Here is a 144179-nt window from a genome sequence, read left to right on the forward strand (position 1 = left end):
CGTATGGAGGAAACCTGGCACCATCCCTACAGTGAAGCATGGTGGTGAAAGCATCATGCTGTGTTTTTTCTTTCTTCAGTGGCAGGGACTGGGAGACTAGTCAGGATCGATGGAAAGATGAACAAAGCAAAGTACAAAGAGATCCTTGATGAAAACCTGCTTCAGAGCGCTCAGGACCTCAGACTGGGGCAAAGGTTCACCTTCCAACAGGACAACGACCCTAAGCACACAACCAAGACAATGCAGGAGTGGCTTCGGGACAAGTCTCTGAATGTCCTTGAGTGGCCCAGCCAGAGCCTTGTACTGGATTGAACATCTCTGGAGAGAGCTGAAAATAGCTGCCCAGCAACGCTCTTCATCCAACCTGACAGACCTTGAGAGGCTCTGCAGAGAGGAATGGGAGAAACTCCTCAAATGCAGGTGTGCCAAGCTTGTAGCATCCTACCCAAGAAGACTCAAGGCGTGAGTACGTAAATATGATTTTTTTTTTTTTTACATTTGCAAAAATGACTAAAAATCTGTTTTTTATTTGTCATTATGGGGTATTGTTTGTAGATTGATGAGAGGAAAAAATGATTTAATCAATTTTAGATTAAGGCTGTAACATATCAAAGTGTGGAAAAAGTAGAGGTCTGAATACTTTCCGAAGGCACTGTATATACAGTACCAGTCAAAAGTTTGGACACACCTACTCATTCAAGGGTTTTTCTTTATTTTTAGTATTTTCTTCTTTGTAGAATAATAGTGAAGACATCAACACTATGAAATAACACATATGGAATCATGTAGTAACAAAAAGTGTTAAACAAATCAAAATATATTTTTGATTCTTCAAAGTAGCCACCCTTTGCTTTCATGACAGCTTTGCACACTCTTGGCATTCTCTCAACCAGCCTCACCTGGAATACTTTTCGAACAGTCTTGGAGTTCCCACATATTCTAAGCACTTGTTGGCTGCTTTTCCTTCACTCTGCGGTCCAACTCATCCCGAACCATCTCAGTTGAGTTGAGGTTGGATGATTGTTGAGGCCAGGTCATCTGATGGAGCACTTCATCACTCTCTTTCTTGGTCAAATGGCCCTTACACAGCCTGGAGGTGTGTTGGGTCATTGTCCTGTTGAAAAACAAATTATAGTCCCACTAAGCGCAAACCACATGGGATGGCTTATCACTGCAGAATGCTGTGCGTTGAATTCTAAATGAATCAGTGTCACCAGTAAAGCACCCCCACACCATCACACCTCCTCCTTCATGCTTCACGGTGGGAACCCCACATGCGGAGATCATTCGTTCACCTACTCTGCGTCTCACAAAGACACATCAGATGAAACCAAAAATCTCAAATTTGGACTCATCAGACCAAAGGACAGATTTCTATCGCCGTTCTAATGTTCATTGCGTGTGTTTCTTTGACCCAAGCAAGTCTCTTCATGTTATTGGTGTCCTTTAGTAGTGATTTCTTTGCATTAATTCAACCATAAAGGCCTGATTCACGCAGTCTCTTCTGAACAGTTGATGTTGAGATGTTGTATGTTACTTGAACTCTGTGAAGCATTTAGTTGGGCTGCAAATTCTGAGGCTGGTAACTCTAATGAACTTATCCTCTGCAGCATAAGTAACTCTGGGTCTTCCTTTCCTTGGCATTCTCTGGTTGAGAGAAATTGTGAAGATTAATGACAAAAATAAATCACAATGAAATGCATTTCAATCCCACTTTGTAATGAAACAAAATGTTTTTAAAAAACAAGGGGGGGTTCTGAAACTTTATCAGCTTGAGACCCAAATTAGAATTTGAACGTCCTCCTGTGACCCAAATCATCCTCCAACGACCCAAATTTAAAAAATAAATAGTGTGCGATTATAGATGTATTCTCAAAACTCGCGACCCACGTATCACATGCCCAGGGCCCACTTTGGGTCCCAACCCATAAGAAACCCTCATATAGATTATAGTCTAGGTTGTCTAGATCAAATACTATATGATCAAAATATATTATAGACTGTAAATCGGTTTACTCACTATATCAAAAATAATCTGACACCCATCAACCCAAAAAGGATGAACAAAATAACCATTGTGAACATTTTGAAAAAGTATTGTGTGCAATTTATTGAATGATATTCTCTCTTCGTTATACAGTACATATTTGAACAAATGAGCTCTTTGAAATTGTATAAAGAAATCTACAACATTGTAAAAGATTAAGCGGTTCTCTGCCTTCAGATTTCATTCTTATTTACAACAGAATGTGATTTTGATGAGCACATGGGGAATTACTAGCTGGTCCCAGATCTGTTTGTGCTGCTTTACAATGACCATAAGCCAAGACATCACAAAACACATCTGGGACCAGGCTAGTGAATTACTTTATCATAACATGTTCAACTTAGCATAGAACCAATTTACTCAATTAATTTTGCATTTCATAATATGCTTTAATGTTACCAGAGTAGATCGTCACAGGAATCATAGTAAATCTAATTGCATCTCAACCTTTTACACTAAACCGAAAACCCTGACAAATACAGCCTAACTTGTATAGCATTATCAATAATGAACAAATCCTATTCAATAAAATATGTGCTTGTTTTTTTTGCTTCATATCTCCTGTGGTAAGAGTGTTGGTTCTTTCCCAACCCTTGTAGGCCAAGGGTACAAAGTAAAGCGGACAGACAATTCAGGAGGGGGCTTATTTTTGCTTCGTAGGCCTTTGGACCAGGGAGTGGCATGACATGTACTCCTACCCTGGAGTACCCTATCTGGGCACCCCCTGAAATGGATTGTTATATCCTAGCCTTGAGAGTCATATACTGTAAATCAGTTCAAATTGACTTCAGTCTCACAAAAATGAGTTTGATGTGAGTCCAAGTGAGAATGGCAAGTGTCCACCATGACAGTCATGTCTTCTAGAAGTTTGAAGATGTAGAAAAACGTTCAGGAAATGGCCCGTAGTCAGAATTCCATAGTGAACACATCCAAAAAGATTGTTGACCACCCTAATATGTCACACTCACTAACAGCACAGATGAGTCGAGTCAAAACTGGTGATGTGAAAATCTCCTTATAATTCAGAAGTGTTTAAGTGTGACAAGACAAACAGCATCGCTAAATGCAGTAAGGAATTGGAACATGGCCACACTTATTGTAAAGTAAAGCCTTGAAAATACCACTATAATAAACAAGAGCTGTGAATTATAAGACAGTCTAAAACGTCTCTTCCTTGTGGAGGTTTGCTACCAATGCAGACCTACAACTCATGAGAATATCAAGTGAACACTTTTAATGCATGAAAACAGCATGGTCAAATGCAGTTTCATGGAACACATCAAGTCAGTGTACACTGTGTAATCTACACCAAAGGGACCATGATAAAGTTGTTGTTGTTGGTTTAAGAGTATTTCAACTGGCCTTTGTCAATTAGTCACTCGACTTCCTCTAAACAAAACAATGGCTTCATAATTTCAAGCAAAATGTGACATTGTGAATATCGACCAATCCATTACACCTGGGTAAGGCCTAGATCTAAATCTCCGAAACAGACGCTTAAAACATTATGTCTTAAAACACCTCAACACGTGTCATAAGATCTTTCATGCCTGCAGAGAATCAGGGCATTGGTTAAACATCTTGAGGAAATTGGCCTAGGTGTGTCCCTCGGGTTTGTGTATTGGAGCAGTGGGTTGTTTAAATGTATGAGACAAGCCGCTGCCGTAGTCTCTCAGGGACAGATAGTTGCTGTCATTTACGTATTCACGCGGATTAGAGCAGAAGTGGCCTGCCTTTGTCATCCTGTAATAGCTTTTTTTTTGTCCTTGACGCACTCAATCACTCTCTCGCTCTCTCTCTCTCACTCTCACCATATGCATATTACATTATTTCAATTCCTGTCAGGAACTGACTCAAATCAAAATAAAGCTGGCAGTGTTGACAGATCTCAGTTGTCTTTCCTCTGAAACTAACAGGATTATCCCTGATTAGTGCTTGGATGGGAAACCACCTTGGAAAACGGGTGTCTGGAAGTGGTTTTGGAAGGCCAGAAGGGGCCCGCTGGAGCCCAAGTGAAGTGATAGGGGGGGGGGGGGGGGGACATCCATTCTTATCAGTATCTATAGTCAGTTTCATTATTTTCTTCATATGACCATTACTCTGTTATCGACTTACAATATAAATTGCTTTGCGCAATCTAGCAGGCTCTCATATAGTGCTACAAATAACACTTGTTACCCCTATGTTCCCCCTGCCTGAAGAAGACTCTTTCAGTCAAAATGCGTTGTAGTCGTGCGTTCTGATGTTATATACACTATAGGCCGATCTGCTCCTTATACAGTATGTATTCGTTGTAAAAATGTTCTGTATCATACTGGCCGCCTACTGCTTTTCTTTCTTGGCCTACCTTCCACTGCCCTCATCTTACCAATATGTTGTTATTATCATTTTTTAAATTACCTTTATTTAACTAGGCAAGTCAGTTGAGGACAAATTATATTTACAATGATGGCCTACCCCAGCCAAACCCAGACGACCCTGGGCCAACTGTGCAACGCCCTATGGGACTCCCAATGTGGTGCAGCCTGAATTCAAACCAGCTCCTGCAATGATGCATCTTGCACTGAGATACAGTGCCTTAGACCACCGCGCCACTCGGGAGCCTCATGTTATAACAGAATGCATCCAAGTCCAAGGCACTGGATTACAAAACACCAGAGAAACGAGTTGGAATGGTCCAGAATAAGCATGAAAAACAAATACCCACGTCTATAACTACATTGGTCACAAGAGCAAACCAAGAACACAACTTGTCAGACACACCCAACCCCCTTCCTGGTAAATGATCAAATCACCAATGACAAGTGATTGTCACACAAAGCCTGGAGATGACTTATTCACAGAGAGGGAGCAGAGCCATTGACACCCCGCCGTTTACTGAGCAGAGCAAAGGGGGCCATCAGCAATTCAGGCAAACACACAACAGCAAACAATAGGCTGCAATCAAGACCGACCTTTTCCCAGGAGGGGGGATGATGGCCAATAAAAGCCAGGCCTTTCCAATGCAAAGCCTGATGCTCAGGCTATTCTGTCACTGTGGTGGTGGGGAGAAAAATAACCCCCAAATGAGAAACGAGAAATGGAGCAACTAGCTGACAAGCAACCAGGCATATGGTTGGAATGACTTAAGTTAAAAAAAAAGTGAATGTCGTTTTTATTCAAGCGAACACATTGTATATGTCCCATGTGGTGACCCGGGTGTTGCGAGCACCATCTTCAACAGACTGAGCCAATTGGATCAACTGAAGAACCACTAATTAATGAGCAGGGAAAGGTAGTGTTTGTCACCGGCAATATGGTGCAGGAGAACATGTTGGGGGGGGGGGGGGGGGGGGGAGAAATGGAAGAAAAGTCATTGGTTTTGACATATAGTGAAGATGTAGGTAGAGTTCCCTGTCACTACTGCACGCCCTAGCCATGTGTAGCAAAGGGGAAACCACGTGGATTTGGACAGAGAACATTCATTAGTAGTTGGTCATAGTGTGTGAGAGATAGTGAGAAGGGGGAGGAGACTGTATTCTTCAGTGTTTTGTCAAACAACAAGAAACAAACACAATGAACCAGTATCTGGCTACCACTAAAAGTCTTAATTAGCTATAAAAAACATTATTTTTAAACAGTACTTGTTGGAAATGTATGGTCGGAAGCATTTTTGTAATGACCAACTGTGAAAACGCTATTCACTGGTAGCATACAGTTCACTCTGCCTTTTTTATAGTTGTCTCAAATTGCACCCTACTCCCTAAAAACAGTGCATTACTTTTGAAAAGTACTTTCAAAGCGAGTTCACTTTGTAGGGAATAGGGTGCCACTTGGGTCACACCCATGGCGTCTCCCCACAACCATTGGAGTCTTTTAGAGAAAGCAAAATATTTTCAGAGAAAAGGAAATGCTACACTAGCTACACTCTAGTAGCTCCGATGCTATGATTTAGTTACTAATGTTTTCGACAGCAAGCTGTCTTTATCAGAGTTTCATCATTTAAAAATCACCAACTTTTGACAGGTACCCTCTAACAAATGTCCCCAAGTGGTGAATTAAATACCATTGCATTTCAAAACGTATTGATCTCTCACACCCAGATAAAGAATGTATTACCGATATTTTCATTTGACAAGGTTAATATGTTTTATTAGATGAGCGAATAGGCTACTTTTTAATCACTTGACTGGAATCATTCCATTTTCCACATTTACAGGCCCCTTGAGAGAGTGAATCACCTGATGGCTATACGGGCGGCAGGGTAGGCTAGTGGTTAGAGAGTTGGACTAGTAACCGGAAGGTTGCAAGTTCAAACCCCCGAGCTGACAAGGTACAAATCTGTCGTTCTGCCCCTGAACAGGCAGTTTAACCCCCTGTTCCTAGGCTGTCATTGAAAATAAGAATTTGTTCTTAACTGACTTGCCTAGTTAAATAAAAAAGTGGCTATACATACCACACAGGCAGAAATGTAATGCATTTCTTTTTTGTTAAAGGACCAACAAAAAATAAATGTCAAAGAAATTACAAATAGATGTAATCATTTGTTTAAATTTTTTTTTTTAATGTAGGTAGCGAAAAAAGGTATTTAACGAAAAAAGTTGCAGTGGTGGGCAGTGGTGTGACAGGGTGCTTAGTTAAACATCTTTAATGCAAACAATGTGTTCTGCTACATTCAAGAATGAAATCCTTCCCTCCAAAACTGTCATGGACAATTGAGATGAAGAAATAGTCTAAAGCAGTTTCCTCTCCTAGCCCCCTAATCCTTCCTCGAGTTGTGTCCTTTCCTTTCTCCATCTCTTTTGAATAGGCCGCCTGGTCAGGAACTGTGACGTGGGAAAAGCCATACGGTAGCACTGAATATGCAGTGCAGTGAATCACAGACCATTTACATGAGTATGTGCAGTGTGGAGAATAGTCAATACAACCACTGTCATTTAGCAGGCATTAGTCAAAGTTATTTGATGCTTAACCTCAAGTCCGAATTGGCCTTAGTTTCATTTGCTATCCTATAGAGATTTGAAACGGAATTAATGGTTGACGTGACTGGAATTTGAGGTGGAACTAACCACAACTTTCCCATGCATACCGAGTAGTGGTCCCATATGTGAAACACACCAGCATCTGTGCAAACTCATTTACAATATTAAAAACAGTGATGCCAAAAACACCAAAAGGTGAATTGTAGAGAGGGAAGTTGAGGCAGAAGTTTGGGAGAGAAACCATTTTGAATTATATTGCTGCCGCAACAAGCTTTGAGTTGCTGGAAGTACCTACTTTATAAAACCCACAGACTTTTGAAATGTTCAATGAAATAGCCACAATGATGCAGCATGATAACGTTGTTAAAAGCATCCTGAAATAACAAGGAAACAATAAAAACTCAATCACTTTTTGCCCAGTGGGACAGTTCTCAATTGTGGTCCTGTCTACGTTTTCCACAAAACCTGAATTATATTCAATTGATCTGATATACCTACACCATGGTTGTATTCATTAGGCAACAACGTAGCGAAACATTTTGCAATGGAAAATTAAATTAGATTTTCCACCAGGTTTCAGTCAGTTTTTTCCCCCTGTGTGGTGCCTTATAAAAAGGACCGATTGGTAAATTCACAGACCAATGGAGACACATGCGAGTGCAAAGTGTGGCCATTGTCATGGGACTGTGGCCATTGTCATGGGACTGTGGACATTGGCTGATGAATACATCCTCAGACCAAAAATGGCAGAAAACAATATCTCAATGGAAAAGTAGGATCTTCAAACGTTATTCCAGTAAATATCGACGTGTGAGTGTAGTTCGAGTCGGTTATAAAGTACCGATTCTTTTTTTCCCCGATATATATTTAAAAAGGTTGGACAAAAACATACATTATGTTTTCAATAGATCTCACTTATATAAAGTTGTGGTATTTGACATGAAATACCCCAATCCTCTATTTCCTAATTCAGTTTTCAGTGCCCTACTCTCCGAAACTGCTCACGAATCTAGAGCTGCAGGCAAGGGCTCATACAAAACAGATAAACACAATGAAAACAAAAAAGCACCAGGAAGACATAAGATAGCTGTGGGTCTGATGCGTGTGTGTGTGTGTGTGTGTGTGTGTGCGCTCCTCCGAATAAGTGTGTGTACGTTTGACCGCATGGTGGTGTTGTGCAAACTATGGGTGGGCCAAGGCAAGGGAGAGGGAGGGGCATTGGAAAGCACAAACGCTTACTCTTGTCCGCATATTAGATCTCTTATAGCCAAGATACAGGTACATCTAAAATAGTCTTGATATAGTTTCTTAATGAGATAATAATAATACCATCAACAAAAAAATGTCATCATTTGCAAAATACTTTTGTGTGTATGTACTGGTATGTAGGCTATCTGCGGCGTTTTAAATGTGTGCTGCATTATGTCATGTTTCGTGTTTTGTGTGGACCCCAGGAAGAGTAGCTGCTGCTTTCGCAAGAGCTAATGGGGATCCTAATAAAATAACCCCCCAAAAAGTTCTAAAAATAGTAACAAAGGCTGTGGTTTAGGTTTTTCCATTGCAGCCTCGTGAGAGGAGACAAGCATTCCCCATATAGTCTACAGCCCAAAAGTTCTCTCTCTCTCTCTTTGTTTCTCACTCCATCTACTGTAGACTGGCGGCCACCAAGACCAGACGACCCTGCGTGTGGTGAAAAGACCCCAACCCTCCCTCTCTCCCTCCGCCATCATCCCTTCCTCCATCGCAGTTTCTCGCTCTCTCTCTTAGAGGCGAGTCTGGGCCTCAGGGACATAGATCTCGATGCTGTCGGCGCTCTCCGTGGCCGAGTTCTGCCGGACCGAGGCGGCCCTCTTGGCAGCCAGTAGGCGCTTGCGGGCCTCCGTCCGCTGCTTCTCCGCCGAAGAGGTGGACGAGGCGGAGTCGGCGCTCTTCTCGCGGCCCAGCACCGGCCTCCCCTTACCGGGCTTCTTTGGCACTGGAGGAGGGGCCTCTTTCTTGTCCTCCTGGTGGTGGTGGGCCACAATGGACGGAGTCAACCACAAGGGGGCAGAAAAGACATGGGAAAGAGAGACACGGGAGAGAGATGGGGTTGGGTGTAGGGGGGGGTGGAAGGGGGAGAGATGAGAGAGTAAGAGGATGCAAGGCGTTGTTGCTGTAGGAAGAAAGCCTTGTAACTCCTTTAAAAGCTGTAACTGAATATTTTATGACTTTAGGACCAAGAAAAAGTATTCAAAATAGCATCTGATTATTAATAGCTTTCGTGAAATGTATGTTCATACATGGTTTCAGTTTGTTTCAGTTTTGGAGATACAAGGTTTTATTCTGAAAGCAACGAAACAACGGAGGGTAATGCAGAGGTTGCAAAAAAAGAGCATTGTGTCATTTGATAAACGTAGATCTTTGACAGGGACATTTGATTATGGTGAAGCTTTCTACAATAAAATGTACAAGGTGGCTAACTTGACACAGGGCCAATTATATGGACAACACAGATAAAATACGTTGAATATAGGAGATTTAAGGTGACACTTTGTCAGAGTAGACGCTGAACAATACCTGTGTGAATAACATGACGAGGACATTAAAATGGTCACACTCCATTTGGCCGTACGCCATAAAAGTGTCACTATATTCATATAACTTAAACAAGACATAACACACATCGATGCTGTTATGACGTACAGTTCAAATGAAGTGTATCCCATTCGATGAATCACACTGAATCAATGCAATGTCACTGCAGAAGAAGTGAAACGGCGCTGCATGAACTCAAAGCAGTTGAAGCGCACATCCACCCAACTGCTCTCACCAAAACATACTCCTTCCACTACAGTCAATCCAGCAGCCATCAAACTAACCGCTCCCTACACACGCGCGCGTGCACACACACACACACACATCCAAGATAGAGCGAAAGCCAGGGCCGCATTCCATGACGTGATGCAACCTTTGCCATTGCCATGCAAGTTCGACTTCAGACCGGAGCATTTATTTTACCGCTGACATGCATGCTCAAAGGAGGGGCTTAAAAGCGCAGAAACAGTCCAAAACAAACTGCCCTCTTTGAGATTGAACACCATGCATGTGTAAAGGGAGGTGGCTTCTCTCTAAGCCCCCTTTACATTGGGCTGGGAAACCCCTTTAAGTGTTCCCCTCACACAGGGAGGGGGAGAAGAGAGAGGGGAGATGGGGAGGGAGGAGAGAGGCCAGTTTCGGCGGCTTTCCTACCCCAGTCTGGGCACTGGGCAGCAGGGGTGGGAAGTACCTTCCGCTCGGGGGGCGAGTGGGCCACGGCAGGGGACTGCCAGTCGCTGGACTTGAGTTGGTAGAGCTCGTCAAATTTGAGGCTGATGTCCTCGATGGAGAGCTGCAGCAGGTCCCAGAAGCCCGCCAGGTCCTGGGCTGTGGGCCGCGGGTTGGCGTTCACATTCTGGAGGGAGGGAGAAAAAAAAAAAAAAAAATGGGGGAGTAGGTGGGAGAGGGGGGAGAGAGAGAAATAGTGAAAAAGAGAGTGAATGTTAGAGGGGGAGAGGGAAATGGTGAGGGAGAAAACAAGAGAGGGATAAAGAAGATGTTTGAAATTCATCGAGTCTTGCTCTGTCCACTTTGGATACTAGAGGGAGCTGTCCTACAACACAATGTCAGTGAAGACCTCTGTCCCACTGAATAGATCCGCGTTTCCCAAACTCGGTCCTGGGGACCCCAAGGGGTGCAAGTTTTGGTTTTTGCCCTAGCGCTACAAGGGTGATTCAAATGATCAACTCGTCGCCAAGCTTTGATTATTTGAATCAGCTGTGTAGTGTTAGGGCAGAAAACAAAACGTGCACCCTTTGGGTTCCCCAGGAACGAGTTTGTGTAAATCATTCTGTCGGGAAGTGTAGATGTTGTTTGTCCTTGCACTCAAGTGTGCTACTGTATTGTCATTTGATATATGCCTCTGTAAAAACCTACGCTGCCGTCTTGGGGCAAGTCTTCCTTGAAAATATATATTTTCCCCTGCTTGATAAGAAGTCAAATGAAATAAAAAGCACAAAAAAAGTCCCTTAACGCAAGGTAGAATTGACCACTTTACATAAGCAGTATACTGACTGTATAGTGACTTGGGTGGTACTCTGTTTTACCGTGCAAGCTAAGTCTGTCAGAGTCTGACGGACGGCTAGACGGTCACAACTTCCACTTGTTTTCTCCACCTGACCCACTCGTTCTGTGACTAATGCGCTACCAGACTGTTCTTTGTTATGGTCGGGTCTCCCTGGTTATGGTCGGGTCTTGTGTGGCTCAGTTGGTAGAGCCTGGCGGTTGTGGGTTCAATTCCCACAGGGGAGCAGTATGAGAAATGTATACACTCACTTACTGTAAGTCACTCTGGATAAAAGCATCTGCTAAAATGTAAAAAAAAATCTGTTCAACTAAACTTAGTTCGAGGGACCGTTCTCGTTCTGTGGGATTTAAACAACACAACAAAGTATGGTAGAACTAACTGTTTCCAGCTGAAAATTGTATGTATTGAGAGAAATTATCTGGATTCTGAATAACATTTCTCCTTCAAAAGGGACATGTTGTGTAATGATAAGGGGGGGATCCCAATAGGTAATTGTCCAATAAATACAAAAAAATGTAGTCTTTAGAAGTTGTATTGGATGTCAGACCATTTCTTCTGAATATAGATGCCTTTTGATAGAATTATATCAGCAAAGCCCAAAGGTTCAATACACAACCATTAATGCAAAACACGAGTTCAACAATATGGTGGCATTAAAACTGACTCACATTACAACCGACTCATTGAACACAAATCAGTACCCCTTTCTTCAACGATACGCACACTGAACTTTATGACCACATGATCACTATTCAGAAAAACGGTGTTAACATCCATGGATTCTTGGTCCTCTGTCTGAATAACTGCACATCTAAGTTCTCATTTGAGAGAACCTAAAACATTCAGTCAATGATGACACTGAATCCCCCTCAGTCTTATCCTACTGATTGGGGCTGTCATAGTCTGAGTCCGCTGTACTGAGATCAGTGGAATGATGGGATACAGAGAGACGTGTCCGACTTTTTAAGGGTGCTTAACCCGTCAGGTCGGGGAAAAGCCAGGTCAATTAATTTCCCATTGACCTTACTGCCTGTTAGCATTCAGCTTGTCACTTAGCTAATGCTAATCTCTCAGTCGCATTTCATGTGGCATGTGTTTGCCTAATGATGTGATGTGTGTACGATCAGATGTGGAATTTCTTTTTTTGTGTGCTTTTTTGTAATGTTTGGTTATTTGACGTGTGTGTAGAGTATGGAATAGTATTGTTTTGTCTGGTAATGTGGTGATATTGTTTTGTCTGGTGATGTTTTTGTATGGTAGTATTGTTTTGTCTGGTAATGTGGATGTATTGTTTTGTCTGGTGAGGCTTTTGTAGGGTAGTGTTGTTTTGTTATGTGATGTTGTTGTGGTGGCATAACAAACATTGTTTGGTCTAGTCATTTGATGTTGTCGTCACCGGGTAGTATTGTTTTGCCTGTTTATGTGATGTGTGTATGGGTGAGTTGGAATATGCAGAGGTGATACTTACCAAGTTTTGTTCACACAGCCCTCTGAACTGCTCAAATTTCTTGGTCATGAGGAGCTGAGCACTGCCCACTGCACTGCGGACCTTCCCCAACACTGCAGATAACAAACACACACACATTTCGCTGTGCATTTGGAATACAACGCTAATCAATGGAGCGCCTTGAATGTCTATTGTTTCACTCAGGAATGAAACCCTAAACTAGGCTAATGGTAATAAACTCTTCCCATAGCTACTGATGTGTATCAGGTCTTACTGTACTGTCTCAAAAACAACAAGACAGTGTTCTTGCCATGTACTGAGTAAATACTTAGAACACTACCAGCTTGAGAGAGATGTGGTTGTCTACACACTTCCCCCTGTCTGTACAACTACATTGAAAGCTAGCACACAAGGGAATCTGTGAAAAGGATTTGTCACACAGGGAGAAACGAGATGATTTGCGAGGGAGAGCAACCTGTTTTAACAGGAACATTACATTGTAACAGCAAAACATGCCAACAACGTTACCAAAATGAACCCCAAGCTAATGTTGGGCGTCTAGACTAGAGGTGGATGTTAAGGCCATGTCAAAATGACCATGTCAAAATGACTCCATAAGAGGGCAACACGAGAGGATCACAATGTCTTTATGACATGCTTTTACTGCTGCGTCAGAAGTAGAACGAACATCTGCATTGGTGAAATCTGACCACTGGATGATGAGGTTATGGAATTGAGAATAGGGACCAGCGGAACCAGGTATTTTTCTATGGTCCTGCAGTAATCCGATTTGATGTCGACTCGATCTTGCCAACAGTGAGAGAAATGCACATGTGAGCACGCATACACTGTGCACGCGCAGATACACACATGCGTGACCTTGGCTGGTTCTTGGTTTGGTTAAGATCTTCTGATATAGCGTGCATGCTTGACTGAGATGATGTGTCAGGACTGTGCAGTGTGTGTGTGTGTCTCATGCCTACTCTCTCTTGTGTGCTGTGTCAGCCTGATGTTGAGGCGTTAATATTATCTGGGTCTGTAATTCGGTCCAGAGTAGATTAGTGTAATTCTAGTATAACAGGTCTGTCTGTGTGTTAACCCCAGGTATTACTGCCTCATCCACTGCAGTGTGTGTGTGTGTTTGTGTGTGAATCCTGTGGTTGAACCCTACTTCCAAGGCTTTGAACCTTTGGATCGAGTCAGTTCAGGTCTAACCACTATCTAGATTAGTGCATCCGCATGGTGTGGATGTTAGTGGGGGCTCTTTCCAAAAGAATAGGCTACATTATGTCATCTCAGAAAAACTTTGCATAGAGTTGAGTTAGGGAGAGGTTTGTCCCGGAGCATAGTCTGTTGTCAGGGTATGACCTACTTTCTGATAGGTTCATGATCATTATGTCTGCACAGGAGCAAACATTTTCAAATGAAAGCGGTCAATGATAGTTGTAACTAGGGTAGGCAATTGTTTGTATATTTGTTCTGCAAGAATAGAACGATTAGTTGTCTTACCCTCCTCTGAGAGCTGGTTGTCTTTGGTCTCTTGCTCCATCTGCTGGCACCAGCCCTCCATGCGGCCCGTCTCCGCCTGCAGCAGCTTGAGGAACCAGTGGCCGTCCCGCCGGCAGGCAGGGCCTGGAGGGGGCACCGCGTTAGGGTTCCCGCTACCGCTATTTCCGTTCCCGCTCTCCAGCCAGGGGTCCGGAGGGGGCAGGGATGAGGGGTCCAGGGCCGGGTCCATGCTCTCGGAGAAGGAGTCGGAGGAGTCGGACCGTGTGGTGGAGCGGTTGAGGATCTGCCGAAGCGGAGGTGGCGACGTACTGGTGTCAACGGTGGGATTTGATCCGTTGCCCTTGCTGACCTGGCCGCTGCACGGGGGCGAGGCCATGGATTGGCAGGCGCTGTTGACCATGCTCTTCTTCTCGGCGGCGGGCTTGGCGTGGGAGTTGGCGTGCGAGTTGATGGGAAGGTCCTGTGTGTCAGAGTCTGTCTCCTGCTTGGAGGCCATGCTACTGGAGCGACTGTGCCTGAAAAAAACCCCACACAAAACAGTGAGAAAATAGAAAGTGGTCAATGTTCCATCAATATCGATGGCAAAACAGACAATGCATCTCTAATAATGTTATTCTGTCAAAACAATGGATAAGTAACACCAACCTGCAATCAAAAGCCAACCAAACCAAACCCAACTGCTTCTGTAACTGAGCCAACCATCCATAACAAAGACTAGAGGACAAAAATACGACCTAGCCTTTTCCTGCTGCAAAACAAACCAAGGAATGTTCTCAACGTCAGCCACTACATCCTCTACTGATCAATACAGGTATAAAAACAGAAGACGGATATCGATCACAGTGTAGCGTTGCCTTGTCGACATGATGCGGTGGTGCACTCAGCTCGGAGGCAGTAGACAGGAGACACAGAACATAGCCTAAACCATAGAGATGGATAGAGAGCATACCACACAGTTGACAACGTTCAAATGGTGAAAGCCCTCCATTGCATTGCACATGCCATCGCAGTCTTTGGTGGCAAGTTTGATCTCTATCTATCTCTATGACTCATCACGTGTACGGGTAAAGGGCTTGGCATGTTAGTGCAAACCCTGACCTTTGTCTGGACCTTGGCTACAATGCTACCTTCTGATTGAAGTGATAGAACAGGAAACGCCAAACAGGGGAATGGACGTTCATCTGTGGAAATATTATGGATACTTGGCAGTCTGAATATCCATGGTTAAGAATAGGATAATAATAATAGATGGGAAGGGAGGTAAAATACATACTTTAATTGTTGGTATGGGGTGCCAATAAATAGCATTTATGTTTTAATTAGAAATAGGACTAGGAGGTGGTGTTCTGAAAATGAGTATGTTATCGGTGGACATTCCGGTATAGAAGCTCTTTGTTTAGGCTCTGTCTATGATGTCAAATGATAAAGGCCACATTCAGATGTAAGCTAGGAGGGAGGTCAAAGAGAGGGAACAAAGGGGAGTGAAGCCGAGTGTGGCATGCAAAGACTTCCTGGCATTCAAAATATTGCGAAACTATGTAAAACTACATGACAAGTACTACGCTACAGAACGACTTTCAAATGTTGCATGGATCATTGTAAAATAGCTTATGTAAATATTGTATGCTCTTGGCAACATAGCAGGTGTGTTACTGTTTTCTCACATTATGTATATTTTCTCAGTGTCTACATCAAAATGGCCCCTCAGAAATGAATATATTTAGGCAACATTTTATTGTGTGGAGGAGAAATGAACGGGAGTCACAAACGGGACAGGAAGTGCACTTACCAGCTGTCGTCCGCCTGGATTCCGATTGACTGGAATCTGGCCAATGGCGGTGGCGGTGTCTCCTCTCGCTGGACTTCCTCCTGAATGCAGTCAACCTAACAACCGATCAAAAAAACAGTATTCAATACAAAACATTTGTCACCTGGAAAAGGTTGATTCCGGTAGAAAATCTGTGGTGCTCCAGGTCATATTTTTTGCAGTCGATCTGCACGCCTTAGAAGATTGCTACTATATATATAATGTTTATGTGGTCCCAGAGACAGTAAACACTTCTGCAGGCATTGTGAGATCTGAACATTTGCTTCGCGCAAAAAAAGAACCAGCTGCCTCATTCTAGAGACAGTCTGAAAAAAAATATCTATATTAAATAATGAAGTGAAAGCATAATGTTTTCCCCAGGCAAGGATGGGGAGAACTCTTTTGAGTTTTTCATTTTCCAGATGGCACTTTTTCAAAATTCTAATTCAGCATGCCCCATATGAGCTGTAAGCATAAGAAAAATACATGTTTAATTAGCACAGTTCACTGTTTGTTTATTCTTTAAAATTATCAATGGTTAGGTTAAATAGCCTCCAGCAGCCCAATGGTTGCACGCCAGTCCATTGCTGGACCTAAGCCACACTGCCAAACTTGTACCACAGACACACTTACTCTAGCACTTTACCTCAAACACTAAGAAACATACTGTGATATTACTGAATCTAATGAAATGTTAATGACTCCACTGTAACACCACTGTCAACACCATAATGTCACTGACAGTACTTTAACGTCACAGATAGTACCGTAACGTCACTTATATTACCGTAACGTCACTTATATTACCGTAACGTCACTTATATTACCGTGACGTCACTTATATTACCGTGACGTCACTTATATTACCGTAACGTCACTTATAGTACCGTAACGTCACTTATAGTACCGTAACGTCACTTATATTACCGTAACGTCACTTATAGTACCGTAACGTCACTTATAGTACCGTAACGTCACTTATAGTACCGTAACGTCACTTATAGTACCGTAACGTCACTTATAGTACCGTAACGTCACTTATAGTACCGTAACGTCACTTATATTACCGTAACGTCACTTATATTACCGTAACGTCACTTATATTACCGTAACGTCACTTATATTACCGTAACGTCACTTATATTACCGTAACGTCACTTATATTACCGTAACGTCACTTATAGTACCGTAACGTCACTTATAGTACCGTAACGTCACTTATAGTACCGTAACGTCACTTATATTACCGTAACGTCACTTATAGTACCGTAACGTCACTTATAGTACCGTAACGTCACTTATAGTACCGTAACGTCACTTATAGTACCGTAACGTCACTTATATTACCGTAACGTCACTTATATTACCGTAACGTCACTTATAGTACCGTAACGTCACTTATAGTACCGTAACGTCACTTATATTACCGTAACGTCACTTATATTACCGTAACGTCACTTATATTACCGTAACGTCACTTATATTACCGTAACGTCACTTATATTACCGTAACGTCACTTATATTACCGTAACGTCACTTATATTACCGTAACGTCACTGACTATATACCATATCGTCATTGACTAAACTGTAACAACGCGCTCCAACCTGTATCCCTATGGAGGAGAGCTTTCTCCGGGGCACGATGTCCGCTCGTGGCTCCTCTGCTGCCAGGCTCCCTCTGCTGCTGCCTGTCCTCAGGGGTTCATGGTGGGAGTCATTGGTGTCAGTCCCGGTGGTGGCGTGGTGGACGGTGGTGGCGAGGGGTTCCCGGTGGATGGCGACGGGCATGGGGATAGGCCGAGGGACACCCCGAGCCAGGCTGTTGGCGCGCGTGCTGTCGAGGCTGTCGGAGGAATTGCTGTGTGCCTGGCTAGACTGGCTGGTGATGGTCTCGCTGCGACGTTCGCGCTCAGACTGGTGGTCCAGGTAGGTGTCCTGGGCCGACTCTGTGCTGCTCTGCACCGTCACCGAGATGTAGGGCTTGGAGGTGGTGCGGGGCGGCACGGGCGGGGGCGCCGGCTTCTTACAGGTGGTGATGCATGTGGAGACTGGAGGGGAGGGAGAGAGAGTTGAGTTTTAACAAGTCTTTATTGCTCAACAATGATATACTGTAAAGCTTTCAGGGTTCAGAGAGATCAATTCCTATGAAGTGGCGTCAGCGTGAATTTTGAAGACTGCTGTACTTTGTCTGTTCATTTGCATACCAACAAAACTGATGTCAGGGAAAGTGTCACCACCTTTAATATAAGATACCTTTATCTCCAAGCAGAAATAAACGAACCAAATGCACGCTAGATTAACGCGAAGGAAGAACACCCGCACCAACAGGAACATTTTAAAGCGGAGAATTACATTTACTGGCACACGGAACATACAGTACATACCGTGCACATAATGTTCTACAGGTGGTTAGCATGAGTCGCATGCGTCAAAGTCCAAATTCCGATTCTGTCAATCAAATAATGAATGCAATTGCATGTGAACAGGAAGTACAGATCACCACCGGCTGATTGCTGAGTGGAGCCTATGGAGCTTCCACATAGCTCGATGAATAAGACAATTGATTCAAGTAATTCCAGCCCGGAACACCTAGCCCGAAGAACACGGATCCCAATCCCACGCTTCAGGTGATGTGACTGAGGATGGATGCATCGAGAGAGAGACAGAGAGCAATTCCTGGTAATGGATGACCAGTACCTGAGAAGCAGCTCCAATGGAGTGACTGACCATTCGGGGAAGCAGGTGTGCTGTTGAATAGCGCCGATCCTGTTTTTTCAGACCGTCTTTGTTTCTTGGTTTCTCCTCCTGTCCCATCGATGCCTCCCTCCACTGAACCTACAATGCCTTTTCAACTCAAACTGCCTCAACTTCATCCCAAGTCAACTGAGGATTTCAATCTTCGTCATTTACATGTTTTGTTTGTTGTGTTTTACCTTCAATGCGCTTTTGAGATTATCTGAAGTATTTTGGGGGAAAATTCTTAACTATTATTATATATGTAACTCGAGTATGCCTAGAAGGCTCAGTCTGTTACGTTTGTAATTGTTTTTTTGGCATTTATTTAAGAGGACCTCAATTAAAATGTTTTTTTGTTTGTCATCCTCGATTAATTTAAATGCATTATCCACTTGTCTGGTTGTATTGTGTTTAAAATGATCAAATAAATCTATCTATCCATGGCAGAGTAACCACCCTGCTACACTACAGCCAACAGCCATTGAAGGAGTGATTCCTTTTATATCAATGAAGGCTGCTATACTGCCTGCTTTGCGTTGAGTCCAATGGAATCGTCGAGGTTCAATTCTCCATGGCTGACGCGCGTTCATTCTATCTTGGGAATTGAAATAACGAGAAATAAAGTTGATTTTGGTTGGGTTCTGGTGTAGCAGGTAGAGTGTCGAATTGACACGATGCTGATGGCGATGCAACGCGACACGTGTAGCGTAGCTGAAGTGTAAGCGAAGGGCTGTGGGGATGAAGTTGAGAAAGAGAGAGAGAGAGAGAGAGAGAGAGAGAGAGGGGGGGGAGGAGAGAGAGAGAGGGGAAAGAGAGTGAGGGAGGGAGAGAGAGAGAGAGAGAGAAGCACTCCCAACTTAATAGAAGGAGGGTGTTGTGTGCAATCTGTTCTGCTACATCAGCATTTAACTGCGAAGGCCAATTCTACTCATTCCCCTCTTTGTCAACAGAATGGTGACATACAGTACAGCAGGTGACATGAGGGACATATTAAGGACGATACTCAGCAATAATAGAATAACTAAAAGGAACTCACCTCTGTTGGATCACCAAATATATATATATATTTTTAAATGGTTACATATAATTTAGCAGACACTCTTATCCAAAGCAATTCGGGTAAAGTGCCTTGCTCAAGGGTACATTGATAAATTTTCACCTAGTCAGCTTGGGGATTCAAACCAGTGACTTTTTGGTTACTGACCCAACACTCTTAACCGCTAGTCTACCTGACGGAGTTCCTATTGTGTATTTTCATTATAGGAACTCCATTCCCACCCACGGCTTACCCCACCGCACACTAATGCTTTTCTAACAACATTTAATAGGGACTTATGTTTTTTTTTTTTTTGCCGAGTCATGATAACTATGCTCGGTGACCCACAATTGGAGCCATTAGGCTGTGTGTGTCCAAATCGACAAGGATACTGCCTTTGGATTGGGACACAGCCATAGTCTGGTTCAGTACATAAAGCACACATTCGTGGCTTGCGAGACGAAAGAAATTCATTATCAGTGAAGTGCTTTCAGTCATCACTGTAGCCCACGTGTTGGAGTATAAGTAGGCTACATTAAACCACTTACTGATGCAGACTAGTTCAACACACTATCACAGCTTATTGTGAAATAGACAAAAATGACTTATCTGAAATTTGTGACAGGCACACGATAAAGTCCACTTTTCCATGTGCATTAAACAATTTATCACAACGCATTTTGCGTGTATTATACAATTTTCTTTCTTCATAACGCATTTGTGTACAATTCCAATTTGATGTGGCTAACATTAGCTAGGCTAGGGGTTAGGGTTAGTCAACATGCTAGCTAAGTAGTTAAAGGGTTAGGTTTAGAAGTTAGGTTAAAGGGTTAAGGTTAAGGGAAAAGTTAGCTAACATGCTAAGTAGTTGTACTGCACATGAAAACATTTCCAATAAGCAATAAGTGTATATTTCACAATGGACTAGCTACATATTATTGACCAAATACTTATTTTCCAACATAATTTGCAAATATATTCATTAAAAATCCTACAAAATACTTTTTTGCCCCACTGTATGACCCTATACCTGGCATGTAAGTTTCTCACTTATGGGTGGCACAAATTGGGATTTGGGGGAGGGGAATGGGAAGGGTATATGCAAACTAAATTCTGTAGTATTACTATAGTTAAAAAACTGTAGTGTTTTTGGGGACATTACTGTAATATTAATTATGGTATTCTACAGTATACAAGACAATTTTATACTAAGTACTACACATGATCGAGGAATACTGCAGTGTGGGGTATAGTATTCTACAATATACTACAAAATTCTATAGTAAGTACTGTAGTATTCTATAGTAAACTGTATTATTTTCTCTTGCGGGTGTGTTCAGTAGAAATGTTCAGTCCTTGACAGACAGGGGTCAGGGGTGAAACTAATCCAAAATGGCAGTCAAAACTATACAGGAACTTGATAATGACATTGTCACTGAGCCCTATTCTGTGTTGACTGTAACCTAAGGAGTTGTCACTGCTGTTGCCTTTTGATCACACCACATTAAGTCTTCCTTATGGTCCTATAAAAATGTAGTGAAATGTGAGTGTGATGAGTATTTCACAAAGAGGCAGTGGTTGCTATGTGAAACTTTATTTGACACCATTTATAGACTTACAAATTATCTTATTTTGAGCCAGTATGCTACAACAGGAAAATAATTCTGCAGCAAGAGCAAATGTGAATTATAATATATGGAAGGGGAGGGTTATTGTAGGGGTTATTACATTTTTCGTAAAAGAAAATCTACTTCAGAAGCCTTTTTTTAGAAACATTTTTAAACCTTGAATACACTACAAGTTTTCCTGCAACAATGTGATCAAATTAAGATCCTACATTTGTAATAAAAGGGGCAAGCAGGATCCTGTTCCATAGAATGCTAATTTCAGGCTAGCATCATGCTACAGATGACTCTGTGGTGGGTCCATTTTGAGTGTTTGAAAATTAGCGTAGCTGCCTTTGATAGAGGACATTTCTTTCACAAAAATGCCAATGTTTACTGTAGCCCAAAAAATGGCTTTCACACAACTTTGCTTCCTTGTTTTCCACTCCTTATGGAGCTTAAGGCAGGGTGGGAGGGGATATGCAGCAGGTCTATGTAGTAGAATTAGCAGGGACATTGGCTTAGTAATAGCCAGGGGGAGCTAGATAGCATTTTTGGGGCTTGGGGTGGGAAAAGGTCCTAGTGTAACAGAACAAAAAAAAAATCCACAGGAACTTAACCACTGCGTGTGCTTACGTCACCAAACCCTTCCCTATCCCAGACAACGCTGGGCCAATTGTGCGTCGCCTCATGGGTCTATCGGTCGCTGCCGCCTGCGACACAGCCCGGGCTCGAACCCGGATTTGTAGTGACGCCACTCGGGAGGCCCTAGCCTGGTGTAATTCTAACTACCCAGATATGTTTATTATTCACCTACGTGAGCTGAATTTCCTAAATGACAAGCAGTTATAGTTAAAGGCTAACAACAAGCATGACACATACAATATAGGCCAATGCCATGGCACATCACATTTTGGACATCTAGGCAAAACTGGAGCCGTCCTAAATCAAAAATGCCATGACCTTTTTCTAGCACATTTCCTGAGGCAATCCCCCAAAATGTTTTACCCTTGGCCTAAAGGAAATGTGTACGACTATGACAGCTCTTTCAAAACAGCTCAAACTTGGTACGAGGCGTGGTGTGAACATAAAACATACAGGAACTCAAGCCCTTTTGTTCACCTGACTTAGAATTCCTCACAATCAAATGCCGACCGCATTATCTACCAAGAGAATTCTCTTCGATCATAATCACAGTCGTGTATATTCCCCCCAAGCAGACAAATCAACGGCCCTGAAAGAACTTCATTCAAATCTATGTAAACTGGAAACCACATATCCTGAGGCTGCATTTATTGTAGCTGGGGATTTTAACAAGGCTAATCTAAAAACAAGGCTTCCTAAATTCTATCAGCACATCGATTGCGCAACCCGGGCTAGCAAAACCCTAGATCATTGTTATTTTAACTTCCGCGACGCATATAAGGCCCTCCCCCGCCCTCCTTTCAGAAAAGCTGACCACGACTCCATTTTGTTGCTACCAGCCTATAGACATAAACTAAAACAGGAAGCACCCGCACTCAGGTCTGTTCAACGCTGGTCCGACCAATCGGACTCAATCCAAACTTGTTATTAAGCTCGAGACCCTGGGTCTCGACCCCGCCCTGTGCAACTGGGTCCTGGACTTCCTGATGGGCCGCCGCCAAGGGTGAGTGTAGGTAACAACATCTCCACCCCGCTGACCCTCAACACTGGGGCCCCAAAAGGGTGTGTTCTCAGCCCGCTCCTGTACTCCCTGTTCACCCACGACTGCGTGGCCATGCACGCCTCCAACTCAATCAAGTTTGCAGACGACACTACAGTGGTAGGCTTGATTACCAACAACGATGAGATGGCCTACAGGGACGAGGTGAGGGCCCTCGGAGTGTGGTGTCAGGAAAATAACCTCAGACTCAATGTCAACAAAACAAAGGAGATGATCATGGACTTCAGGAAACAGCAGAGGGAGCAGCCCCCTATTCACATTGAAGGGACAGTAGTGGTGAGGGTGGAAAGTTTTAAGTTCCTCGGCGTACACAAACTGAAATGGTCCACCCACACAGACAGTGTGTTGAAGAAGGTGCAGCCTCAGGAGGCTGAAGAAATTTGGCTTGTCACCAAAAACACACAAACTTTTACAGATGCACAATCGAGAGCATCCTGTATGGCTGTATCACCGCCTGGTACGGCAACTGCTCCGCACACAACCATAAGGCTCTCCAGAGGGTAGTGAGGTCTGCACAACGCATCACCCGGGGCAAACTACCTGCCCTCCAGGACACCTACACCACCCAATGTCACAGGAAGGCCAAAAATATCATCAAGGACAACAACCACCCGAGCCACTGCCTGTTCACCCCGCTATCATCCAGAAGGTGAGGTCAGTACAGGTGCATCAAAGCGGGGACCGAGAGACTGAAAAACAGCTTCTATCTCAAGGCCATCAAACTGTTAAACAGCCATCACTAACATTGAGTGGCTACTGACTCAACTCCAGCCACTTTAATAATGGAAAAATGTATCACTAGCCACTTTAAACTATGCCACTAATGTTTACATACCCTACATTACTCATCTCATATGTATATACTGTACTCTATACCATCTACTGCATCTTGCCTATGCCGTTCGGCCATCACTCATTCATATATTTGTATGTACATATTCTGATTCATTCCTTTACACCTGTGTGTGTATAAGGTAGTGGTTGTGAAATTGTTAAGTTAGATGACTTGTTAGATATTACTGCATGGTCGGAACTAGAAGCACAAGCATTTCGCTACACTCACATTAACATCTGCTAACCATGTGTATGTGACAAATAACATTTGATTTGAGGCTGGTCCTTCCATCGAGATGTACAGTATTTCAAACCCTAATATTGTTATGTTAGTAAGTTCTCCCTATGACTGTCCATCTCAGCTACTCTATGGGCACCAGCTTTTTAAAAACCCTCACAGCAGCTTTTTAAAAACCCTCACAGCAGCTTTTAAAAACCCTCACAGCAGCTTTTAAAAACCCTCACAGCAGCTTTTAAAAACCCTCACAGCAGCTTTTAAAAACCCTCACAGCAGCTTTTAAAAACCCTCACAGCAGCTTTTAAAAACCCTCACAGCAGCAGCATAAACATGCGAGGGAACTCGGAAACAAACACTCCAAACAAAAGATCTGTTGTGTGGCTTGATCCACAGACAGCCTTAGCCTCAATATGTGTCGCGACCTCACCTAATTCATGTTGCACGGTATACCAAAGCTTTTTCGATACTAGTACATGAAAAAGGGTTCGGTACTAGATTTTAAAAAATAATTAAAAAAAACAACTTTCGGTACTTCTGTCAAATGTGTCTCACATCGTCTACTGATTGAGGATCGAGTCTCTATCAGCACAGCTGATGTCCCCTTATTACGCGTGAGCACCGTGCCTGCTCCACTTTTAGCCTGCACTGGGAGTCTGGGCTGCATCATGTTAGCTCCCCTCCACAGGAGGTTGGTGGCACCTTCATTGGTAATGGCTGGAGAAGAATATGTGGAAAGGTATCAACAACAAACACATGGCTTCCATGAGTTTGATGCCATTCCATTCGCCCCGTTCCAGCCATTATTATGAGCCGTCCTCCCCCCAGCAGCCTCCACTGCAGTCCCCACTCTTGCTGCAAAGAAGTTAACAAACTTGAATAGCGCAACACGGCGCGCAGAAAAGCTAAAACTGTTAATTACTGTTCGCAAAACAAAATGTCCATTACAGGCTAGAAGAATTTACAATGCAAGAAGATGCATGTAGCTTCCATCTTAGTAGGCTAACTTTCCTTGTTAGCTTACTGCTAAAGCTAACATCAATTCACTACCCTAGTACCTTGTTTGTGATAATATGCAAACCCCATGTAAAATATTGCTGATTTGAAAGCTGATCGTCACCAAAAAAAACGTTATTAATCCACTTTGTGTCCTCTGTCTCATGTCTCTCCCAATCAAGATCATGTTCACTAGATCCTTGAACTGATTGTGTGTAAATGATGTCATGGGTCTTAAAGAAACAGCACACACTTTTATAAAAGAAGAGATTGATTCGTCAATAAGTCCCAAATGCGAAATTGAATATGCATTCACCTGTATTGTGTGATTACGCCTAGGCTACATCTTGATTTACCCAGTTTAAAATCGATAGACTAGAGATTTACCATTCAAATAAATAATTACAATGTGGTTATGTAGTTAAAATATATATATATATATTTTTTCCTTTACAAATGTATTATTTGATTGTATAATTGATTCATTAAAGCATACATTCAAAAATCAAACATGCCAAATGGAATGATATTGAACTCAAAAGATCTATATGGATGCAATTCTGGACCTGGGCTAATACGCCTTTTTTTGTTGTTGTTGCCATTGTCTCGTTGTGGTATCAAGTACCGCGATGGTAACGAGTATCTTGATAGTAAACCTGGTATCAAAGTCAAAATTCGGGTATCGTGACACTGCACCTAATGATACGCACAGATGAACTCACTCTGTCTTGGCTGTAAACCGCCAGGCTAGTTTTTGCGCTGCCTTGGTTGCTGCGTCAAAGAACAGGCTAGCTCTCGGTTACCGTAGAATGGCTGAGCTGGAACTACTAAGGCTTGTCTCTAGGTGAAACGACAGGCTGCACCACTGAGAAACCTGTGTCACTCCAAAACCACAGACAACTCATGAATAGTCTCAGTGTAAAAGAACTGCAAACGTTCAACGTCTTCTCACTGTAAATGTAAGGAACATCGCATAGAGTATCCAGAGCAAAATCTTTTTTGTCTTGTACAAAATGGTACATAAATCCCTACAGCAAGGTCAAGAGCAAGAGGGGGGCCTTCACTTGGAATGCAACAACAATACACAGAATGTTTCAAATACATAGGTTTCACATTGACAAAGAACATACCAGCAAGACGGGTTGAGCCCTGAATAATGGATGCTCTTCGGGATGCTCTGGCTTTCACCATTCCGTCACTACTAGCAACAATAACACTGTACCCAGTTGCTTCTCTTTCTCCTCATACACTAGAAGTTGCCTCACCTCGCATATCTAGTTCAAATGGTGCCGTCACATTCTTTCCCACAACAGTAGGGCTTTTAGAACTGTACAACAATGGCAAATAGCTTGTGTAAGGACGAGTATAAGTACACATTTCCAATGTTGTCATCCATCTCTTCATTGACATACCACCGACAACATAATCAGTAACTACCGTGGCCGGGCCCCAGGGAAAGAGTTTTCTAAAGAGAGACAGGAAAGCAACACATGCTGTCAAAGATGTACTGCCATATCGACCGTTGTGAGTCGTTGATTCCTGTGTTATGTATGGGTCTGCGGGTCACACTTAACATTGCAAAAACCCTATACCAGAGTAAATATCTGGGTAATACATTATAATGTACGTAATTACCCTGTAATAGGATAGAAGTAAACGCTCTTATGGCTTGCTTACCATCTTTTGCAGACGTTTTAGAAAACGTATTATAAAACAGGTTAGCACTGTGTACAGTAACTGCTTGTAAGTAAGATTATATATGACATAAATGATCAAAGACCAGGCCTATATGAGAACATATTCCCTCATAGCTACCCAGGAATAAGACTTTTGTGAATTAGCCAATGTGTTTCCCTGCTGTTTAATGCTATACCTGTATCCCCGAGCTTTTGACAGACATCCATGCCAGGGGAAGATAGTGCTGAAGGGGGACTAGTGACCACTGCCTGTCTGCCAACTCTAATAACAGAGACGTCGACAGGGCTGAAGGGGCTTGTCGTCGCAATGGCAAGCTATGTGAGATGCTGGCACCACTCCAGATTCCAGTCTGTATGTTTGTGTGCATGTTCGAGACGCATTTTTTGGATACTTGCCCTGCCCTATGGGGCACCAACTGGCATATTATTATTGCATAATTACAAACAGTCTGCCCAGAATTTATCCTTGTGTGAACCCCCCCAAAAAATCTGATTCTCTTACAAAAAAACCTAACAGATGGAAAATCATAAATGACCTCTTTTCAAATCACACAGAGATTATTCATGCTGGTTTACATGGTTATTGAGGCTGTGGGTTTTGAGTTTGCCTATAACCTACATCAGGCTAGCTCTGTGACAAAGAGATGGATACAGAAGAGAGGACACATCTCGAGAAGGGGGGAAAAAAGGGTGCATCTCAATAGTTTCAAGTAGCTTCCTTTAGTTGTCTTCTTTAGGTCATTTGCACGGGACATTAAAGAAAATGACAGGCGAGAGGAAGCAACTCGAGACTTTTGAGATGCACCCAATTAAATGTGAAATGTGTGATCTCCTACCAACACGGGAAGAGAGTGCAGCTGTCTCCAGAGTACATTTCCCTCCCAATTTCTGGCTATTATGCATAAGTCACTCACACAACATAAGACAGCCCCAATGTGCGATGACGCAACTAAACTTTCCGCCAGTTACGTACATAATGTTGATGCTGACAAAGCTTGCTTTCAGAAGCCATCTGCAAAGCAGTTTAAAGCTTTGCAAACAGTCCAGCTAAATACTGTTCCTGCTTAATGGCACTAATTGAATACAGCTCAGGCGGTACGGGTTGTTGGCTGCCACCACCACCAAACTGAAATCCTATTAAATAGGAGTAGCTGTTCTGACTTAAACAGAAGGACTAAAACAAAAACAACACTGGAAACCCAGAGATTTGTTCAAAATGTTTACTCTGACTGGAAGGCGTGTGGACACGGTCTTCTGCCATCTGTATTAACGGTCAAGCTATCAACTGGCGGGACTCTAGTTCACCATGGGTTATTGGAAGGGTAAAAAATAATATATCATGGACAGATGCAAACTAAGCAGGATAGTTGTCATGACAAGTCATTCCATCCCACTGGGCACATACTGGTTGAATCAACCCTGTTTCAACTCCCGAGTGGCCCAGCGGTCTAAGGCACTGTATCTCAGTGCTTGAGGTGTCACTATAGACACCCTGGTTCGAATCCAGGCTGTATCACAAACAGCTGTGATTGCGAGTCCCATAGCATACCACCCTGCATACCATTGCTGGCTTGCTTCTGAAGCTAAGCAGGGTTGGTCCTGGTGGAAGGACCTGCTGGAAGTGCTGGAAGTGGTGTTGGAGGGCCAGTAGGAGGCACTCTTTCCTCTGGTCTAAAGAAAATATCCCACTGCCCTGTGTAGGGTGCCGTCTTTCGGATGGGATATTAAACAGGTGTCCTGACTCTCTGAGGTCATTAAAGAACCCATGGCACTTATCGTAAGAGTAGGGTTGTTAACCCCGGTGTCCTGGCTAAATTCCCAATCTGGCCCTCAAACCATCACGGTCACTTAATAACCCCCAGTTTCCAATTGGCTCATTAATCCCCCTCCTCTCCCCTGTAACTATTCCCCAGGTTGTTGCTGCAAATGAGAATGTGTTTTCAGTCAACTTACCTGGTAAAATAACTAATAAAAAAATATGACAGTGCACAATTGACCCAGCTTCATTCGGGTTTGGCCGGTGTAGGCCGTCATTGTAAATAAGAATTTGTGCTTAACTGACTTGCTTAGCTCAATAAAATAAAAATGTAATAATATAAAACTTCTATGTAAATTGTCAGTGTATTGTGATGTGGAAAATACGACTTAACCTGACTAACAGGTTGTAACATCAATATAATTTCAACATAATCATTAGAACTGTTTATACGTTGAACTTTTGTTGAAAAGTCCACATAGAAATGTAAACATTTTTTTTTATACGATAATCAATACACTATCTAAGCCCATTCAATCTGTCCCACGAGGTGGTTTGAGTAAAAGTATTATTATTAGATTTTTTTCAGGAGAATTGACATTGAAATGACTAAAACTAAATCCTAACGATAATGAAAATAGACTTAAATGTATAGTCTCTTTACTCTGTCCAGCTTGCTAACAGTCATCGAAATGAAAGCTAGAAAGTCGGGGAAAAGGAAATATGACGGCAAGGAAATAGGGAATCTAGATTTCTGAGGCATCTGGTTGCAGTTCCTAGGGCTTCCACTAGATGTCAACAGTCGTTATAAATTGGTTGATGTTTATCTTTTGAGTAATGAAGAAGTATGGCTGTTCAGACTGAATGTCGAAGTCTAGTGTACTGTTGTGTTTGGGGCGCGTGACCTGGCGCTCCCTCCACTTTAGTTGTTCTGAATCAATCACGCCAAATAAATTGACATTTTGGGGATATAATGACGGAATTAATCAAACAAAAGGACCATTTGTGATGTTTATGGGACATATTGGAGTGCCAACAGAAAAAGTTCTTCAAAGGTAAGGCATGAATTATATCGTTATTTCTGAGTTTTGTGTCGCGCCTGGCAGGTTGAAATATGATTGTCATGCGTTTGTTTGATGGGGTGCTGTCCTCAGATAATAGCATGGTTTGCTTTCGCAGTAAAGCCTTTTTGAAATCGGATGCGGTGGCTGGATTAACAAGAAGTTAATTTTAAGCTTTATTTTTGTGTATTACAATTGTATGAAAGTTAAATATTTCTAATAATTTATTTTGAATTTAACATTGGAGTGATACATGAGCAGATGATGTGCAAGTAGAGATACTGGTGTGCAAAAGAGAAGAAAAGTAAATAAAATAAAAACAATTATGGGGATGAGGTAGGAAGATTGGGTGGGCTATTTACAGATGGACTATGCACAGCTGCAGTGATCGGTTAGCTGCTCAGATAGTTGATGTTTAAAGTTGGTGAGGGAAATAAAAGTCTCCAACTTCAGCGATTTTTGCAATTCGTTCCAGTCACTGGCAGCAGAGAACTGGAAGGAAAGGCGGCCAAATTAGGTTTTGGCTTTTGGGATGATCAGTGAGATACACCTGCTGGAACGTGTGCTACGGGTGGGTGTTGTTATCGTGACCAGTGAACTGAGATAAGGCAGAGCTTTACCTAGCATAGACTTATAGATGACCTGGAGCCAGTGGGTCTGACGACGAATATGTAGCGAGGGCCAGCCGACTAGAGCATACAAGTCGCAGTGGTTGGTGGTATAAGGTGATTTGGTAACAAAACAGATGGCACTGTGATAGACTGCAACCAGTTTGCTGAGTAAAGCGTTGGAAGCTATTTTGTAGATGACATCACCGAAGTCGAGGATCGGTAGGATTGTCAGTTTTACTAGGGTAAGGTTGGCGGCGTGAGTTTAGGAGGCTTTGTTGCAAAATAGAAAGCCGATTATAGATTTGATTTTGGATTGGAGATGTTTAATATGAGTCTGGAAGGAGAGTTTACAGTCTAGCCAGACACCTAGGTATTTATAGTTGTCCACATATTCTAGGATGGAACCGTCCAGGGTGGTGATGCTAGTCGGGCAGGTGCGGGCAGCGAACGGTTGAAAAGCATGCATTTGGTTTTACTAGCATTTAAGAGCAGTTGGAGGCCACGGAAGGAGTGTTGTATGGCATTGAAGCTCGTTTGGAGGTTAGTTAGCGCAGTGTCCAAGGAAGGGCCAGAAGTATACAGAATGGTGTCGTCTGCGTAGAGGTGGATCAGGGAATTGCCCGCAGCAAGAGCGACATCATTGATATATACAGAGAAAAGAGTCGGCCCGAGAATTGAACCCTGTGGTACCCCCATAGAGACTGCCAGAGGTCCGGACCACATGCCCTCCGATTTGACACACTGAACTCTGTCTGCAAAGTAGTTGGTGAACCAAGTGAGGCAGTCATTAGAAAAACTAAGGCTATTGAGTCTGCCGATAAGAATACGGTGATTGACAGAGTCGAAAGCCTTGGCCAGGTCGGTGAAGATGGCTGCACAGTACTATCTTTTATCGATGGCAGTTATGATATTGTTTAGTACCTTGAGCATGGCTGAGGTGCACCCGTGACCGGCCCGGAAGCCGGATTGCACAGCGGAGAAGGTACGGTGGAATTCGAAATAGTCAGTGAGCTGTTTATTAACTTGGCTTTCGAAGACTTTAGATAGTAGGATATACTTGGTGGTGTGGGGGTCCTTAATAATTGATCAAGTGGTGGGAGACCCACACAAGCCCAGAAGCAATAAAAGCAATTGAGGGGGGGGGGCAGCAGTCGATATGGCCCTCAGGCATCAGATCTGTAACTAAGGATGGATGGAGGGAGAAGAGTATTGTTGGGTGGAGAAACTGCCTCAACGTGTGAAAGAAAGTGAGTTGTAAACCGCTTTAGGTGGTTTATTGCGTTTGTGCTGATAGTCCTCTATGGCGTCAACGATACTAAACAAAACAAAAATGTCTTATGACACACAATTCCCACTGTCAGTTTAATGCGGTCTTACATTCTGGCTTAACTCCTACAGTACCACCGGTACATTTTTGACTTATTTTGCTTGTACCATTGGACTTGCCTATTTATTCTGCATCCACTGATATCAACCATTGGTCTGTGTGATTAACAGGGGCTGAGCTAGAGTGATGTATGTGAGACAAGGGCAGATCCCGAAGAGGTCTGGGGGTGATTCTTCTCACAAAAAAACATCTATAAAGTTCAAATGGGTTTCACAAAAAAACTATTATGACCCATCTATGAAAAGCGGAGCCTCTCACGAACACGTACATTTAATGTATTGCTCTATGGTGCTCACAACCCACTCAAGAGTAGTTAGGAGGTAAGGAGTAGCTTCAGTCTATAGCTAGAGGACTCCTGATATCTCCAGGAGTGATAAGTAAAATTTGTGTCTTTATCGGTTGTCTAGTACTGTCTTTTTGCTAGCTAGGGCCATTTACTTTAAGTGCTGCCTGTTTTCCCAGTAGACTACTTGGTGTGTGAACTGCCGACTGCTAATAACTTGCAGATGATTGCTGATACATCAGCCAGGATCAAGGGGCAGGGCAATTTGTGACATGCTTGGTAATCAGTGGCTGTATTGGAGGGGGAGTTGTTTCTCCTCTCCTAAGCTATCAGCAATTAGTACGGGCTCTTCACCTCTGCTAGGCAATTAGCAATTAGTGTTAGTACTTCAATTAGTGTTAGTACTTTAGTACTTCGAGTTGTTCAAGGAAGGAAAGAAGGTGCCACTCTCACTTGAGTATCTTACCTAGTTATTATCAGATGATCTCATTTAGCTCTTTTGTAGCTTTGGCAACTTTCTATACCTCACCCTTTCCAAATCCCCTCCAACTCACAAGACAGGCAATTTGCGTGACCTCATCTTTACTAGAGGCTGTTTTCCTACTAATCTCACTGCAAACCCCATCCAGGTCTCTGATCACTACTTCGTTGACCTTTTCTGTCTCCCTTTCCTCCAGCCCCTACCCAGATGGTCATGATCTGTCAATCTTTCTCTCTTCTATCCTATCATCACTCCCTTCTGCTAAATCCTTCTCCCTCCTGCCTCTTTGACCCTACTCTCCTCCCTTTCCGCATCCTATGACTCTCACATTCCCCTTTCCTGCTGGTCGGCTCATCCATCCCCTCTTGCTCTGTGGCTGCGTGACTCATTACGAGCTTACAGGGCTGTGGGCAGCTGAGCAACTAAACTTCTGGAGGACCTATCATACTTTACTCTCTCAGTCTTCTCTTCCCCTGTATCAGCTGCTAAAGCCACTTTCTATCACTCTAAAGTTCACGCTTCGGCCTCTAAACCTAGGAAACTATTTTCCACCTTCTCACTCTCTTCTCTCTATAGTCACTCTGCTCTTTCATATCCTCAAATGGTCACTCCCATCATTGCTATGTGGATGACACACAACTACCCCCCCACCTCGACAAGACGGAGCTGCTTTTCCTCCGGGGGAAGGCCTGCCCGCTCAAACCTCTCCATCACAGTTGACAACTCCAGTTTCACCCAGCAAATATTCTTTGCGTGACCCTGGACAACATCTTCCCCGCTAACATGACATTAGTGACTCGTTCATGCTCTACAATATCCGTAGAGTACGACCCTACCTCACAAAAGAAGCAGCGCATGTACTAATCCAGGCACTTACCTCCTGTCTGGGCTCCCTGCTTGTGCCATCAAACCCCTGCAACTTATCCAGAATGCTGACGCCTGGTTTTTAACATTCCCAACTTCTCCCAAGTCACCCTGCTCCTCCACACAATCCAACGGACTTCCAGCTGAAGCTCGCATACACTACAAGACCATAGCACTTGCCTACGGAGCAAAAGCTGCCCCATGATCAAACGAGTCACCCCAAGCACTGCGTTCTGCCACCTCTGGTCTCTTGGCCCTCCCACACCTACGGGAGGGCAGGTCCCACTCAACCCAGTCCAAGCTCTGCTTTGTCCTGGCACCCCAATGGTGGGACCAGCTTCCCCCTGAAGCTAGTACAGCAGAAACCCAACCTCAACACAGGAGGTTGATGGCACCTTAATTGGGAAGAACGGGCATGTGGTAATGACCGGCGAGGAATGGTATCAAACACACGGTTTATAGGTGTCTAATGCCGTTCCATTTGCTCCTTTCCGGCCATTATTATGAGCAGTTATTCCCTCCGCAGCCTCCACTACTCTTTGAAGAGTATCTCAAATAATCCCTCCCATACCAGTGATGTCCCACCTAGCTATTTTAGGATTAACTGCAAATTGTGTCTGCTAAATGATTTGTTCTACACAGAATATCATAGGGAATCCCAGGACATGGGGTCTGTAATAAACTCGCATAGCTGCAGTCAAACTCCGCAACAGTTGTCACTGACTAGTTGGATATATTTCCCACTGGGCAAACCATTTATGCACTTACAACATTCATATGCATTTTCGCTCAGGGTTTTTCTTGGGGGAACTTTTTATTTATTGACATTTGCCAATAACAAATCAACTGTTTGTCAAAAGAAAATGGAAAAACACTTAATTGTGAGGCTAAATATAGGGCTGGACATGCAGATAAATGAAAGTTGTTAAAAAAAATGCTTGGGTCCTTGAGCCTGATGAGGTTAACAGATAATGTTCCATTGGTTCAGGGTGACATACACTATAGAAATGATTTTTTTTTGCCTGGCCTCAAATTCTAGATGTAACATAGTAAAACTAAATATGTGACACTGAAATTAGTATGTTATCTTACATTTGGTATGGTTACTTAAGCCACAAATGAAAGGAGGTTGGATGGGTAGGCTACTTAGTATGTTAGCTAACCCCTAACCTTAACCCTAATGGAGTATTCCTTAAAGGGCCGTAGCCATTTCCTGCAGTCAAATTACCTAGCGGCCTCATGGGTGGAATGTTAATATTTCTTCTGATATGATTATTTAAAAAAAGTTTAATTAACGCCTCATCCAGGGTTTGTCAAATTGTTTTGTTATATTTCAGTCTTCTGTGATGTATACTGAACCAAAATATGAACACAACATCTAAAGTGTTGCTTCATGAGCTGAAATAAAAGATCCCAGAAATGTTCAATTAGCACTAAACTTCTCTAAAATTGTGCACAAATAATAATAATCAGTCCACCTGACTAGAAGCTGGTTAAACATGATCATTACACAGGTGTGCCTTGTGCTGGGGACAATTAAAAAGCCACTCTAAAATGTGTCATTTTATCACAACACAATGCCACAGTTGTCTCAAGTTGAGCGGAGTGTGCAATTGGCATGCTGAGTGCAGGAATGTCAACCACAGCTGTTGCCAGATAATTGAATGTTAATTTCTCTACCATAAGCAACCTCCAACATCGTTTTAGAGAATTTGGAAGTACATCCAACCGGCCTCACAACCGCAGACCATGTGTAATCACGCCAGCCCAGGACCTCCACATCCAGCATCTTCACCTGCGGGATCGCCTGAGACCATCCACCCGGACAGCTGATGAAACTAAGGAGTATTTCTGTCTGTAATAAAGCCCTTTTGTGGGGAAAAGCTCATTCTGATTGGCTCACCTATGGCTGCACCCCTGCCCAGTCATGTGAAATCCATAGATTAGTAAAATCGTTGAATCCATATTTTTGTTCAGTATATATTTTGTTGTACTGATACATATATAATACATTGTAGAACAATCCACACTGTACAGGCAGTTAACCCACTGACCCTAGACCGTCATTGAAAATAAGAATTTGTTCTTAACTGACTTGCCTAGTTAAATAAAAGGTTAAAAAAGATACACACACACAATATATATATATATATATATATATATATATATATATATATAAAATAAGATGGAGACCAATCCACACTAATATATATATAGTGTGGATTGTTCTCCATCCGCCCCTGATTCAGAATATACCATCTTCGTAGTCATGGCATTCTTGGTTCAATAGTTAGCTACTGATGAATGGATGTCCACCGAATTTCCAATATAAAACTAATTTGACCTCGGTTGACTTATCGTTACACCGCGCGCGCTCTGATCTCGATTCCCGAATATTGCGCATCTATAGGCTAAACTGTGGCTAAATATTACGAAAGTCAACTGTCCTCGTCCAGGTTTACGGTAAAAATCAAATACAGCTACAGTAATATATCCATCCAAACAGTATCCCTTGCATTATACTCGCTAACAGTATAGTTTGCAAAGCTGTTCAGGACTTAAAATGAGAACCATCAAAGTCACAGCCGAAGGTAAACATTATTGGCAAAAAAACACTTACCCTTGTATCAGAAGATAAAAACTGAAAACGAAGCCTAGAAATGGCTTCGGGTTTGCAGGAGCTGTTACTTCGAAACAACCCGTTTCAACACAAGCTTCTGGTAAAGCCTTCTTTTGTATTGCCCAGTTCCCAGGAAACGGTGGGAAAAGAGGCGTGGTGAGTACGGTCAAGAGCGCTGCAATGTGGAGGCTTTGGACGTGGAAGTAGGCTATCATTTCATGGATACAAAATAGCAAGGAAACTCATGATGGCAATTCAAACCAACTGAGTGTATCTTTCAGCCTCTGTATTACGAGTGGTTCATAGTCTAGTAGAGAGGGAGAGAGAGACACGCTTCAGCCACCACCGACGCCAACTTCACAGGTGGCCAAGCCTGGACCATAGCCAAGGGTGACTGACCTTGTCAGATATGGGAAAACAACAGGATGTGTTCACAGCCTGGTATCAGGGACTAGACATAACATAGTACATGTAAATCCTGCATGCTCAAATTAGTATGATATGTTACATTTGGTATGGTTACATAAAGCAGATGGTTACTTGGGTGGCTGTATAACCAAACGTTTAGCAACCCAAAGGTTGTGAGTTTGAATCTCATCATGGACAACTTTAGCATTTGAGCAACTTTTCAACTACTTACTACTTTTTTAGCGACAGTACTTTGCAACTACTTAGGATATTATCTAACCCTTCCCCTTTTAGCTAACAATTTCACAAACCCTAACCCTTTAACCCAACTCCTAAACCTAACCCCTAGCCTAGCTAACGTTAGCCAGATATACCTAACCCCTAGCCTAGCTAACGTTAGCCAGATAACTACTAACCACCTATCCACCTAGCTAGAATTCATAGCATGTCATACATTTAGCAAATTCGTAACATATGATACGAATAGTAATTCGTAACCTACTGTAATAATACAAAATGGGTGATGGACGTCCACAAATGAATACATACCAAACTAAACATAACATATCATACTAAATGATTTATGTACAGAATAATACAATGCTCTGAGACCAGGTTGGTGTTCATGGTGGTGAGTAGTCTGACAGTAGAAAGCTTACCCTCTCTATAATGATAACCTCAACCATTAGCAGGTAAAAGTGAAAAAATGACCTTAGATCAGCCTCTTAGGTAGGCCTACTCACCAGTGCTGGTGCTGTAGGTACGAACAGTAGTGGCGGTTGGCGGCGGCGAATCCGAGTCCACAGAAGCAGTGTCGTCATCCTGCGAGCATCCGGCCTGGATGGCCCGCAGGTAGCTATGGCTACGAGATCGGAAGCACGTGGGCATGGGTAGATCGGGAGGCTCCACTGCCTGGGAATGGGAGCGCGAGAGTGTGTGGGAATCTCGGAACGACGACTCGGCGCAGCTATCCTCGTAGCGTTGGCTCAACATCTCCAAGTCTCGTAGCTGGAAGGAGAAAGACAGGTTGGCATGGGTGGCATAGGTTGGCATCTTAGCATGGGTGGCAGAGGTAGAGAGAGAGGGACAGCGTTACACGGCTCCTGCTGCTAGCAGGAGAGTGAAAGAAAGGCATGGTTTGTCCCGGGACCAGAGAGGAATGGTTGTTAGAGATCCATGGATTAAACCTGGGTTCTAATAGTGCTTTTTCAAATACATTTCCTGAACCAATGGAATAGTCCCAAAAGTGCATGTAATACCCATGTAATACTTCAAGCAGGCTCACGGAAACACTAAGTGTTTTGAATGAAATCAAATACTATATGAACCAGGTCTGCCATTGAGAGCACAGCTGACTGCATCTGTTAGAGGAGTGAGCTAATTCCAGTTTTTTAAATGTATTTTATTTCACCTTTATTTAACCAGGTAGGCCAGTTGAGAACAAGTTTTCATTTACAACTGGCCAAGATAAAGGCCAACATAAAGCAAAGCAGTGTGACAAAAACAACAACACAGAGTTACACATAAACAAACGTACAATCAATAACACAATAGAAAAATATATGTACAGTGTGTGCAAATGTAGAAGAGTAGGGAGGTAAGGCAATAAATAGGCCATAGAGGCGAAATAATTACAATTTAGCATTAACACTGGAGGGATAGATGTGCAGATGATGATGTGCAAGTAGAGATATTGGGATGCAAAAGAGCAAGAAGATAAATAATAATATGAGGATGCGGTAGTTGGGTGTGCTATTTACAGATTGGCTGTGAATAGGTACAGTGATCGGTAAGCTGCTCTGACAGCTGATGCTTAAATTTAGAGAGGGAGATGTAAGTCTCCAACTTCAGTGATTTTTGCAATTCGTTCCAGTCATTGGCAGCAGATAACTGGAATTAAAGGTGGCCAAAGGAAGTGTTGGCTTTGGGGATGACCAGTGAAATATACCTGCTGGAGAGTGTGCTATGGTGGGTGTTGCTATGGTGAACAGTGAGCTGAGATAAGGTGGGGCTTTACCTAGCAAAGACTTATAGATGACCTGGAGCCAGTGGGTTTGGCGACGAATATGTACAGAGGGGCAGCCAACGAGAGCATATAGGTCGCAGTGGTGGGTAGATTATGGGGCTTTGGTGACAAAACGTATGGCTCTGTGATAGACTACATCCAGTTTGCTGAGTGGAGTGTTGGAGGCTATTTTGTAAATGACATCGCCGAAGTCGAGGATCGGTAGGATAGTTTTACGAGGGTATGTTTGGCAGCGTGAGTGAAGGAGGCTTTGTTTTGCGAAATAGGAAGCCGATTCTAGATTGGAGATGCTTTATGCGAGCCTGGAAGGAGAGTTTACAGTCTTACCAGACACCTAGGTATATGTAGTTGTCCACATATTCTAAGTCAGAACCATCCAGAGTAGTGATGCTGGTCGGTCGGGTGCAGGCAGCAATCGGTTGAAGAGCATGCATTTGGTTTTACTAGCATTTAAAGCAGTTGGAGGCCACGGAAGGAGTGTTGTATGGCATTGAAGCTTGTTTGGAGGTTTGTTAACACAGTGTCCAAAGAAGGGCCAGATGTATATAAATAGATGTATTGTAAGTCGCTCTGGATAAGAGCGTCTGCTAAATGACTTAAATGTAAATGTAATGTAAATGTATACAGAATGTTGTTGTCTACGTAGAGATGGATCAGAGAATCACCAGCCGCAAGAGCGACATCATTGATATATACAGAGAAAAGAGTCGGCCCGAGAATTGAACCCTGTGGCACCCACATAGTGACTGCTAGGGGTCCGGACAACAAGGCCTCCGATTTGACACACTGAACTCTGAGAAGTAGTTGGTGAACCAGGCGAGGCAGTCATTTGAGAAACCATGGCTATTGAGTCTGCCGATAAGAATGTGGTGATTGACAGAGTCAAAAGCCTTAGCCAGGTCAATGAAGACGGCTGCACAGTACTGTCTTTTATCGATGGCGGTTATGATATCGTTTAGGACCTTGAGCGAGGCTGAGGTGCACCCATGACCAGCTCGGAAACCAGATTGCATAGTGGAGAAGGTACGGTGGGATTCGAAATGGTCGGTGATTGAAGACTTTAGAAAGGCAGGGCAGGATGGATATAGGTCTATAGGTCAGCTTTCCAATCTTTGGGGATCTCAGACGATACGAAAGAGAGGTTGAACAGGCTAGTAATAGTAATTGCAACAATCTTGGCGAGAGGGTCCAGATTGAGAGGGTCCAGATTGTCAAGCCCATCTGATTTGTAGGGATCCATATTTTGCAGCTCTTTCAGAACATCAGCTGTCTGGATTTGGGTGAAGGAGAAGCGGCGGCGGGGGGGGGGGGGGGGCATTGGCAAGTTGCTGCAGGGGGTGCAGAACTGTTGGCCGCAGTAGAGGTAGCCAGGTGGAATACATGGCCAGCGGTAGAAAAATACTTATTCAAATTCTCGATTATCGTAGATTTATCGGTGGTGTGACACATTTGGATGGGATGCAGTAAAATGCCCCCAAGAGGACACATTACAGTATTAAGGCTGGGTGAGGGGTCAGGGAAGTGCAGCAGTAACACTTTCTCCCAAATCAACTCCTCATAGCAACTTGTCAAAGTCTAAGGCAGTTGAGAAGCTAAGCAAAGCTAACAACCATGCAATTTTTAACTGCCAATTAGTTTCAGTATCACTTTGTAAGTATTAATCAAAGACTAACTTCTCATAAAAACGTAGCCATTTGATTGACTTACATTAAATTGGTTTCGAAGCCAGATTAAAGGCGCAGCAGTGCAAATGAAGGACTCTTGAGGTTTGACTGAGGGACATGAACAATCTTTCTAAGAGGCGAGCCTAACGCCGTGTTGGAGTGACGGGGACGTGATGAGTATGGTGTTTGAGTTGTCACTTATGCAGTTGGCTCTGTCGCACGCTTCAGTAAATCAAAGAGTGGGGAGTAACGACAGCTCAGAGAGAGCGAGAGAGAAAGAGTGACAGATAAAAAGGGAGAAAGTGAGAGAAAGAGTGAGGGCCTGAGATCTATAGCCTGATCCCCGATCTGTTTAGCGCTGTCTCGCCAACTCTTAGGGTCATCGTCATGTCTGTACTTTGCAGTCCCCTTCATTAATAACAGCATAATGTGTCATATTAATTTTATGTTATTCTGCTGTTTTTGGTTGACATACAGTCAACTCACAGAAAGGCGTTCTGTACCTTGCAGCTCTGAAGATGAGTAATTTACATGTAGGCCTGAATCCGCATGCATTTTCCTGAATTCATAAGACGTTGTACATTTCCCAAGATGGGGTCAGAATGCTTAATACGAATGGATTTTAAAGCCTAGTTTGACAGGCCTTTTGTAAAAGATCAAAGAGGACCAAGAGTCGTTCTTCATAACCATGATGACCTAGAAAGGTAATGGATCTTTCTGTGTAAATGGAGGAATTAGCTTTTTTGGCTCAGAACATTAATATGAGAGACATAATGAAAATGGACTCTTTTTTTTTCAATAGGAGAATTATTCTATTGCAGTCATGTCGCCGAAGGCTGTTATCAGAGTAATTGCCCATTTGACAAGGCAAACTCTCATTTCGAGGCAAAAGAGGGGCCTCTTGAAAATGACTTGAGTGATTTGCAGGTGGAATGAGTGGAATGAGCTAGGTGATTTTTGAGAGGTGTATAAATACTCTCTTCTACCTCATTAGAACAGAATCAACTGAGGTGGAGAATTGGAGAGCTAATGTTATACTTCACTCCAAAATCAAAATATGTCCAATTATATGTGCCGGAGTCTGGTGTAGAGGTAATTCCCCCCCCCCCCCCATCTACTCCTTCCTGCATCTAATTCCCTTTCTCTGTACATCCCCACTATTCTGTCACAAAAATAATTAAGTACGATCGGAAAGAAGAAGAACAAAATAGAGTCTAATGCTGAGATAAGCTCAAGTCCCATGCTAGTTGTATGACCCCAAAGACACCCCCCCCCCTCCAACCCCCATCACAGGTGACCTCTGACCTGGCTAATGCAGCTGCTCCTCCCCAGGGTGCTGCATCCGCCACCCTGGCTGAAGTCCTCATCATCCCAGCGGGGGAACAAGGAGCCCCCCACCGGACCCCCCAGACAGTCCAGGTTGTCCAGGCTACGGTTGGTGGACAGCTCTCTCAGAGAGGGAAGACAGCTGAAAGGGACAGGAGGAGGAGGGGAAGAGAGGAGAGGATGGGAGGAGAGTTGACGTGAGAAGACAGGGGGATGATATCAGAGAGAAGGGAAGGAGAGAATGAGCAAAGAATGGAAGAGCCGAGAGGAGTGGGAAAAGGGATTATGAAGGAAAGAAAAGAGAGAAGTAGAGGGGAAGGGCAGACAGGAGATGAAAGGAAGGGAAATTCAGTTTAGGTCGCTTCTTATCCCTGGTTCCATTCATTATCATTTTCATTACCTGTCAGCATCATTGCCCCTATCATGACACCTGTGAATAATGTTTCTCCCATCTCATCTCATTACAATAATATAACCCATATACTGTAGCCCTCAAACACTGCAAAGCCAATGATACACAGGTCAAGCATATGTAAAGTCTTATTCCACGCATCAGGGTGCCAATATCAAAGACTAGTAGGGAAAACAATCCAAATTCACTTCATATCAGCAATAATGAATGTGATTACCAAAAGAGAACCTAGTATTTATTTGTCTTTGCTGGCCCACAGTGATAGCGACATGACATTTCACTTTTCATGTGATTGTGATGATCCTTCCGTACATACAGTTGAAATTGGAAGTTTACATACACTTAGGTTGGAGTCATTAAAACTCATTTTTCCACCATTCCACAAATTTCTTGCTAACAAACTATAGTTTTGGCAAGTCAGTTAGGACATCTACTTTGTGCATGACATAAGTCATTTTTCCAACAATTGTTTACAGACAGATTATTTCACTTATAATTCACTGTATCACAATTCCAGTGCGTCAGAAGTTTACATACACTAAGTTGACTGTGCCTTTAAACAGCATGGAAAATTCCATAAAATTATGTCATGGCTTTTGAAGCTTCTGATAGGCTAATTGACATAATTTAAGTCAATTGGAGGTGTACTTTTGGATGTATTTCAAGGCCTACATTCAAACTCAGTGCCTCTTTGCTTGACATCATGGGAAAATCTAAAGAAATCATCCAAGGCCTCAGAAAAAAAATGGTAGACCTCAAGTCTGGTTCATCTTCGGAGCAATTTCCAAACGCCTGAAGGTACCACGTTCATCTGTACAAACAATAGTACGCAAGTATAAACACCATGGGACCACGCAGCTGTCATACCGCTCAGGAAGGAGACGCGTTCTGTCTCCTAGAGATAAACATACTTTGGTGCGAGAAGTGCAAATCAATCCCAGAACAACAGCAAAAGACCTTGTTAAGGTGCTGGAGGAAACGCGAACAAAAGTATATATATCCACAGTAAAACGAGTCCTATATTGACATAACCTAAAAGGCCGCTCAGCAAGGAAGAAGCTACTGCTCCAAAACCGCCATAAAAAAATCCAGACTACGATTTGCAACTGCACATGGGGACAAAGATCGTACATTTTGGAGAAATGTCCTCTGGTCTGATGAAACAAAAATAGAACTGCTTGGGCATAATGACTATCATTATGTTTAGAGGAAAAAGGGGGAGGCTTGCAAGCCGAAGAACAACATCCCAACCGTGAAGCACGGGGGTGGCAGCGTCATATTGTGGGGGTGCTTTGTTTTGTTGCAGGAGGGCCTGGTTCACTTCACAAAATAGATAATGAGGAAGGAAAATTATGTGGATATATTGAAGCAACATCTCGAGACATCAGTCAGAAAGTTAAAGCTTGGTCGCTAATGGGTCTTCCAAATGGACAATGAACCCAAGTATACTTACAAAGTTGTGGCAAAATGGCTTAAGGAGAACAAATAGTAGGTATTGGAGTGGCCATCACAAAGCTCTGACCTCAATCCTAAAGAACATTTGTGGGCAGAACTGAAAAAGCGCGTGTGAGCAAGGATGCCTACAAACCTGACTCAGTTACACCAGCTCTGTCAGGAGGAATGGGCCAAAATTCACCCAACTTATTGTGGGAAGCTTGTGGAGGGCTACCTGAAACGTTTGACCATGTTAAACAATTTAAATGCAATGCTACCCAATACTAATTGAGTGTATGTAAACTTCTGACCCACTGGGAATGTGATGAAAGAACTAAAAGCTGAAATAAATCATTCTCTCTATTATTATTCTGACATTTCACATTCTTAAAATAAAGTGGTGATCCTAACTGACCTAAAATAGGGAATTTCTACTATAATTAAATGTCAGGAATTGTGAAAAACTGAGATTAAATGTATTTGGCCAAAGTGTATGTAAACTTCCTACTTTAACTGTACAGTCATGACCGAAATTGTATGCTAAATAAATGGGATAATTCTATTATTTTATACTAATACAATTGCTCAGAGAAAGATATTTGTTTAAGAAGTGGGTCGTTCCACCAATTCAAATTGATCACATTTTTGGGGGGATTTCACCTAATGTTTATATTCTGTCATAAAGAGCACATGTTTAATTTAATAAAAAAACTAGTTTTCCCATCTCAGGAGGTCTAATTTAAAAAACAAGTGCCTGTTAACTGCCAAATAAAGTAACAGGGTTGACAGTAACAGGGTTGACAGTAACAGGGTTGGTGATTTAATCTTAAATCAGCCATAAATCCCCTTGTGACAGAGGGAATGGAAGTGCATTGTGTCCAACAGGGAGTGGCAATTGAATGCAAGCTTCACAAGGACATTTTAATTGTTAAAATACTCATTTCGTGGAACGAAAAAGGATAGGGGTCAATATTTTTGCCACCCCGGTTTTCAATACTCCGGCACCCTCCCTTTGCGAGGATAACAACAAAGAAAGAAATTCATAAATTATTTGACCACAAAATAAACAATTTGCAATGGCCATCTCAGTACCCGGACCTGAACCCTATTGAAAACCTGTGGTTTGAATTGAAGCGGGCAGTCCATAAGCACAGACGATTAAGGATCTGGTAAGATTCTGTATGGATGAGTGGTTGAAGATCCCTCCCAATGTCTTCTCCAATCTCAGAAAACATTTGAGAAAAAGGCTGTGTCATTATCCTAGCAAGAGGATGGTGCCAGGGTATTGATAACAGGAGATCCAATCATTTTTAATCATATTTCTCTGAGCAATATATATTCTTGTCATGACTGTACAGATGGAGATCCCTGGCATGGAAGGCCAGCTGGGCATTGGCAATCCTTTATTTGGGAGGGGGGGTACTTTGTGTGAGGGCAGAGGGGGCAGTGGGGGAAGCAAATTAGTTTGGAGGAAAAGGCGGGTGTGGTGGGTGGCATGACTTTGGCATGGCGTTGGCACTCACGTGGCATGGGTAACCGAAGAGGTGGGCAAGACCTGGGGGGCAGGGGGAGGGGTGACTGATTGATTGATTGATTGATTGATTGGGCAGCATCCAATCCAGTGCAAGCGTAAGCCTGCCACCTAATGGTGATTAGCTGGCTGCCTAGCACTGACCTGCCCAGTTGGTGCAGAGAGGACACACTGTGCAGAGGAGACCACAGTGCCTCCAGCTCCCCCTGCAGCATGGCGTAATCCAGGGCTCTGCTGCTCCTGCCAACCAGGGTGGAGCAGACCACGGCGGGAGAACAGGGGTTTGGCGTTTGGGTTTTGGCAGGGTGGGGGGAGCAGGGTTAGAGTCATTTAGCATGCAGGTTTGAAATCATTTACGTATTTTAATGACATGTCATTTTTTTAAGCAACACTCCTGCTACTTTATCATGTTGTGTGTGTTGTCAATATCAACAAAAAGCTGCGTCTATCATGACGTAACAGAATATATTCACTTTTGCTTCGTGATTGCCTGGCCAGTATGCTTATAGCTTGTTGATTTGCTGCTGCCTTGTGGACTAAACGTTTACTGTATTCCTGTTCTTGTTACTCTTTTCTTGTCTGTATGTTTCCAAATAATGGCCAGTCTGCAACAACACGTCCCTATGGAAATACATCCGTGTCAAATTCTATCACGCAAAGGTTTAGGATATTATTGGCACACATGTCATGCCATATAACCCTGACCTCAGAGAACATGGAGAACACAAACCGTACAAACTCCTTTAAGTTCCTTCAAATCAAAGGAGACATTAGAGGAAACCGTAAACCCAGCAGCTTGCTCATTGTTGATCCCATTCTCTGCGACTACTTAATCAAAATGGGTGTCGATTCGTTTGTCATTATGTGAAAATGAACAGGACCCCCAATGCACTGTCCACCCCCCCCTGTGTCTAGCCCAGTGTGTGCCTGTCTGCTTCAGAAAGCATGTAATCTAGAGACAATGAACTAGAAACCCTAGTCAGTCTGTCAGGGGGAGAGGAGGAGACTATAGCCTAGTTTGTGGTGACTCACTATCTGTCTGTGCAGTAGCTGAAGGCGGCATCGTGTGTGTGATGTTCCGAAAATGTTACGGTAAGAGGACTCTATCCTTTCAGGCCAAGCCGCTACGTTGCGGAAATGTTAGTAAATCAACGGTGAGGAAACCATAATCAGAGCTCTGGCATGTGTAGGAGGCAGGAGTCTGACGGTGCTTAATCCCACGCGTGAGTGAGCACAGCTTGTCTGACTGTGTGTGTTAGTCTCTATAGTATGCAAGGCCTGTTTACTGGCATGCCAAAAGCTGGCAGCATGGCCGTCTCCTTCCTGCATGTCACAGCTCTGTTTTGAAATGGTGCCATGGGCTCAGTGTGTGTGTTTGTTTATGTGTGTTTGTGTGTATGTCTGTGTTCGTGTGTGTGTGTGTGTGTGTGTGCGTGTGTATGTGTCTGTGTGTGTGGCGTGCGTGCGTGCATCTAAGAGAGAGTGAAAGGATGTGGATGTGTGTGTATACTATGTGACATAGCCTTATTCATTCTTCTCGAGTGGCGCAGCGGTCTCAGGCGAGTTACAGTTCCTATTGGGAAGGTCTCAGGCACTGCATCTCAGTGCTAGAGGCGTCAATTCATTAGGCCCATAATCTATGGTGTGGGTCAGAAAACCAGTCAGACACCCTGGTTCATGAAATCCAGGCTGTATCACAACAAGATGCTGGATACTGGTGGGATCTGATTGGGAGAGCATCCCAAACATGCTCAATGGGTGACGGTCTGGTCAGTATGCAGGCCATGAGGTGATGCCCTTCATCGCATTCTGGCGATTTTGTGTTCGTTGTCTGTAGCTTATGCCTGGCCATACCATTGTAAATAAGACATTTGTTCTCACCCATAACTGATCTTGCCTAGTTAAAAGAGCACACTTCTCCAAAATGGCCATCAAAATATACATCATGTAACTGCAGTCAGGTCAAGACCCGGGTGAGGACAATGAGCATGCAGATGAGCTTCCCTGAGAAGGTTTCTGACAGTTTGTGCAGAAATTCTTTGGTTGTGCAAACCCACAGTTTTATCAGCTGTCCGGATGGCTGGTCTCAGACCATCCCGTAAGTGTAGAAGCCAGATGTGGAGGTCCTGGGTTGGCGCGGTTACATGTGGTCTGCGGTTGTGAGGTCCGGTTGCCAAATTCTCTAAAACGACATTGGAGGTGGATTATGGTAAAGAAATAAATGGACATTCCTCCAGTCATCATGTCAGTTGCGTGCTCCCTCAAAAATGTTGACATTTGTGGCATTGTGTTGCACATTTTAGAGTGGCCTTTTATTGTCCCCAGCACAAGGTGCACCTGTGTAATCATCATTCTGTTTATTCAGCTTCTTGATATGCCACTCTCAGGTGGATGGATTATCTTGGCAAAGGAGAAATGCTCACTAACAGGGAAGTAAACAAACACATTTTAGAGAATTTTAGAGAAAGAATGCTTTTTGTGCGTATGGAACATTTCTGGGATCTTTTATTTCAGCTCATGAAACATGGGACCAACACTTTACATGTTGCATTTATATTTTTGTTCAGTGTAGTTCGGGTTTGCGTCAACTTGAAAGTGTTATAAAGTCTACACACTCTATGTCAGCAAGGCAGTATTGATCAAATCGCTACATCAAAAAAGTCTACATGTTAGTATGCTGACATGAATGCATGTTTGCCTAAATGAATGTCCATGTGGGATACTTTGGTGCTGAGCTTACTTGCGTGACGGTAGCTGGTCGCTCAGAGACTGCTGGGTGGCCCTGAGGTAGCTCTGGCGGCGGGCGGCCATTTTGGGCGAGGGCTTGATGCTGACGTCTGAGTCGTCGCTGTCCTCCAGGTCACCCATGGCCTTCACGTAGCTGCCACTCCGCATGCGCCTGCATGGGATCTCGTTGGCTCTGGCTACTCCACCGCTGCGACCCAGCGTGTTACTCCAGTCCCCCTACAAGCAGCAGCCCATATATATTCTTATATATGACAATATACCACTATGTAATTTATATTGAGATGCTTGTGTGTTGTATTGTGATATTCACATAATATAATTTGTTTTGCTGAATTCATTCAGTAATCTAAAGTATCTACAGTATGTTCTAAAGACCCACAACAGATCCCTGAGGGACACCATCCTACATTTCTTGACCATAGCTATGGTGTTATCGATTGCACATGTAAATAAACGTTTTGAACAAAAAAAATGAATTAAATCATTAAGAATGCTATAGGGCTGTTACATTTGACCAACTCCTCCCTCAATATCTTTACTTTGAAAACCAAGTAAAAACAATTTGTATCAAAACAGTTTTAAAAAAAGCATGTTAATGTCACATGGATAAATGTCACGACATAAAGTCAGGCTGATAAAATGGATGATGCACAGCAATCATACCAAACTGGTAGACAGGGCCATATCTTAGTGAAATAAACTGAGGTAATTGAAAAACAAGACAAGCGGACATACAGTGGAGGAATAGTCAACCTAACACTCAAATGGTCCAACACATACAGTATAGTAGGTTTATTGTAGTCACAAGGCTACAAGTTTTATGTTTAGATCCAAACAGATCTTTGTCAAACCTGAAAAACTGTCTGGATATTTGTTGGAATATTTAACCCTATAAGTACCAACAGGGGTAAATTTTTTTCTGTGTTAACATAGTAATCTCTATTTTGTGTACTTGTTTTGCGTGGCTAAACTGAAAATGTAAACTTAGTAAACTTAGTGATAGAAGCACCACACCTTGTGACCGTGACATATAGGCCTAAAGGCCGAGACAATAAGAAGACGCATTGGTAGAATAAAGTCAACCACACGTTTGTTTTAGCACAAAACCGGACAGCAACCTCTGTCCAGTGAAGTCCACAAAGCATATTGCATGTACAGTAGCAGACACTTACATGACCTACAGCATGGTGTTTCTAAAACCACCCTGTGGAAAAAATGAATGGTGGTAAAACGATTGGAACCATTTCACTGTTTGACCTCTAGGTTTTATGGGTATTATGTGGGGCTCTATGCAGTGGTGTAAAGTACGTAAGTGATACTTAAGTAGTTTTTTGGGGTATCTGCACTTTACTAGTTATATTTTGGGCAACTTTTACTTCACTAAACTAAATGATGTCTGAGTGTTGGAGTGTGCTCCTGGATATCTGTCAATAAAATAAAAAAATAAACAAATGCCTTCTTGATTATTTAATATAAGAAATTTGAAATGATTTTTATCTTACTTTTACTTTTGATACTCAAGTACATTTTAGCAATTCCATTTACGTTTGAAACTTATGTATATTTAAAACCAAATAAAGAATTTTACTCAAGTAGTATTTTACTAGGTGACTTTCACTTTTACTTGAGTCATTTTCTATTAAGGTATCTTTACTTTTACTCAAGTATGACAATTGAGTACTTTTTCCACCACTGGCTCTATGGAGCTTCCCCAGATGTGGCCCCTGGGGGGGCATGGCAACCACTGTAACTAAAAAATACCAAATCGAGAGTCTCATCTTTTAGATGCAATAGGAACTGAATTGATAGCCCATAGCATTCCAAAGTTAGAGCTAAGAGTCTGAGGCACCGGCGCCCATATCGCCTATATTGTCGGCCATTTTAGGCCATACCAGTAGGTCAGATTAGCTGTTTCGCCAATTTCTCAGCCTCTGAGTATCACAGAAACAAAACACTTTGAATGAATAACATGTTCATAACAAGTGGCTATGGATGAAAATGATCAAAATATCTGTTCAAAACATGAAACCATACGAAAACTTTTATTTTGAAACATCAAATTTGACTATAAATGTGTAATTATTTTCAAAATATATGCTTATATATTTATAGGCTTATATATAAAAAGTGTTATTGTTTGACAGAAAGTGTATTTTTGTCATATTTTCCTATTTTGGTAAAAAAAATATCCCCTTTAAAATCTTTAATATGTTGCCGCTTTTGGGGTTGTGTCCACTATGCCTTATTCTATCTCTCCACAATGTCTTTATGTCCTATCTCTCCACAATGTCTTTATGTCCAGCACATATCCGTTTGACAACAGACATTTTTTAGATACTACTCACCTGTCGGCCCACTTGCAGGTAGTTGCAGGCCAGCTCCTGCTGGCACGACTTGGACTTGAGCATGGACCGGTCCAGGGTGGCCGAGTGGCCCTTCTGCAGCACCTGTCTGGGCTGACCCAGGGTCAGTGTCGACCACGAACCCCCCTTCATAAAGTCATTACTGTTCACCCCCATGCTGATCCCACCTCCTCCTCCGCCCCCACCTCCGCCCCCAGGTCCTGGCAGTGCCTGTTGATACTTTATGACCTCGTTGTGGCTCTTGGATGAGCTGATGGTGTTGTATCCGCTGTGGACCACGTAGCGGCTCTGGTGCCCCTGCTGCTGCTGTAGTGCCACCTGCTGGGAATCGTAGGCAGTACCGTGGGTGGCGTGCTGGGTGGCATGCGCTGTGGGTCGTCCCAGTGTCATGGCTATGGGGTTGCGGTAGTTGCTGAGGTCAGCACTGTCCAGGTCGTCCGAGCTCCAATAGCCCGACATGTTGGAGCGCGGCCGCCGCTTGCCCGTCCCGCCCCCGTCTGACTTGGACCCGCCCCGGTCTTTGCTCTTTGCTCGCTGTTCCCGCTTCCCACCGTCCTCTGTCCCGGATGAGGTCCCACCGCTGCCACTTCCTGCCCCCGAACGCCCATTGACACCCTTGAGGTTGTGGCCATCCATGGACTGTGACTTGGCAAAGAGCTTCTGGACAGAGCACACCAGGTTACGGATGCGCCCGGGGCTGTCGGTGCGCTGCTTGGAGGCGGCGGAGAGGGCGGCCGATGTGCTCCGGTGGAACTGCAGTGTGCTGAAGCCATCTCTGGGCCCCCCAGGCAGCTGCTTGTCCAACTGGTCCAGCAAGTTAGGCGCCAGCTGGCGGTTCATCTTGGCCCCGCCGGAGATGGTGGCAGAGCCGCTGGTGATCATGGGCCCCCGACTGCTCTGCAGGCCCCCCATGCCACTCGAGCCATGCATCCCTATGCCCATTCCCATGCCCATGGACATGGAGGTGCCCAGGGTTCCCGTGCTAATGCCCCCGATGCTGTCCCCCTGTGGCGGAGAGAAGTCGGACAGGTCATAGTGGGCGTTGTAATGGATGCGGGGGAAGGTGCTGCTGTTGGACAGCTGGTTGTTGAGGGGGAGAGAATAGTCCGGGGGCAGGGAGCCCTGATTGTAGTGGTGGTCCACAGAGGGGTTGTAGTGGTGCGGGTCCATGGTGCCGTAGTGGTCCATGCTGGTGGGGCTGAGAAGGTAGGGGCTCCGAGGCAGTGTGGAGGCCTGGTGGGGGTACAGGGGCTCCGGGGGGCCCTGGGTGGGGTCGCAGGAGTCGGAGCGATTGCGGTTGGCTCCTAACCCTTTCATGGTGGTCAGGAGGGGCCCCCTTCTAGAAGACTCCCCAGCCAGGGAGAGACGAGAGGCCTGGAGGATGACTCCTGGAAGAGAGAGAGAGAGAGAGAGTTGGGTCAGCTTCTACCCAGACAGACACACACCATTTCTTACATGCAATACATATGCACAGGCAAACAAACAAAAAACATTTATGCTCACAGACAGACGAGCACTGTGAAATATTTTCATCTCAATGAGCCAACACCCCACAGCCTCCCACGGAGAACATCAGTCTTCAAATGTTAAAATGTTGGAAATAGATAGGAACAACAAGACTAGAAACAATGCAATGTTGCAACCTGTGGGTCAGAAGGTTTGTTTTGTCGACAATTGCTGGCAGCCACAAACAGCTACATCCATGGCATTGTAGAGTTATACTTTCAACTGAAGAGAGCACAGAAAACAACACAAGGAAAATTATGACTATTGGCAATTCATCTCTCCTTATCAACATTTCTTGACGAGATAATCATAACCTGACATTGTAATCTGAGAGAGAGAGAGAGAGAGAGAGAGAGAGAGAGAGAGAAAGAGAGAGAGAGAGAGAGAGAGAGAGAGTGTGGATAGTGTGCGTTTTTGTGGTGCATGCATGGGGATGGGATGTCGTCGTCATTGCTCTCGGCATAGCATGAGTAGCAAGCTAAACCCACCAAGACATCCCTTTTATCCTCTCACACGTCCAACATCAAACCTCCACCTCGCTTCTGTTCCACTCTGATAGCAACACCTCCTGCTACCAACTATCCTCCACAGCCGGGAGGTACCCAGTGCCTTATCACCAGGAGAGCCCTTACCTCCGGGTAGACCCCTCCCTTCTCCCAGCTTCCCATCTGTCTCTTCCTCGCCAGTCTCCAATACATGAGAGATTTTCCAGCGGGCATCCCTGGCACGGGGCACTAAGACTGGCACGCCCAGTGGTATTATGATGAGGGTTAAGAGGATTGGTGGCAGGGGGTGGCAGATGGGGATTGGCTGGTTGGTGCCCCGCCGCCCGCCTGCCCAGCCCAAGACGGTCTGTGCCAGTGCCCTGCCTGGCAAGGTGGTTAACGCTTGTCATTGCAAAGGGATGGAGCTTTACGGAAGGACGGTTTACGGGGTCAACAACGAGTATCTAATACACTGCAAGTTGTGTCTGATTTAGCTGTGTTTTCTTCATGTAACATGGGTCTGGTTGATCTATTAGGGGAATGGTTAACTAAAGAAATACAGAGTAACTGTCTCTGTTGTCTCCTGTGTCTCCATATGCACTCTCAAAAACTGCAGGTACGTACAGACACAATAAGCTCCTTTACAACCTCTTGTGGAACACAATCATTTGGTGTAAACCTCAAATTCTTTCAACATGTTGTTGCTATAGTATGGCGTTGACAGACTGTGTACAGATTGTCTGTACTGCACACACTTTTTATTCCTCTCAAAGAGATCCTACCTACTGTAGTTTATGGCCAAGCCCAGGACAGTACTGGATACGAAAGGACACCAATCAGAATTGATCTTTCCCCCTGGAGTGGGTTTTTGACTACAAACACTTTCTGATGGGCTATAACGGACTAGTTACAGGGGGAAAATAAACTTGTATAGTTAGAGGGAAACAAAACTCTGGTTGCAGGGTGCAGCACATTGCTTCAGCACCAACAGTCACAAGAGGAGGCAGCGATTCACAGATTGTTTAACAGCAGTAAAAGTGAGCATTCAGTTTAAATACGCTAGTCATAAAATGTGTTAAATTTTCTACAACAATCTACTCTACAGTATTTGAATAACCGTAAGTGACTGTTTAATTAACGGTATAAAGCCAGGTCTTTCTACACAAATGATCTCTTGTGTCACTATTTACTACACAATTCTATGTCAAACAACAAGAGTTCTGTGTTAATCGAGTCCTGCATCTTGGAAAAGTCAACAATCGTTGGTGTCAAGCAAAAACAAGAATAATCACCAAAAATGTGCCCCCCTTTAGGTCCCCAGGACCAGGGTTGAGAAACACTGCCCCAAGGAGCTGCTTGGCCTTTAAAACGCCACGGGTGTGTTCAGTTGGTAAAACGTCTTGCTATGTTTTGCGACAGTGTGCTGAACGACATTGTTTTCTTACAACTGAGATACGTTTGCTCGATGGGCATGAAGGGGTGTCGACTGGAAGGCTTGCTTAAAAATCTTGGCTAGCTAAAAAAAATCCTGCTGAAGCGGAGCGCACTATACGCGGTCACCCAATCAACAGCAAAGAGTTGCAATACTCCTCAATGTTCTGTTCACATCAACATTTGCTACATTTCTCTCTTTCGGGAAGGCAGCAGGTGTAGTAGGCCAAAGGTATTTTAGTCGGGATATATAGTATGTGTACACTGTATATTTAGTGGTATTAAAAGTATTGAATGGGGGAGTAGGTTTTTATAGGGGTATGTATCGAAGGTGTGTGCATTTAGTGAGTGTGTGTTTATAGGGGTATGTATCGAAGGTGTGTGCATTTAGTGAGTGTGTGTTTATAGGGGTATGTATCGAAGGTGTGTGCATTTAGTGAGTGTGTGTTTATAGGGGTATGTATCGAAGGTGTGTGCATTTAGTGAGTGTGTGTTTATAGGGGTATGTATCGAAGGTGTGTGCATTTAGTGAGTGTGTGTTTATAGGGGTATGTATCGAAGGTGTGTGCATTTAGTGAGTGTGTGTTTATAGGGGTATGTATCGAAGGTGTGTGCATTTAGTGAGTGTGTGTTTATAGGGAATGGGTGTGGCTCTACACGGATTTCTGCTATTTTACAATTGAAAATAGACTTGAACAGCAAAGTCAAGGGAATTAAACAAGTTAAGTTTAAGCCTGTAGCTGTATGTTTAGTTTGGTGTGTTTTGTGTTTTACATATGTATGTGGTCAATAATGAGTATCTGATTTCTCAATGATTTCTTGGATGCAAAAAGGGTCAGATTAATCTATTTGGTGAATGGTTAAATCAATAAATAAAAAGTGGAACTGACTCTAGTCTGTTGTCTCTTGTGGCTCTCTACACACTCTGAAAAAATGTCAGGATGTTGTTTTTATTGTCTGATAGTATGGTCCTCTGTAGCTCAGTTGGGCGAGCATGGTGCTTGCAATGCCAGGACAGTGGGCTTGATTCTCGGGACCACCGATCCTTAAATTGTGTACACGCATGACTAAGTTGCTTTGGATAAAAGTGTCTGTTAAATGGTATATATTGTTATATCAAAATGTTATTAAGTATCAAGTTGATAGCTCTGAACAACTAATAAAAGTGCATTGAATTCTGACTGAGGACAGGACAAGAGCAAAATGCCCATGCAGAAAGAGCTAATTTGGCTGACAAAATTGCGTAATTTAGTTAATGTAACTAGGGTGGAAATAATATACGGTATACATTTCTTCCGAAGCAGAAAATATGATAATTGTACTACCACACTGACTGAAAATGATAGCAACGGACAAATAAATCTCAATGAATTTACAGCCCCATGTAAATGGAGTGTGATTTTCCAGCAGGCAAATGAGATGAATGATTCTGAAGGTGCAGCTGGAATACACGCACACATACACACAGGCGCAGATGAACGCATTCACAAACAGGAAAGAATGCACACACACACACACACGCTGGATAACCCAGCTCCCGGGGAGTAGTCTAACTCATCCGTATACGCTAACGATTGATTTAGCGCATCTCTCCCCACACAACCGACTGACACTTCTATCCCACCGCAATTAGCATGCGACAGACTCATGCTCATTTAACGTGATAATCAGAGAACTGTTTAAATACAATCTCTCTGCTGATAGATAGCCCAGAGGGTCAACTCCTCACTATCAATTCACAGCACATTTAGCTGACAGTCTCATATCGCATCCTGCCACACTGCTTGGCTTGGTTTAGCGTAGCCTCCTGAATGCTAATCAGCGTTGTCCTCTGTGATGAGCATAAAACATGTGCTGTAGTAGGAGGGTATACGCAGGAATACACCATTTACCTTTAATGTTTGTGGCCATTGCATGTAGTCACTTCTTAATCCCCACAATCAATGTTCAATCAATTTTTTTGGGTCACTGAGCAAATGTCAGGTTTGCTGAGCACAAACTTGAACTTTGTAAAAAGGATGTGCAAATTCTAGCACGTGTTTATTGTGAACACTGAGGATGTACCCGCTTTACAGTTTCAGACAGTGGTCAAGTAGGCTACTGTGATCATAATGTAGGACTACCAGAGTGGCCTACCATCAAAATTTTACTTGGAAATAGCTGTTCTATAATTTCGCCTACCGCAGCAGCCAATGTGTGGTGTTCAATGTAGGCCTACATAACATGATACTTTTGGGCTTGACATTAACACGTTTATCCACTTGTCCTTCAGACAAGGAGGTGACTGAAAATGTTGTTTGTGTTTGATGCAAGAACCTACTTTACAACATAAAATGCATTATTATTGCCATACCTTTATTACAGAGAATCAGACAAATGATGCTACCCTCTGCCTATTGGCTGCCTAGTTTATTCAAGCCTGTCTCAAAATACAACACTGCCCCTTTAAGACCAAAAAGGTCATTTACATGACTTGCTTTTCAAAGATGTCTAGAAATGTACACATTTTGTGCTCTTGTAGGAACCAATCACTCCCCCATTGCTGACTACACATGATCTATAACTGGGCTAATAACTCACTAACTAGCAAAGGATATAAACAAATGTGCACACTTGGCTACATGCAGCTCTCGCTTTGATCACAAAACAAGCGCATCTACTCATGACTACTCATGCTGTAAACACAGTCCAGTCCAATTGCACAGATCCATATGGCAATGGTCTATTTGCATATAGGCCTACTGCAGCTCTGATTGGAAACAAACACCCACAAACCAACAGTGAAACCCAGGCTACCTAAGTATGATTCTCAATCAGAGACAACTAACGACACCTGCCTCTGATTGAGAACCATACTAGGCCGAACACAGAAACCAAACATAGAAACACAAACAGACTGCCCACTCCAACTCACGCCCTGACCATACTAAATAACGACAAAACAAAAGAAATAAAGGTCAGAACGTGACAATGAAGTTCGAAAGCAATGTCCGTAGAAGTCTGAGACAAGATTGTGTTGAGGCACAGATCTGGGGAAGGGTACCCAAAAATGTCTGCAGTATTGTAGGTCCCCAAGAACACAGTGGCCTCCATCTTTCTTAAATAGAAGAAGTTTGGAACCATCAAGACTCTTCCTAGAGCTGGCCGCCCGGCCAAACTGAGCAATTGGGGGAGAAGGACCTTGGTCAGGGAGGTGACCAAGAACCAGATGGTCACTCTGACAGAGGTCTAGTTCCTATGTGGAGATGGGAGAACCTTCGAGAAGGACAACCATCTCTGCAGCACTCCACCAATCAGGCCTTTATGGTAGAGTGGCCAGACGGAAGCCACTCCTCAGTAAAAAGGCACATGTCAGCCCACTTGGAGTTTGCCAAAAGGCATCTAAAGACTCTCAGACCATGAGAAACAATATGCCCTGGTCTGATGAAACTGAATGCCTGTCACACCTTGATCTGTTTCACCTGTCATCATTGTGATTGTCTCCACCCACCTCCAGGTGTCACCTGTTTCCCCATTAGTCCCCAGTGTATTTATCCCTGTGTTTCCTATCTCTCTTTGCCAGTTCGTCTCGTTTTGCCAAGTCAACCAGCGTTTTTCCTAGCTCCTATTTTTCCAGTCTCTGTTTTTCCCCGAGCCCTCCTAGTTTTGACCCTTGCCTGTCCTGACGCTGTATCCACCTGCCTGACAACTCTGCCTGTTCTGACCTCGTGCTTGCCTATCGCCTGGTACTGTTTGGACTCTGACCTGGTATATGAACTCTCATCCATCCCCGACCTGCCTTTTGCCTACCCCTTTTATTATAATAAATATCGGAGCTCAACCAGCTGCCTCCCGTGTCTGCATTTGGGTCTCGCCCTGTGCCCTTATAATGCAAAAAAAAAAAAGTAAAAAAGTATTAACCCCCCTTGACATTCTTCCCAGTTTGTTGCCTTACAACCTGGAATTAAAATATATTAAAAAAAAATTTTTTGGGGGGTGTTGTATCATTTGATTTACACCAGATCCTTCAAGTTGGATGGGTTCCGCTGGTGCACAGCATTCTTTAAGTCATGCCACAGATTCTCTATTGGATTGAGGTCTGGGCTTTGAATAGGCCATTCCAATACATGTAAATGTTTCCCCTTAAACCACTCAAATGTTTCTGTAGCAGTATGCTTGGGGTCATTGTCCTGCTGGAAGGTGAATCTCCATCCCAGTCTCAAATCTCTGGAAGACTGAAACAGGTTTCCCTCAAGAATTTCCCTGTATTTAGCACCATCCATCATTCCTTCAATTCTGACCAGTTTCCCAGTCCCTTCTGATGAAAAACATGATGTTGTTCTCGGGGTGATGAGAGGTGTTGGGTTTGCGCCAGACAGCGTTTTCCTTGCCAAAAAGCTCAATTTTAGTCTCATCTGACCAGAGTTCCTTCTTCCATATGTTTTGGGAACATGAAATGTGTTTGCTTATTTTTTCTTTAAGCAATTACTTTTTTTCTGGCCACTCTTCCATAAAGCCCAGCTCTGTGGAGTGTACGGCTTAAAGTGGTCCTATGGACAAATACTCCAATCTCCACTATGAAGCTTTGCAGCTCCTTCAGGGTTATCTTTGGTCTCTTTGTTGCCTCTCTGATTAATGCCCTCCTTGCCTGGTCCGTGAGTTTTGGTGGGCGGCCCTCTCTTGGCAGGTTTGTTGTGGTGCCATATTCTTTCCATTTTTTAATAATGGATTTAATGGTGCTCCGTGGGATGTTCAAAGTTTCAGATATTTTTTTATAACCCAACCCTGGTCTGTACTTCTCCACAACTTTGTCCCTGACCTGTTTGGAGAGCTCCCTGGTCTTCATAGTGTCACTTGCTTGGTGATGCCCCTTGATTAGTGGTGTTTTAGACTCTGGGGCCTTTCAGAACAGGTGTATATATACTGAGATCATGTGACAGATCTTGTGACACTTAGATTGGACATTATTTAACTAATTATGTGACTTCTGAAGGTAATTGGTTGCACCAGATCTTATTCAGGGGCTTCATAGCTAACGGGATGAATAAATATACACCCACCACTTTTCAGTTTTTACATTTTTATTTTATTTCACTTACATTTACATTTAAGTCATTTAGCAGACGCTCTTATCCAGAGCGACTTACAAATTGGTGCATTCACCTTATGACATCCAGTGGAACAGCCACTTTACAATAGTGCATCTAAATATTTTAAGGGGGGGGGGGGTGAGAAGGATTACTTTATCCTATCCTAGGTATTCCTTAAAGAGGTGGGGTTTCAGGTGTCTCCGGAAGGTGGTGATTGACTCCGCTGTCCTGGCGTCGTGAGGGAGTTTGTTCCACCATTGGGGGGCCAGAGCAGCGAACAGTTTTGACTGGGCTGAGCGGTCACTAAGCACTTCCACACACAAAACACATTGTGGGCGCTCCTCGTTGTAAGTTTGTATGAAAGAGAGAGAGAAACTTATCGCTGTATTTGCGTTTCAGTCAGAACTTGTGGCTAGTTTGAGTCCATTTGATGACCGCGGTGAGTGACGGCGAGTGGGAATGACAAGTCCGTAACGGACATCACGTCATCTGTTGCCTGGACAACAGCGCTGCGTCTTGGGGGTCACCGAGTGATCTTCAACAAAACGGCAGAAAAAAGGATCCGGTAAACCACTTCACCAATTTGGATTATTTTGTTTATGTCCATTACATTCAATCCAATTAAAAATCTATTTAAATACAGGTTGTAATGCAACAAAATAGGAAAATTTACCAAGGGGGGTGAATACTTTTGCAAGGCACTGTACACAAAGAGACTCTGCTGTAATTGCTGCCAACGGTGCTTCAACAAATACTGAGTAAAGTGTCTGAAATCTTACGGAAATGTAAATGTAATCACCCCCCTTGGTGAATTTTCCTATTTTGTTGCATCTAATCTAAAACCTGTGTTTTGCTTTGTCATTATGGGGTATTGTGTGTAGGTTGATGAGCAATTTATAATATTTTATTTTAGCAATTTTAAAATAAAGCTAACGTTAAAAAAATCAAGGGCGCTGAATATGAAGGCACTCTATGTACTTTGGATGGTGTCCTTATTGATCGTGTCCATGCTTACCCATATCTGGGCATCTGGATAGATGAAAATCTGTCTATTAAAAAGCATATTGATGAGTTTGTTAAGAAGCTGCGAGTAAAAATGGGCTTCTTCTATAGAAATAGGTCCTCCCTCTCTGTCCCGTTCGTTGTAACGATGAGACCAAGGAGCAGCGTGAGATGATTACATTCTTACTTTTAATTCAAACGAAGAACACTTAAACAAACGAACAAAACGAACGTGACGCTATATAAACTGAGTGCGGACACAGGCAACAACACATAGACAATAACCCACAGATAAACCAAGGAATATGGCTACCTAAATATGGTTCCCAATCAGAGACAAAGATAAACAGCGGCCTCTGATTGAGAACCAATCTAGGCAACCACATATAAACCCCTAGGATAGAGAAACCCCTAGACATACAAAAAAACCTAGACATACAAAAAACCCTAGACATACAAAAAACCCTAGACATACAAAAAACCCTAGACATACAAAAAACCCTAGACATACAAAACCCCCTAGACAATACAAAACCAAACACACCACCCTTATCACACCCTGACCAAACCAAATAATATTGAAAACAAAGATAACTACGGTCAGGGCGTGACACTCTCGCTACATAATAGAAAGACGATTATTCAGTTGACGTTCCTATTGGTCCTAGACTATGGCGACAGCATCTATATGAAAGCAGCTGCCACTTCATTAAAGCCAGTAGATGCAGTTTATCATGGAGCACTGCGCTTTATTACAGGCAAGAATTGAAGTACTCATCACTGCATTCTGTCCCAGACAGTTGGTTGGCCCTCTTTGATATCACGTAGCTTTTGATACATTGCTATGTTTTGATTTATAAAGCCCTTTTACAAAAAGTCACACTGTACCTAACTTCATTACTAAACTTTATACATACGAGTTTCCACACCCGGTCACAGAGATGGCCAACTGTGTCCTTTGGTCTCTAATGAGTTAGGTAAATCAGCTTTTAGTTTTGTTGCACCTTATTTCTGGAACAGCCGTCAAAATGTTCTTACATTTGATGTTTTAGTGCCTCTAGTTTAAATTCAGGACGCTGATTGAGGACCATATTACTGGTGAATGTGTTTTTTTATGACCGTGTTTTTCATTCTGCTTTCATTTTGGATTCATATTTTGATGTGTATATTTACTGTAATTTATGTAATTCATCTGTAAAAATGAGCATGGTCTCAGTATGACTCCCGAGAAAATAAAGGTAAAACATTTTTTTTTTTAATGAAGAAATAAATAATAATTTCTTCAATGTTTCTATGGTGGGATTTTGGATACAGGCTACTTTCAAGTAAGGTAAGACCTCATAATATTAAGTAAAACGTCCAGGTTTCAAACAATTAAGGAACAGAACAAATATAGCGATGCTAATGAATGGGCCAACCGTCTTCTGGTCAATGGAAAGGCTTTCCCAAACACCCTCTCAAATTCAATGTTAACTAGCTACAAATCAGTCTATGCCTACCTGGCAGAATGATATCACGATTATTACATCAGTCCAGCGGCCATTTGTTTTGCAAACCGGCATCTCATGTGCACTCCAGAAACACCCTTAACCAAACAACAGTACTAGGTGCCTGCACAGTTTAATTAAAAGGGTAACCACACTCGAAAAGTTGAAATGTATTCAACGTTTCTCAAACTCAGACTTATAACATCTGATGTGTGTGTTTTTCTATTTTAAAAAAGTGTGACTTTGAGGGCAAACACCTGAAAGAAAGAAATCAAATCTGAAACCTGGGAATTTTTGACTCAGTTGACAGCCTCATTTAAATAGTAGGCCTACTATTAGCATACTGCCACGGTAAAGCTTGGATTGGCCTGTGAAAAAAACCCAATATGAGATGAATCATTTTTAGTTAGTTCAGAGTGTATGTCACTGTTTGTCATGTCATTAATCACACAGGGTCCCGTGTGGGATTTTTGTTTTAGCAAAATTAGAGTTTACCCACTTCTCCAAGAACCTCTATTAAGTCCCGAATAGTGGCAATGTGCAGACAGCCAGTGAAGATACACACACACATTTCTGAAGATTTAATGGAGTCAATATACAGTACGTGATCAGAAAGACTCCTTTTAATTATATTTAGGTCACTTCCAATATAACTTCACATACTGCGTCATTGGCCTAGTTAGTCTACTCTGAGTAGCCCTCTTTTTGGAATAGACTTGGGTTAGGTCTTTTTAAGGGATTTGCCTTGCTTATTGCTCTGCCTTGCATTGGCCTAGATGGTGATGATGATATACTCTGAACAACCCAGAAAGCCAGAAGAGGCTGGGCTGATCGAGTCCAGGTGAAACATTTTTTTGTACATTTTTTAAAGCGGCACAAATAAATCGGGATTGATTGATTAACGCCACGCTGCGTGTCGAGGAGGATGTACTCTTCCCTCTTTTTGAGAAGGGCTCGGCCTGAGACGACCGTTTCTTGCGCTCTCCTTTTATATATGTCTTTGCATGCAGTGTTTTCTGTTACTGTAATAAATCACGTTCTATTATTGAATGAGCCCATGTGGTTGAACAGATGAAAGCAGAGGCGGATGTAGGAGACTATTTCATTCAGCTGTTTCTCTATTTGGTGGAAGGATTGAGTTGGGGTCTAGCTGCTTCGCACTGTAGTGATTCATAAAGCAGCCAGGTCAATGTGAGGTGTCAAGGTACTTTTCATTGTGGAGAAACTTGTGGTCGGAAATAACACCCCATTAGACCAGTCTACTTCTGCAAACGTTATAGTACCCTGGTTCACAGCACCATGGTATCGATATTACCCCATTGCCATTATAGCCATAACATATCTTTAACGAGAGAGAGAAGGAAGAGGCGATTTCAAGAGGAGGGCAGAACAGATAAAAGGGGGGTAGAGCAGGAAACATCACTATGCAGTTACCGGTAGCTGCTTCAAAGACATGCGCTGCTACCGGCTTATTGGAAGAGATTCTCCCTGCCTCCTGCACAGGGGAGCTGCCATCTGCTCATAGTCCAATGGAAAGGGCGAGTTTGGCATGGTGTCCAACCCCTGACCTGACCACATTTCCATCCACAACCATATAAATAATGTGCCCTTCTAACCATTAGGGGGTGCCATTATCCAATACAAAAAACACTGACTCCATGCATTCATGAGTAAGGTGAATTTGCCACTGGAAAGGTCAGGTTTTGCATTTGTGTGTTTTTTCTTCCTATTGGATAAGGTTAGGATTTGGCGCAGGTAAGCTGATCCTAGATCTGTACTGTACGGCAACTTCTACCCGGTGGCCAATCATAATACACAGTTTTAATATGTGGAATACAATACAATTCATTCAATTTTTTTTATTTAACCTTTAGCCAGACGAGTCAATTAAGAGCAAGTTCTTATTTACAACGGTTGCCTGGCAATATAGTTTTTTAATACAATAACACCGGCGTAAAATGCGTCATTATTGCTTGTGGGACTGCTTTGTTCACAACGGCCATCTGGACTTGGTTGTTTTACTGCTTGGTTTTAAGAGGTGATAAACTCCAAGGTTAAAAACCTCGAAGAGTCTCTCGGGTGAAAGCTGTTGGATCTAATAAGCCTCGTGGGGAAATATTCATTTTGTTCAAGGTTGGCATTGGTGTCTCATTTAGTCTCAGGACTAAATAACGACCCACAGGAGACATAACACCCACATCTCCAATTATGGAAGCATATATCTGTCAGAAAACCTGTGTTATTGATTTGTCATTACCCAATTAGAGTTTGAACATGAATATGGGCAGCCACATGCTTTCATACCAACTACTATCAACAAGGTCCCCACTCAGAAGGCTAAACGTACAAGCTCTATACAAATAACATTTGACACTGAGACATTGAGATATCTGAAAATCCTGTGGACACTTGAATAATCCGTGATTCAGTTGTGTAGTCCAGTCTTCCGACATCGTGTCTGCTTAGCTACAAGGAAACACGCACAACATATATTTATATGTACACCGATAGGTGCAGTGAAATGTGTGGTTTTACAGGGTCGAACATACACTGAGCGTACAAAACATTAGGAACATGACATAGACTCACCATTGACTCTTTCCATGACATAGAATGACCAGGTGAATATAGGTGAAAGCTATTATCCCTTGTTGATGTCACTTGTTAAATCCAATTCAATCAGTGTAGATGAGGGGGAGGAGACAGGTTAAAGAAGTATTTTTAAACCAGGAGACAATTGAAACATGGATTGTGTATGTGTACCATTCAAAGGTGAATGGGCAACACAAAATATTTAAGTGCCTTTGAACGGGGTCTGGTAGTATGTGCCAGGTGCACCGGTTTGAATGTGTCAAGAACTGCAACGCTGCTGGATTTTTCACACTCAACAGTATATCAAGAATGGTCCACCACCCAAAGGACATCCAGCCAACTTGACACAACTGTGGGAAGCATTGGAGTCAACAAGGGCCAGAATCCCTGTGGAATGCTTTCAACACCTTGCAGAGTAAATTCCCCAATGAATTGAGGCTGTTCTGAGAGCAAAAGGGGATGCAACTCAATATTAGGAAGGTGTTCTTAATGTTTTGTACACTCAGTGTATGTCCTCAAACAGGTAAATCCCAAACTCAAACCCTGAGCTAAGCTGGCCATCTAAAGCCAATAGCAAAGTTGGAACCTCCAGGTTGCCAGATCCAGACTGCATGGGAGCCTGAGGGCGGGTTACCTCACAGCGGGGAAGGTATAGCCACATCTGAGAAGCGCTGTGTGGAAGATGTGTACTTTGTCAGAACATATCTCAGTCATGGAGCCCTGAGCCCCATCTGCTCCACTGGCTTAGAGGACAGGGGTTTGAGAGGGGTGTGTGTGTGCATGTGTGTGTGTGTGTGTGTGTGTGGTGTGTGTGTGTGTGTATGGAAGAGAGAGGGAGAATGAGAGAGAGGTAGGCAGGGGAGAGAGGGGAAGGAGGAGGGAGAGAGAGAGGAGGGAGAGAGAGAGAGAGAGAGAGAGAGGGGACAGGGAGGAGGGAGAGAGAGAAGGCAGGGGGAGAGACAGGAGAAGGAGGAGGGAGAGAGGGGGAGAGAGAGGAGAAGGAGGAGGGAGAGAGAGAGAAAGAGAGAAGGGAGGGGGCAAGAGAGGTGAAGGAGGAGGGAGAGAGAGGAGGAGGGAGAGAGGGGGAGGGAGGAGGGGGAGGGAGAGAGAGAGAAGGGAGGGAGGGAGGGAGAGAGGAGGGAGTGAGAGGAAAAGGAGGAGGGAGAGAGAGGGGGAGGAGGGAGAGAGAGAAGGGGGGAGGGAGAGGAGAAGGAGGAGGGAGGAGGGAGGAGGGAGAGAGAGAATGGAGGGAGGAGGGAGGGAGAGGGGGAAGGAGGAAGGAGAGAGAAGGGAAGTGAGAAAGAGATAGGAGAAGGTGGAGTGAGATATGAGTGAGGGAGAGAGAGAGGGAAGGAGGAGTGACAAAGAGGGGAGGGAGGAGGGAGAGAGAGGAGAAGGAGGAGGGAGAGAGAGGAGGAGGGAGAGAGAGAGAGAAGGGAGTGAGGGAGGGATAGAGAAGAGGAGGAGGGAGAGAGAGGGGAGGGAGGAGAGAGAGAGAGAGAGAGAAGGGAGGGAGGGAGGAGTAAACAAGAGGTGCTGTGTTGAATGAAAACATAAGGGAAATGCGAAATGCGAAAAATGTGATCTAAAATGAAAGAGGGGTTGAGAAAGGGAGAGAGAGGGAGGAAGATATAGAGGAAGAGATGGAGAGATGCGGTGAGTGAGAAAGGAAGAGAGGGAGGAAGATATGGATGATAAGATGGAGAGATACGGTGAGCAGGAAGAGGAAGAGAGGGAGGAAGATATGGAGGATGAGATGGAGAGATACAGTAAGAGGGAAGAGGAATAAATAGAGAACAAGGGAGAAATCAATGACGAGTAAGAAGGAATGAAGGAATGAGAAATAAAATAAGAGAAACATATGAGAAATAAAATAAGAGAAACATAGGTGGAGTAACTATGAACTATTATTGTGGGGACCAGAAGTCCCCACAAGAATAGCAAACAAACAGAAATATGAAGGTCAAATGCTATTGCTAGGGGGTTTAAGGTTAAGGTTAGAATTAGTGTTAGTGTTAGTGTTAGAATTACGTTAAGGGTAAGGAACTAGGGTTAGGTTCAGGGTTAAATTTGATTTTGAATGGAACTGAATTGTGTTCCCCCACAAAGTTAGCTGTACAAGATTGTGTGTATGTGTTCCTGAAATAGTGTATTTAATCAAATGTGTGTGTGTGTGTGTGTATGTGTGAAGCACCAGTAGCTCCTAATTACATTAGGCTGTATGCCATCAGTTCTGGGCTCTGGCCTAGTTTCACATCTATAAATTTACCAGTCTTGGTGGCCCACTCATTTCAGCCAATCTCTGAAGACCATGACACACACACACACACACACTACTTCACCAGCAAAGGCGGGGACGGATTGGAGTATGTTCCGTGCCCTTCAAAAGTTGTTATTTTAAAAGTTAAGAGGCGAACACGGATACTGAGTTATGATCTAATTTCAGTAGTTAGCGTGGCCGTGCGAAATGGAATTCCTCTGTTTTCATTTGGGTCTATTATTAACGGAAGGTAGAGAAATTTACAGCAATTGAATTAATGATAATTTGAAAGTAGTATAATATAAGTACATTGGTGGTGGATAGTCATTTGCCTCATGGCACGGCATATACATAAGCACGTTTTGCATAGTTATAAAGAAATTGTATTTAACTAACACTGTCTATAGCTCCTATTCTGAATTTCAGAGCTATTGCAGGATTTTAGCCACAACAGAGGCTCTAGCTAAACTCTTAGCTTTAAATGGATTGTTAGCCCAGGGCCGATTTAGCCATTCAATTTCACGTTTGTTTACCTTTTCATCGGTGACAACATACAGATGCCAGGGCTAGGTTCCACTCTGAAAACATGCAATCTTCCTTCCCATATGCCCTTGTTGACTTCCCCTTGTAGATCTGAGATGGATCGGAGAGGTGAGAGCAACAGGATGGATCACCCTATCATCAGGACACTTCCACCAGAACGAACCATTCCACTCAGATTCAGGAGGGTAAAGTCATAACGGTCAGAATGGAACTCACGCCACATTTCTTTAACCCTGTTTCAACAGAGCTTCCCTTTAGAAAATGAGGCTACCCTGATGTATGCTGCAGTAAACAATTTGGAGAAACGTTCTGAGGTTTTCTTGTACTACTTTACTTTTAGCATGATGTGTGTGTGTGTATGTTGCACAGTGGGTATTTATATAGCAGGGAATAAAACGGACATGGGCAGCTATCCCAGAGTACCATGCGCACAGAGCAGAGCAGTAGAGCTGGGTGTTCTAGGCTACAGCTGGGTCTGCTATCTCTAGATCCAGGGCAGATAAGAAACCCTAATACAAACCGACATACAGAGATGCGAGACACATGCACGTGTGCACACACACACACACACACACACACACACCAGAAAGACCCAGGCAGATGGCTAAAACATCCCTTGTATTATAAAACAGCATCACTCTACGCTATAACCCCCCATCTTGTGCACATTATTAAATTAAGACCATTCCATTACACCTAGTCCAACAATCCAAATAATCAACACTAAGCACTCACACTAGAGCAGTTTCTCTGTCCATCAACTGGCTTGGTCTGCCAGTTTGGATTGGTCTGCCATGTAACACGCTTCTGTCGATAACATGAACTGGTCAGTATCTGTAGTTAATCCTTTGTAACGCAGATATTTGGAAAGATATCACGTAGTAGAACTGCATAAGTGTTGCTCTCCACTTTCTGGAGGACCGAGTCTTGAAATCAGTGGAATTAGAGTATGATAGCTAAGGAGATGGAGAAAATCCTGCCGTTTGATTGCTAATATGCAGACGGAGTCGAAAAGAGAACACACAGAAGGCTGTTGTATAAAACACCTGTCCCTGGATTGCATCTTCAAACTCAGGGCAATGATGGCATCCGCGACAGAGAGGGAGAAGCATGTTCATGATATCACTGCGAAAACTGTCGATTGGCGTAGCTGGTAAATTTGCTCTGGTTATCTACTCCGATTTCAGAGCATTCTCGTCTGAGTGTGCCAGAGTGGAGAAAAACGTACAAATGTACGAACGCTCAACACCCGTTGAATGTGGCTGGTGTCAGTAAACGTTGGGGAAAAAATGTAATTCAATTGCTGCCAGCAGTACAGTTGCAGTCACCAACGCTCTGGATAAAATAAAAACAGCCTAACCATGTCTACTAGGGCGAGTAACATTGTCAGAGTGAGCTGTTCTCACATTTGTGTCTGGAACTAGCTAGCAAGCTAGCCAATGTTAGCCAGTTAGCTTGGGTGCTTGACTCCTTTTGTGAGGTCAGAATGCTCGGATCAACCTTACTCACCGGCCAGAGCGTCCAGTTTGATGCTCTGAATATACGAACGGACAATCTGACAGCGCTCTGAATTTCCGAACGCCCAGACTCACCTGTAATATAAACACACCTGTAATATAAACCAGCCATCAGTCTTGAAATCTTTGGTTGTTTAGTACATGGCCTCACATGTGAATCCTTAAAGAGATGGGTGGAGCTAAAGCTTAAGAGGGTGTGAATGATGCTGAATGGGTGTACACAAAGAAGAGCTCTCCAGTAGTTGTACCAAATATTCAAGGGCCATTTTCTCAAAAGTGAGGTCACAAGTTCATCAACTATCAAAGCAGAATTACTTTCCCATTGTTCCTCAACTGCAGTGTATGATATACTATTTTCTAGCTCTGAGTGTCTACTTTTATCCAATTAAAAAACACAATTTCAAATTTTGCTGCATAAGATCGAATTGAGCCGGTCACAAATGCTTAGCCAATCCACAGCATCCAGGGGTCATGGTGGCCATTCTGACCTGTTCACATAACCTTGACCTTCCACAGGAACTTCCTGTTTTGACAGGCGGGTCAGAGGTCACGTTCTATGTTTCTTGTTTGTGCTATTTCAATGGGCAGGCAGTGTGACAGCAGTGACAGTAGTGTGAACAGAGGACACAAGTTCAGGGTCCCCTGTCCTCTCAGAGAACTTGGTCAGTCAGTGTATCATTCCCCTGTGATATCACCATACTGCCCTACCAAGCTCATTTGGTCAAAAATGAGTTAATGTAACTGCTGCAACATTAAATACATGCTTAATCATGCTTAATCACGTGGACAAATATCCTGCCTCTATTGTATTGTGTTTTGGAGAAAATGGGAGTCATGTTAGCAGTAACTGCATAAAGTTACTGTGAAACCAAGGTAAATAAAGGCAATTTTTCTCATTTCCACGCTATAAGCAGTTACTGCCTTTTTGCTTGGTAGGGCAGCATAGTAACCTAATGATCTTCTGTCAACCTATCAACACTTCAGATGGGATGAGCCATTACCATGGCAATGACGGCAATTGCCGCCAAGCAAGCGAGTAGGGGGTGAAGGTATATATACACTGAGTGCCTGTGTCTACACTGAGTGCATACAGTTGAAGTCGGAAGTTAACATGCACTTAGGTTGGAGTCATTAAAACTCATTTTTTAACCACTCCACAAATTTCTTGTTAACAAACTAAAGTTTTGGCAAGTCGGTTAGGACATCTACTTTGTGCATGACACAAGTCATTTTTCCAACAATTGTTTACAGACAGATTATTTCACTCACAATTCCAGTGGGTCAGAAGTTTACATACACTAAGTTGACTGTGCCTTTAAACAGTTTGGAAAATTCCATAAAATGATGTCATGGCTTTAGAAGCTTCTGATAGGCGAATTGACATAATTTGAGTCAATTGGAGGTGTACCTATGGATATATTTCAAGGTATGCCTTTAAACTCGACGCCTCTTTGCTTGACATCATGGCAAAATCAAAAGAAATCATTCAAGAATTGTAGACCTCCACAAGTCTGGTTCATCCTTGGGAGTAAAAAACAATAGTACGCAAGTATAAACACCATGGGACGACGCAGCCGTCATACCGCTCAGGAAGGAGACGCGTTCTGTCTCCTAGAGATAAACGTACTTTGATGTGAAAAGTGCAAATCAATCCCAGAACAACCGCAAAGGACCTTGTGAAGATTCTGGAGGAAGAATGTACAAAATTCTCTATATCCACAGTAAAACGAGTCCTATATCGAAATAACCTGAAAGGCCGCTCAGCAAGGAAGAAGCCACTGCTCCAAAACCGGCATAAAAAATCCAGACTTTGGAAAATGTCATCTGGTCTGATGAAACAAAAATAGAACTGTTTGGCCAAAATGACCATCGTTATGTTTGCAGGAAAAAGGGGGAGGTTTGCAAGCCGAAGAACACCATCCCAACCGTGAAGCACTGGAGTGGCAGCATCATGTTGTGTGGGTGCTTTGCTGCAGGAGGGACTGGTGCACTTCACAAAATAGATGGCATCATAGGGAATCAAAATGATGTGGATATATTGAAGCAACATCTCGAGACATCAGTCAGGAAGTTGAATCTTGGTCGCAAATTGGTCTTCCAAATGGACAATGACCCCAAGCATACTTCCAAAGTTGTGTCAAAATGGCTTAAGGACAACAAAGTCAAGGTATTGGAGTGGCCATCACAAAGCCCTGACCTCAATCCTATAGAACATTGTGGGCAGAACTGAAAAAGCGTGTGCGAGCAAGGAGGCCTACAAACCTGACTCAGTTACACCAGCTCTGTCATGAGAAATGGGCCAAAATTCACCCAACTTATTGTGGGAAGCTTGTGGAAGGCTACCCGAAAAGTTTGACCCAAGTTAAATAATTTAAAGGCAATGCCACCAAATACTAATTGAGTGTATGTAAACTGCTGACCCACTGGGAATGTGATGAAAAAAATAAAATGTGAAATAAATCATTCTCTCTACTTTTATTCTGACATTTCACATTCTTAAAATAAAGTGGTGATCCTAACTGACCTAAGACAGGGAAAATTGACTAGGATTAAATGTCAGGAATTGTGAAAAACTGAGTTTAAATGTATTTGGCTAAGGTGTATGTAAACTTCCGACTTCAACTGTATATACACAATCCAAGTTTCAATTGTCTCAAGGCTTAAATAAATCCTTCTTTAACCTGTCTCCTCCCCTTCATCTACACTGATTGAAGTGGATTTAACAAGTGACATCAATAAGGGATTGTAGCTTTCACCATGTCAGTCTATGAAAGAGCAGGTTCTTCAAGCTTTGTCATAAAAGGATGACATTAAGGATGCTATGCTAAGCTAGGCTGTGGTTTACGTTTGGTTCAGGCGATGGACTAAATGTCCTGCAGTGTGAGCTAGTTAGCATTGTCTACACGTACACTGAGTATATCAAACATCTTAATGTTACTCAGTGTATGTATGTAGGGCAGTTGAGGTACAAATGTGTTGTTTGTTTGTTGTTGTTTTTTATGGAAAGAATGATCCCATAATGAAGAAAAAGGAGGCGAGAGAGCGAGAGGAGGGAGGGAGGAGAATTTGGAGCGATTGAAAGGGGAAGAAAGAGAAGTTCTGCGCTCTGATTCAGGGAAATTGCCTACTTCCCCGGTTGCGACGGTGGGGACAGTCAAATACATCAATCACATCATTCTCTTTCCAATTTTCCCTTCCTCACTTCCATCCTCATTTGCAGAGCTGTTTTTATATTAAGGCCGCATTCAATTACTACGAATATGCATCCGTCCATCCACCCACCCATCCTTGCTCATTCAACGAAAGTAATCAAGGGATCAGTAATGACTGGATTGGTGAAAGCAGTGGAACCCTCGCTTTCAGTGATTGAAGCATGTTCGATCTCTTCAAGGAAGGAAAACAGGAAGGATGCATTTGAAAGGATTGGAACAGGGCCTCAAGTTGGAGGAGGGGGGCGGGGGGGGGGGGTACATAAGACGGACACAGTCAGACAGACCAGGCACACACACAGCAACAAAAAGACTACCAATCAATCAAATTGATTTATAAAGCCCATCTTACATCGGCTGATGTCACAAAAAGGTGCTGTACAGAAACCCAAACAGCAAGCAATGCAGGTGTAGAAGCACTATATACTGTAGAATGTGGCAGACAAACACACATACGGTCAAATGGACAGAGAGATAGAAAGACTCAGATAAACGGAAAGACACATTGACTGACTGACTGGATAGAAGGATGGATATGGGTCGGCCTCGGAGGTAATGTATGATTAAAGCCTCTTCTTATCCCCTTACTACAGCAACATGGCTAGCAGGGGGACAACCCAGCAGCATGAGATGGTCATGTGTGTGTGTGTGTGTGTGTGTGTGTGTGTGTGTGTGTGTGTGTGTATGTATGCGTGTGTGTGTGTGTGTGTGTGTGTTTGTGTGCGTGTGTACATGCGGGAGCATGAAGCATTGATCAGCTTAAACATCAAGGAGAGACCAACATGGTCGTCCGTGAGGGAGAGATGGAGCAAGAGAAGAGTGACGCATTGAATATGTTGTGGATGCAGCAGCATCTGAATGTGAAAAGCAGTGGAGTGGAAAGGCAAAGTCCCGACCAGAAATTGATACAGGGGTGAGGGGAGATGGATTCAATGTTTTCTTTGGATAGCCGAGTATATCATTCTGTATCAGACCTGGGTCAAATACACATCCATGAGATCAAACACTTTTATATACTTTAGGTATGCTCGATTGAGGATGGTCAGCATTCAAAGGGGACATCGTTTGCACTTTTGGGAATTGGTACCATTGTACCGGGCAAGCTAAATCAAAGTCAGTTGTCCTGAAGTATTTTAAATAATTGGTACTTGACCCAGGTCTTATGTCCCCGGACACCAACCGACTCAATATTTACACACACACACACACACACACACACACACACACACACACACACACACACACACACACACACACACACACACACACACACACACACACACACACACACACAAACACACACACACTACCATATGTGTACACATCAGACCACGTACACATCCCAGCCGTGCAACCTTGCACCACACACATATACAGTAGGAGGGCCACATCAAACTGACAAAATATGAAGCAGTCCTGAAGTTGGATATAAGCCGGCACTGAAGCATTCATTTGATTATTACTTAAACTTTCAGACCAGGGCACTTCCTGGAGTGCTGGTCTTGGATCAGATCATTGCCTTTCAGATCGTGATGAATTAAATGAATGGGAGAGATAGGACCTGATCCCAGATCATCCCTCCTACTCTGAGACGATTTATGAATACAGACCTTGATCTTTTCATTTGAGGCTTGATTGAAAACTTCTGATGACACAGACTAGAACCTCAGAATACCCAGGAACCCAACCCTCAGGTGGCAGCTTAGCACAGGGGATTGATTTTCCTTGAACACTGGCATCACAACCCTTCCTTACAAGGGACAGGGAAACAGGCCCGAGAGGTTAGGACTGAAAGCAGAGCCGCTCCTTGAAAGCAGCCCGGATTATCCATTTTGAATACTCTGCCTTTTCTCTCCTGGTATGGAGGATGACCAAAGCAAAGAAAGCTCCAATAATCAGAAAATGTTGACACTGGACTGTGTTTTAACTCTATTGATTTGCATTTGAAACGGTGTTCCTATGATCTTCCATCAAGACATTCATTTCATTCATTTATTCATCCATTTATTCAACGCAGGGACTTACATTGGCTGCTCATTCTTCAGGAGCCAAGGTCTCGATAGAAAGAGGTTTCCTGTCAAAGAAACATATAAAATGATAGGCTTAGTAATGTAAAGGGAATAACCAATGTAACAGGTAAACGCTGTGCCAAATCCCAGAGTAACTAACACACACAACGCAAGCACGCACACACACACACGCACACACACACACGCGCACACACACGCACACGCACACACACACACACACACACACGCACACACACACACGCGCACACACACGCACACACACACGCACACGCACACACACACGCACACACACACACACACACACACACGCACACACACGCACACACGCACACACACACACACACACAAATTCTTAGCCAGCATTGAGTTATATAATCTGATCGTAGACCAGTCCTTAAGGCCTTCCCACACTGTATGTTGGATTCAGTCTTTTGCGATTATTACATGTCACACTGTGCGATGTTACCAAATCACAGATATCTCGATATCAATCTGGCCAAATTTGAACGATTCGCTCTCAGCTCTGCCGTCACATTCTGTGAATGGCTTTGCGAGGCTACGTCAGCCGACGTTGGCTAGGTCAACTGCAGCGGTGTATTTGACATGCCAGCACCAGCAACTGCAACTGCAAGCCTCCCAAGTGAGTTCGGAAAAACTGAAAGTATGCATCTTAGAAATAGTTTTGACACAGAGACTTCATATGTCCAAACCCCCGAATCAAACAGGCTTCCCAAAAATAACGTGGTAGAACGCCTATTTTGATCGGCGATCTTGTGCCTTTAAACCAGACTTTTAGGGAAATTGTTCTTCTTGCAGAGTATGTGAATGTTTAGATCAAACTATTATATTCATCTGATTATTCACAATAATCGTATTACCGCGTGCATAGTCAGTGCCGGCTGTGTTGGTCAGTAACCGGGATGGGCTCGCAGCACCAGCCACACTACACGATAAAGCCTAAATCTGACACTATCTGAACCTTGTCTGAGCCTATGAACACACATAGTGGTACTTCATCGGCAGACCTAGACCGATATGTCCGTCAATCATTTACGTCGGAAGAATTTGCCCAAAATGTGGATATTTTGTCTGGGACGGGCAAAATCGTGGCGTAAGACTGCTAAAATCATCTGTGCGGGCCTTTAGGGGCATCTTCTGCCCAGGAGGACCAAGCCAACAAGCCAAAGTAACGGCATGCGATGCGGTTCCACCTTGTACTGTACCGAACTGTGTTTCCCTGGTCTACTACTCATCTTTTTCCCTCTGTGCACCTGACAGCATAGAGGACAAAGGCACCGACTCGCTTCACAACATTTCAATAACATTCCCATCCTCATCCATATTAAAAGCCGTTGCGTAACAACCTTTTTGTTTGTTAGGGGTTGTCAAAGCATTGGGTTATGGTTTTTGCTGGCTCAGATTCCTCTCAAGACCCAAATGACAACAGCAGCAGGGTCCTTCCACACCTGGGCTTGACCGGGACTTTGGGTGTACTGTGTGTTCCTATACATTATGCAAGTGTGTGTGTGTGTGTGTGTGTGTGTGTGTGTGTGTGTGTGTGTGTGTGTGTGTGTGTGTGTGGTGTGTGTGTGTGTGTGTGTAGCCATGCACAAAGGATATGCCACAGCGGATAGAAGTGGAGGTAAGGGCACTGCAGCCTTAGTTAGTGTGTGTTTGTGTGTGTATGTGCATGCGTGGGTGTGAGACTCTGACCACCATACACTGCTCACTGACCCTGAACTGACAAGTGTGTATTCATGTCAAACGCCATCATCCATAGAGAGAGAAAGAATCTCCTCGGCCAAGGGGATAACAAAGACCTTTATGGTATATTTATGACACTTTTCACTTTTTACAGGCAGAGCTTGGTGATTTGTGGCCCCCTTTCTCCATCCTCGTACAAATGATAGGATTTCTACTTCCAGTCCTTCCACAGTGACAGCAAACATTCATGGTTTGAGCCTCTTGCCCTCTTCCCCACATCCACTTCGGCATGTGCCTTTTGAAAATCAAGAGAAACAGGTTGAGTTCTTCAAACTGCATAGAACATCACTTTCTTCAAAACTCGGATGCTTTGTTCCTCCTTCCCCACTCTCACCTCACTTATACAACACACATAGAAGAGCATATTTTCCCCTCTTTCATGTGGAAAAGTATTAAATGTTTTATGCTTCGTTTCTTCCATCTCCCTCTCACAAACTTTTGGAGTCTGTCTTAGATTTTTTGGGTAGAGCAGCACTTGATGCTCCTTGTACAAGCGCACATGCACGCACGCACGCACACACCCTCTGACATCACATACAAACACCCTCTAAACGCCATCTCTGACAGAGACACTCTGAGGACGCTCCCCCTGTGTAGTTGAAACATTAGCCTCTGCCCTCAGGCCACTGTAAGCTCTGCCCAAATGAGCCCTCCATGCACCAGAGCTGCCTTTGCTGGGACCTACTATGGGCCTGGATCAGGGAGCCCCAGCAGGGCCCAACCATGTCCAAACTCCAGACTATAGTCCCAGAACAACCAGAGAGGGGCACTATAATTCGATGGTCCAAGCTGAACTCCCTTTGCTAAGCTAACCCATGTCCAGTCAACTGGCTCCAACCCCAGTCTAAAGGCCCACAACCCAGCCCCAGCCCCAACTTGACCAAGCCCAAGCTTAGTCTACAGAACATTACACTGTACCTGTCCAACATAGTTAAGTTAAAAAAAGAATAATTAAAATGTATATACCAGCCCAAACCTGTATCAGAGACCCCATCTACCGTTTCTGGGTTCCTACTAGATATCAACGTGTTATAGCTGGTCAAACAAGGGTTGAACAATGATCCCTTAACACCCCAGCTTGCCAGTCCAAATCTGTAAGTCTCATACTGTGTACCCAGCCCCATCTCACCCCCACCTTCCCAGGGTTTCTGGACTTTGACATACTGTACCTGGTCAAATAAGGGTTAAACAACAAAACCCCAGCCATACAGTAAGTCTCATACTGTATATCCCAGACCCTGATTTCCCTGGGTTCCTAGACACCAACATACTGTGGTCAAAAAAGGAAACCTAAGTCCAAACCCTGTTCATAAGTCTCATACTGTGTATCCCAGTCAAGGCTCAGCTTGGCCACCTTCCCTGGGTTCCTATTAACATGCCTGGTCAGATAAGGGTTAAATAACTAACCCTAACACCAAAACCCCAGCCATACAGTGCCGTATCATATTGTGTATCCCAGCCCCATCTCGCCCCCACCTTTCCTGGGTTCCTAGACATCCTTAGCAGGGCTGGATGGCTCAGCAGGAGAAAGTCACAGCAGATGAGTCAGAGGAGGGAGCTAACTGAGCCGAGGGGAAACAGACCACAGCAGTAAAGACTGGCTGGAGAGGAGAAAATGCTTGTGTTAACGAGAAGTGCTGCTGTGTCTGACTCAACTTCTGTCTTGTTTCACAGTACGCACAAGTACTGAAATCTCATTTTGACCTTTTTTTGTTTTAAAATGAATCTGTTTTGGTACTAGATTCCTTGTCAGGTTTTGACCACAGCTAATTTACCACAACTAAGCAAGTGTGAACGTACCCTTGAACAATTCATTGAAGAAAAACTGCATTGGATGAATATTTCTATTTACGTTTCCATTCCACACTCACACTTTCCCTTCAGTCTGATTTATTTCAAAACACCTGGTTGTCACAATTTATATCAGAGTGAATTTCATATCCTCATAGCCCCCTATCGATTTCAAGCACTTAGTGTAACAATACAGGATCATTTTGATCATAATTAAATCATTCCCTTTATGGCAGCATTGCGATTATTCAAACCAACACAGAAAATGTGTTAATTGAGGAATTAACGAGGCCATCGGCTCCAAGTGGATTAAATCAGATAATGATGGTTAATGATGATGGTTGACGATGTCATCCATTCTCATTCATCCACGATGTGCATCCTACACACTTACAGTTAGAAACTTTGTACCCATTTAAGGATGGCATGAAAATCATCTATTTTAGCTGTGGAGAAAGAGGAGGTCCATTGGATGTTAGACACGATACATTAGTGTCGGCTAAGTAGACACGAATAGCATTAGTGTCGGCTAAGTGGACTTGAATTGGAGGAAGCAGACAAATTAATGGCAGTTTATGGAGTATGGCGGTTTAAGTAGAAGCATGGGGAGTAATGTTGAACAGAATTCACACACTTCTTTTAGCCCACTGCAGATGAATTTGAAAAAATACAGGCACAACCATGCACACAACACACACACAACACACACACACACACCACACACACACACACACACACACACACACACACACACACACACACACACACACACACACACACACACACACACACACACACACACACACACACACTGTGGCTGTGGAGTGTGAAAATAAGAGCATTAGTAAGCAAATTGAGGCATCAGTGGGTGAAGGACTTTTTGATTAGGCTCTGAATTTAGGAAATGTATAATGAATGTCAACTCACTTTTGGCATACATTTCTCTCCCAGAGTGAGCATGGGTTTGGGGTGGGAGTCCTCAGTAACGGTAAATGGCTTTACTGAGCAACAATAACAATTAAACTGGGCTAGACAATCTGGACCCTCTCTTCCTAAAATGATCCTCTGCCATTGTTGCAACCCCTATTACTAGTCTGTTCAACCACTCTTTCGTATCGTCTGAGGTTCCTAAAGATTGGAAAGCGGCCGCGGTCATCCCCCTCTTCTAAGGGGGAGACACTCTAGACTCAAACTGTTACAGGCCTATACCCATCCTGCCGTGCCTTTCTAAAGTCTTCGAAAGCCAAGTGAACAAACAGATCACCAACCATTTAGAATCCCACCTCACCTTCTCCGCTATGCAATCCTGTTTCCGAGATGGTCACGGATGCACCTCAGCCACGCTCAAGGTCCGAAACGATATCATAACCACCATCGATAAAAGATGTGCAGCCGTCTTCATCGACTTGGTCAAGGCTTTCGACTCTGTCAATCACTGTATTCTTATCGGCAGACTCAATAGCCTTGGTTTCTCAAATGACTGCCTCGCCTGGTTCACTAACTACTTCTCACATTCCGTGTCAAATCGGAGGGCCTGTTGTCTGGACCTCTGACAGTCTCTATGGGGATGCCACATGGTTCAATTCTCGGGCTGACTCTTTTCTCTGTATATATCAATGATGTTGCTCTTGCTGCGGGTGATTCTTTGATCCACCTCTACGCAGATGACACCACACTGTGTTAACAAACCTCCAAACAAGCTTTCAACACCATACAACAGTCCTTCCGTGGCCTCCGACTGCTCTTAAATGCTAGTAAAATGAAAGGCATGCTCTTCAACCGATCGTTGCCCGCACCCACCTGCCCGACTAGCATCACTACTCTGGACGGTTCTGACTTAGAATATGTGGACAACTATAAATACCTAGGTTTCTGGCTAGACTGTAAATTCTCCTTCCAGACTCGCATTAAGCATCTCCAATCCAAAATTAAATCTCAAATCGGCGTCCTATTTTGAAACAAAGCCTCATTCACTCATGCTGCCAAACATACCCTTGTAAAACTGACTGTCCTACCGATCCTTGCTTTGGCTTTTTACAAAATAGCCTCCAACACTCTACTCAGCAAATTGGATGCAGTCCATCACAGTGCCATCCGTTTTGTCACCAAAGCCCCATATACTACCCACCACTGCGACCTGTATGTTCTCGTTGGCTGTTCCTCGCTACATACTCGTCGCTAAACCCACTGGCTCCAGGTCATCTAAAAGTCTTTGCTAGGTAAAGCTCCGCCTTATCTCAGCTCACTGGTCACCATAGCAACACCCACCCGTAGCACGCAATCCAGCTGGTATATTTTACTGGTCATCCGCAAAGCAAACTCCTACTTTGGCCGCCTTTCCTTCCAGTTCTCTGCTGCCAATGACTGAAACGAACTGCAAAAATCACTGAAGTTGGAGACTTATTGTCACGCCCTGACCTTAGAGATCCTTATTATTCTCTATGTTTGGGTGTGACTCGGGTGGGAAAGTCAATGTTTTCTATTTCTTGTTTTTGGCCGAGTGTGGTTGTCAGTTGTCTATCGTTGTCTCCGATTGGGGTTCATATAGAAGTTGTAATTTTCCTTTTGGGTTTTGTGGGATCTTGTTTTCTGTTCAGTGTCTGAGTCTGACAGAACTGTGCGCTTTCGTTTTTTGACTTTGTTATTTTGTTTGGTGTCATCAGTAAAGCTACAATGCTGCACCTTGGTCCACTCTTCATTCTACAAACGAGAGCCGTTACACTTATACCTCCCTCACTAACTTTAAGCGTCAGCTGTCAGAACAGCTGTACACAGCCCATCTGTAAATAGCCCATCCAACCAACTATCTACCTCATCCCCATATTTTGTTTTTGTTTTTCTGCTCTTTTGCACACCAGTATTTCTACTTGGACATCCTCATCTGCAGATACATCACTCCAGTGTTAATTGCTAAATTGCCTTACCTCCTTACTTCATTTGCACACACTGTATACAGATTTTTCTATTGTGTTATTGACTGTACGTTTGTTATTCCCATGTGTAACTCTGTGTTGTTGTTTTAGTCGCACTGCTTTGCTTTATCTTGGCCAGGTCGCAGTTGTAAATGAGAACTTGTTCTCAACTGGTCTACCTGATTAAATAAAGGTTTAAAAAAAACACTCCAAAAAACCAATGCATCTGTTGGAGGTTTTGCATAGGTGATTCACACTAAGCGATGATAATTAAGTGCTGAGTTAATTTCAGAGCACAACTGTAGCCAAGGAAAGTCTATGCAGCCATTTTGTCTGCAAAAAGCTCTCTTTCCCACAAGGATCTTCGAGAAAATGTGATCATTTTCAAACTTTCAGACTAAGATTTCTGATGTGTATTCAAACAGAAGTGTGCCGACATTAGCTCGCCGGAAAATCAATCAAACCAGATGTCCATTCCTGTTGACTGAGGATGTTTTGCTATTAACAATCTACAGTAAATAAACAGTTCTCCATCCATACCAATCCAACATTCCTACCATAACACAGCAAGCATCCGACTTCTGACACCACATTTCACTTAATGGATAGATGGATTGTGTGTCAGGAATGTGGCCATCTAACTTCTATGACCCTCTCATCTTATCTGTGTGTCTCTCTTTATTGCACATCTGTCTTTCTGTGTGTGTGTTGGTGTGTGTTAGTGTGTGTGTGTGTGTGTGTGTGTGTGTGTGTGTGTGTGTGTGTGTGTGTGTGTGTGTGACCCAGGGTGTTTACAAAGTATTTAGGCTTAAATGAGTTAGCTGAAAAACAGATAGACGTCTGTTCATGTTTAACCCTAACCCTTCCTCCCCTGTACAAAAATACACACACACAAATATACACACATACACTGCTCCAAGAAATGTGTGCATTAATTCATTCATTAATGCACACAAACACACGCAGACTATCCATGTCCCTCCTTGTGTAATCCGTGCCAAGCCCAACTCTTTCTCCCAGAACTGACAGAGTATTTTGTCATGTGGCCCTCTAACGTTAAACAGCGTATCTGCAGGGGAAGTAGAACTCACCATAATCCCAAACTCCATGGTTACATGATCAAAGTGACACCATTAAAGAGCTCTCTGTCTGTTGCATTACGCACAAGTGCATAAGTTAAAGTCCACTGAAGTCTGCACCACCGTATCAGGCGACGAGAGCCGGTGTGGGTGCAGGTTTCTGCTCCATCCGAGCAACACACTTGATTCTATTGATCGTCTAATCGCGGTGTTCAATGAAGGCTTTTGATCAAAAAGAGTCCGACAATATAAACACAAATGAGGTGGAGCTTTAAGGGGTTGAACCCAATTTTGGTGTGGATTCACAGGGCAGCCGGAACACACCTCTGAACCCACACAAGGAGGACCCCACTTCTGACACCACCGTCGCAAAGCAACTGGAATCAAAGCGAGGCAGTGCTCCAAAGCCGAGCATGCTATAATTATGCTAATATAATTGAATGTTGGCATTCGTAGCTACAACTACTGGATACGCTATGGTCACTATAGTACTGGACATACAGTATGTGCATATACAAGACAATGTTCTTCCCCCCCCTTCATTTTTTTCATCACATACAATATATTCTATTTCCCCTGCAGGTAACCATGTCTGAGCAGCATGTCTGACCTGTCTGAGCAGAAAGCTACCTCACAAATGACTGATTGAATGTACAGTAGAACTACAGTAGAAGTACTGTAGAAGCTAAAGGCAGTAAAAAGACAACACCGGGCGGCGATTCCATAGATAAGAGGACTGTTAGAGTGACACTGGTGAATATAAAGGCATCAGTCATGACGCAAAAAAAAAACCTCTTTATAAGCACAGGGGAGGGATTGGTAGGAGCGTTAACAGTGAAGTCTGTCGTTTACCTCTAGCCTGAGGTTGTAGAATAATCCCATTCAAGCATCTCAGGCCATGTTGTCCTTGTGGATGTCTCTCTCTCTCTGTCTCTCTCTCTGTCTCTCTCTCTCTCTCTCTCTCTCTCTCTTTCTCTCTGCATCAGGTTTCTGTATTTTTAAAGTTACATATCTTGAGAACTTGATTGCTGACATGCAAAATATTTTTGGGACTATACCAACAATGGACTAATGAAACAAATACCAAAATAGATTTTTCAGTTGTTTTCCTTGAACTCTGAGAGTTTATGCAGGTCTTCACATCTCAATACAAACACTATTGATATGAAGCCTAACTACTGAGAGTGCTGACAAGTACAGTTGTCTGTCGCTCACTTTGGGTAGAAACCTGCTAAATAGTCAAGGTGTATGTATGTTGACTAGGTTATTTCATGTATATACAGTATGTATGAGTTGGAGGACCGACAGATAAATGTGTACTCTACAGAGACACCAGATGGCTAATGTGAACGCAACGAGGAGAAGAGATCTGGTCTAAATCCTAAACTAGTTCTCTCCCTTCTCCATGACGTTTTTAGGACAGCATGTCCTGGACCCAACACCCAGAATACATTTATTTCAAAGAAACAAATAGCACATTCAAGGCCCACACTCAAACCCCTTCGCAGAATAACTTGAAGTCAAGATGAGAAAAGGAATATCTTGCGTTATGAGAGGCAACAAGAGGGAGTGAGAGCTCGTACAGGGACGGAATCAAAACTTGCTAGCACTGCTTAAAAACAAAGTTAGAGCGCAATTCCTCAAAAAAAAAACATTTTCAAAGACCTTTCTCCTGAGTACTGTACGGCACAGCCTGAAAGACTATAACTCGATTACTCGGGAACGGTGTGTGTGTGTTAGCTGTTTGAGCCTCCCTCTCTGTATTGGTCCTTTGAACTTCCTCATTGCTGAGCGAGCTCCAAAGCCTTGCTTCGAAAAGCAAACTCTGACTCCTTAGAGCTCCAAAGCCTTGCTTCGAAAAGCAAACTCTGACTCCTTAGAGCTCCAAAGCCTTGCTTCGAAAAGCAAACCGTGACTCCTTAGAGCTCCAAAGCCTTGCTTCGAAAAGCAAACTCTGACTCCTTAGAGCTCCAAAGCCTTGCTTCGAAAAGCAAACCGTGACTCCTTAGAGCTCCAAAGCCTTGCTTCGAAAAGCAAACTCTGACTCCTTAGAGCTCCAAAGCCTTGCTTCGAAAAGCAAACCCTGACTCCTTAGAGCTCCAAAGCCTTGCTTCGAAAAGCAAACCCTGACTCCTTAGAGCTCCAAAGCCTTGCTTCGAAAAGCAAACCCTGACTCCTTAGAGCTCCAAAGCCTTGCTTCGAAAAGCAAACCCTGACTCCTTAGAGCTCCAAAGCCTTGCTTCGAAAAGCAAACCGTGACTCCTTAGAGCTCCAAAGCCTTGCTTCGAAAAGCAAACCCTGACTCCTTAGAGCTCCAAAGCCTTGCTTCGAAAAGCAAACCCTGACTCCTTAGAGCTCCAAAGCCTTGCTTCGAAAAGCAAACCGTGACTCCTTAGAGCTCCAAAGCCTTGCTTCGAAAAGCAAACCCTGACTCCTTAGAGCTCCAAAGCCTTGCTTCGAAAAGCAAACCGTGACTCCTTAGGGCTCCAAAGCCTTGCCTCGAAAAGCAAACTGTGACTCCTTAGGGCTCCAAAGCCTTGCTTCGAAAAACAAACCCTGACTCCTTAGGGCTCCGAAGCCTTGCTTCGAAAAGCAAACTCTGACTCCTTAGAGCTCCAAAGCCTTGCTTCGAAAAACAAACCATGACTCCTTAGAGCTCCAAAGCCTTGCTTCGAAAATCAAACCGTGACTCCTTAGAGCTCCAAAGCCTTGCTTCGAAAAGCAAACCGTGACTCCTTAGGGCTCCAAAGCCTTGCTTCGAAAAGCAAACCGTCACTCCTTAGAGCTCCAAAGCCTTGCTTCGAAAAGCAAACCGTGACTCCTTAGAGCTCCAAAGCCTTGCTTCGAAAAACAAACCCTGACTCCTTAGAGCTCCAAAGCCTTGCTTCGAAAAGCAAACCGTGACTCCTTAGAACTCCAAAGCCTTGCTTCGAAAAACAAACCCTGACTCCTTAGAGCTCCAAAGCCTTGCTTCGGAAAACAGAACGTGTGATACAAAACCCTCTCTAACCGCGTGTGGCAAGCCAACGTCGGGAACACACACTTAGAACTTTAATGAGTTGCTCTGCGTACAGAAATACAGTACCGAGTAACTAAACAGACTGGGGGGATGAAGGGTTTACGCTAGACTGATTCAATTGGTCATTTAAACGGCAAGGCCAACTAAATCAGATCAACCATTAGACGTGTTCCCCTGTCCTTGGTGTAGGAGTTGGGCAGATATACTTCAGATTCAAAGAATATTGCTTGTCTGTGTCGTTCTTGATGGCCGCTGTCAAGATTTAAGGACCAGTTACACTCAAGGATTCTATTCAATCCCGAGAGAGCTATTGAAATTGAGTAATTGTGTGTGTGTGTTTGTGTGTATCTTGTGTTTGTGTCTGTGTGTGTGAGCGCTTGTGCGTCTGTTGCGTGAGTAAATATTCTACGCGTCAGATTATTCCTCATTGTATTTCTTTTTAATTATTTGACGGAGACAAAAACACGAACCATTCATGACTTAGTTGTTATGACATGGAGAAGCTATGAGAAGGTCAGATGAGATACACAGACTCTAAATAAATCCACTCCCACGGAAATTCGGTATAAAGCTGCCCAAACCATGCATTGTTTTACACACACACACACACACACACACACACACACACACACACACACACACACACACACACACACACACACACACACACACACACACACACACACACACACACACACACACACACACACACACACACACACACACACAGCATCTGCCTGCTGCATCAGAGGGTTAAATCAGATGAAACCCCCCAGCCCTTTCTCTGGTTAGATGGATTATACACATACTGGATAGCAGAGATGGCTGGAGTCTAGAGGCACCTGTACTGTATGCCTCACATTAACACCACAAAAGCCAGGCCTCGAGGGACCCGACTTCGATTTTGACTCAGGATTTTGACTCAAACATTCTAACAGTCTAATAAATACATTGCATATATGCTATCAGAAAATCCTTGGATTGTGTATATGAAGGTCTTGGGTCAAAAATATATATATTTCAAAGAACAAAATTGTTTACGTTTCAGTAGGCTATCTAGTTATTCTTGGAAAAAGTTATATTTTGAAAACCTCCCGTTAACACCAGGGAAGGGAGGGGGGAGCAGCCAAACAATGTAATTCTACTACATATTAAATATTGTATAGGCAATAATAGGCAAAGGCACAAAATGTATTACCCTGGAAGTTGGAGGGAAAGCAGAGAGGCAGACAGACAGATGGACAGACAGCAGTCTGAATGATTTTAATGCTGACAAGAGCAGCTATACCTGTATGGTACACAGCCTGAGGCCTGTTCTTGCCCTTATGTAACGTGGACAGTGGACAGGTACAGGTAAACCTCCCAGTTACGCTTTGTGGCCTCTTGGGAGACGTTTGAGACAGTCAAGTACAAAGTCACCACCACACAGGAACTTGTTTCCCCCTGCCAGCTTGGGAGCAAGGCTGTTACTGTGAATGGTGTCATAAACGGACCGTTTGTATATCTCGCATCCTGCGCCGGACCAACTATCAGGCCTTTCAGTATAGCATTCCAAGTCAGTGTCCACTATAGCCCTCACCCCAATGCCCCGGTTGCCCTGTTGAGGGGAAAAACTGGTCTTACTAGACACACAAGAGGACTGCGGGATGGTTTCTCATGGTGACGGCCCACATCCCAGGAGCGCCACCGTGGTGACGGCAAGCCAGGGGCGCTACCGTTCATGCACCAGCTGTTCTGATCTCGGCGGTGGGGTGTTTCGTATTAACGTAATTATCTCGGCCGGGCCACAATACTACAACACCAGCATGTCGTCTTTAATTCTCAATCATTGTGGTGCGTAGCCGCCTTTGTGTGAGCCGAGCTACAGCCGCCATTATTACGGCCTCTCCTTCCTAAATGGCAGTTGCTGAAAACACTGGAGGCACTTAAGTACCAAACATTATGCTTCCTAAGACCTGTGGGAGACATAGATATGTGTAGCCGAATTAGTCGCTTTCAATTATTGCGTGGAGCCATACTTAGACCTTGAGGAACACCGCAATTATCGCACAGACCTCAAATCGAATCGAATCAAACGATATTTGTCACCTACACGTGTTTTGCAGATGTTATTGCGGGTGTAGCGAAATGCTTGTGCTTCTAGCTCCAACAGTGCAGCAATGCCTAACGAGTAATATCTAACAATTTCACAACAAATACCTAATACACACAAATCTGTCTAAATATCGCTGATGGTCCCAACAATGTAGTTCCGGTCATGAATCGCAACGCAACGTTATTTTATTGATCCCAGGCAGCTGGAGCTCGCATCAAAAACCATTCCTCACTTCCCTTTACTGGAATGATATCTTTAGCATCAAATATAGTGTCAACTCCTAATTTCACTCCTAAAATAGGCTGCAGCCTGTGACTTCTTAGGTTAAAGGAGGTAAATAGACCAAGATAGATAAGGATCTCCACCAAAACAAACAACGCGAGTGGGCCGCAGACCGAAACCAGGCGTCCCAGATGATTCTTTCATTTGTTTATTTGTCAGGGACCATGTACAACATGTCACTGCACCAGATATAGCTAGATGGCTCATTTTCATCTGTAGTCCCTGGGAATCAAATATATGGATGGTTGTCAGTGGATTGGAATTGCAGGGTGGATTGGATTTGCATGGTGGATTGGATCTGATAGAGGGAAAAAAAGATGGAGGGATGAAATCCAATCCGCCCCATCTCTGAGGTGAGTGGCAGCACTGTTTGATATCTCTAGGGATCTGCTTAGAGGGGGGCCGTTTCCTCATGTTCGCTAGACAACGCGCTGTGGGGCTGCTGGAAAGTGGGACAAGAACAGACTGATCTACCATAAAAGCCTATGGGACCACCAAGCACACAGACTACTTGGAGAGAAATCACATTTGATTATCAGTTTTGACGTGCCCATTGTAGCTGCATCTACTGCAGAGGATTTCAGCCTAGTTGTATTTTTTTGGCATCTAACTTCTGTTTTTTTTAGAGGCCTTAATGTGGTACAGGGGCAATTGGGTATGCTCACCTATAATGACATAACCATAAGGGTGACATTATACTCTTCAGGGACATTTGGTGTCCGAAGGGATACAATGGATACAATTAAAAAGCGCTGCCCTTTCTTTGACCTAAAATACCCATTTAAGCACATTGTCCTTCTTTGAAAGAGACAGCTTAAAGTATTCACATAGAACACATGGCCAAGCATAGGAAGCAGGAGGACAGAAGGGTAGAGAACGAGCCAGAAAGTACAATAGTGCCCGGGTGTGTTTTCCCTGATTATCCAAACACACCATTACAATCTGCTCCAATTCTTCCCCAGAGAACAGGCCGAAGCAGACATCTGGACTGCTCCTCGAGTGCTAGCGCTAATGCTAACATCTGCCTAAGCATTACTGCAACAAGGCTGTTTGAATAAGACGTGGGGCAATGTCAACACGCAGGTGTTCGTCAAGAAGAACATGCAATTACAGTACCCTGGAAATGGATCTAATCACTTAATTTGCCTGTATTTTTTCCTTAAACTGAGGGGGAAAAACTTGAGCAGGGTGTGGATTGGTTTTTGAATTGACGCCTTTAGGGTTGTAGCATGACTCGTATTGGGCAGTTAAAAACCTCTAAAAGTCTAAACTGTTGGGGGGCTGGGGGTACTAAGCTAACATATGGAATTGTTTTAAGATAGCTAAATGATCCATTTTATGACTATTTGATTTCGAATTTTAGGACTCCTTTAGGTATCAAATATACATATTTACTACTATAGCCCATAGAAATCCATAGAATAACACATTCATAAATGGCAAAAAAGGCAATCAAAAAAGAAATCATAAGGAATAAGGTTTTGAAGTCTGTCCTATATCTAGGAGACATCAATTTAGGAACATTTATATTTCTTTGGTCACATTTAACCTCTTATTTTTTGGGGGGCACAAAATTACCTCCATACTTCCATTTTGTTTGTGGGGGGGGGGGGGGGGGGGTTGTAGAGCAAAATGGAGATGGACACCACAGCCGATTTCGTGAGAAAAGTTTTGGGAAGTCTCATGGTCTGACAAACACCGCTGTAGCTCGGTTGCCTTCTACTGCAGATGCGGAAGGCCGACATACACTAGGCAGATGCGGTGGATTGAGACACAGCCAATGCTACAAAAAAAGGAAATATATCTCTATCTTAAAGTGACACATATTGATGGGGATTTTTGTATTAAACACATGTGCGTCAATTGACTCTTACGGATTATTAATCAGGGGGAATTAATGCAGTTTTGTAGTGAATGAGAAACACTCTTGTGTTTATTGCGACCTGAATCAATTGGGAAAAGGTCTGAGCTAAATGAGTGAACAAACCTAGACTTTATTAAAGTCTGAAAGGGTATGCATCCCAAATGGTGCCCAATCCCCTATATAGTGCACTACTTTATACCAGAGCCCTATGGGAATAGGGTGCCATTTGGGATGCAACCTCTATTTCATCAGCAGGGGGGGATTGTTACAGTGGTTCTTCCTTTAAAAGTTGCGTCAAGCTAAGTTATTGAAATGACATGGAGCCGTAGGCCTAAGAGTCAAAGGGAGCCTTGAACAGAACATAGAAGATATGGGACTGATTTTTAGAAATGTAGCTTGATTCATTTGATGAATATTATGGTTTTTCCAAGAAAAACGAAAAATATTTTTTTACAGTAGCCGATGTACCTTACCTTGTACCTTGTACCTAAGGGAAAATATGGCACTGTACAATGTGTTTCTATTCCAAGAAAAACGAAAATGCATTTGTTACTGTAGCTGTTTTAGCGTAACTTACTTATTGGCATAAAGGCCTACTTAAATATACAGTACATCAATCGATCACTTAATAATTTGTGCATGTCATCACACAGCATTCAAGTCATCCATGTCTTTAAATACAGTCAAGCATTTTAGTTATAAAACAAAATAACAAAGTGAGCCTTGATTAATTTTACAATCACGGCTAAAGCGATTTAATTAAGGGTTTCAGTTAGGAAAATATGGCACTGTACAACGTGACCGGTCAGGAGTAGGCCTAGGCTCCTAAGTGACTGCGAGTGAAGAGCAAAATAATCCTTACATTTACACATCAAAAATGTGATTGATTTATAAAGACCAGTCCCCATGCTCTGTCATTCAGTGATATTTATTCCCTATTGTCCTGCTGATGGTTGAAATAAACATCTGTATTTAGGGATCATAGCAGGTATGTTTTGCACACTCAGTGTATATATTTTGGGGAAAATCACACACATAGAAAAAACATTTTTAGACAGTGTGCAGATTATATTGAAAGGTAGATTTTGAATAGCATTTGTGTATGTCAAGTGTACTTTTTGTTGGCCAAATTATCTTACATGCATAAATCCATGTTTCTTAGAAACAAGGAGAAACAGCTTTCCTAGACAAAAGGGGAATGTGTGTTATCAGATTAGGTATCTCCAGGAAAGCTGGAAAAATCAGATGGAAAAAACTCAAATGGAGAAAACAGACTTTGGAAAAAGCAAATGTATGATTGTGGTGATTCAGACATTCCTGTGAATGTACAGACCTGGGGAAAATGACCGAAATGTATGATTGTGGTGATTCCTGTGAATGTATGACCGTGGATTCAAGTTAGGCTTACAGTAATCCTCAACCTGACAGTTGTTGTCCAGTGGCTACTGCCAAGAGACCAGGGCTTAGGATCAGAATGCTAAATAGTTTCAACAAAGTGCAGAGAGAGATCTGGGGCTGGGGTATAACATTCAAAAGGCTATATGAATCATTTTTCCTTGCAGAAATAGTCTATTTCTTAATGGCAGGCCGCTCTCTCTGAAAGTTCTAATACATTGGCAGACTCATAGAGAGATGCTTAGCTGGGCTCTGTCATACTTGGGAGCTCAACCTCTTTCTGCTAAAGGCATTGGGCACTTTGTTGAGATGCTTCATGGGAAAGTGGTTCTATCAGGGCCTGTATTCAAAACTCGTCTCGGAATAGTACTGATCTAGCATCTGGGTTGGCTTATAGATGATAATGAATAAGATGACATGGTGCTAGATCAGTTTGTGATTATGGTCCCGGGGCTCCATGTTCCAGAATGCTCTAGTCTATTTCTCTTGGGATACAGTGTAAATGTGCAACCTGGACTCAGGGATAGACATAACACAGCAAACATAAATCTGTCTCCTTGCATTAAGTATGATATGTTACATTTCATATGGTATGTATTCATTTGTGGCTGTTCCACTGGATGTCATAAGGTGAAAGCACCAATTTGTAAGTCGCTCTGGATAAGAGCGTCTGCTAAATGACTTAAATGTAAATGTAATGTGTACGTCCATCATCCATTCGTGTGATATGTTCCGAATTACAATTAGTATGATATGTTACGAATTGCAATTTGTATTATATGTTACGAATTGCAATTTGTACAATATGTTAGGAATTTGCTAAACATATGATATGTTACGAATTCCACTTTGTTGTTGCTAACATTAGCTAGATGGCTAGGTGGTTAACGTTAGCTAGGCAAGGGGTTAGGGGTTAAGGTTAGGGTTAGGAGTTAGGGGTTAAGGTTAGGGTTAGGGTTAGGGGAAGGGTTAGCTAACCTGCTAAGTATTTGCAAAATAGCTAAAAAGTAGTAAGTATAGTTGCAAAATTGCTAATTTAATAAAATGCTAAAATAGTCTGTGATGTTTTTCAAACATGCAACCTTTATTTAATACGCCCACCGATCCACCCCGACCAACCTCCATCCTTTTGTTTTTGCCTTAAAAGCCTTTTGTCTGTTGTAACATACACATTTTAGTGTCACAGATTTACATTTACTGTGTTATGTCTAATCTTTGAGGCCAGGCTGAAATGTGTCACCATTTTGGCTCTGGCATATTATCTCCTGTCTGTCCCCACGTGTGAATATAACTGACACTCCACTTTCTTCAGTGTATGACTCAGCTGGTGATTTGGTGCCAGCCTTGAGAGATCATTGAGTTTGTGACAAGATGATTCACACGGCTGTTGCCATTTCTGGCAATTAAGAATTCAACTTTTTTTCCTCACTTTTCCAAAAATATAATCTGCTGAACCACAAACACAGTGTTGTGTGTCAGAATATATTCCTTTCTTGAATTCAATATAGAACAACTACATAAGACTATTTTTGGATTATCCAAAATAATCCAATTAAACAAGTGCACATATCATTGGCGATTTTAGCATGTAAATCTTGGTGGGGCAAAAGAAATAAACAGTTGGATGCATGCCAGCAAAGCCACTACAAAACACAACACTAAACAATACATTAACTGCATTATAACGGTGACAAAGGTGCACACAAACCTACAGATTCCCAACAGCAGTCCCAGCACCTTACCACTGCTACCCCGGGCTATCAGGCGAGCCTTGTCTGGCAACGAAACAGTTCATTCAGCCTCATTTACTGCCTTTAAAAAAACATAGCTGATATGGCTGACTTGCTTAAACAAATGTGGTTTCTACTGACAATTGAGATGTACAAAGTATGGCATAAGGGGACGACAAGCAGATAAGAGGCAATCCGTATTTTCGATTAAGACATTAATGAGCGAGCTAGGACGGACGTAGTCAATATAACCGTTTGTTTAGCACTTTTGAAACATACAGCAACAGAATTCAGAACATGGGCCATTCTTACAGTGTTCTCCCTGCACACCAAGTCAGAACCGTAGGATAAATAAAGGGGGCATATAAGCACACAATGAAAGTTCTTACAAAATTTAATGATTACATTTCTCTAAAACAGATTATAGCCTACATGGGCACCACCAAGTCAGAACAATAGGCAAAATCAAGAGGAGTAAATAGACCAAATTATTAGGGTGAGGCACATAGGCTACTAACAGCTTACTACACAACATGCACTTAGTATTACTTTCTTAGCTACAGTATACATATCTCTCTGGCATATTACATCATTTATGCAGCAGCATACAAGACATTTTTGGACTCACCTTGTTGTGCTGTGCTCACTTGAACAGGAAGGTGGCGTGGCGGTCCTTCGTGGGCAAATTTTGTCATCAAAGTCTGGCATTCTCTGGATTTATGGTGTTTTCAAGACAACTGGGAACTCTGAAAAAGACAAGGTCGAATCATGATGACGTCATTGATCTTCATGGAATAGCTCTAAAAAGAGGCCAGAGTTCTCAACTTCCGAGTTGGATGACCGTTCAAAACATATTTCCCAGTCATAGCTCATTTTTCCAGAATTCCCAATTGTCTTGAACTCAATGAAGTCAAGTTTTTGCAGGTCCGAATTAACAGTTGTTTTGTGCGCAGCACGGCCAATGCATGGCCAATGTTGAATGTTTATCATTTTAAACTAGGAAAAGAGCCCCTTAAGCCCTGATTCCTTTCAAACCACTCATTGTTGAATTTGCGATTTCCAACTTGTTGTGTAATGTTAATGTCCAATGGCCGATGAGCACCGATACTTTTTATCTATAATTTCTCTTCATTATTTCTCTTCATATGACAAGGATTAAATGGGATTTTCCAGGAGATTGTCAACTTGATTCATGATGATGACTGCTAGCTAAGATTTTGAAAGTATGACGCTCAGCGATACACAAATTGGCTTTTAGGAACTAACTAAATAATCACACAGAATTACATAAACACACACAGGATAGATTATGCATTGATTACTAATGCAATGGAACGTCCCTAGTGGACTAACCTGATATGATGTTACACGATGAAAGGGGGGAGAAAGAGCAGTATAAGAAGAGACAAAGGAATTAAACTATCGTACATACGGTTGAATAATATGCTCATCATAAATATGGATATTTAACACTCAAACAACCGCTCATTCGGATTTAGACATGCAATGTACATATTTACGCTTGTATGTCTTTGAAATCACTTGATCAGTCTGTGGAGAGTAGTTAGACAGAAATCTCTGGGTGTGTAAGTCTCTGGTTGTCCACCAGAGGTCACAATGTACTTAGTAATTGTGGTAGTAGGCTTTCTTTCTTCTAGAAGTGTTCATTAGCCTGGATCCATCAGAGTACCACACGATGGTGGGAGGGAAATGTTCTTCCCATCTTGTCTTCATTAGATTGGATCAATCAAAGGTACACATGCGGTGGTCCTCGGTCGAGTTTACTAGACTAAAGTACTTCAACAGCTGCAGACTGAATGTTCCGATGTAGTCTTTATCTTCTTAACTCGAGAGTTTGAGTCTTACCATTTTTCTGGTCTGGTAGAGTCTAACCATTCGTGGCGTCCGACTCAACAGCATCCGTATACTGGTCTCAATGGTTGATTTTTCAGGGTACAGCTAGAACCATTTTACACGCCAGTAGCAACCCGGCAATGTACTGGTCTACATAGATTTTCTTCCTCTCTGTTGAAAGTTTCAGAGTTTCTAACCATTTCGTATCGTTCAACTCACGCTGTCGGCCATGCTGGTCTAGTATGTTAATTCTTCAGTGAGTCCTTTTAAACACTCGCATTGGAGGGCAGTTCCATCACGTTGCCACCATGTCTGTGCTCACATGGGCGTGGTTACTGAAGGCTAAAATCACATTACATCTTCTCACAAATAGTTTTATATTTAATCATATAAGTTTTACAACATTTAGATGTAAACCTGACCCCTTGAATGCGTACACTTTTAGAGATACAATTATTTAGTTATACTGTCATAACGATATCACAAAACAACAACTGATTTGATATGATTATTGTTTAAGTCCCACCAACCATTTTCCACATTATTTATGTAAGAAATATTGTTTCAATGTCCAACCTTTTGATGTTACAGTGCTGCAACATCTCTCTCTGTTGTAACAAAGGGATTTTAAACTTCTATTTCTGCAGAGTGGGAGAGAGAGTTCCTGCAAGGTATTTATGACAGGCATAAAACTGGCAAACTCCCACAGGAGAGGGGAGGGGGGGGGGGTCTTGAAACCTTTGGATAGCCTGCACCTTTGATCTCCATCATGATAGCTGAATCCCCCGCATGTTGGAGCTGCCTTACTCAAGAAAACAAAAATGAAACCATGTTTGTATGCGACTTTATTAACTCAATACACTACCGTTCAAAAGTTTGGGGTCACTTAGACATGTCCCACATTTTTTGTCCATTAAAATAACATCAACTTGATCAGAAATACAATGTAGACATTGATAAAGTTGTAAATGACTAGCTAGAAACTGCAGATTTTTTTATGGAATATCTACATAGGCGTACAGAGGCCCATTATCAGCAACCATCATTCCTGTGCTCCAATGGCATGTTGTGTTATCTAATTCAAGTTTATCATTTTAAAAGACTAATTGATCATTAGAAAACCCTTCTGCGATTATGTTAGCACAGATGAAAACCATTTGTTCTGATTAAAGAAGAAATAAAACTGGCCTTCTTTAGACTAGTTGAGTATCTGGAGCATCAGCATTTGTGGGTTCGATTACCGGCTCAAAATGGCCAGAAACAATTAACTTTCTTCTGAATCTCGTCAGTCTATTCTTGTTCTGAAAAATGAAGGCTATTCGATGCGAGAAATTGCCAAGAAACTGATTTTGTACAACGTTGTGTACTGCTCCTTTCACATAACAGCGCAAATTGGCTCTAACCAGAATAGAAAGAGGGGTGGGAGGCACAACTGAGCAAGAGGACAAGTACATTAGAGTGTCTAGTTTGAGAACCAAACGCCTCACCAGTCCTCAACTGGCAGCTTCTTTAAATTGTACCTGCAAAACACCAGTCTCAATGTCAACAGTGAAGAGGTGACTCTGGGATGCTGGCCTTCTGGGCAGAGTTGCAAAGAAAATATTCATTAATCAAGACAACAGTTTTCAGCTGTGCCAACATAATTGCAAAAGGGTTTTCTTTTGAAAGGTAGTGTATATATTTGACATTGATTGCAAACTGATATGTGACAGGTATTAATGCCAAAATAACATGCAAAACAAGCAAGCCTAACAACGTTACATTTTAAAACAAAACTTTTAACCACTATAAATCCATCCCACAGTGCCTTTTACATGTTAACCATTTAATGGACACGTAAACTTTGATTTTTGATTTATCAATAACTTATTTTGACCAATAAATTAGCTTTTCTCAAACTAAGTTCACGTGTAATTTGGTTTTATGGTTTATTCGAAGAAGATTTTTTGCATATTTGAGCATATTAGCATCTACAGTCCCCAAATCCAGAACAAATTCAAGAAAGTGTACAATATTATATAGAGCCCTTATTGCATGGAACTTCCTTCCATCTCATATTGCTCAAATAAACAGCAAACCTGGTTTCAAAAAACAGATAAAGCAACACCTTGCGGCACAACGCCTTTCCCCTATTTGACCTAGATAGTTTGTGTGTATGCATTGATATGTAGGCTACGTGTGCCTTTATTATTTTTTTATGTAGTTCTGTCCTTGAGCTGTTCTTGTCTACTGATGTTCTGTAATTATGTCATTCTGTATTATGTTACATGTTTTGTGTTGAACCCCAGGAAGAGTAGCTGCTGTTTTTGCAACAGCTAATGGGGATCCTGATAAAATACCAATACCAAAATACTTGTATAGTGTGGCCATCTTTGAATGCATTATTTTCTCAAACTCTTTTGGGACTATTATGATGAGTCCACATTTTGAATGAATCTGACTTGTAGTCCATGATAAGTTAAAAGAAATTGTATTATGTTAAGCATTAGTGTTACATAGTGAAAATAAGTGAATTGTTAAGTGTCCTTATTTCTTTAAGATATCAATGCCAAACTTAACATGGTTAATTATGTTAATGTATTTGATGACCCTAAAAGTTTCAAGTTTCAATAACTCATGCATCTCTTTTTCTGTAAGGGCTGTCTCTGTAGTGAGTGATACCAGAACACACACACACACACACACACACACACACACACACACACACACACACACACACACACACACACACACATTTGTGGCCCCAAAATTTAAAAAAATTATAGTTGGAACTCCACAGCAAAAATACGTGATTCTTGCTGCTAGGCCACCAGTTACAGTGCTTTTAGCTTGCAGTTTGCATGTGCCTTTAACCAGAGGGAATATAAAAATTACATCAAGTTTCTGAAAGAATGATATGATATCAAATTATTGAGCATGTCCTCAAAACTCAAATAAGCATCAGAAATTGTCCTCATTTAGAAAATCAAAATGCATATCAAGATCCTGATATGGACTTCAGTCAAGAGCATACAGTCGGAAGTTTACATACACCTTAGCCAAATACATTTAAACTCAGTTATTCACAATTCCTGACATTTAATCCTAGTAAATATTCCCTATTTTAGGCCAGTTAGGCTTAAAGGTGAACTTTATTTTAAGAATGTGAAATGTCAGAATAATAGAAGAGAGAATGATTTATTTCAGCTTTTATTTCTTTCATCACATTCCCAGTGGGTCAGAAGTTTACATACACTGAATTATTATTTGGTAGCATTGCCTTTAAATGGTTTAACTTGGGTCAAATATTTCAGGTAGCCTTCCATAAGCTTCCCACAATAAGTTGGGTGAATTCTGTCCCATTTCTCCTCACAGAGCTGGTGTAATTGAGTCAGGTTTGTAGGCCTCCTTGCACGCACAAACTTTTTCAGTTCTGCACACACATTTTCTATAGGATTGAGGTCAGGGCTTTGTGATGGCCACTCCAATACCTTGACTTTGTTGTCCTTAAGCCATTTTGCCACAACTTTGGAAGTATGCTTGGGTATGACAGCTGCGTGGTCCCATGGTGTTTATACCGGCGTACTATTGATTGTACAGATGAACGTGGTAACTTCAGACGTTTGGAAATTGCTCCCTTGGATGAACCAGACTTGTGGAGGTCTACAAAGAGGCGCTGCGTTTGAATGTAAGGCCTTGAAATACATCCACAGGTACACTTCCAATTGACTCAAACTTTGTCAATTAGCCAATCAGAAGCTTCTATATCCATGGCATAATTCTTTGCAATTTTCCAAGCTGTTTAAAGGCACAGTCAACTTAATGTATGTAAACTTCTGACCCACTGGAATTGTGATACAGTGAAATAAGTGAAATAATCTGTCTGAAAACAATTGTCGGAAAAATGATTTGTGTCACGCACAAAGTAGATTTCCTAACCGATTTGCCAAAATATAGTTTGTTAACAAGAGAGTTGTGGAGTGGTTGAAAAATGAGTTTTAATGACTCCAACCTAAGTGTATGTAAACTTCCGACTTCAACTGTATACAGCCCCTATCATTGCCAGTTTTTGATATCATATAGAGAAAATAAGATATCCACATGGGCCTATATTAAGATATCTAATGAGTTAATATCCATACTAATATCCATTCCATGTATGATGTCTAATGAGCCATACCATGTGTGATATCGGGAGGGAATCAAAAAATTACTTTTGCATTAAAAAAACAAGGATATCATATTTGTCAAATTATTGAGCAGATGCTGAAAACTAAGAAACTCATCAGAAATCATCCTTATTTTCAGCATATCAAAAAGCACATCAAGATCCTCATAGGGACCTCATTCAGGATTAGTCCATGTGTGATATTCAGAGTAATCCCAATATCATATATGTCTAAAATGCACATCTGGATTCCGTATTTGTCAGGATGGTGCAAATCCACAAAACTCAAAATACGCATTGGAAATGGTCTGTATAGAATATCAAAAATGTGTCTTGTAAAGATACCCCCTGATGTGGACCCTTTTCGCCCAGTGGCACTGCTTGTCGTCTCATTCACTGCCTCATCCTCACTAACAGGCAGACTGCATTAACATGACAAAGTACCAAGCCTCATGTCACGTCGACAAGCGGCACTGCGGTCGGAGGACAGGGAAACAGGTGTTTTCAGCAGCAAGCCGTCAGTCAAGCGGCGCTGCGGTCGGAGCACAGGGAAACAGGTGTTTTTAGCAGCAAGCCGTCAGACAAGCGGCACTGCGGTCGGAGGACAAGGAAACAGGTGTTTTCAGCAGCAAGCCGCCAGACAAGCGGTGCTGCGGTCGGAGGACAGGGAAACAGGTGTTTTCAGCAGCAAGCCGTCAGACAAGCGGCGCTGCGGTCGGAGGACAGGGAAACAGGTGTTTTCAGCAGCAAGTCCGTCAGTCAAGCGGCGCTGCGGTCGGAGGACAGGGAAACAGGTGTTTTCAGCAGCAAGCCGTCAGTCAAGCGGCGCTGCGGTCGGAGGACAGGGAAACAGGTGTTTTCAGCAGCAAGCCGTCAGTCAAGCGTGGCGGCGGAGGAGGCTCTCTTTCTTATCTTATGTTCATTGAAATGTGAATGAATCTGTGATGTCTTGCTCTACCTTCAGTTATGTTTGCTCTTACAAAGAAGAATGGAGCATTCCTTTCTAGTATGCTTGCAGGGAAGATGTAACCTAAGGACATTTGCATGTCTAAAGCAGAAGACAACGCTACCCGCCAAATGGACAAATTTGAAGTGACGCTGCTAGGCCCATGAGCTGCTGGTCTGAAGATTGTCTACAGTGACTACAGTGCTGGCCGACCGGTTTTTAACACTTTTGTCTGATGCAGAATCAGACAAGAGAGCATTATGTAGCGAGGCCCCGCCCCGGAAGTGACTCTTCGAATCAATTGTTGTCTTAGTAAAGCTGCCTTATCTCACCAACCCCCTCTTGTCACAACTCTGGGTAGCAGAGATTCTGTTGTCTTTACATCATGTAGGTCTGATATCTGATTGGAGGTTAACTCAACACTAATGCTATTGGTCAACAGATCAGATTTTGAATCCAAGCAACTCAGATTCCTATAAAAGGGTCTTAGCTTCATGGTCTGTTGTTCTGTCTCTTATCCTGTATCCTGTCCATTGGATAACGGTTGTATGACATTTGTTTTAATTTACTAGGCTTCTAGGCCTCAGGCCTGTTCATGCTTTGTCCTGTAAATTAATCTTAGGATCTATATGCCTATAATTGTGCTTTGTTAATGTCAGTATTGCCTTGTAACTTAATCTTTATGCCTTGTATGTGAATCCATTAATTTGACAAAAGCTCTTAAAAAGTGCTTGCTTTGATATTCACGTCTCATGACCTTTCCTTGACCTCGGTCAGCTAAACACACAATACTTGATTGCACATGGTTTTACTGTGAATATCAAATGGAGTCAGGTAGTCAGGTTTACCAAATATTATTTAGCACTACAGCCCTTCAACAATTGTCTGCTTCGTGACTGATTACCAAACCAACTGGGGGAAAGCACGGGGATGATCCAGCATATTCCTGACTTTGACGAAGTCCGACAGATAGATCTTTCCTGATGTTTACACCACGTGGATGAATCTGAGCCTGGAATCCTGAGCTGATATACATGTGTTATGTGGCTAATGTCATGAGTGAGTTTGAAAGGGTTCCATCTTTTCGAGCATATGTCTAGCAATTCAATGGGTCGGAAGCCACGTCATTGCTGAACAAATGGGGGAAATCATGGTTTGAGTAGGAGAGCCACTTTCAAACTCTGTGGACCATTACAACACAATTGTATGAAGGATTCATGTCAACAAATTAGAGCGTTACAAGTGTGCCTCGTCTGCTTTGACACAGTGACAATCTCATGCCAACTCTGACTTGCAGGGGGAGACGGTTTCAATGGCATTATCCCGCAAGGCTTCTTGTGTCAAATTAAAGGGTCCAAGGGTCAATTCAAACGGTCATAATATTTTGCGACCCTTTGGAACCTAACCTCTCTCTCCTACTCTCAGGTGCACCATCTTTATCCTACACGATCTATTTGTAAGTATCAAACATAGGCGTGTAGTAGTGGTCTATTTAGTCCACTTATTTACAGTTTCCTCAACAGTATACAATACATCACCATCATTATGTAAGTGAGCCAAGGTCTCCTGCGCACCACATGTTTGCCTGCTGAGCTAAAGCCTAGGCATTAACTCAGATGGTTTATGCAGGTCTTCACATCTCAGTTCAATTCGGATGATATAAAGCCAAACTACTTAGAGTGCTGACAAGTACAGTTGTCTGTCACTCACTTGTGGTAGGGACCTGCTAAAAAGTTCATGTATACACTGAGTACTGTACACCAAACATTAGGAACACCTTCCAAATGTCTCTTTTTCCCCCTGCCCCGCTACAACGTTTCTCCATGCAGGCAGTCACTGAGTCTGAGGTGCTAAAGGAGCTCCTTAAACTTCACCCCCCAAAAAACATCTGGATCAGATGGTTAGATCCTTTCTTCGTTAAGGTTGCAGCCCCTATCATTTTAACTTGTCTATCCTCTCTGAGGTTCCCATTGCTTGGAAGGCAGCCACGGTACGTCCTTATTCAAAGGGGAAGTTCAAGCTGATCCTAACTGTTACAGGCCAATTTCTATTTTGCCCTGTTTATCAAATCTTGTCAATAATCAACTGACCGGCTTTCTTGATGTCTATAGTATTATCTCTGGTATACAATCTGGTTTCCCCACAGGTTATGGATGTGTCACTGCAACCTTAAATGTCCTAAATTATGTCACCATTGCCCTTGATTCTAAGCAATGTTGTGCTGCTATTTTTATTGACATTGCCAAAGCTTTTGATACGGTAGACCATTCCATTCTTGTGGACCGGCTAAGGGGTATTGGTGTCTCTGAGGGGTCTTTGGCCTGGTTTGCTAACTACCTCTCTCAAAGAGTGCAGTGTATAAATTCAGAACATCTGCTGTCTCAGCCACTGCCTGTCACGAAGGGAGTACACCAAGGCTCGATCCTAGGCCCCACACTCTTCTCAATTTACATCAACAACGTAGCTCAGGCAGTAGGAAGCTCTCTCATCCATTTATATGCAGATGATACAGTCTCATACTCAGCTGGCACCCTCCCTGGATTTTGTGTTAAACGCTGTACAACAAAGCTTTCTTAGTGTCCAACAAGCTTTCTCTGCCCTTCACCTTGTTCTGAACGCCTCCAAAACAAAGGTAATATGGTTTGGTAAGAAGAATGCCCCTCTCCCCACTGGTGTGATTACTACCTCTGAGTGTTTAGAGCTTGAGGTAGTCACCTCATACAAGTACTTGAGAGTATGGCTAGACTGTACACTGTCCTTCTCTCAGCACAAATCAAAGCTGCAGTTAAATCTAGACTTGGTTTCCTCTATTGTAGTCGCTCCTCTTTCACCCTAGCTGCCAAACTAACCCTGATTCAGATGACCATCCTACCCATGCTAGATTACGGAGATGTAATTTATAGATCGGCAGGTAAGGTTGCTCTCGAGAGGCGAGATGTTCTTTACCATTCGGCCATCAGATTGTCCACCAATGCTCCTTATAGGACACAACACTGCACTTTATACTCCTCTGTAAACCCATTGCAAGACCCACTGGTTGATGCTTATTTATAAAACCCTCTTAGGCCTCACTCCACCCTATCTGAGATACCTACTACAGCCCTCATTTTCCACATACAACACCCGTTCTGCCAGTCACATTCTGTTAAAGGTCCCCAAAGAGGGGACAGGTGCCATTAATACAGGTAATGAGTGGAGGACAGAGGAGCCTCTTAAAGAAGAAGTTACAGGTCTGTGAGAGCCAGAAATCGTCCTTGTTTGTAGGTGACCAAATACTTATTTTCCACCATAATTTGCTAATAAATCCATAAAAAATCCTACAATGTGATTTTCTGGATTTTATTTTCTCATTTTGACTGTCATAGTTGAAGTGTACCTATGATGAAAATTACAGGCCTCTGTCATCTTTTTAAGTGGGAGAACTTGCACAATTGGTGGCTGACTAAATACTTTTTTGCCCCACTGTATATATATATAAAAGGCGTTTTGCCTTTTGGTAGGCCATCATTGTAAATAAGAATTTGTTCTTAACTGACTTGCCTAGTTAAATAAAGGTTAAATAAAAATAATATTAAGTTTGCCCTCAGAACAGCCTCAATTCGTCAGGCATGGACAATGTGTCAAAAGTGTTCCATAGGGATGCTGGCCCATGTTGACTCCAATACTTCCCACAGTTGTGTCTTAGCCTGGTGTCCTTTTGGTGCTAGAACATTCTTGATACACATGGGACACTGTAAAAAAAAATCCTTATTTAACCTGCCTCCTCATCTTAATCTACACTGAATTAAGTGGATTTAACATGTGACATCAGTAAGGGATCATAGCTTTCACCTGGATTCACCTGGTCATTGAAAGAGCAGGTGTTCTTAATGTTTTGTATACTCAGTGTATGTGTGTTGAATATGTACAATGTCAAAGTCTTGTATTTTGAAATTCTTACAAATTAATAAAAAATTAAAAGCTCAAATGTCTTGAGTATTCAAGTATTCAACCCCTTTGTTAGGGCAAGCCTAATAAGTTTGTGAGTAGAAATATGCTTAGCGACTCACATAATAAGTTGCATGGACTCACTTTGTGTACAATAATAGTGTTTAACATGATTTTTACCTCATCTGTAAATAAAAAAGATGACAGTGAATATCCCTTTGAGCATGATGAGGTTATTAATTACACTTTGGATGGTGTATCAAAACACTCAGTCACTACAAAGATACAGGCGTCCTTCCTAACTCAGTTGCCACAGAGGAAGGAAACAACTCAGGGATTTCACCATGCCAATGGTGACTTTAAAACAGTTACAGAATTGAATGTCTGAGGATGGATCAACAATATTGTAGTTACTCCACAATACTAATCGAATTGATAGAGTGAAAAGAAGGAAGCCTGTACAGAATAAAAATATTCCAACAAGGCACTAAAGTAATACTGCTAAATTAAAAATCGTTGGGGCAAATCCAATGCAACACATTACTGAGTACCACTCTCCATATTTTCAAGTGTAGTGGTGGCTGCATCATGTTATGGGTATGCTTGTAATTGTTAAGGAGTGCTGTCCAGAAACACCCCCTAGCCCCTACCCCTAGACACGTATGGAGATCTGAGAGGATTGGACAGGTGTAAGTGATGCAAAAGGAGACCGCTCTTCTCTGTGCACAATGCATCAAAGGTTCCATGATACAACCTTCTCTGTGGCACAGCCAATCACTTTCTATACAACAAGGCCAGTCAACCAGCATAGCCACACCCACAACATCCATCAAGTGCATATTCAAATCATCATCAAATGGAGTGTACTGACCTTTTCACTATGGAAGAGGCCCTATTTATTGCATATATATTCCATCCTTGGATGCCAAGGCTGTTGTATTGTGAAAGCTGCCTCTTAGCTTGGATGGATCAATCTGTCCCAAATGTCACCCTACTCCCTATGTAGTGCACTACCTTTGCAATGCATAGGGAATAGGGTGTCATTTGTGATGCAGCCTATACATGCCTCCACAAGTGCCTCCTCAATGGGAAACAAACAATTAGCCTTTCAGCGTCCCACTGAGTAGCTTCTAGGGTAGATCGACATTCATCATTCTGTATCATATTGTGTCAACTTGTGTTTTTATGAGCTGTGTTGTCTGTCTTTCGCTTACTGGCAATGTTGTTGCATCGTTAGGAGTGTTTCTGTCAAGAGAGGGAAACGTGTTTTTTATAGTCCGAATTCTTGATTGTGTTTGGTGTATTTAGCTCATGCTGGAAAGACTTGGTCTGTGTCTGCTCTGTCTATAGGCTATGGGTAACATTTGTGTCACACAAAAGAGCACAACAAATACCGTAAAACATAATTATCTGGAGTGCAATTATTTTAAACCTTTCTAAAACAACACGTGTTATAATAATGTTTCTAAATACAGTAGGTATGTAATGTGATGTTACACAGCGTACAGCACTTGCCAAAAATATTTGAATGGTTACCTAACAAATCCAATGCATCTTTTACGGACAAAAATGGTCACATTCATAATGATAATAATGTATGGATCACAATAACATGTGGTCACAAATAATGCAGTAGCATGCATCTCCTGTTTGAGATTCCATGGTTCCATAGTTTGACGTGGAATGTGACTACAGAGCATTAAAGTCTCTGAATTACATCCTTAATTTTGTCCCGATTAAACCTAAAAAGATGTCGCCGAAGACCATGGCTGACATTTTACATTCTCCAAACCAATTGTGCTATTTTGTAAAAAAATGTTTGCGTTTTGTGTAACTTATCTTTGAACTTATTTTGAGCATAATTGTTGCTGCTACCATCTCTTTTGACCGAAAATAACTTCTGGACATCAGAACAGCGATTACTCACCGCGGACTGGAATATACTTTTTCCTTTAAAACTTATTATGGCTGCAGGGGCAGTATTGAGTAGCTTGGATGAGAGGTGCCCAGAGTTAAACTGCCTGCTCCTCAGTCCCAGTTGCTAATATATGCATATCATTATTAGTATTGGATAGAAAACACTCTGACATTTCTAAAACTGTTTGAATGATGTCTGTGAGTATAACAGAACTCATATGGCAGGCAAAAACCTGAGAAAAAAAATCCAGAGGGTAGTGCGTACAGCCCAGTACTTCACTAGAGCCCAACTTCCTGCCATTCAGGACCTATATAATAGGCTGTGTCAGAGGAAAGCCCATAAAATTGTCAGACTCCAGTCACCTAAGTTATAGACTGTTTTCTCTGCTACCGCACGGCAAGTGGTACCCAAGCGCCAAGTCTAGGTCCAAGAGGCTCCTCAAGAGCTTCTACCCCCAAGCCATAAGACTACTGAACAATTAATAAAATCACCACCGGACTATTTAAATTGACCCCCCTCCCTTTTGTACACTGCTGCTACTCGTTGTTTATTATCTATGCATAGTCACTTCATCCCTACCTACATATACAAATGACCTTGTTATTGTTATTCTTATTGTGTTACTTATTATTCTTATTTTTTACTTTAATCTATTAGGTAAATATTTTCTTAACTCTTCTTGAACTGCACTGTTGGTTAAGGGCTATTAAGTGCGCATTTCACGGTAAGGTCCACACTTTTCGGCGTATGTGACAAATAAAGTTGAATTTGATTTGATTTAGAACACTACTTTTCACCAGGGCCCATTGTAAAAACTAGTGGAGTCTATAGGGAATAGGGTTCAATTCGATACGCAGACATCTTCTCTTCCTGGAAAAGCCTCTGTGACAAAGATGTAAGCTTCTCATTGGTTTTGGATTTGTTTGAGTGAGACAGGCTAGTGTAATAATGTTAAAGTGGTTAAGCCCCTCAGGCATCCTTAAAGCTCTTTGAAAAGCTGGGCAGGGAGGGAGGGAGAGAGAGTGAGGGAGGGAGGGAGGGAGGGAGAGAGAGAGTGAGGGAGGGAGGGAGGGAGGGAGGGAGGGAGGGAGGGAGGGAGGGAGAGAGAGAGAGAGAGAGAGAGAGAGTGAGGGAGGGAGGGAGGGAGGGAGAGACAGAGGGAGGGAGGGAGGGAGGGAGGGAGGGAGGGAGGGAGGGAAGGAAGGGAGGGAGGGAGAGACACAGAGAGAGAGAGAGAGAGAGAGAGAGAGGGAGGGAGGGAAGGGAGGGAGGGAGGGACACAGAGAGAGAGAGAGAGAGAGAGAGAGAGAGAGGGGGGGGAGGGAGGGAAGGGAGGGAGGGAGAGAGAGAGAGAGAGAGAGAGAGAGGGAGGGAGGGAGGGAGGGAGGGAGGGAGGGAGGGAGGGAGGGAGGGAGAGACACATAGGGAGGGAGGGAGGGAGGGAGGGAGGGAGGGAGGGAGGGAGGGAGAGACAGAGAGAGAGAGAGAGAGGGAGGGAGGGAGGGAGGGAGGGAGGGAGGGAGGGAGGGAGGGAGGGAGGGAGAGACACAGAGAGAGAGAGATATGGGTCCAGGACATGCTGTCCTAAAAACATCATGGAGAAGAACTAGTTCAGGATTTGGACCAGATCTCTTCTCCTCGTTGCGTTCACATTAGCCATCTGGTGTCTCTGACTGTAGAGTACACATTTAGCTGTCGGCCTCCAACTCATACATACTGTATATGGGCCTTTCTATAAATAAAGGGGCCAAAGTGTCAGGGTCAACATTTAAAAATGGTTTGATACACATTGAATTATGATTTTCTTACAGCTTCACATATGTAGTTACAGGGATATGCTTCTTGATAGGCACAAAGAGGACATAACTCCACGTAGCAACAACAAAACATCTACATGTCATTCAAAATGTCACTTGAAACATGAAAACCGCTTCCTCTGTCCATGTTTCCTCCACTCCTTGCCTCTCCTTGAACGTGCATTGGACCCCGGGGAAGGAACCTTCACTCCTCTCCCCCAATGTGCTTTGAGATGGAGTTGAGGAATGGAGGAAACAAGTGGAAAATCTCAATTGCATTTCCTTGATTCCTCACATTCCCTTTCCTCACCTCCTTCTCAAAACCCATTGGATAAGAAGGTGAGGGGGGAGACTTCTGACCCTCTCATCCAATGGGTTTTTAAGAAGGACACGAGGAGAGAGGATGCAATGAATCAAGGAAATGCAATTGAGATTCCCCCAAGGACTGAGAGGGATTGATGAGTGCTGAGATAGAGAGAGCACCACCTTACCCTCTGATAGGCTTGGTGGAATTTTGGCGGTATTGCACTGACATGATTCGATTTGGCCACGTTGCCTGACACTGGCTTACAGGGAGGCTGTGTGTGTGTGTGTGCGTGTGCGTGTGTGTGTGTTTTTTTTTTCAAAGGTGTTAATACATGATTACAATGGAAGCCTCTGTCATGGAAATTCAGTTGAGTGTGGTGTAGGGTTTAATATTTTCCCAGTATTTTACAAAATGTTCCAGCCCGAGAATAAACCACTTTTCTCCCGGGTAAACTGGATAAATTTCCTGCCCATACCGGAAGTGTCATTCAAAATCATTATAAAGCATATAAATATGTCTGGATTTGATTAGAGCGTTGATCAGCATGAAAATTCAAAACCCGATTCTACCTGAGCCATAAAATAAATTCATTTTATGAGCCCTACATTATAAGACATTTAATGAGCTCAATCCCAAAAAAGCCCAAATGATTGTCCATAGATGTAGCTAGATACTTGGTCTCTTGGGTAAACAAATGAAACTAGCTTCTGTCGGCAAATCGTTTTGAGTTTGAACTGTATTACTGTACTGTATTGTATTATACTGTATTATTGTACTGTATTGTATTATACTGTATTACTGTACTGTACTGTATTGTATTATACTGTATTACATGGACTGGAATTACACACATCATTACAAACCAGGAGAAAGAAGAAGAGAACATTTGATTCTGGTGCAGCACATGCGGTCTACAAAGTCACAAGTATAGGTTAGCGAATTTTATTTTACATTTTAAATATAATAGGGCCTATTTGTATAATTTGGCCTAGACCAACTCCAATTTGCATACCAGATCCACAGCTGACGCAATCTCTATTGCACTCCACACTGCCCTTTCACACCTGGACAAAAGGAGCACCTATGTGGGAATGATATTCATTGACTAAAGCTCAGCGTTCAACACCATAGTTCCCTCAAAGCTCATCAATAAGCTAAGGATACTGGGACTAAACACCTCCCTCTGCAACTGGATCCTGGACTTCCTGATGGACCGCCCCCAGGTGGTAAGGGTAGATAAAGACACGATGATCCTCAACACGGCGGCCCCTCAGGGGTGCATGCTCAGTCCCCTACTCCTTGTTCACCTGTACTCCCTCTTCATTCATGACTGCACGGCCAGGCATGACTCCAACACTATTATTAAGGTTGCCGATGGCACAACAGTGGTTGGCCTGATCACCGACAACGACGAGACAGCCTATAGGGAGGAGGTCAGAGACCTGACCGTGTAGTGGAAGGATAACAACCTCCCCCTCAACGTGATCAAGACAAAGGAGATGATTGTGGACTACAGGAACAGGAGGACTGAGCATGCCCTCATTCTCATCGACATAGTGGAGTAAATTGAGAGCTTGAAGTTCCTTGGCGTCCACATCACCAACAAACTAACATGGTCCAAGCACACCAAGACAGTCATGAAGAGGGCACAACAAAACCTATTCCCCCTCAGGAGACTGAAAAGATTTGACATGGGTCCTCAGATCCTCAAAAGGCTCTACAGCTGCACCATCGAGAGCATCCTGACAGGTTGCATCACTGCCTGGTATGGCAACTGCTCGGCCTCCGACCTCAAGGCACTACATACGGTAGTGCCTTTCGCCCAGCACATCACTGGAGCCAAGCTCCATGCCATCCAGGACCTCTATACCAGGCGATATCAGAGGAAGGCCTTAAAAAATAGTCAAAGACTCCAGTCTCCCTAGACATAGACTGTTCTCTCTGCTACCGCACACTAAGCGGTACCGGAGCGCCATGTCTAGGTCCAAGAGGCTTCTAAACAGCGTCTACCCCCAAGCCATAAGACTCCTGAACATCTAATGAAATGGCTACCCAGACTACTTGCATTGCCCCCCCCCCCTTTTATGCTGCTGCTCCTTTCTGTTATTATCTATGCATAGTCACTTTAATAACTCTACCTACATGTACATATTACCTCAATTACCTCGACTAACCTGTGCCTCCGCACATTGACTCTGTACCGGTACCCCTGTATATAGCCTCGCTATTGTTATTTTACTGCTGCTCTTTAATTATTTGAAAAAATTATGTCCGACAAGCTATTCTAGTCTAGCTTTTCCTGCATGGGACTCCAAGAGCTAAGGAGCTTTTTTTAAGGAGAGGTGTTTACATATTGCTTAAGAGATAGAGGCTTTAGTCTAGAAGCTTATAACCCCTCATTAATTAGCTAAATATAAGGCTAATACTACAATGAATGTATTACCTGAAAGAGGTAGGCTAGGACATCTATATATAGGGCTATATATAAATCTAGAACAGGATTGTCTATTTTGGATGCAATTTGAATGAAGTTGATGGAGAGAGAGAAAGACTGCCAGACAGTGCTCGAGTGTGCACTGATTTGAAGCAATGATATTCGAGTGATAGGCTGTTTTAAAACTCTGGAGCTGCAGTAAAAAAACAAAGATATATATTTTCAATTAAAAAACAAGTTGACCCCCGAAAGCCATATGGAGATGGTTAAATGAGACATTCATTCGGTCTTTATATTAATGTAGCATTGGCTACGCTGCAGCAAATATAGGCCTACCTGTCACAAGAAAAAAAGTTACCATGACGAGACAGATGATAGGTCTACATCAGTGGAAGCTGCTGAGGGGAGAACGGCTCATAATAATGGCTGGAACGGAGTGTAATTAGATGGAATGGAGCGAACGGAATGGTATCAAACCCACGAAAACCATGTTTTTGACACCATTCCATTTACTCTATTCCAGCCATTATTAAGAGCCGTTCTCCCTCAGCAGCCTCCACTGGTCTACATGCATTGTGAACTGCACTCCATACTGAGATGGGCTGTCTGTCCCCACCCTGAGCGCTGATTCATCATGCAGAGGCCGTAGAGAAGCCAGATTTAGACATTGCATATCATTTAACAGTTCCATTTCACGCCATGCTGTTCATATAAATAATTAATTAAAAATTGACTGGTTTCTCACGGTTATTTATCCCGGGAAAAGGGTGTGGTTTTGGGCGGTAAATCTCTGTAACCGGGTTCCCGCCATTCAACCCTAGTGCGGTGTACCGCAGGGCAGCCTGTGTGTCTATGTACGTTGACGATTCAACAGTATACCCGTCGGCTGCAATAGTAAACAAAAAGACACTTATAACATAGAGCTTCAGTCACTAGCAATAGGCTGGTGCTAAATACCTCAAAAACTAAAAGCATCATTTATGGGACAAATCACTTGATCAATGCTAAACCTCGTCGGGATCTATTATCGAATAATGTGGCTATTGAGCAGTTTGAGGAGAGATTGACTGCATCACCATTGGCCTTTGTGCGAGGTATTGATGTGTTGATGTGTTGAAGGTACCGAACTGTCTGTGTTCAGTTGGCACACATTTCGGACACTCATCGGTACAACACGAGACATGCAACCAGAGGTCTCTTCACAGTTCCGAGGTCCACAACAGAAGCTGGGAAACGCACAGTATTGAATAGAACCTTGACTTCATGGAACTCGCCTCACTGAACAAAGAGGACTGTGAAGAGACAGCCATTTTATATATCTTGTATTGTAATTTACACTGTACCGTGTATTAGACCTAGATATTGTGTGTATGTCCTGTACTGGTATGTAGGCTATGTGTGGAGTTTTAAATGTATGTATTTCAGTCCTTCAATAATAATGTTCTGTATTATGTCATGTTTCATGTGGATCCCAGGAAGAGTAGCTGGCGCATTTTCAGTGGCTAATGGGGATCCTAATAAATACCAAATGTGGGTGTCTCTGTACTTATTTGTGTGTGTGTGTGTGTATATGCAGTACATATTTGCTTGTGTGTGTATAAGTCTGTGTATACACTGAGTGTACAAAACATAAGGAACACCATGACATAGACGGACCAGGTGAATCCAGGTGAAAGCTATGATCTCTTATTGATGTCACTTGTTAAACCCACCTTAAGCCTTGAGACAATTGAGACATGGAGTGTGTATGTGCACCATTCATACGGTGAATAGGCAAATAGACAAAATATGTAAGTGCCTTGTAACGGGGAATGCTTGTAGGTGCCAGGCGCACCGGTTTGAATGTGTCAAGAACTCCAACGCTGCTGGGTTTTTCCACGCTCAAGTTTCCCGTGTGTATCAAGAATGGTCCACCACCCAAAGGACATGCAGCCAACTTGACACAACGGTGGGACACATTCGACACCTGTAGAGTCCATGCTTGGACGAATTGAGGCTGTTCTGAGGGAAAAAAGGGGGGGTGCAACTCAATATTAGAAAGGTGTTCCTAATGTTTTGTACACTCAGTGTGTGTGGGTGTCTGTCCAATGACAGAAGAACTTGATTTTGCTACACACAGCCTAACTACAGACCACTGGTGTGATGCCTGTTGCTCAGAGTGTGAGCTCTTCGAAACCTAATTTTATAGTCTAGGAGCGTCTATGCACATGGAGGACTGTAGAAGAACATTGCTCAGCTTGCTGAAAAATACACACGCGCACATAAAAATAAACCACCCAGCCACCGAGCACATACGCACGCACACACAAACACACTAAACTAATTCATTCCCTCACTCAGACTCACTCACTAACTCACAGCTCTTTAGAGAAGTAACTTTCTGACTTTGGTGACATCAACAAGTATTTCCACAGCTAATTTTCCATTCCATCGAATTTCAGATGCCTGGTTTTTATCTCAATCAAAAAGTGCAATCGCAAAATCTTAAACCCAAGCTTATCTCTGCAATTTGTTGATTTCTCATCAAAGGTAGGCTATGCCAGGAAGAATTTAATGCCAGGGGAGGAGGTTTTTAATTAAGATTATTGCTAATCAATGGAGAACTCTAATCACATTAGGGACTTGGGTTAGAAACATTCATCTCACCACGTACACTGATCTGGCCAAGTATTGATTTTTTGACATCTGTGATAAGATGAATCTATCCAGCCCAAATAAGAGTTTGGATTAGTTTTCTTTATTTACTCATAATTAATTCCAATAACAATTATGAAGAACATAAAAGTAGCATGTTGACTATGGCCTGGCTGGGTTAGCACTGCTGCAGCCTCCAGCACAAAGGACTATGATATTGACACAGGTTTGAATACGGCCTGTTGCCCGCGACACAACCGCTATCTTTCCAAATTGCCATCCTTTCTCACTATCTGTTCAACAAAATCTGAAAATACCTGAAAATAGCTTTCAAATATATAGTCTTTAGGCGAGGTAGAAACCCTGACATGGTTACGGGGCACAGGGAATGATCAGAACACAAAGCATTCTCAAAACGTACTTGTGAATGTAGCTGATGACACATTTTGTCTTTGTTTACATCTTTGTTTACATCTATTTCCGGCTCGTCTCCCATCTCAGTCTCAGACAGATTCCATGATCAAGGACACCATTTCTACGATTCCCTTCCACGACCCTCTCAAGCTAAGCTACTGTGTCTCTCAAGCTACTGCAATGCCATTAGTCCACATTTTCTGTGGATTTAGATAAGAGCAATTCCATGGGAATGGAATAACGCTTAGACTCTTTCTACTTAAATATATATGCCAAACAAACAAGCGTCGGTGTCAAGTTTAACAAAGCATTACAACTCTATGCACAATGACTCCTTTGAACAATGTCCACGGAAACATTTACAAAATCTAATTTAGTGCAAGAACTGTGCAGATGCAAAGTTTGGTAACGGAATTATGTAATTACTGTTAAATATCTGCTCCAAAATAAGATTAAAAGATGTCTGCAGAAAGAATGGGGTGTCAGCTATGACATATGACCTTGAGTTTGAAATGACTTATTTTGGTTATTGAACGACAGTAAGGGATGTGGATCTGCACCCGGTAACGGAATTACGGTAACGGATTTACATCATGGGTCCCCGATCTGTACTACACAGAAATGCACAATTATGGATATGAATGTCATTCTCCTCATGTTTGACCAGTTTGGAGATCACAGCGCAGCATAGCAGAGCACAGTAGAGTGCAGTGCAGTGCAGTACAATACAATACAGTATAGCAGAGCAGTGTAAAGTAGGGTAGAGTAGAGTTCAATGCATTACGGCATTGTATTGTATTGTATTGTATTGTACTATACTACAGTATTGGACTGTACTCTACTGTACTCTACTACTCACTGTACAGTGCTCTGCTGTACTGCACTGTACTCCCCTTAATTAATATTTGACACCCCTTAATTTTTAAGATGGAAAATGGTTGAAAATTTAAACTGCTTATGTCTTAATTTCCCCAAAATATACACCCTTAGTTTTCATTTGACACCCAATTTGATATGCTCCTTTGAACTTTGGTGCTCATCGGTCCTTTTCGATGGAAATGCCCATATAGAATTAAGTAAATCGGGTTAGCTATCACTCAAGTGACTCTAACTCAAGGTTTAGGGGTCTAACAGAGTCAACTATTTGCTTGTCCCGGACTCCCCTCTATCTGGTAGCGTCCATATTTGGGAGAGAGACACAGGGTTCACTCAGGGACCTGTCAGTCTGATTTCTCCATCCCTGCTAGAAATCCCGAATGGAAGTCAGTGGAACTCTCCTACATTGGAAGCCTGGAACAAAGGACTTTTACAGAGAAACGGGAGAGAAATTAGTGATGGGAAGAGAGGAGGGAGAGAGAAAAATAGGAAAAGATATGGCTCCATTGCAAAGAGAGAGCTGATATGATGACATACCAAGACAGATGTTTTCAAATGAGTGACGATTTTTTAGAAGCCCTGTTCTGCCTTCGTGGGAATAACAAGGACCTCTTGAAATGAGTCTTTAAAGTGACTATTTCTATGCTGTGTTTATAAAGCTATTTTAAAGACTTTTTGAAGAGTCTTTGGTCCTTTACTTTCCAATGACTTTAGACGACCCCTAAACCAAAGAGCACCTGGGCAAATCTTAAATATCTGTTCTGAATTAAGATTCAAAGATGTCTGGAGAAAGAATGGGGTGTCAGATATGACATGACACATCTTTCCAGAAAAAAAATCACATTTTCAAACAGTAATATATTATATTTTCCAACGGAGCTATACATTTGGGTACGTTTTTTTCTCTCACCTGAGTAGCCTCGTTTCACGGCCAAAAATACAATTAAACACTTTAGTGTTCAGCGAAATAACAACACAATGTTAAATACAAGTAGCCTAGTCAAATAATTAACATCTAATCACATAACATCCTTTCCATGATGGCGCCGGAGGGTAGGGCTGCCATTGGCTCTCAACCAATCATGCTATCTTGTTTGTTTTTTCGCACTGTTAGTAAATTGCTTTGTACAGTTTTCTGACCGAAAAGAGCTTCTAGACATCAGAACTGGGATTACTCACCTCAAATTGGACGAGGAGTTCTTCTTCAATGAGTTGGATGCGAGGGGTATACTGCAGACACCCGACCAGCCCGGATCCCCGTGATTTGCTGGAGAAGGAAACAGAGATTTCGAGGCAAATGATCAGGGTGCCTTGTGAGGATCAGGCGATGAGTGGCTAATCTGCCCTTGCCTTCCGTTCTGCTAGCTAATGTTCAATCACTGGAAAATTAATGGGACCAACTGAAAGCACGTATATCCTACCAACGGGGCATTAAAAACTGTAATATCTTATGTTTCACCGAGTCGTAGCTGAACAACGACATTAAGAACATACAGCTGGCGGGTTGTACACTCTATCGGCAAGACAGAACAGAAGCCTCTGGTAAGACACGGTAACTCGCCAGCATTACGACTGGGAATAAGACTTTCCCGAATTGGATCCTTTGTTGAACTTATCCCAGAGGCTGCTCCAAGATGCCGCCGGCGGAGAAGAGGTAATCGGAGTAGACTTTTAGTCAGGACCGCAGTGGAGAAGGTGAAAAGCTTCAACTTCCTGGGTGTACACATCAGTGACAATCTGAAATGGTCCACCCACACAGACAGTGTGGTGATGAAGGCACAACAGCGCCTCTTCAACCTCAGGAGGCTGAAGAAATTTGTCTTGGGCTCTAAGACCTTCACAAACTTTTACAGATGCACAATTGAGAGCATCCTGTCACAGCCTGGTATGGCAACTGCACCGGCTGCAGCCGCAGGGTTCTCCAGAGGGTGGTGCGGTCTACCCAACTCATAACCGGGGGCACACTGCCTGCCCTCCAGGACACCTACAGCACCCGATGTCACAGGAAGGCCAAAAAGATCATCAAGGACATCAACCACCTGAGCCAAGGCCTGTTCACCCCGCTACCATTAAGAAGGTCAGTACAAGGTGCATCAAAGCTGGGACGGAGAGACTGAAAAACAACTTCTATCTGAAGGCCATCAGACTGTTAAATAGCCATGAACTAGTCGGCTACCACCCGGTTACTCAACCCTGCACGTTGGAGGCTGCTGCCCTATATACATATATATGGAATCATTGGTCCCTTTAAAAATGGAACACTAGTCGCTTAAATAATGTTTACATACTGTACAGCTTTAGTCATTTAATATGTACAGTATACTGCATTCTATTCTACGGTATTTTAGTCAATGCCACTCAGACATTGCTCGTCCTAATATTTATATATTTCTTAATTGAAATCTTTTACTTTAGATTTGTGTGTATTGTTGTGAAATGTTAGATACTACTGCACTGTTGGAGCTAGGAGCACAAGCATTTAGTTAGATACTACTGCACTGTTGGAGCTAGGAACACAAGCATTTAGTTAGATACTACTGCACTGTTGGAGCTAGGAACACAAGCATTTAGTTAGATACTACTGCACTGTTGGAGCTAGGAACACAAGCATTTAGTTAGATACTACTGCACTGTTGGAGCTAGGAACACAAGCATTTAGTTAGATACTACTGCACTGTTGGAGCTAGGAACACAAGCATTTAGTTAGATACTACTGCACGGTTGGAGCTAGGAGCACAAGCATTTAGTTAGATACTACTGCACTGTTGGAGCTAGGAACACAAGCATTTAGTTAGATACTACTGCACTGTTGGAGCTAGGAACACAAGCATTTAGTTAGATACTACTGCACTGTTGGAGCTAGGAACACAAGCATTTAGTTAGATACTACTGCACTGTTGGAGCTAGGAACACAAGCATTTAGTTAGATACTACTGCACTGTTGGAGCTAGGAACACAAGCATTTAGTTAGATACTACTGCACTGTTGGAGCTAGGAACACAAGCATTTAGTTAGATACTACTGCACTGTTGGAGCTAGGAACACAAGCATTTAGTTAGATACTACTGCACTGTTGGAGCTAGGAACACAAGCATTTAGTTAGATACTACTGCACTGTTGGAGCTAGGAACACAAGCATTTCACCACAACCGTAATAACATCTGTGAAATAAGTGTTTGTGACCAATAACATTTTCCTTAAATATTTTTTGCAAAATGTTTAAAGAAGGGTATAATATTATGAAGGACATCGTAAACAAGAACGGTAGAATATTGTCACACAAACGACTAACAACAGTGTATGGAGGCATATGCTCAATACAAAATTATAAGCAACTCTCTGCCACAAAATAGGAAGAGACAATTACTTGAAGAAGATACAGAGTTAGTCTGTCTGCCACCCAGTATCAATTGACAAATGTATAATTTTCACTTAAAGTTAAAAGGTTTGACTGTCACACCCTGATCTGTTTCACCTGTCCTTGTGCTTGTCTCCACTCCCTCCAGGTGTCGCCCATCTTCCCCACTTATCCTCTGGGTATTTATACCTGTGTTTTCTGTCTGTCTGTGCCAGTTCGTCTTGTTTGCTAAGTCAACCAGCGGTTTTCCTCTTAGCTCCTGGGTTTTCCCCAGTCTCTCTTTTTCCTCATCCTCCTGGTTCTGACCCTTGCCTTGCCTGTCCTGACTCTGAGCCCGCCTGCCTGACCACTCTGCCTGCCCCTGACCTCGAGCCTGCCTGCCGCCCTGTAACGTTTTGGACTCTGCCTTCTATGAACTCTTGCCTGTTCCCGACCTGCCTTTTGCCGACCCCTTGGACTACAATAAATCTGCCTCCTGTCTGCATCTGGGTCTCGCCTTGTGTTGTTATATTGACAGCAATACCATATAAAATTAAAGCCAGTTGGGAACAGGTTTTACATGTCCCAATACATTGGCATTGGGTCTATGAATTGACAAATAAAACAACAATTGACACAATCTGTTTCAATTTAAGCTATTTCATAAAATAGAGTGGAAACACTAACTGGTCTACATGGACAAGTTCTGGCCTGGTCTCTCTGGATGGTTTGTCCTGTGACAAATGAAGCTTCGGTGTCCCGTAATGTTCCGTTTTAGGACCACTATTGTTTTCACTATATATTCTACCTCTTGGTGATGTCATTTGGAAACAATCAACTTTCACTGCTATGTGGACGACACACAGCTGTACATTTAGATGAAACATGGTGATGCTCCAAAATTACCAACTCTGGAAGCCTGTGTTTCAGACATAAAGAAGTGGATGGCGGCAAATGTTTTACTTTTAAAATCAGACAAAACAGAGATGCTAGTCCTAGGTCCCAATAAAGAAAGATATCTGCTATCTGATCTGACAATTAATCTTGATAGTTGAACAGTCATCTAAAAAAAAACTGTGAGGACCTCTGCGTTACTCTGGCCCCTGATCTCTCTTTTGATGAACATATCAAGAATATTTAAAGGGCACCTTTTTTCCATCTTCTTCACATTGCAAAAATCTAAAACCTTTTATTATGCAGAAAAGCTAATCCATGCTTTTGTCACTTCTAGATTGGACTACTGCAATGCTCTACTCTACAGATACCCAGATAAAGCACTGAATAATCTTCAAATAGTGCTAAACACGGCTGCTAGAATCTTGACTAAAACCAAAACATTCGATCATATTACTCCAGTGCTACCCTTGCTTCCTGTTAAGGCCGGGGCTGATTTCAAGGTTTTACTGCTAACCTACAAAGCATTACACGGACTTGCTCCTACCTATCTCTCCGATTTGGTCCTGCTGCACATACCTACACGTACACTTGCAACGGTCACAAGACGCAGGCTTCCTTATTGTCCCTAGAATTTCTAAGCAAGCAGCTCGAGGCAGGGCTTTCTCCTATAGAGCAACATTTTTATGCAATGGTCTGCCTATCCATGTGAGAGACGCAGATTCGGTCTCGACCTTTAAGTCTTTACTGAAAATGAATCTCTTCAGTAGGTCCTATAATTGAGTCCAGGGGTGTGAAGGTGAACGGCAATGCACTTGAGTGATGAACTACCCTTGCTATCTCTGCCTGACCGGCTCCCCTCTCTCCACTGGGATTCTCTGCCTCTGAGCCTACTACAGGGAGTCATTGGCTTACTAGTGCTCTTCCATGCCATCACTAGGAGCAGTGCGTCACGTTGTGCCAGGCTTTTTTTTGCTTTACTCTGTGATCTTCCTGTCCTGTTTTGCTGCAATAGTCTATGTGCAGGGGGGCTAGGGTCTGTCTGTCCTATCTGGTGTCCTGTGTGAACTTAAGTATGGTTAGTGTAATTCTCCCATCTCTCACTATCTCTCATCCCCCTCCCGGAGGACCTTAGCCCTAGCATCATGCCTCTCGACTTCATGGCTTGATGACTCCTGGCTGACCCTGTCCCCAGTCCACCTTGTTGTGCTGCTGATCCAGTTTTCTGCCATTTCTCCTGTGGCCATGGAGCCCTGACCTGTTCACCAGACGTGCTACCTTATTCAGGACCTGCTGTTTTCAACCCTCCCTCTCCTTCTCCCGCTCCCTCCCTCTCCCTCCCTCACTCTCTCGCTCCCTCTCTAGCGCACATGCTGTCTCGACCTCTGAAAGCTCGGCTATGAAAAGCCAACTGACATTTATTCCTGAGGTGCTGACCTGTTGCACCAGCTACAACAACTGTGATGACTATTTGACCCTGCTGGTCATCTATGAACGTTTGAACAAGAAGAACGATCTGGTCTTAATGGTCATGTACTCTTATAATCTCCACCAGGCACAGCCAGAAGAGGACTGGCCACCCCTCAGAGCCTGGTTCCTCTCTAAGTTTCTTCCTAGGTTCCTGCCTTTCTAGGGAGTTTTTCCTAGCCACTGTGCTTCTACATATGCATTACTTGCTGTTTGGGGTTTAGGCTGGGTTTCTGTATAAGCACTTCGTGACATCTGCTGATGTGAAAAGGCCTTTATAAATACATTTAATTTGATTGAGACAACAGATTACTAAGAGCGGGGTGGTATAATGATTTGTAACATCAATGCAACAGCCGTGCGCTCTGGGCACCAGTAGAGCCAAAGCGAGTGTGTCCATTTATTCACTAGATTTTATGTTTATCAGCTACATGTTCAGTTGGCCTAACTACATTTCTTATACATTCCGCCTTGGGATTCACTTAATGAATACATTTCTATATTATTGTCCAACAAAGAGCTGAAAATAATAATTGAAAGGTACGTAATTATGGGCTTCACATACATAACCTGCTTATTTGTCTATCACTTTTATAAACTCGTCAATTGCCCATGTTTCTTCAACATGAATTCAACCAATTCATTGACATTTTTCATTGTACTTTTTATGGAAAAAAAAAGAAAAGATAATTGACACCTGCTGATATCATGTTGCTCACATTGGTGACACATTTTTCAATTCATATATCAATTTCTTCGTTACCATGCCTTAATCAGGCGAAAGTAAATAAAATAAGAAAAAATAAGGAAGAGAGAGAGAGAGAGATCAACAGAAATAAAAGTACTGTGTGCTCACAATGTCAGCGTCTTATGCCTGAAGTTCACCAGATGCATGTGCATTTTGTTTTGCTGGATGTCTAGCCCCCATTTTCCGTACTCAACACACGTGCTTCACTTTTCAACTAGCTAAAAACAAGCTTGTTGGATGGTGTGTGTACATACGTTTGTACCACCCCACGATAAAGCAATGCATGAGTTGAAAATATTGAATACATGCGCTACACAGAATGTACCGCAGCCTAGCGGTTTGCGGACTCCTTGCAGAGTTTGACGCATCTGGTGGACATGAGGCGTTAGGCTTTATAACATTTGATATCTCCCAGTCTTTTTACACATATGAGCCATTCAAATTCTTCCCACCTACTAGGCCTTTACAGCCTATCAGCTACGGAGCTTTCAAAAAGAATTGTCCAGATGATAGCAATTGATAACTTAAACGAATAGATTAAGCCTACCAGTTAATGGGTTGTCATTACGGCTGCATAGCCAATAGTCATTAAAGTGTTATTCATTTAGACAGATCGCCTGAGTGGTGCTGTGATTGTCTTTTCAATAGGCGTGTGACTAAAGGCATTAACAACACATACCTTTCTCTTTTGTGTCTTTGATGTGGTGGGGTGTAATAGTCCATCGTTCACCTCATTTCAGAACTTAGACAGTTCAATAGTCCAGTCCCATCTGTCGCACATTGTCTATTGACAGGCTGTTTTAGTCTACACAGTTCCGTCTAGATCCGACGACCCTCAAAGATCAAAGGTCAGATTCCTGACTTTTTGGCTTAGATGGCCAGTCGTAGAACTTTATCTTGTTCCCTATAGTTAAGGAACTTTGCAATGATGGCCCTTGGTTTGCTGATCGTGTCCCCTTCTCGGGGACTGTTCGATGTGCTTGTTCGATTGTAGGAGCCTGTGTGAAGTTTTCCTGGCCCAGTAGTTGTTTCCAGGAATTCTTCCATTCTGGTTGTTCAACAGCATTTGGGAAAATGTACAAAATGAAGATTTGAATGGCAATTGAAGTTCTCCATCCCGTTTAATCTTTCAGTCAGCCCCAAAATGATATATTTTTGTTCAGCCACAATTTCCTGGAGATTTATTCATGCAATTTTCTCCAGGGTTAACCCATTTTCGGCCTCCTCCACGCATTTGCCCAGTTTAGTCATATCAGTTTGGATATTTTTTGTAATATCATCAGATATTGTCTTCATCTGCTTAGACAGTTTCTCATTACCAGTGAAAATTTCTAAACTCACTTTGGTCGAATCGGCAACTACTTGGTCCGTTGTTTTGTTGTGTTTGTTAGTCTCTATTTCTCGATCTAGTATTTGCCAAAACATGCAGTTGCCAACATAACGTTTCAGTTATTTCTTAATTTTAGAGTCGAGTTCTTTTAGTAAAGAAACGGAATGCCAAACGGCTCACCTTCACCTGACCACCTCATGGTCGCCATATTGTGGAGCTTGTTGACTTAAAAAAACATAGCCTATATTACAGAATTTTGCCATTTTGTGGGCTCCTAACCAATTGTGCTTTTGTGTGTGTTTTTTTTGTTGCATTATTTGTAACTTCTTTTGTACATAATGTTTCTGCCACCATCTCTTATGACGGAAAAGAGCTTCTGGACATCAGGACAGCGATTACTCACCTCGTACTGGAAGACGATTTTTTATTTAATGAGTCGGACGCGAAGGATTTGCAGACACCCGACAAGGCACAAATCCCTGTCCTTCTCATGAGAAAGAGACGGTGATATCGGGGATGTAGCTCAGGGTGCCTTGTAAGGATCAGACGGCGAGTGGGTAATCTGCCTCTACCATCAGTCCTATTAGCCAACGTACAATCATTAGATAACAAATAGACAAGCTACGATCACGAATATCCTACCAACAGGACATTAAAAACAGTAATATCTTATGTTTCGTGGCTGAACGACGACATGGATAACATACAGCTGGTGGGGTTTACGCTGCATCGGCAAGATAGAACAGCTGCCTCCGGTAAGACAAGGGGTGACGGTCTGTGTATATTTGTAAACAACAGCTGGTGCACAAAATCTAATATTAAGGAAGTCTCAAGGTTTTGCTCGCCTGAGGTAGAGTATCTCATGATAAGCTGTAGACCACCCTATTTACCAAGAGAGTTTGCATATATACTTTTCGTAGCTGTCTATTTACCACCACCAATTAATGCTGGCACTAAGACCGCACTCAATGAGCTGTATAAGGCCATAAGCAAAAATGAAAACACTTATCCAGGGGTGGCGCTCCTAGTGGCAGGGGACTTTAATGCAGGGAAACTTAAATCCGTTTTACCTCATTTCTACCAGCATGTTAAATGTGCAACTGGAGAAACTCTCGACCACCTTTACTCCACACACAGAGACGGGTACAAAGCTCTCCCTCACCCTCCATTTGGCAAATCTGACCATAACTCTATCCTCCTGCTTACGAAAGCAGGAAAAACCAGTGACTCAGTCAATAAAGAAGTGGTCAGATGACACAGATGCTAAGCTACAGGACTGTCTTGCTAGCACAGACTGGAATATGTTCCGGGATTCTTCGAATGGCATTGAGGAGTACACCACATCAGTCACTGGCTTCATCAATAAGTGCATCAATGACGTCGTCCCCACAGTGACAGAACGTACATACCCCAACCAGAAGCCACGGATTACAGGCAACATCCACACTGAGTTAAAGGGTAGAGCTGCCGCTTTCAAGGAGCGAGACTCTAACCCGGATGCTTATAAGAAATCCCGCTATGCCCTCCAACCAACCATCAAACAGGCAAAGTGTCAATACAGGACTAAGATTGAATCGTACTACATCAGCTTCAACTGTCGTTTGAATGTGGCAAGGCTTCCAAACTATTACAGACCACAAAGGAAAGGACAGCTGCGAGCTGCCAAGTGATGAGCTAAATAACTTGTATGCTCACTTCATGGCAAGCAACACCAAAGCATGCATAAGAGCATCAGCTGTTCCGGACGACTGTGCGATCACGCTCTCCGTAGCCGATGTGAGTAAGACCTTCAAACAGGTCAACATTCACAAGGCCACAGGGCCAGACGAATTACCAGAACGTGTACTCCGAGCATGAGTTGACAAGTGTCTTCACTGACATTTTATGTAGTCTGTAGTCCCAACATGTTGCAAGCAGACCACCATAGTCCCCGTGCCCAAGAACACTAAGGAAACCTGCCTAAATGACTACCGACCCATAGAACTCATGTCTGTAGTCATGAAGTACTTTGAAACACTGGTCATAGCTCACATCAACACCATTATCCCAGAAACCCTAGACTCACTCCAATTTGCATACTGCCCCAACAGATCCACAGATGATGCAATCTCTAATGCACTCTACACTGCCCTTTCCCACCTGGACAAAAGGAACACCTACGTGAGAATGCTATTCATTGACTGCAGCTCAGTGTTTAACACCATAGTGCTCTCAAAAAGCTCATCAATAAGCTAAGGACCCTGGGACTAAATACCTCCCTCTTCAACTGGATCCTGGAATTCCTGAGGGGCCGCCCCCAGGTGGTAAGGGTAGGCAACAACACTTCTGACACGCTGATCTTCAACACAGGGGCCCCTCAGGGGTGCTTGCTCAGTCCCCTCCTGTTCTCCCTGTTCACGCATGACTGCATGGCCAGGCACGACTCCAACACCATCCTTAAGTTTGCAGACGACACAACAGTGGTAAGCCTGATCACCGACAACGATGAGACAGCCTATAGGGAGACCTGGCCGTGTGATGTAAAGACAACAAACTCTCCCTCAACGTGATGAAAACAAAGGAGATGATTGTGGACTAGAGGAAAATGAGGACCGAGCACGGCCCCACTCATCAACGGGGCTACAGTGGAGCAGGTTGAGAGCTTCAAGTTCCATGGTGTCCACATCACCAACAAACTATCATGGTCCAAACACACCAAGACAGTCGTGAAGAGGGCACGACAAAGCCTATTCCCCCTCAGGAAACGGAAAAATTTTGGCATGTGTGCTCAGATCCTCAAAAAGTTCTACAGTGTCACCATTGAGAGAATCCTGACTGGTTGCATCACTGGCTGGTATGGCAACTGCTCAGCCTACGACCACAAGGCACAACAGAGGGTAGTGCATACGGCTCAGTACATCACTGGGGCCAAGCTTCCTGCCATCCAGGACCTCTATACCAGGCGGTGTCAGAGGAAGGCCCTAAGAATGGTCAAATACTCCAGCCACCCTAGTCATAGACTGTTCTCTCTGCTACCACACACCAAGCGGTACAGGAGCACCAAGTCTAGGTCCAAAGTGCTTCTTAACAGCTTGTACCCCCATCCATAAGACTCCTGAACAGCTAATCAAATGGCTACCCAGACTATTTGCATTGTCTCCCACCCCCTCTTTTACGCTGCGGCTACTCTCTGTTTATTATCTAAGCATAGTCACTTTAACTCTACCTACATGTACATATTACCGCAATTACCTCTAATAACCTGTTGACTCTGTACCAGTACCCCCTTTATAGAGCTTTCGCTACTGCTTCTCTTTAATTATTTGTTATTTTTCACTTAACAATTTTTTATTTAACACTTATTTTTCTTAAAACTGTATTGTTGGTTAATTAAGGGCTTGTAAGTAAGCATTTCACTGTAAGGTCTACTACACCTATTGTATTCGGTACATGTGATTACTACCAATGTGCTATCATGAGGAGGATTATTTTGAGAGATCTCTTATGTAATAGAAATATATAATATACCTCTCTCTCTCGCTTAGAGAAGGGCTTCCATTAGCCAGTTATTGTGTTAGTTCTACCGTTAACTTTAATCAATTTATACCAGTGTTAACCAGCCCGCCACACACTAATAGAGACATCAACCCTGTTGACAATACCTAATCCATTTGCCGGTGTGTATCGGAACAATAATCATCCTTTACATTTTTTATATGGAAATATATTTTTTAAATGTAAAAAGTAATAACACCAATTATTATAGGATCGTAAAAGCCTATTCCAATAGAGAACCTAGGCATGTTTTTAATTATATAGTCCTTTATCCTAGCCCTATAATAAATCTATTCATATTTATTTGTTTATTCGTTCCGATTCACATCAGCTGTCACGTTCTGACCATAGTTCCTTTGTTTTGTCTTTTGTTTTAGTATGGTCTGGGCGTGAGTTGGGTGGGTTGTCTATGTTAGTTTGTCTATGATTTTCTATTTCTGTGTTTGGCCTGGTATGGTTCTCAATCAGAGGCAGCTGTCAATCGTTGTTCCCGATTGAGAACCATATTTAGGTAGCCTGTTTTCCATTGTGTTTTGTGGGTGGTTATTTTCTGTTGTGTGTTGTGTTGCACCTTACAGGACTGTTCGTTGGTTGTTTATTGTTTTGTTTTCAGTGTTCATTAAAATATTTAAAATATGATCACTTACCACGCTGCACCTTGGTCCTCCTCTCCTCCCCCAGACGACAAGTGTTACATCAGCAAACAAGTTCCGCACTATATAACAGCTTTTAAGTCATAATATACCCGACCTCTACAACTAGGTCATATAATATCAAACTAAAAAAACAACGTTGGTATTTCTAATGAACAATCTTCAAATTAAATAAAGAAAAAATCATAAAGATAAAAGGTCAGCCTTACCCATCTTTTCCTTCCCCTAAATCAAGACCTGATATTACGTCCATATAGTCCAAAGTTACATATTGCCTAAATAGAAAAAGGATAAGTTCATCATACCCATTCTGCATTACCATAAGTCCAACCTTATTTTAAGTCCACATAGTCCACCGAACATTCTGCTTCTCTGCTCAGAGCCTTTTGAAAGTGGGGTACAGAGCACGTCGTCTCTCCACTATTTCATGGGGAAATTGTTCATTAATAGAGAATGAGGTGTTCTTCGATTCCCTACCATTTTGTAACAATGCAATTTGTTGTGGGTTAGCATAGCTATGATCGGACCAGGGCTTCCCTCTGCTCTGCCACTGTAATGGTGAGCCCTTTGAAAATAAATTGTTACCACCTGTTCGTCTGTCATTTTGAGATGTTTCATGAACACCTTGACTTTTTCCTCCATTGACTGCTAGTTTTAATTTTCATCCTCCTTTATTCCCATTATAACAATATTATTTTTCATATTTCTGCACTTTAGATCAAGTAATTCAGCTTAGATTGTTTTATTATCATACCGTAGCCTCTCTGTAGTGTCTTTTAGGGAGTCCACAGTAGTTTTCAATATCTTATTTTCCGCTTCCATCATTTTATTATTGTTTTTAAGGCCTCAACTTCCCCCAGTAGCCCAGTCAATAGATCCAGATTTTTTAACTGCTCGCTAATGTTTGTAAGCAATGCTCTATCTTCTGGAGACATACTGTGTTACAGTGGGGTGAAATTGAAATATTTTTCTGTTTGCTAACTTAGCTAGCTAGCTAGCTAAACAACTACCGGTAGCCATATCTGTGACAAAATAAATAGTTGTAGATAAAGTATGTCTAGCTAGCAACAACATTACAACCACCCACCCACCCACCTAAAGCTATGTTTACCAGAAAACCAGAAAACGTTCGCACATGACTGGAGTTGGCTAATTAGTCTGGTGTCTGCTATTTTGAAGTGCCCTGTGTAGCTCTAATTCAGGTTTAACTTGTAACCAGAGACTAGGCCAAATGCATCAAGATTTTTATTTATTTATTTATTATTTTTTATTTCACCTTTATTTAACCAGGTAGGCAAGTTGAGAACAAGTTCTCATTTACAATTGCGACCTGGCCAAGATAAAGCAAAGCAGTTCGACACATACAATGACACAGAGTTACACATGGAGTAAAACAAACATACAGTCAATAATACAGTATAAACAAGTCTATATACGATGTGAGCAAATGAGGTGAGATAAGGGAGGTAAAGGCAAAAAAAGGCCATGGTGGCAAAGTAAATACAATATAGCAAGTAAAACACTGGAATGGTAGATTTGCAGTGGAAGAATGTGCAACTTAGAAATAAAAATAATGGGGTGCAAAGGAGCAAAATAAATAAATAAATTAAATACAGTAGGGAAAGAGGTAGTTGTTTGGGCTAAATTATAGGTGGGCTATGTACAGGTGCAGTAATCTGTGGGCTGCTCTGACAGTTGGTGCTTAAAGCTAGTGAGGGAGATAAGTGTTTCCAGTTTCAGAGATTTTTGTAGTTCGTTCCAGTCATTAATAGCACAATGGATAGCACAATGGGTAAGGATACATCAGGGTTTGAGATATAAAGAAGCTAGTCATCAGCATAAAGAGAGACCCTTTGTTCGATGTCACTTCTGAACACTCCTGTTATATGTGGGTTGGGTCTAAATGCAATAGTGAGGGGCTCGATGGCAATGGCAAAAAGCAAGGGAGACTTTGGACACCCCTGTCTAGTACTTCTGAAGAGAGAAAAATAGTCCGAGTGGGTGTTATTCGTCATGACAGATGCAATTGGAGAAGTGTATAGTAACTTGATTCAAGCAATACATTTTTTTTGCCCGAAGCAACATTTTTCCAAATTATGAAAAAAGGTAGCCACATTCCACTCTATCAAAGCCTTCTCAGCATCTAGAGAGATTCGAATCTCTGGGAGCTTTGAGATAGATGTATTATACATAACATTAAAGAGTTGTCTGACATTTGAGAAAGAATCTCTATTTTTTATAATACCTGTCTGGTCAGAAGAAATAACAGATGGTAAAACCGACTCCAAATGCATAGCTAAGAGCTTAACATCCACATTGAGCAGTGAGATTGGGCAATATGTCCCGCAGGAGAGAGGGTCTTTATTATTTTTCAATATCAATGAAATTGAGGCCTGTGTTAAGGATTGAGGGAGAGAGACTGATTCAAAGGATTCAATAAGCATATTAATCAAGAACGGCTAATTTATCCAGAAACTTCTTATAAAATTATTTCGGGTACACATCTGGTCCAAAACATTTACCGCCTTGCATTGCATGTGCCACCTCTGAAATCTCGTCCATGGTGATAGGCTCCCCCAATTGAAGCTTGAAGACTGACTCAATTGTTGGGACAGTTAGAGTATAAAGAAATGTATCAAGAGCTGAGGGGTCAGCAGACTCTTCCGAAGTCTATAAAGAGGCATGGAAGTCCTTAAACGGGTTATGTATTAGCTGGGGATTTGTTATTGCACCTGTAGGCATTTGAATTTGAGAAATTTGTTGAGCAGAGGAAGAATGGTGAAGTTGATGGGAAAGCAATTTACTTGCATTGTCACCATACCCATAGTTAGTATGTCTCGACTTAAGCAGCAGTTCCTCAATTGGGCCTGTTGACAAGGTATCGAATTCAGCTTGTAAAGAGAGCCGATCCTTGTCCACGTTTGGGGATGGTGAGGTAGTGTAAATATAGTCTAATTGCAGTCAGAGTCTTATTTTCTTATTTTCTCTTTCAAATCTAGTTTATGACATGATTTGACCTCTAATGCAGGCCTTAAAAGTCTCCCACAGAACAGATTCTGAAACGTCAGGTGTGTCGTTAGTAGCTATCTGAGCAGTCAGAAAGTTGAGATAACTTTAATCAGACAGCAAGCACATGTTAAAACGCCAAGGTACACAAGGCTCAGTCCCACCACCAACGGATAGCTCTAAAGTCAGAGAGGCATGATCAGATATGACATTGGAATTATATGAGCATGAACGTACAGAGGGGAGAAGTCTGTTGTCTAAAAAGAAGAAGTCAATGCAGGTATTTGTGTGATGGCCATGGGACAAACATGTATATTCCCTACTAGTTGGATAGAAGAAACGCCAAGGGTCTGTAATGGCAAACTCTTCAAGAAAAGTTTGTATAACCTTAGCAGACTTAGAGGGTGTGGTAATTTCGTTGGAGGAACGATCCAAAGTAGGATTAAGCCAGCAATTAAAATCTTCTCCCAAGATTAATAAGTGTGAGGTCATGTATGGAAGACAGAAAGTCACACAAAAAATGTGTCATCCCAATTTGGCGCATAGATCAAGGATCAAGGATCAATTGGAGTGTTATAAATTATGCCAGTAACAATAATATATCTGCCATTGGCATCTGAAATAACATTGGAAGAAACGAAGGGCACTGATATCTGTATCAGAATTGCAGCTCCCCTTGATTTAGTTGGCCTACCCAGCCTTTTCACAATCTAAAGTGATCTGAAACTCTCAGATGGGTCTCTTGTAAGAAAGCAATCTGAGTTCCCAGATGTTGAAGACAATGAAGTACTATACTACGTTTGACTGGTTGGTTCAAACCTTTACAGTTCCAACTAATGAATGTCAGTATACTCACAGTCGACTGCTATAAGCGGAAGACCGAATCTGACATACCAAAAAAATACAAAAATAAACTGTTGAACTACCTCCCACCCACTGTGGCATCTTCCCAAACAAGACCCCCCCACCTTTACCAAGTGGAGCATTGGGACAATAATATTATAAAATGGAAAAATATGTAAAATGTTTGGAAAGCACAGTTTACCAATAGTGCCAAGTAAAGTGACAACAGGGGGTTAAATCAAATAACATAGGCAGCGTGACAGCTTATGGCCTTGACAAAATAAAAAGGAACCTTTTCCACAAGCCTACATAGAAAACAATGAAAAAAATCAATACAAATTATGTACAGTATATATTATATGAATAGAGGTTTACTATTTCAGCTAACAATGAGGAAAATGTCCTTATAATGCAAATATAAAACAGGAGGCACAGTAGTGATGGGCCTTACCTATTACGCGCTGCACTGCAGATAGGCTAAATGTCCACATCAGTGCTCTGGTCAGTCTGGGGGAGCAGTTCACGTCAGGTTCTTGTTGATAAAGTCAATTGCAGCTGTCTGGTCATTAACTTGTGAAGAGCTTCGCTTGGTCGTGTGATCCTGAGTTTGGCTGGGAAGAAGAGGCCAAACTTGACTCCAGGACAGGTGTGCAGAAGGCGCTTTGCGTAACCAAACTCCACTCGTTTCTTGGCCACGGAGGCAGTGAAGTCTGGAAAGATGGACAGTCTCTTGCCTCTGTACTGTAAGGGTGATGCTTCTCCAGCTCAGCGCAGGATCTGGTCCTGGACATGGTAGTAATGCACTCTGATGGCGAAGGTCCGTGAGGGGTCACACTCTCTGGGTCTAGCTCGCAGTGACCTATGGGCACGGTCTAAGAAGGGTTTTTCTTCAAGGTTAAGCATGTCCTCCAATAGTTGGGAAACAATGTCTGTTGGGTGTGTCCCCTCCAGACCCTCAGCAATGCCCACCAGACGTATATTGTGGAGGCATTGACGTCCTTCTAGGTCCTCCCATTTTTCTTTAAGCGCTTTAACATCCGATGAGAGCGAATTCACTGTGGCCTGAAGGGTGGTTAGGTCATCACTGTAAGACACAGCAGAGGGCTCAGTTCAAGTATGGTAGTGCCCTGTGTAGTCACTGTTGCCCGTAGTGCAGCTACAGATGATTTCAGTTCTTCTAAGGACATTTCTGAGCAGAGAGTTGTGGAGAGAGTGTCAATATCCGTGTCAAGTTTATCATATACTTTATGTCTCTTTTGAGCCCATCCAAATCTTCTGTGAACTCCAAAGCTTCAAACTAAGGACAGCGTCCTAGCCATCGCTGTCCTCCTCCCGACCTGGCGAGTTGCTTGGCGGGGTTGGTCGCCCAGGAAAGCCTGCAGCTTTTATATTTTATTTATCCGAACTTAATTTAACTAGGCAAGTCAGTTAAGTACAAATTCTTATTTACAATGACGGCCTACCGGGGAACAGTGGGTTAAATGCCTTGTTCAGGGGCAGAACGACAGATTTCTACCTTGTAAGCTCGATTCGATCCATTTTGGTTTCTGACCCAACACTCTAACCACTAGGCTACCTGCCACCCAAAAGCTTTAATGGGGCCTCCTTAGGGAAGCTCTCTTTTAGAGCAAGTGTCTCTTTTATTGGCCATTTCAGCAATTTGTGGAACAGTGAATAGTCAGATTATGTTTAGGAAATGAAGCTCAGCAATAGAAGTGAAGTTGTGGGCTAGAATGAGGTTTTAAATAACAGAAATATACTGTTTACTCAATTAGTGGCTGTGCTAACTTGCTGAGGAAAGTTTGACTGTTGAATGCAGCCTCCTTATGTCAAGTCATGTTTACAGCGATTATATCGCTTCTTTCACTATTATGAAGAGAAAAGAGATATTCTGCCTACCAAGGTAACCAAAACTGTCAGGAGCAGACAGATATGCTCGCCTATCCAGTTGATAGCTCGTTCAGGAAAATCCAATGCTTTGCTGCGGCCTATTTAGCAATATTCCTTTTAGCAATTTACGGCCATTATTACCGTTTGGAAGTGCAACGGGATACAGAACTATGTAAACAATACTTAATATAGCTAAATTAATTTCTCAGGATAAGACCCAGATGCAGAAAATACAAATCACCATTGATTATTTACAAAACAGGGGGTAGGCAAATGACAGCTCAAGGGCAGGCAGAGGTCAGTAATCCAGGGCAGAGTCAGTAAGGTACAGAATGGCAGGCAGGCAGGCTCAGGGTCGGGGAAGGCAGAATGGTCAAAACCGGAAGAACTTAAATAATTTTCTTGGTACATTTTTTGGGGAAGCCTGGCTTGCCTTGGCATCCATGAATACACAAAATTGGTACAATTCTCTGCACTTGTGTGTCTCTTCACCTGAGACACAATTGGACACACTGAACTGTACTACACTGTTCATACTATCTTTTCTGGGGGATGTTAGTTTTACCATATAACATTCTTGTTGAGTACCCAGTCCTCTTGAGTTAGCATTCAATCGTGTACACTTCCCTGTATTTAAGAATTTGACAAATAAACAAACGTTATTTGGATAACTGAATGTCTAGCCCTGTACAGCTTGTATAAATATCTTCTGTGAATCCATAAGGACAGACACATTTTAAAGATTGATAGAAAATATCCATATGTATTTTATGGTGGTTCTAAATCAGGGCTCTCCAACCATGTTCCTGGAGAACTAGCGTCCTGTAGGTTCTCACTCCAACCCTAATCTAGCACACATTCTAATAATTAGATGGCTGATAAACTGAACCAGGTTAGTTACAACTGGGGAGCAAAAACCTATAGGATAATGTGTGTAGGCTAGTGACAAAGGGTTGTGAACACCTTGTGAAGGCAAGGTATGCACTGTATGCAAAGTGCATACATGGTTCACTGATCATAAGGTCTTACAGAAGGCAGGCATAGGTTTCACTATCATCATCATTTTCTCAAAAATGGTTTGTGATACAAATGTAAAAAGCATGCCAAACCCAATTGAAGTTCCTATTCGAGAAGTTCCAGAACAATCTAAATATTATCCGCCTATGCTGGCATGGAATCATCCTATTGGCAATAAGTGCCACTTCACACTTGGCACCCTGTGCATCCGTCCGCACTGCAAATATAATTATGTCAATGAGGGCTTTGGATGTGTAGATCATAAGTCTATTTAAACAGTAGGTCAAACAGCTTTGGATAAGTAATCCTCTATAATTAGGGCCGGGTTCCATTACTGTTTGAAATCCTTTCAAATACTTGAGCTCGGCATTATTGAGCTTGCCTGGGACCAGTAGATTTTTTTTGTAAAACTGCATAACCCTGCCCATCTGGCAGGCAAAAGCAAACGCTAAACGTATTTGAAAGATTTGAAGTAGTATTTGAACCCAGGTCCGCTGGGCAGATTACAGAGAGGATGAGAATTATTTTTAGGGCAAGTGGAAAATGTGTGTGTGTTTATCTACTAGCAAAGATGGCATTGTTCCGACTGTTTGTTTTTATTTTCAATGTGCAGCTACTCTGTCAAATGTAACTCTGTCTCTCCAGTTAGCAGTATGTCTCTCTTGACAACCTTACAGACTTTTATTTTTTTAACTAGGCATGTCAGTTTTAAGAACAATTTTCAATGACGGGCTAGGAAGGGTTGGTTGGTTAACTGTAATGTTCAGGGGCAGAACGACAGATTTTTTTTACCTCGTCAGCTCAGGGACTCGATCGTGCAACCTTTCAGTTACTAGTCCAACGCTCTAACCACTAAGCTACCTTCCAGCCCAGAATAAATCCGCTTGGCAGTTTGACGTGTGTCACATTCTCCACCGCAGTCTTCTGGTATCGAAAACACATTGCATCATAGATAAGACAACAAAGGCTGGATGTAAATCCACTTCACCTACTGCCCACTGGGGACGCCATGTCATTTCAAGATGGAAATGTGGGTAATATTTGGTAGAGACAATGAGATCAATGAGATTTAAAACTTCACTGTCACTATAATTTCAACCATCTAAAAGCACAAGCAAATTAGAATGGAAAAGAAATGAAAGATGTTTGGTTTAGTTGTCATCTAAATGTGTTATTAATGCGCATTAAACCATTTAAAAGCACAACCAAGTTCAAATGGGAATTCAATGTCAGATATTTTGTATTTCTACAACTTCAAGGTTTTATCACTGTGCTTCATCTAATAGCACAACCAAATGACCTGGTTTGCAGCTGAAATTACATTGAAAGTACATAGCGCAAGGAATCAATGATGTTTGAGATTCTGCATAGATTATTATAGATTCTGCATAGATTATTATAGCAATTGTGAAGATCACCAATAACTGTATAGATACATATAACTGTATATATACACATCTCCACAGACCTGCAACCTTTACATGATATAAGATTGAATAAATACTGTTACATTAGTTTGTAAGAGCCTTAACTTCAGGTTATTCACTGTAAGACTGAATTGTGTTTGGAAGTCAACACAACCAAATATCAACATTTTAAAGCATGTATAATGCTTAGATAGTTTCACCTGTACCACTTTCTTAATCCTATTCTTTAACTTTTTGGGGGGGGGGTTTAGTTGGAGACGTGAATCCAACCAGTGGTGGGAAAAGTACTCAATTGGCATACTACATTGTACTCAATTGTACTCAATTGTCACAAGTAAAGATACCTTAATCGAAAATGACTCAATTAAAAGTGAAAGTCACAAAGTACAATCCTACTGAGTAAAAGTCTAAAAGTATCTGTTTTTAAATGTACTTAAGTACAGTGATGGAAAAAGTATTAAATTGTCATACTTAAGTAAAAAGTCAAAGTAAATGCCGTACATCAAATGACTTACAGTATATTAAGCGAACCAGATGGCACGATTTTGTATTTTATTTACGGACAGCCAGGGGCTCACGCCAACACTCAGACATCATTTACAAATGCAGTATTTGTGTTTAGTGAGTCTGCCAGTGTCACGTTCTGACCTTTATTTCCTTTGTTTTGTCATTATTTAGTATGGTCAGGGCGTGTGTTGGGTGGGCAGTCTATGTTTGTTTTTCTATGTTTTGGGGTATTTCTATGTTTCGGCCTAGTATGGTTCTCAATCAGAGGCAGGTGTCATTAGTTGTCTCTGATTGAGAATCATACTTAGGTAGCCTGGGTTTCACTGTAGGGTAGTGGGTTTCACTTGTAGTGTTCATCATGTGTACATTTACGTATTAAAAGAACCATGGACACTTACCACGCCGCATATTGGTCCTCTGATCCTTTTCGCCTCTCCTCTTCGGAAGAAGAGGAAATCCCTGACAGCCAGATCAGAGGCAGTAGGGATGAAAGCACATTATATTGATAGGTGCATGAATTGGACTATATTGATGTCCTGCCTGAGCATTCGAAATGTAACGGGTACTCTTGGGTGCCAGAGAAAAATGCATGGGAGTAAAAAAGTACATAATTTATTTGGGAATGTACTTAGTTACTTTACTCGACTAAATCCGAAATATCATTTGTTAACTTGTCGACAACTTAATAGGCTATTTACTGTATCGCAAAAGTGATATTGAATTGTGTTTGGTTGTCAATGCAACCGAATATCAACATTTTAAGGAAATATATATATATATATATATATATTGTGCCACTGACTTAGTCTGACTTTAATTTCAGTTTGTCTAAAAATGTATAATTGATAGGTTGGATTCACGTCTCCATTTCAACCAAGAATCAAAGTTAAAGAATATAACTAAATCAAATCAGACTTTGTGCATTTACAGACTGGTTTAATTTAGTCCTATTCTGAGTTTTGTTTGAGATGGAGACGTGAATCCAACATATATAAATTATTAATTTGTAGACAAACTGGAAGTAAGCCAGACTAACTCAGTGGCACAGATGGAACAATCCAAGCAAAATATATCTATCCTTCAAATGTTGATAGTTGGTTGCATTGACATCCAAACAAAATTCAATACCCAGTTTGTCAACAAATTAATAATTGATACGTTGGATTCACGTCTCCATCTCAACCAAAAATGTAATTTAAAGAACCGGACTAAATGAAATCTAATCAAACTGTTTAAATGGCCTTACTTAGATTTTGTCCTATTCTTCAACTTAGATTTTTAGATGAGATGGCGATGTGAAACCAACATATTAATGATTAACTTAAAGATTCAATTTGGAATCAACCAAAGCTTGAAACCAAATGCCTATACACTGAGTGTACAAAACATTAAGGACACCTGCTCTTTCCATGACATAGACTGACCAGATGAATCCAGGTGAAAGCTATGATCCCTTATTGATGTCACTTGTTAAATCCACTCCAATCAATGAAGATGAAGGGGAGGTTAAAGGAGACAGGTTAAAGAAGGATTTTGAAGCCTTAAGACAATTGAGACATGGATTGTGTATGTGTGCCATTCAGAGGGTGAATGAGCAAGACAAAAGATGCAAGTGCCTTTGAACGGGCTGTGGTATTAGGTGCCAGGCGCACTGGTTTGTGTCAAGAACTGCGATGCTGCTGGATCCCCGGGATCATCATTTTGGTCAGCGTCCTGCGGCTGGAGCCGCGATTCGGGGAGGGTGTACTCTCACGTGTACTCCTTCTCCGGCATCTAGATCACCAGGCTGCTCGTTATGGCTCACACACATCACCATTGTTACGCATATCAGCACATAATGACACTCACCTGGACTCCATCACCTCCCTGATTACCTTCCCTATATGTGTCACTCCCTTTGGTTCCTTCCCCAGGCGTCATTGGTTCTGTTTCAGTTTCATGTCTGTGCGTTGTTCATGTTTCTTGTTTGGTATTATATTTAGTTCACTCGTTAAATGTATTCACTCTCTGAACTTGATTCCCGACTCCCAGCACACACGTTACACATTGGAGTCAACATGGGCCTGCATCCCTGTGGAACACTTTCGACACCCAGTAGAGTCCATGCCCTGACGAACTGAGGCTGTTCTGAGGGCAAAAGGGGGCGTGTGGAGCAACTCAATATGAGGAAGGTGTTCCTGATGTTCTGTACAGTCGGTGTATGTTTTGTCTATCTTTAGTTTATCCCTGAGTTGAATTGAAATAATAGCTGTTGATGACTTTGCTAATACTATATAAGCCTAAATAGTATCATTAATGATATATGACATAAAGTATGTTTAAATTATTTCATGATTTGGAAAGATTTTTCAAAAGCAAAAGTGAATAAATTTAGTTAAGCTATTTATAATACCTTTTATATTATTGATCCTAATGACATAGGCCTAGGTGTAAAACAGACGAGGTGATAGAGCAACGACCCTGGAATAAAAAACAAAATGTGTATGGGTGGAGAGAGGGATGGTTTTACAGGTTTACTTGCTCTGGATTGTCAGTAGTACATGTATTCTTGGCTATCGTGCCATGGCTGTGTCAGAGTCGATTGTAAGTTAAACTTGTGTATTTCCTTATGCGCAGTGTGATGCCTATGACACATTTTTACTAGCAGTCATTAGCAGCCGTTAGAATCTATGTTCCTTTTTCCTTCTTCCTTTTTTTGTTGGAATACAACAGGATATAATGAGGACTACATGAAATATGTATTGCATGTAATGGACATAAAACAAGGGCTGGTCTTGCAATATATTAAGGTTGTTTTCTCTTCATTTTTTTCAAAAATGTTCAAACAATTGAATCCAATCTACTGAGCAAGCTGGGTTTACAAGCTTATTAGCCTTGCTAGGACTTTCTAAAACAACCTAAATGCCTGGATTACTTACATTTGGGTGAATCTCTTATAAAATGGGTTAAAGTTATGAACAGCAACCTAGATGTAAAATAGTAAATAATGGTTACTTCTCTGAAAGTATTGAGCTTTTAAGAGGAGTAAAACAAGGCTGTCCGTTGTCTCCATATCTAATTATTATGGCCATTGAAATGCTAGCTATTAAAATTCGATCCATCAAGAACATGAAGCGGTTAGAAATCCAAGGGATAAATACTAAAGTGTCAATGTATGCCAATAACTCGTTTTTTATTTAGTCCGCAATCTGGATCCCGGCACAGTCTCATTGAAGATCTGGATCACTTTTTTAACTAGCCTCGCTGAATTAAAACTTAATTATGATCGTTAAAAAATGGATCGTTAAAAAATACGGTGTTTACACTGCCTTGTAGTTCATCAATTAAATGGGCAAATGGTAGACATTAGTAGACATTCTTGGTGTTCACATCTCAAAAAATATTAATTAATTTACCACAATTAATTTCAATAGAAAGTTTGCAAAAATAGATACGATTCTGCAACCATGGAGAGGAAAATACTTGTCTATTCATGGAAAATCACAGTTTACTTACTTAGGAATGACACTGCCTACTCCAGATGACTTCTTTTTTTTAAATCATATGAGAAAAATAATATTTCATTTTATTTGGAATGCTAAGCCAGACAAAATTAAACATGCCAATTTAGTATATAATGAATATGAGTTTGGGGGTCTAAAATTATAAAAAATGAACGCTTTAAACCTCTCACTAAAAGCTTCACTCATACATAAGTTATACTTAAACCCCAAATATTTATATAGTACCATGTATGTAAAATGTTGATGCAAGATGTGTATGTAAAATAAATTTAAACTCAGTTTTTCACAATTTAATCCTAGTAAACATTCCCTGTTTTAGGTCAGTTAGGATCACCACTTTATTTTAAGAATGTGAAATGTCAGAAGAATAGTTGAGAGAATTATTGTGAATGTGAAATGATTTATTTCACATTTTATTTATTTCATCACATTCCCAGTGGGTCAGAAGTTTACATACACTCAATTAGTATTTGGTAGCATTGCCTTTAAATTGTTTAACTTGGGTCAAACATTTTAGGTAGACTTCCACAAGCTTCCCACAATAAGTTGGGTGAATTTTGGCCAATTCCTCCTGACAGAGCTCATATAACTGAGTCAGGTAACTGTAGGCCTCCTTGCTCGCACAAACTTTTTCAGTTCTGCCCAAAAATGTTCGATAGGACTGAGGCCAGGGCTTTGTGATGGCCACTCCAATACCTTGACTTTGTTGTCCTTAAGCCATTTTGCCACAACTTTGGAAGTATGCTTGGGGTCATTGTCCATTTGGAAGACCCATTTGCCACCAAGCTTTAACTTCCTGACTTATGTCTTGAGATGTTGCTTCAAAATATCCACACAATTTTCCTTCCTCATGAAGCCATCTATTTTGTGAAGTGCAGCAGTCACTTCTGCAGCAAAGCACCCCATAACATGATGCTGCCACCCCCGTGCATCATGGTTGGGATGGTGTTCTTTGGCTTGCAAGTCTCTCCCTTTTTCCTCCAAACATAACGATGGTCATTATGGCCAAACAGTTATATATTTGTTTCATCAGACCAGAGGACTTTTCTCCAAAAAGTACGATCTATGTGCAGTTGCAAACCGTAGAATGTTTTTTATGGCGGTTTTGGAGCAGTGGCTTCTTCCTTGCTGTGCGGCCTTTCAGATTACGTCGATATAGGACTCGTTTTACTGTGGATATAGATACTTTTGTACCTGTTTCCTCCAGCATCTTCACTAGGTCCTTTGCTGTTGTTCTGGGATTGATTTGCACTTTTCACACCAAAGTACGTTCATCTCTAGGAGACAAAACGCGTCTCCTTCCTGAGAGGTATGACGGCTGTGTGGTCCCATGGTGTTTTTACTTGCGTACTATTGTTTGTACAGATGAACGTGGTACCTTCAGGCATTTGGATATTGCTCCCAAGGATGAACCAGACTTGTAGAGGTCTACAATTATTATTATTATTTTTTTTTTTTGACGTCTTGGCTGATTTCTTTTGATTTTCCCATGATATCAAGCAAAGAGGCACAGAGTTTGAAGGTAAGCCTTCTAATACATCCACAGGTACACCTCCAATTGACTCAAATGATGTAAATTAGCCTATCAGAAGTTTCTAAAGCCATGACATAATTTTCTGGAATTTTCCAAGCTGTTTAAAGGCACAGTCAACTTAGTGTATGTAAACTTCTGACCCACTGGAATTGTGATACAGTGAATTATAAGTGAAATAATCAGTCTGTAAACAATTGTTGAAAAATAACTTGTGTCATGCACAAAGTAGATGTCCTAACCGCCTTGCCAAAACTATAGTTTGTTAACAAGATGTTTGTGGAGTGGTTGAAAAACGAATTTTAATGACTCTAACCTAAGTGTATGTAAACTTCCGACTTCAACTGTATGTATATGTAGCAGAAAATATGTTAAAAAACGAATAGATATTTGTCCCCCGAAGAGGGGGAGGTGTTAATAAAACAAAAATATATAATTTTTAAAGACTCAGCTGTAATCGCTGTTAAAGGTGCTTCTACAAATTTTTGACTCAGGGGAGTGAATACTTATGTAAATTTATATTTCTGTATTTCATTTTCAATACATTTGCAAACATTTTTCTCGAATCATTTAAACTTTTTCATATTGTGTGTAGATGGGTGAGAAACAAATCTATTTAATCAATTTTAAATTCAGGCTGTAACACAACAAAATGTGGAATAAGTCAAGGGTTATGAAGGCACTGTATCTGATTGAATCTGTATTAACACTGATTTTGTGGGTGTGTGTATGTGTCTGTGTGTGAAAAGGAGAGAGAGAGAGATTTTCCATGTATGCTTGTGTTCCTAAAGTGTACACGCAGCCCTCCATCATGCCTTCAAGGCTCAGTGCTGCTGTCCAATGCCTGTCCAGATGGGTCTCTGAACACACACCAGATGTGATCTACCCAGGGTAAACCAGAGGGGTCAGGGTTAGCGGTGGCGAAGCAAAACAAAAACTTCCCCATTCACTTCATCCATCCTTCCATCCATCCCTCCATCAAAAAAACATCCCTCCATCAACATCCCTCCATCCCTGATTGGGAGCAACAGATACCAGGTGGTAAAAATCCTAAGGCAGACAGGAGTCACAGGTCATCCCTTTCTAATGGCAGATAATGGCATCGAAAGGGCATTTCACTAGAATAGATAAGGAGAGAGACTGCCAGACAATGGGTCGTGTATGTGGGGAAAAGTGAAAGTTTAGCAGACAGATATGGAAGCTTTGAAAAAGACTACAGTCAAACATATCATAGTTGCTTTATAGAGAGAGAGCAAGAGAGTGAGAGATGTTGTGGCTTGTTGACATTGATGAATGGCAGTTATTTGGCTATTGGCAGGGTGATTCAGTGAGAGAGAGAGAGAGAGAGAGAGAGAGAGAGAGAGAGAGAGAGAGAGAGAGAGAGAGAGAGAGAGAGAGAGAGAGAGAGAGAGAGAGAGAGTGTCAGGATGAGGGAAATCTGGGCAGGAACATTTTGGTATTTGCTTTGCGTGTCGGCAATGACATACAGTTGTGACGCGCCAACGATGCTAAAACTAAGTGACCAGCATGGACCATGGCCTTAATCTAATTCATCCAGTCATTTGAGCTTAGTGAAAGTCAGCATATGGCTTGTGGATGCAGTGGGTTTAGCGACCCCTGTAGCCTCAGACCGCTACCTACTGTAGATAGCTACTTGCTCCAATTCCCTTGGCACAATTGCAGTGAAAGCATTTTCCATAGGGATACAATGGGCTAGCATCTGAGTGCCAACTGAATTCTCTAACTATGAGATCCTGTGCTCCATTTCACTATACACAAAAAGCTAATGGTAGTCAGTAGGCCTTGTAGGTACTACTATATCTACTCCAATGGCCCATTGATAATTCTAACAGATGGGCAACTCTGATGGGGGTGGGGGCCACAAAAAATCTGAACCCATTGTGAGGGCCTTAGTTACTAATGGGTCTGCGCATCCACATCCATAGGGAAATTGTCTTTTCAGTGGTTAGCTTACAGATGCTATGCTAACCACTGAAAAGTCCATTTCCCTATGGATGTGGATGCGCAGACCCATTAGTAACTAAGGCCCTCACAATGGGTTCAGATTTTTTGTGGCCCCCACCCCCATCAGAGTTGCCCATCTGTAACCTAGGTAGAAACTTGGTGACAAAGTTAATGGTACGTGATATTCAAGCAATACACCATTACATTTCCTTTCCTATAAGTGGACGCTGTGGCACTTAATTTGTGGTTGTATGAAAGACTATTTATTGCAGAAAGATAACAAAATTAGGTATATAAACACATTAATTTGGGGTGCCACAGCTATCTAAGCGGAAATGTGTATACCGTCCATACCTTTGGCTAAATTACTCTATTAGGACACTTGTCTAAGGTGTCCTACCTGAGGCGATCCTACTTCAATGATGTGTTGTTTAAAGGACAATTCCAACCCAAAACTATCCTTTAAGGCACTGGTGTAAGTTGTAGATGACTTATAAGGTCAAAAAGATCCCTTACATGCCAAGGGCAATAAAACCAAGGATAATGGTAGCGGTCAAAATACTGTCAGGCATTGTCCACGAGTGGGTGACGGACCAGTCTTTGGGCTTATAGTCAGCGGGGTTGATGACCAAGCCATCATCAAGTAGACTAAGATCAACGACCATTGGTCCCTCATAAAGAATTTGGTCTTGAATGGTAGGTGCCTATTCAAGAGTGCGGTTTACAAAGGCATCATGAATTTCGATCTCTGTGTCCTGTCTATCCCCGTGGAGGTGGTACAGAGCCAGGCACACTAACAAAGACTGTCTGGTTTGGAATGGCAAGTTGGGTGATTGAGCCATGACGGTTGTAGGTCATGGTAGCGGAAGTGAATGTGGTGTGTTAACAAGCCACTTGTCTCCTATCACCTCCATTTGAGGCTGCAGTGGTGTTCGGTGTTGTCCCTAATAAATGGTAATGACCGTCTTTGGTTTGGGTGCACATCAACAAATTAGGCGTGTGATAAACATCAGGGCTTTCCTCCTGGTAGGCTACAACCAGGGGTGTGATGAACCCTACGTTGTTGCGTATGCTTTTTAACCTGTAGATACAGTATTCTCTACATCAATGACAGGGAGTGTAAGCAAGAATCCCACCTTGCTGTTCCGTGGGAATTGCACTTCCTAGGCCGAAGGCTAAGTGTACCTCTAGTGGTTTTACGGTAGCTGTTGTAGCTGAGGTCAATATGTCCTGCACCATCATAATGCGCATTAAGTATGAGGGAATTCTGTTCATGGCTAAGTTATCGATAGATGAGCTGACCTCACGAAGGATGTCCTCCCACAAAATTGAAAGTGCGAACTACCACATTTAACCTTTTCACATGTGAGTTCCAAATAGCTCTAACGGTCGCCCCAGCATGAGTTGTTTCATGCACGTGATGTCAGGATGCACTCACTGTTCTAAAATGTGATTATATAACGTAACAGCACAGTTAACACGCGCTGCCTGCTAATTATCTATAGGGCATGTTTCAACTTGTCAATTTTAAATGATTTTCTAACAAGTTGAATTTTCTAACAACAGTTTGAATTTAGGTGTGCTCCGCCTTAATTCACATAGAAGTAGCCCATTTCTGCGTTGCGGACTATTTATGTTTGAAACTTTACTGAGGCAGATAAACTTCTCTCTTCGAGGAAAACCCACTGCCCTTCACTCATGTTTGAGCAGATCAATATGCCTATATTTGTGCAGTCTTTGCAAGAATTGGAAAATTTTCTTGCTGGTGCTCGCTTTGCCTTCCTTGTTGTTTTCCTTACACATGATAACTTTCGACATGTGTGCGTTCCTATCAAAGTAAGTTCCTTATTTTCTGTACATCGTGTTATCGTTTCAACTCCAGGCACATACAGTATGTACTGTATATATGTACTGTATGTATGGAGCATAATGTATTTACAGTTTTATTCACATGTTTTCAATTACTGGTGACAAATAATGCATTCAGAATATTCCGAATAATATTTATTGTAATGGGCACCTATGATGTGTGTAAAATACATTTTTGAAGGTTGTACTGATTATTATAATCAGATCTAAGCTATTTGCCAGCTATGTGGGGTGCCATGTTTGTTGACATTATACAATGCATTCTGGGTGTCACATCTGTCAGACCAAAGATGTTAAGCTGTTATTGGTTGATGTGGGGGAAAAAACAAGCATGGCGGCTCGCAGAAACTACCCATCATCGGATTACTTTTGATTTCTAGAAAGTGTTTTACTCAGTTATTTCGATCAATGGTAAGCTAATCCTTCTGTGAATATATGAATACTACATCCAAAAATAAACTGCTCACATTCTGGACATAACTCTGTAAAGACTGTGTTTGGGCAAAATGTTTCTGAAAGAAACAGCGTAGCCAGCTTAAATACTGATTGCGTCATACCGAGACTGGCAGTTCTAAATAAAAGTTCTAATCACACCGGTTTGATCAAACGCTACAGGGACCACTGTAGAATGATCACACCCGTGTGTTGGTACGTGTGAAAAGGTTAACCATGGCAAGGGGACTTGGAACATGGACAAGTACAAACGGTCCAGTTATGCCCTCCATAAGCCAATCAAACAGGCAAAACATCAGTACATAGACAAATTGGAGTCACAATTCAAACACGAGACGCATATGGCAGGGAGTCCAGACAATCAAGGATTAGAAAGGGAAAACCAGCCACCTCGCAGACACTGACGTCTTGCTCCCGGCGAGCAAACAATTCCTAGCTTTGAGGAAAACACAGTGTCACCGATGTGGGCCCCCGCCGCTCACGAGGGCGTTGAGCTCGAATTCTCTGTGGCCGGCGTGAGGAAGACTTTTAAGTGTGTTAATCCTCGCAAAGCTGCAGGCACAGACGGAATCATTAGCCACTTCCTCAGAGTATGTGTGGGGCTGCAGGTAGCCTAGTGGTTAGAGCATTGGACACGCAACCGAAAGCTTGCAAGCTCAAATCCCCGAGCTGACAAGGAAAAAATCTGTCATTCTGCCCCTGAACAAGGCAGATAACCCACTGTTCCTTGGCTGTCATTGAAAATAGGAATTTGTTCTTAACTGACTTGCCTAGTTAAATAAAAGGTCAAATAAAAAATGTGCAGACCAGCTTGCTGGAGTGTTTACAGATATTTTCAATCTCTCCCTCTCCCAGTCTTTTGTCCCCACTTGCTTTAAGATGTCCACCATTGTTTCTGTACCCAAGAAAGCAAAGGTAACTAAACAAAATGACTATCGCCCCGTAGCACTCACTTCTGTCATTATGAAGTATTTTGAGAGGCTAATTAAGGACCATGTCACCTCCACCTTAACCGGCACGATGATGCTGAAACTGGCTGTCTTGAGGACCGCTCATGGAGTGCTGCTTTCTCATTCATAGAGTGCTGCTTTCAAAAACTTTAGCAATCTTCTCCTCTAGGCTTCTTACCTGGTTATTCTCATCCTGCAGGTGGTCTGCAGTCTCCAAGAGTTCTGTCTTTTTTTCTTTCCAACTCTCTTGTCGTGTCGAGGAGCATGTTGTCTTTAACCCATATTTTCTTGATTAACTCAGCGGTTTCTTAAATAGCATTGCACAAAGATGCCTCAACGGTATGGAGTTTTGCAGTCCATTTGGGCAGCTTGGTTGTCTGATTCTTCAAGTTGGGTTTTAATTTTGCCATATTTCTGTGATGCTTTATCAAGCTGTTCTTGAATGTGAATATTTAGCTCTCGGGTTTGGGTTTGCTCTTTCTAGTTGTGTTATTTCCCTGAATCCAGACTGCTTACAACCCCTTTCTGGTTTTCTCCAGCTGTCCCCGCATGTCAGTCGCATCCTGTTCATGTTTTTTCCTTTACCCTGCGGTACTGGATCATCATTAACCATAGCTGGCGACTATCAGTCAGGGCTAGACTGGAGAGGACCTTCACCAGGGCTGGAGCAGAAGGCCTATTTGGAAGGGCGGCAGTTGCTATATCTGCTGTTTTGTTGCTTATTGGGTCATTATTCAAAATGTTCCATTCTTATGCATAGTTTGGGTTAATATCCTTGCATAGGTCGTTAATGAACTTCTCTATAACAGAGGGTTATTTTCATACAGCAGACATCTCAGGCATCCTTTCTGAATGTTTGGCCAGGGTGCTTGCTTTAGTTTAAGTTTTGAATACAAATATGTGAAGGGTGTCCTCTTAATTTACTATGGTCTTGTTAGAAATTGATGAGACGGGGTATACCGACATTGGATAACTGCATTTAGTCAATTACAGTATGCACGGTTGGCCTGTAGAAATTAGTAGGGCAATTTATTGATTAACAGGGGTATCAATAAGCAAAACTGTTTGAATCCACATGCCAGTGGTGTTATTGCTTTAATATTGTTCACTAGAATGTCTTACTTTAGAGTGGATCGCATTATGTCCGGTATATTAATGGGTTATTTGGGTTGTTTACAATTAGGTAAACTGGCAATGAAAAATACTCTTCATTGATTAGTACTTGGCGGTTGGTCAACTGAGAAAT

General features: G+C 42.5%; 1 protein-coding gene across 1 annotated transcript; it reads right to left on the reverse strand.

Moving 5' to 3' along the window:
• Positions 1-2084: 2084 nt before the first annotated feature.
• LOC115142784 (disks large-associated protein 4-like) lies at positions 2085-51077 on the reverse strand. The gene is made up of 11 exons (XM_029682515.2): positions 49677-51077; positions 47324-47547; positions 44728-44823; positions 41186-41348; positions 36934-37198; positions 17482-17924; positions 15856-15950; positions 14067-14581; positions 12579-12670; positions 10274-10438; positions 2085-9011 (listed from the first exon to the last, which is right to left on the reverse strand). The coding sequence occupies exons 1-11, from the start codon at positions 51009-51011 to the stop codon at positions 8772-8774; spliced, it is 3633 nt and encodes a 1210-aa protein (XP_029538375.2). The 5' UTR covers positions 51012-51077; the 3' UTR covers positions 2085-8771.
• Positions 51078-144179: the final 93102 nt, after the last annotated feature.

This window comes from Oncorhynchus nerka, linkage group LG15 (assembly GCF_034236695.1).
Source record: "Oncorhynchus nerka isolate Pitt River linkage group LG15, Oner_Uvic_2.0, whole genome shotgun sequence".
Classification (NCBI taxonomy): Eukaryota; Metazoa; Chordata; class Actinopteri; order Salmoniformes; family Salmonidae; genus Oncorhynchus; species Oncorhynchus nerka.

Coding starts and splice junctions, on each gene's coding strand:
- LOC115142784 (XM_029682515.2), bottom strand. CDS start 51,011: ATGAAAGGGTTAGGAGCCAACCGCAATCGCTCCGACTCCTGCGACCCC. Junction 41,349..44,727: donor TCTCTGCACCAACTGGGCAG/GTCAGTGCTAGG, acceptor TGTCCCTTTCAG/CTGTCTTCCCTCTCTGAGAG. Junction 12,671..14,066: donor CAACCAGCTCTCAGAGGAGG/GTAAGACAACTA, acceptor TGTTATCTGCAG/TGTTGGGGAAGGTCCGCAGT.